This window comes from Heptranchias perlo, chromosome 23 (genome assembly GCF_035084215.1).
Source record: "Heptranchias perlo isolate sHepPer1 chromosome 23, sHepPer1.hap1, whole genome shotgun sequence".
NCBI classification, from domain to species: Eukaryota; Metazoa; Chordata; class Chondrichthyes; order Hexanchiformes; family Hexanchidae; genus Heptranchias; species Heptranchias perlo.
Window position 1 is genome coordinate 4612912 of NC_090347.1, and position 117013 is coordinate 4729924.

The 117013-nt window shown below is 49.0% G+C and overlaps 3 protein-coding genes across 7 annotated transcripts; 1 reads left to right on the plus strand and 2 right to left on the minus strand.

Moving 5' to 3' along the window:
- Positions 1-556: 556 nt before the first annotated feature.
- c23h17orf75 (chromosome 23 C17orf75 homolog) lies at positions 557-19786 on the plus strand. The gene is made up of 10 exons (XM_068003866.1): positions 557-747; positions 2965-3051; positions 4262-4387; positions 6066-6212; positions 6952-7009; positions 9128-9247; positions 11309-11373; positions 12034-12170; positions 13985-14088; positions 18314-19786. The coding sequence occupies exons 1-10, from the start codon at positions 617-619 to the stop codon at positions 18533-18535; spliced, it is 1197 nt and encodes a 398-aa protein (XP_067859967.1). The 5' UTR covers positions 557-616; the 3' UTR covers positions 18536-19786.
- A 122-nt stretch (positions 19787-19908) lies between these two features.
- rhbdl3 (rhomboid, veinlet-like 3 (Drosophila)) lies at positions 19909-89499 on the minus strand. 4 transcript variants are annotated; one of them, XM_068003861.1, is made up of 10 exons: positions 89256-89499; positions 87778-87985; positions 81796-81819; positions 38703-38861; positions 30920-31144; positions 29998-30146; positions 28421-28533; positions 23678-23778; positions 22398-22458; positions 19909-21331 (listed from the first exon to the last, which is right to left on the minus strand). In XM_068003861.1, the coding sequence occupies exons 2-10, from the start codon at positions 87892-87894 to the stop codon at positions 21060-21062; spliced, it is 1221 nt and encodes a 406-aa protein (XP_067859962.1). In that variant the 5' UTR covers positions 87895-87985; positions 89256-89499; the 3' UTR covers positions 19909-21059. The 4 variants fall into 4 exon arrangements, with proteins under 4 accessions (XP_067859962.1, XP_067859963.1, XP_067859965.1 ...); XM_068003862.1 differs by having other exon boundaries at positions 89104-89499; XM_068003864.1 differs by lacking the exons at positions 38703-38861; positions 81796-81819; positions 87778-87985; positions 89256-89499 and adding an exon at positions 33535-33603.
- Positions 89500-93106: 3607 nt separating this feature from the next.
- LOC137341351 (uncharacterized) lies at positions 93107-113585 on the minus strand. 2 transcript variants are annotated; one of them, XR_010967008.1, is made up of 11 exons: positions 113427-113585; positions 113211-113288; positions 113074-113106; positions 111169-111252; positions 108085-108182; positions 106487-106674; positions 106302-106388; positions 102570-102653; positions 101049-101098; positions 98757-98880; positions 93107-94145 (listed from the first exon to the last, which is right to left on the minus strand). XR_010967008.1 is itself a non-coding variant. In XM_068004473.1 (11 exons), the coding sequence occupies exons 1-11, from the start codon at positions 113493-113495 to the stop codon at positions 94124-94126; spliced, it is 933 nt and encodes a 310-aa protein (XP_067860574.1). In that variant the 5' UTR covers positions 113496-113585; the 3' UTR covers positions 93107-94123. The 2 variants fall into 2 exon arrangements, 1 of the variants encoding a protein (XP_067860574.1); XM_068004473.1 differs by having other exon boundaries at positions 101033-101098.
- Between the last annotated feature and the right edge of the window lie 3428 nt (positions 113586-117013).

A 117013-nucleotide genomic window follows, 5' to 3' on the forward strand; every position in this document is an offset into this window, starting at 1 on the left:
CGGGGAAAGGGGGCGGCGGCCGGACTGTTATTGGGACGGACCGACCGAGGCGGGAAGCCGATACACCCCCTTCAGACCGGGGATCGGGGCCCAGAGGCAGCGGGAGACCGGGGATCGGGGCCCAGAGGCAGCGGGAGACCGGGGATCGGGGCCCAGACGCAGCGGGAGACCGGGAATCGGGGCCCAGACGCAGCGGGAGACCGGGGATCGGGGCCCAGAGGCAGCGGGAGACCGGGGATCGGGGCCCAGAGGCAGCGGGAGACCGGGGACCGGGGCCCAGAGGCAGCGGGGGATCGGGGCCCAGAGGCAGCGGGGGATCGGGGCCCAGAGGCAGCGGGAGTCCGGGGAGCGGGGCCCAGGGGCAGCGGGGAGCGGGGCCCAGGTGCAGCGGGGAGCGGGGCTCAGGGGGCAGCGGGAGACCGGGGAGCGGGGCCCAGGGGGCAGCGGGAGACCGGGGAGCGGGAGACCGGGGGGCAGCGGGAGACCGGGGAGCGGGGCCCAGGGGCAGCGGGAGAGCGGGGCCCAGAGGCAGCGGGAGAGCGGGGCCCAGGGGGCAGCGGGAGAGCGGGGAGCGGGGCCCAGGGGGCAGCGGGAGACCGACCTGGACCCAGCCGGGATGATCAGTCAAACCTCGTTCCAAGACTCCATGGACGGAGATGAGAAGGAGACGGACGTGGAGCCAGAGGAGGAGCCGCCGAGGGATCAGCAGCAAACGGACACTTACTACAGCCTGTACCGGAGGCTCAGGTCAGGGCCACTCAGAGACTCACCGCTCCTCCCTGTTTGTTGTGAATCACGGTGCTGCGCTAAATAAAATTAAGCTTCAGCAAAAATGTGAAGTATATGGGGAAAGGTTAGATTCCTATGCCAGTTGGGATCTCTGTGCCCGCAAAACAAGGGCATGGCTGACAGATTAAGACAAGAATTCTGATACATAAGATAGGTACATGGTTAGAAATGTGAGTAAAGGTTGTGATGAGATAACGAATTGTTGAAGAATAACAAGCAAAGAGACCTTAAAGATGGTTTTAAAACAGCGTAAAGGGAGGGTAACAGGCGTCAGAGCTTATAGTCGGAATATGATGCGTGAGCCAAGGGAACTGGACCTGACAAGTGGGTTAGAAGAAGCCTGTAGAGGACAGGTGAATGTCTGTCATCAGACAAGAGGAGCCAACGGCAGGCCAGGAACAGGTTAACCCGGGCGAGGGGCACCCCGGGCGAGGGGCACCCCGGGCGAGGGGCACCCCGGGCGAGGGGCGGCGAGGGATACCCCGGGCGAGGGGCAGCAGAGCCAATGGACCATTTGGGCACAAGGACCCAGGTTTTCTCAAGAATGTGAGCAGATGGTCGTACGTAATGTACTAAATTTACACATCACTAAAAGTAGTGACGCAGGTTAATAAAGCCACTTTTTTTTTTAAAAAAAAGCAAACCAAGCACTGGGGTTCATTTCTAGAGGGATAGAATTGAAAAGCAGTGAAGTTATGTTAAACTTGCGTAGAACCTTAATTGGACTACACTTGGAGCACTGTGAACAGTTCTGGACTCCATATTATAGAAAGGATATAGAGGCACTGGAGAAGGTGCAAAAAAGATTCACAAGGATGATACCAGAAGTGAGAGGAAATCCTTATCAGGAAAGGCTGAATAACCTGAGGCTCTTTTCTCTAGAAACGAGAAGACTGAGGGGTGACCTGATAGAGGACTTTAAGATAATGAAAGGATTTGATAGGGTAGACGTAGAGAAAATGTTTCCACTTGTGGGGGAGACCAAAACCAGGGGTCATAAATATAAGAGAGTCACGAATAAATCCAATAGGGAATTCAGGAGAAACATCTTCACCCAGAGAGTGGTGAGAATGTGGAAATCGCTCCCACAAGGAGTGGTTGAGGCGAATAGTGTAGATGGATTTAAGGGGAAGCTGGATAAACACATGAGGGAGAAAGGAATAGAAGGGTATCCTGAAAGGGTTAGATGAAGAGGGGAGGGAAGAGGCTCAAATGGAGCCTAAACACCGGCATAGACCAGTTGGGCGTAATGGCCTGTAAATTCTATGTAAATTTACTAATGATTATGAATAAACCTGGAAGTTCGATGTATTAAAGTCTCTCTTCCTGAATCACATTGAAACCAAATAAAGGCCCCACACAAGTCAGTTGTGCTTTGTAATAAGTGTAAACTGTCCCAGTAGTTGTACCTGGGCGGTAATTCCATTTTTAAAAAAGCAGTGCTAGTGAAGATATTTTTATTGTGCTGCTGTGTTCTATTCTGTTTGCTGCAGGTTTATTGGGCTTGTAAACAATAAAAGAGTCTCTAACCCTCAGCAGGATTGTTTCTTGGACTTTCCAATGGCCTTGTTTACAAATGTCTCCTTCCATGCAGCCTGGATCTAATTTGTCATAGCAGTAACTTGCACTGATTTGAGTAGATATAAAAAAAAAGACTTGCATTTATATAGCGCCTTTCAGGACATCCAGAAGTGCTTTACAGCCAATGAAGTATTTTTGAAGTATAGTCACTGTTGTAGGAAATGCAGCAGCCAATTTGCACACAGCAAGATCCCACAAACAGCAATGAGGTAATGACCAGATAATCTGTTTTAGTGATGTTGGTTAAGGGATAAATGTTGGCCAGGACACTGGGGAGAACTCCCATTCTCTTCTTCAAAATAGTGCCGGTGGATCTCTTACATTCACTTGAGAGGGCAGACAAGGTCTCGGTTTAACGTCTCATCCGAAAGACGGCACCTCCAGCAATGCAGCACTCCCACAGTACTGCACTGGGAGCATCAGCCTGGATTATGTGCTCAAGTCTCCTGGAGTGGGAACCCGTGACCTTCAGACTTGAGGCGAGAGTGCTACCCACTGAGCCACGGCTGACACAAGATGAGAACGCCTCCTGCGTTCTGGGCAGTGTATAATGGGAATGGAGCAATAACCTCGAATTACTCCATTCTCTTCCAGATCTCAGCAGTCGGGAGACGTGGGAAACAGAAGAAATGGATGGTCAGAGACCTTCCCCAAGGAAACGGTGCCTCAAGAAGATTTCAGGTAAAGAGGGCTGTCGCTCCGTCTCAGCATGTGACTTTTATCTTGTAGAGATCTAGAAATAGACATGATATAATTTTTAAAAATCCCTTACTTGTGAATGTTCTTGCACGTAAGATGCAAGTTACAAGCCAAATAGAACAACGCAACAGTGAATATTGACGGGGAATGTCTGTCCGTGACTGGATAAAATGACACATTCCAGGCCAAGTGTTGAGTGATTATGGTCCTACCACTTCCTGGAGGTGACAATACTCTTCTATTTTGATTGTACTAGGTGGTGTCAACAAACGCATCACTGAAACCATGCAGCGAGCCGTACTAGGTCACCATGGAGACCAGCCAATCAAGTTCATCTCTGAAGTGTTCAGAAATAAAGATGCTCGTCGGGGCGGGCGGGGGGGGGAGGCGCGCGTTGGCATGGGTGGGGGACGCCGTGCGTTGGGGCGCGCGCTGGCGGGGAACAGTACGTGTCAGGGTGAACCAGTTGGATTTTCATGACAATCCGCTAGCTAATACCAGCTTTGTTTTAAATTTCCACATTTTAAAAAACTGAATTCAAATTCTCAAACTGCCGCAATGGGATTTGAACTTGAGTTCTCTGGATTACTAGTCCCATAACATAACCGCTACACCATGGTACCCCCCCCCCCCGCCCTCCTTGTCTTCTACCCCACCACCCTGCCATGTTTTATCTGATTGAGAGATGTTGTTGGGTCTCTTGCCGCTGCTGGAACAGCTTCCTGGGTGGACTTGCTGTGGTCAGTGCCTCCTGGTGGCCCGCTAGAGAACGGCAACTCACCACGTGCTATTTTGTAACTTTTTTTATTTGGATAACAGTGGGCCATCAGGTGATTAAGCTGTATTAAGGGTTACTGAACCAAGGTGGGTAAATGGAGTTAAGATACAGATCAGCCACGATCTAATTGAATGGCGGAACAGGCTCAAGGGGCTGAATGGCCTCCTCCTGTTCCTATGTAAAGTTTTTAGGCTCGGTATCACCAGCTGACGTTTTGTCCTCCAGAAACGTGAGCCTCTCTCTTCTCTGAGCGTGGGAAACGTAAATGTTCTTGCCCCCGTGCGGAACAGAATTCAATAGCTGTATGTGTTTGCACGCGCACAAATGTGTCTGAAGATAAGATTAGATCTTTTGCAGGTGTTGTGTTGTGTGAAACCCCCTTCTGAGCAATTAAACCCCGTGTCTGTTCCGCAGTCTCTCTTCATTGGCCACTAACTTGCCTGTTGTGGCTGAACCAGAGCTTCGAGCGTTCGTTGCCAAACGCCTGAGCAAAGGGGCTTTTTTTGGCGGAATGGGCACTATAGCAGCTGTGGATTTGAGGTAAGAAAGAAAGAAAGAACTTGCATTTATACTGCGCCTTTTCATGACCTCAGGACGTCCCAAAGCGCTTCGTAGCCAATGATGTCCTTTTTTGAAGTGTGGTCACTGCTGTGAATTAGGGAAACGCAGCAGTCAATTTGCGCACGGCAAGCTCCCACAAACAGCAATGCAGCACATGACCACATAATCTGTTTTAGTGATGTTGGTTGAGGGATAAACATTGTCCAGGACACCGGGGAGAACTCCCCTGCTCTTCTTAGAATAGTGGACATGGGAGCTTTTGCCTCCACCCGAGGGGGCAGACGGGGGCCTCGGTTTAAGGTCTTCTCCAAAAGACGGCACCTCCCTCAGTGGCGGCCCGGATTTATACGCTCAAATCCCTGGAGTGGGACTTGATTCCACAACCTTCAAATTCAAAGGTGAACGTGCTACCCACAGAACGATGGCTGACCCATTTAACATGAGAGTAAATTACCCCACAGACAGAGGGGTATTAATGAAATGCTAACCCAGCAAAGATAAATCATTGTGTAAGTATAAAATATCGCCTCGTGGCTCACTGGGTAAATGCACTGTGGTGCACTGCTGGGCCGAGCAGACTGTATTGTGTCAGACTGTATTTGCCCTGAGTCAGCGGGCAGCACTTTGAGAAGCTACACTGGGCCTCGGTGTTCCAGGGTTAGGGATGGAATAAATTAATCTGGGATTTCTGCTCCTGATTGTTTTTCTTATTCCAGTGACGCCTGCTGGGAAGTAGGAATGTGACGATCATTAGGTGAGAACAGGCTGAGCTGTGACGCCCCACAACATTGTGTCCAGACTTGCACGTGAAGGATAGACTGATGTGGTCCTAGAGGGCTTCCAGGGCCCCAGTAATTGTGCACTAGCCCAGTGTTGTTCAGTGGACATCACTGACTGGCTCCATCAACACCATTTTAGCCACATGCAGTATCTATACACACACACACAGTAAATGTACTTCACGTGTGTATGTTTATTTAAACTTCTTCCACCGTTCAGTAACCAAGGAAGTAAAGCATTCACAATGATGCAAAAAGACTCTCATGCTCTGCTTTTCATCCTTCCACTGTACCAATAAACTCACAAAAAGGTTAAAGTTCAAATCCTGATGGGGTTAGATGAAATAGGGAGGGAGGAGGCTCGTGTGGAGCATAAACGCCAGCATGGACCTGTTGGGCCGAATGGCCTGTTTCCGTGCTGTAAGTTCTATGTAATGCATGCGTGTGAATGAGTGTTCAGATCACACACGCAACGACAAGTGTATTTACTCATTTTTTATTTAATAATCAGCAGTGTAATTAGCCACATCTGGATTCCCAATTATCCAGATGTGGCTAATGTATTGGACAACTATGCACTAGGCCAATTCGGGGGAGAAGAAAATCTACAAAGAAATACATTCAATCACGGAGCAAGTCTAGAGCATCTGACATTCATTCATGTTGCTTTTTTTAAGAACCTTTTTTTTTAAGAACCTTCACAAATGTAAAAAACATCTGCAGAAAGCGGAGTGCTGCACTGGGGGGAGGGGGGCAATTCTCCACGTGGAATTGTCCTGGGGAGGTAATGAGATATAAGAGAGTGTCCCTTATGCGTGCATCATTTAGTGATGTAAAGTTAAAGATTGTGCTAAGTGAAGTGCGTCTGTTGTTTCCAGCATAGCCGAGCAGTCTGTCGCTTGTTACTATTGCCTCCTCCACCAGGACCAGACTTCAGGGCCAGAAAGTGATAAACTGGAGTCAAAGGCGGTGGTCGCTGATTACGTTCTCTGCTTTCTGGGAAGCACAGAGAAGAACCTTGAATTATATCCTTTGATGGGGCAGCTCCCCGACGGTTCCGCCAGCTTATCCCGTGAGTAGCTGAGCTACACGGGCCAGGAAGGGCCAGCTTCATGCTGCGTTAGCCGAACTGAGCCAGCACGGGGGTGGTAGAGGTGGTCAGGGAGGGGAACAGTTAGCCAGCGTCCCTGCACCAATCCAACAATCGCTGCTGGAAGTGTGTGTGTGTGGATATCAGGGCAGGATCATGCTGCAACCCATGGGTGAATAGCCAACACTGACTGATAATACTGCAGAGAAAAGAAAGCATCCTGACCAAAATGTCCAAGGTTCAGTCGCCAATCTACGCTGAGTCAGTTACTAGTGCGGACGGCATTGGGATAGGGTCTAGGAATTGGGCTTAACTTCGTTGGGTAAGGAAGTGGGGAAAATCAGCCCGGGCTCCTGCTCCAGACCACTATGGCTTCAATTCTTGCACCAGGTGCTCTCCATGTTCAAATAACCTGCCTGCATCTGCTGGCTAGTCTTGCTCGTACTGGAGGACGACCGGTGCCCATGGAACTGAGCTCCAGCTGAGAGTTGACACCTTGTTGACTGGGGGGGGAGGAACGGGGCGGGGGGGGGAGGAACGGGGCGGGGGGGGGAGGAACTGGGGGGGGGAGGGGAGGAAATGATTCATAAGAAAGTCCCAAGTTTTATACCAATGAAAGCTACAGTTTATGTCTTTTTTTGGTGCCATCGTTTATTTGCTTAACAAGACCGTACTTTCAGAATCGAGTTGGATCAATACGCCCAGGGATTACAGCTTTACTTGGATGCTGAGGTAAGAGATTTTGCTATTCGTCTTCTATTTACGTAGAAATTACACAGCCCAAATTCCAAATTACACAGCCCAAATTCCAAATTACACAGCCCAAATTCCAAATTACACAGCCCAAATTCCAAATTACACAGCCCAAATTCCAAATTACACAGCCCAAATTCCAAATTACACAGCCCAAATTCCAAATTACACAGCCCAAATTCCAAATTACACAGCCCAAATTCCAAATTACACAGCCCAAATTCCAAATTACACAGCCCAACCAGTCTGTGCTGGTGTTTATCCTCCACGTGAGGATAACCCTAATCCCATGTGCCTGCTCTGTTATTTCCCCTTTTCCTTCAATCACCTATTGAACAATTTTGTCGATGTTGACATGCTCTCTGCTTCAGTCACTAACTGGAGCAGTGCATTCCACAGCCTCACAGCCCTCAATGTAAAAAAAAAATTCTCCTGCTCTCGGTCCTAAATTTCCCACGTATCTTGTATCTAGGTCCCCTCGTCCCAGACCCCTGAATCACTGGAAACAGTCAGTTTCTATCTACTCTGTCCCCGTCTCTTCATAATTTGAAACGCCTCTAACAAATCACCCCTTAACCTCCTCCATTCTAATGTGAACAGTCTCAATTTTTCAACCCTCAAAGGATATTTGTATATCCTCTTACCAGGCGACTTTCCCGGTGAATCTGTACTGTACTCTCTCTATTGCCCTCAATATCCTCCCTGTAGTGTGGAGCACACAGTACTCCCACAGGCTTTATACAGATTCACCATTACATCCACTTGAGGTCCTGCTTTTAGTATCTTGTGAACCTGAACCCCAAATCCTCCCACCCCCAAAACAGGAGGCAAATTAGGCGGAACAGGCTCGAGGGGCTGAATAGCCCACTCCTGTTCCTATGATCAGTCTCCAGGTATTTGCTACTCTAGGAGTGACCACGGGGGGGGAGTGTGAGACGTTTTTCCGATTGTTTTTTTGGGGTGGGGTGAGGGGATAGAGAGTTGGCGGGGGTCAGACCTCTGCTGTGCGCAGTTCCTGATGCGAACTGGGAGCAGGCGAAATTACCTTTAATGTTAGCGCTTCAGAGCGATCTGCACCTTTTTTTTTCAAATGGCCCTGCCCTTTCTTTATGTTGACGTGCTGATGTGTGTTAATATCTTATAAATTAAAGGGATAAAATGCATTCCCTTGTGTGGTACCAGGTCGTACAGATCAGGGTGGTTTCAAAATCAATCACTGGGCCAGCTGATCTCCGTCGAGTTGACAGTGGGTGTGTTGGCCTCAGTGCCCTTAGATTGAAGAGGGGAGAAACTCAGCCAGGGTTCCTTCTCTTGCTGCTTCATTGTGACTCCTACTGAAAACGCACATTTTGTAGATGTCGTTTGAAGACAGAATTGGGTTGAGTTGTGATGCTCCCCTATAGTTGAATAGCCCATTGGCGCTCACTGTAGAGGCTTGTGCATGAAGACCGCACACATGGGTTAAATACCCACGGGTTACTGGTCCTATCGTACCTGTGGCAATTGTTCAGTGTCTTCTTCATAGTGTTGGCAGGATGTACAACAGTGCGGGTCTCACAGCTAAGCCTGATCCTGTCCTCGAGCAAGTTCCACATAGAAACTTTCCAAATTCTCATCCTTTTTTTTTCAAATCCCTCCATGGCCTCCCCTCTAACACCCCCTTCCTAGCTAAGTAACCTCCGGCCCTACAACCCTCTGAGACCTCTGCCCTCCTCCAATTCTGGCCTCTTGCCCATCGCCACACCATTGGCGGCCGTGCCTTCAGCTGCCTAGGCCCCAAGCTCGGGAATTCCCTCCCTAAACCTCTGCGCCTCTCTACCTCTCTCTCTCCTCCTTTAAGACGCTCCTCAAAACTACTGTCCTGATATCTCCTTATGTGGCTCGGTGTCAAATTTTGTTTGATAATTGCTCCTGTGAAGCGCCTTGGGACGTTTTGCGACATTAAAGGTGCTATATAAATGCAAGTTGTTGTCTCTGCGCAGACTGGGGACTGAAGCCAGGACCTTTAGTAGTGGCCTGCGTGACTTGTTACTCACTGGATTAAACTACCCCAAGCCAAACTTTAACTCTGTGTGTGCGTGTGTGTTCGTTCCACAGGCTGATGCTGTCGAGCTACATATCCAGCCATACCTGAGCAGCTGGTACGATGACGCTGTGCTCTACATACAAAGGGTGGTGCAGCTGTTCCAGGACAGGCTTCCAGTTCTGTTACGGGCCGTGAGTATTTATGTAGAAAACCAGCCACTGCTGTTATCATTAAATATGTACTTACAGTAAATGTGATGAGAAACGGTCTCTTTTTTAATTCCTTCTGCTTTCTGGCAATTTTCTGCCCTCCTCGCCTGAAAGTGCTGGCTCGTTCCCTTCCATAGACTTCACCGTGACCTTTTTGCGAGCGTTGGGAGAGTGAGTGTCAGCAGGACGTTTGACTGTGGAAGGCATCACATCTGATGCTGATCCCATGCTGGCCAGAAACCCACAGGCGTATCCCTCAGGGTGGCTGGATTGTGACTGGATGCCCGGTCCCTTTTCCCCTCGAGTGCTGAGGTCAGATAACCCAGCACAGACCAGCGATTAGGACATCCTAATCTATGTATCCTTTGCCTTGGCCGTGTCCTCACCCAGCAGCCACATGCACAGCTCCCTCTGGGTTACCATCTGGAGCACCAATGTGGCCGAGTATTAATATTATTTTGTTAGCACCCTTTCGTTCCCTTGACCCAGGAGCACTGAGACCAACGGTAATGGGCCGAAACCCGGCCGGGATCCCATCGACTCAGCACGGACTAGAAATCAAACCTTTGTATTTCTCATTCACAGTATCATAGAAGGAGGCCATTTGAAAGAGCCATCCAATTTTTTTTTCATTCATGGGATGTGGGCGACGCTGGCGAGGCCGGCATTTATTGCCCATCCCTAATTGCCTTTGAGAAGGTGGTGGTGAGCTGCCTTCTTGAACCGTTGCAGTCCTTGAGGTGAAGGTTCTCCCACAGTGCTGTTACGAAGGGAGTTCAGGATTTTGACCCAGTGACGATGAAGGAACGGTGATATATTTCCAAGTCGGGATGGTGTGTGACTTGGAGGGGAACGTGCAGGTGGTGTTGTTTCCATGTGCCTGCTGCCCTTGTCCTTCTAGGTGGTAGAGGTCGCGGGTTTGGGAGGTGCTGTCGAAGAAGCCTTGGCGAGTTGCTGCAGTGCATCCTGTGGATGGTACACACTGCAGCCACAGTGCGCTGGTGGTGAAGGGAATAAATGTTTAGGGTGGTGGATGGGGTGCCACTCAAGCGGGATGCTTTGTCCTGGATGGTATCGAGCTTCTTGAGTGTTGTTGGAGCTGCACTCATCCAGGCAAGTGGAGAGTATTCCATCACACTCCTGACTTGTGCCTTGTAGATGGTGGAAAGGCTTTGGGGAGTCAGGAGGTGAGTCACTCGCCGCAGAATACCCAGCCTCTGACCTGCTCTTGTAGCCACAGTATTTATATGGCTGGTCCAGTTAAGTTTTTGGTCAATGGTGACCCCCAGGATGTTGATGGTGGGGGATTCAGCGATGGTAATGCCGTTGAATATCAAGGGGAGGTGATTAGACTCGCTCTTGTTAGAGATGGTCATTGCCTGGTCATTGTCATTAGTCCCATTCGTCTGCACTTTCCCCATAGCCCTGTAAATTTTTTCCCTTCAAGAATTTATTCAATTCCCTTTTGAGAGTTACTATTGAATCTGCTTCCACCGCCCTTTCAGGCAGTGCATTCCGGATCATTACAACTCGCTGCATAAAAAAAATGTCTCCTCATGTTGCCTTTGGTTCTTTTGCCGATTACCTTAAATCTGTGCCCTCTGGTTGCCGACCCTCCTGTCTCTGAAAACAGTTTCTCCTTCTCCAAAACCGTTCATGATCTTGAACACCTCTTATCAAATCTCCCCTTAACCCTCTCTGCTCTAAGGAGAACTACCCCAGTTTCTCCGATCTCTCCACATTACTGAAGTCCCTCATCCCTGGAACCATTCTAGTAAATCTCCTCTGCACCCTCTTGAAGGTCTTGACTTCCCGGCGGTGCCCAGAATTGAACACAATACTCCAGCTGAGGCCTAACCGGTGTTTTATAAAGGTTTAGCAACGTTCATTCTATTCAAAATCGCAGGGTTAGAAGGAGCGAGTCCGAAGTTGAATTGGATATGGAGGCCATTTTAAGCTGTGGACTTGGGTTTAAGTTTTAGATTCTGAAATGCTTTAGTATTTGTGTGGGTGTCTTTAACAGCCAGCGATTGTATTTTCTAGGCTTTGAGCCACACTCCAGTTGAAGTTAAAGGTACAGACAACAAAATAAAACAGGACGTTGAAAGGTAAGAAAAGTTCCAAGGTGTAAAGTGGATCTTGTACCTGCTAACTAGTTTTGCCGTGTCTGGTAGCTAGTGTGTTCCTTAGCGAGAAGTCAGCTAGTTTTTAATTTGATGGTCTGCTAGTTTCTTATCCTCTTCTCTCTGGCCCATTATTCAGCCACCTCCCACTCAACATAAAGCAGGGATCAATCCTGGGTCTTCTAGTCTGTATGGTTTAGTGCTGTACCAACACCACGCATTTATTTAAGCACCTTTAACATAGTAAAACGTCCCAAGGCGCTTCACGGGGGCATAATCGGACAAAAATTGACGACGAGTCAAAGAAGGAGATGTTAGGGGGGGGGTTAGTCAAAGAGGTAGACTTTAAGGAGCATCTTAAAGGAGGAGGAGGAGGTGGAGAGGTTTAGGGAGGAGATTCCAGAGCTTAGGGCCCAGGCAGCTGAAGGCACGGCCGCCGATGGTGGGGAGTGGGGGATGCGCAACCTTAGATCGTGGTGGGGGGAGGAGTTGTATAAAATAAATAGCAACGAGTTCGTGGGTTGCAGAAAGTTGAAGACACGTTGATGTGTATGACGAATGTGCTTTCATGTTCAAACCTCTCTGTTATTGGCGAGACTAAATCAACACTTAAAACAGACGGTAAATGTTGCTTTGTTGTGCCAGGTTTCTCAGTGCAGCCAGCCTGCAGGGCCTGATCCAAGAAGACACTCTAGCTTCGCTGTGTAAGGCGATGACCGAGGAGGAACAGAAAATCATTGTTATAGACTGCAGTGAATCTACTCCCGCCTTTCAAAATGCCGGTAGGAACTTAAAAGTCACTACACCACGTCAAAGAAAATTCCCCTCCAGTCCCATTGTATGAGATTCCTACTTCCTGTGTTTGCCTAAATTTGCCCCATTGGCCAGCGAGGGGCCTGCAGCTCTGTGATGAACCAGCAGAGGGTGCATTGATAAAGTTAGCTGTGTTCAAAGCTTGTGAAAGAGTCAAGGTGCACCAGGGAAGGGCAGCAAGTGGATTCTCCCCGGGGCTGAGGGGGTCAAACCTGTGCACTTGTCCTGGCAAGTTGTGGCACACCGTTAAATGCTGGGGAGTTAAACACCTTCCGACTTCAGCCCGTGTTGGCATCGAGCACTCCCAGATCAGCTGGAGCATAAGTTAGATGCAGAATAAAGCGCTCTCCGCCCTGCCCCAACAGCGAGGCTCCTTTTCCCCCCACCTCCAGTCCCAAAAGAACACCCCTGCTGTAGCAGTGTGATTGTTTCAATTTCCCACACCTGCCTCTACATCCCACAGCCTCTCTGAGTGAGACTGACAGTTGGTGTTGGATTGGAGACAGTTTTGTCCACAGGCACTAGGAGGTGGTTTGGCAGGTGCCCGAGTCCTTCCACACCTGACCTCAGCAGCCAGCAAAGAGGGGAGGCTTCCCTCCGATCTGTCTCGGTTTGAACTCGGGTACCTGGTGTTTATGCCTCCCAGCTCGCCACCTGACGCTTTTCATTAGAAATAGTTTTGAGCAGGAAGATCCCAACTTTGAGTCCCAGTTTGTGCTGCTTAGTTGATTTCAGTCATGCTGCAATTAGCCTTAGTGCCCTTGGGTCAGTGATGAGAAGATATGCCAAGGTTCCTGATCGCTGTGCAGTGATCCATGCCGGAAAGCGCGCGCGTGCGTGAAGTGTGTGCGCGCGCGCGTGCGTGAAGTGTGTGCGCGCGCGCGTGCGTGAAGTGTGTGCGCGCGCGCGTGCGTGAAGTGTGTGCGCGCGCGCGTGCGTGAAGTGTGTGCGCGCGCGCGTGCGTGAAGTGTGTGCGCGCGCGCGTGCGTGAAGTGTGTGCGCGCGCGCGTGCGTGAAGTGTGTGCGCGCGCGCGTGCGTGAAGTGTGTGCGCGCGCGCGTGCGTGAAGTGTGTGCGCGCGCGCGTGCGTGAAGTGTGTGCGCGCGCGTGAGTCAATGCCTTCAGGAGAGGAGGGGAGAAAAATTGACAAACATTGGAGAGGGAGAGTTTGTCCTGTATTGTACCGGTCACTCTGTGACACAGCACACTCCCAATGTCTCACATGTTGAGTCTCTTAACACCACTGTAATGCGGGTTACAGAGCAGCGTTGGCCTTGGGGAGTGTTTTGCTCGCCTATCCTCTTGGATTTATTATGGTCCCTGCCCTGTCCGCCTCCTGCTTTGCCTCTCCTCTGTTGATGGTGGTTTCACTGGCGTCAGTCGCACTGCAGCGAAGGGGCCGTTCTTCACGTGCCTCAACACCTCGAGCGTCAGCAGGTATCAGAACCGGGCCTGATCCTGTCCATACACTCACTCTTCCAACAAGGGTCACGGGACAACGCTCAGGAATGGGGAGGTGAGCGGAATCTTTCTCTTCCTAATCCAAGGGAACTTTAAACCATGTAACTAAGCTAAGAGCATGGGTCAGTGTGGGACATCCTCGGTTGATGCGGCTCTGACACTGAGCCAGCAGACGAATACAATTAGAAGCCAGGAACCTGCCGCTTTGCCTCTGTTGAATAAACGTTTGACGACTGTCTCAGCTTTTAAAAATGTTTTTGTTGCGTTATTTAGTGAGTGTGGTTTCTGGCTGCATTCACACATCGCCTGGTTTTGTCCTGCAGTGAGCAACAAGTTCTGTGAAGACTGGATTCCTTCCTTTTTAAACAGTCTGGAAGGTGGAAACCCTTTCCTCATAAGGCAAATCCTGGAAAATTTTAAGTTGAAGGTAAGAACGCTGTTCCTGCGCCCCTCGAAGGCCCGAGAGGGGGGTTGGGGGGGAGGCCGGGGTGGGGGGGAAAGACCCGAGGTGGTGGGGGGGAGGGGGAGAGGCCTGAGGAGGTGGAGATAGGTGGGAGGCTCTAGGAGGAGGGGGGAGAGGCCTGGTTTGGGGGGGGTGGGGGAGGTGCCCTTGGGTATCTGACTTTGGGGGGTGGGGTGGAGTTAACACCACTGATTATTCCCACTGAGAGTTTTGTCAACATTCCCCACTCTTCTGAAGTTGCTGGCTCTTGTGTCAGTGAGTAACAGGAGCACATTCAGTGCCCTGTATCACAGAGTGATGGGAACGCTCTCAGTGCCCTGTATCACGGAGTGATGGGAACGCTCTCAGTGCCCTGTATCACGGAGTGATGGGAACACTCTCAGTGCCCTGTATCACGGAGTGATGGGAACGCTCTCAGTGCCCTGTATCACGGAGTGATGGGAACACTCTCAGTGCCCTGCATCACGGAGTGATGGGAACGCTCTGTGCCCTGTATCACAGAGTGATGGGAACACTCTCAGTGCCCTGTATCACGGAGTGATGGGAACACTCTCAGTGCCCTGCATCACGGAGTGATGGGAATGCTCTCAGTGCCCTGTATCGCCCTGTATCACGGAGTGATGGGAACACTCTCAGTGCCCTGTATCACAGAGCGATGGGAACACTCTCAGTGCCCTGTATCACGGAGTGATGGGAATGCTCTCAGTGCCCTGTATTGCCCTGTATCACGGAGTGATGGGAACACTCTCAGTGCCCTGTATCGCCCTGCATCACGGAGTGATGGGAACACTCTCAGTGCCCTGTATTGCCCTGCATCACGGAGTGATGGGAACACTCTCAGTGCCCTGCATCACGGAGTGATGGGAACACTCTCAGTTCCCTGTATCACAGAGTGATGGGAACACTCTCAGTGCCCTGTATTGCTCTGTATCACGGAGTGATGGGAACACTCTCAGTTCCCTGTATCACAGAGCGATGGGAACACTCTCAGTGCCCTGTATTGCCCTGTATCACGGAGTGATGGGAACACTCTCAGTGCCCTGTATCACAGAGCGATGGGAACACTCTCAGTGCCCTGTATTGCCCTGTATCACGGAGTGATGGGAACACTCTCAGTGCCCTGTATCACGGAGTGATGGGAACACTCTCAGTGCCCTGTATCACGGAGTGATGGGAACACTCTCAGTGCCCTGTATCACGGAGTGATGGGAACACTCTCAGTGCCCTGTATCACGGAGTGATGGGAACACTCTCAGTGCCCTGTATCACGGAGTGATGGGAACACTCTCAGTGCCCTGCATCACGGAGTGATGGGAACACTCTCAGTGCCCTGCATCACGGAGTGATGGGAACACTCTCAGTGCCCTGTATCACGGAGTGATGGGAATGCTCTCAGTGCCCTGTATCGCCCTGTATCACGGAGTGATGGGAACACTCTCAGTGCCCTGTATCGCCCTGTATCACAGAGTGATGGGAACGCTCTGTGCCCTGTATCACAGAGCGATGGGAACACTCTCAGTGCCCTGTATCACAGAGTGATGGGAACGCTCTCAGTGCCCTGTATCACAGAGTGATGGGAACACTCTCAGTGCCCTGTATCGCCCTGTATCACAGAGTGATGGGAATGCTCTCAGTGCCCTGTATTGCCCTGTATCACAGAGTGATGGGAACACTCTCAGTGCCCTGTATCGCCCTGTATCACAGAGTGATGGGAACGCTCTGTGCCCTGTATCACAGAGCGATGGGAACACTCTCAGTGCCCTGTATCACGGAGTGATGGGAACACTCTCAGTGCCCTGTATCGCCCTGTATCACAGAGTGATGGGAACGCTCTGTGCCCTGTATCACAGAGCGATGGGAACACTCTCAGTGCCCTGTATCACGGAGTGATGGGAACACTCTCAGTGCCCTGTATCACGGAGTGATGGGAATGCTCTCAGTGCCCTGTATCGCCCTGTATCACGGAGTGATGGGAACACTCTCAGTGCCCTGTATCGCCCTGTATCACAGAGTGATGGGAACGCTCTGTGCCCTGTATCACAGAGCGATGGGAACGCTCTCAGTGCCCTGTATCACAGAGTGATGGGAACACTCTCAGTGCCCTGTATCGCCCTGTATCACAGAGTGATGGGAATGCTCTCAGTGCCCTGTATTGCCCTGTATCACAGAGTGATGGGAACACTCTCAGTGCCCTGTATCGCCCTGTATCACAGAGTGATGGGAACGCTCTGTGCCCTGTATCACAGAGCGATGGGAACACTCTCAGTGCCCTGTATCACGGAGTGATGGGAACACTCTCAGTGCCCTGTATCACGGAGTGATTGGAACACTCTCAGTGCCCTGTATCACAGAGTGATGGGAACACTCTCAGTGCCCTGTATCACAGAGTGATGGGAACACTCTCAGTGCCCTGTATCACGGAGTGATGGGAACACTCTCAGTGCCCTGTATCACGGAGTGATGGGAACACTCTCAGTGCCCTGTATCACGGAGTGATGGGAACACTCTCAGTGCCCTGTATCACGGAGTGATGGGAACACTCTCAGTGCCCTGTATCACGGAGTGATGGGAACACTCTCAGTGCCCTGTATCACGGAGTGATGGGAACACTCTCAGTTCCCTGTATCACAGAGCGATGGGAACACTCTCAGTGCCCTGTATCACAGAGCGATGGGAACACTCTCAGTGCCCTGTATCACAGAGTGATGGGAACGCTCTCAGTGCCCTGTATCACAGAGTGATGGGAACACTCTCAGTGCCCTGTATCACAGAGCGATGGGAACACTCTCAGTGCCCTGTATCGCCCTGTATCACAGAGTGATGGGAACGCTCTGTGCCCTGTATCACGGAGCGATGGGAACACTCTCAGTGCCCTGTATCACGGAGCGATGGGAACACTCTCAGTGCCCTGTATCACGGAGCGATTGGAACACTCTCAGTGCCCTGTATCACAGAGTGATGGGAACACTCTCAGTGCCCTGTATCACAGAGTGATGGGAACACTCTCAGTGCCCTGTATCACAGAGTGATGGGAACACTCTCAGTGCCCTGTATCACAGAGTGATGGGAACACTCTCAGTGCCCTGTATCACGGAGTGATGGGAACACTCTCAGTGCCCTGTATCACGGAGTGATGGGAACACTCTCAGTGCCCTGTATCACGGAGTGATGGGAACACTCTCAGTGCCCTGTATCACGGAGTGATGGGAACACTCTCAGTTCCCTGTATCACAGAGCGATGGGAACACTCTCAGTGCCCTGTATCACAGAGTGATGGGAACGCTCTCAGTGCCCTGTATCACAGAGTGATGGGAACACTCTCAGTGCCCTGTATCACAGAGCGATGGGAACACTCTCAGTGCCCTGTATCACGGAGTGATGGGAACACTCTCAGTGCCCTGTATTGCCCTGTATCACGGAGTGATGGGAACGCTCTCAGTGCCCTGTATCACAGAGCGATGGGAACACTCTCAGTGCCCTGTATTGCCCTGTATCACAGAGTGATGGGAACACTCTCAGTGCCCTGTATCACAGAGCGATGGGAACACTCTCAGTGCCCTGTATCACAGAGCGATGGGAACACTCTCAGTGCCCTGTATCACAGAGTGATGGGAACACTCTCAGTGCCCTGTATCACGGAGTGATGGGAACACTCTCAGTGCCCTGTATCACAGAGTGATGGGAATGCTCAGAGTCACGTCCTGGGTACAGTTCCATGAGTGCTGGAGCACTTCAGTAACTCACCTGCAATTGATCAAATGTGGATTCACAGGATGACTCTGCACAGAATACTTACCTCTGCAGCGCATCGCTGAGCCCGATCCCATCCTTCCCCACATGCACTTGCCAGCGAGGATCACTGCATGGCATCGAGGAGCGGAATCTCTCCTCTTCTAGTCCTGGTTACACTGAGAGCAGTCGTGTAGCCCCAGCTGGCGTTCGCGATCTCGGCACGGGCTATAAATTCGAGTCTGTGAGACCCCCCCCCTGGTCCGTACGGCCCAGTATCGGACTGGATGGTACCCTTTGCCCACACAGCCATGAGGAAGCTTGCTTGATACTGTTTCTAATTCTTTATCACTCGTCCAAGCCTATTTTATTTTAAAACCTGGGTTACTGGTTAATTCCAATCTAATCTAAAACTCTGGGTTCACCCCTCCCCCTGTCCGGGTCTGTCTCTCTCTCTCAGGCCATCCAGGACATGAACAGCCTGAAGCGGTACATTCGACAGGCCGAGATGAACAACTACGCCCTGTTCAAGTGTTTCGTCTTCCTCAAGAACTGTGGCAATGGAGACGTCCTCCTGCATAACGTTAAGGTGGAGCATGTCGAGATGCCTGAGGCCCAGAACGTAGTGAAGGTTCTAGAAGAATTTATGTTTGAAGAAGGAGTGATTACTCCCACTAACTAAAGACAAAAAGTGCCCCTTGTCTGACTAATGGTTTACTTTTAGCAAAGACTTTATTCCTTGTCTGTCGTTGCTGTGGAACTAATAGTCACAGATACCATATTTTTCCAGCAGCATTGCACTCCTTTGCATGAAACACCTCCTCCCCACCTCCCCCCCCCCCCCCCCCCCCCCGTCTGCTGTAGTTTATTTGTTAAGGGGGAAACGCACTCAATGTTCTATTTATTGTAAAATGCTCTGTAAGCAGCCTGTGTATTTATTGCAGGTCACCTATAGACGGGGCCGAGCTGCATTGTTACCGATCGCACCAGACTGACAGTCGGGCGATTTTCTCCAATTTGAGTGAGAGAGACCTAATCCGCAGCTCCCTGAGTGAGCATCGGAGTTCTCCGGTCACAAAAGGGGGTGGATTGTGTATCTGGTGAATAAGGCAGGCCCTTCATCTCACCGCAGATTGGGGAGTGGGAGGGGGGGGGGGGCAGTGGTGAGCTGTGATCATTCAGGTTCAACACTACGGGTTTGGTGTAACCCACGAGGAGACCCAGACCGCATCAAATCCACACTAACATTTAGACTCTTTTCCCCCCCCCCCCCCCCCACACCCCCTCTCAGGATAAAGGTTCACGCAGTGGTCTGAGGGAGGTTAGGCACGGTGACTAACCTCCGGGCTTGTTTGGGACAATTAACTGTGCTTGCCAGCTAGACATTCCTGACCTGGGGGAGGGGGTGCTGGGAGGAAAAGGGAGAGGAGGAAGATGAAAAGAATGGCAATTGTTTTTTTTTTAATAAACAAGTTTCTGCGAAACTGATAATTAGAAAATGTAGCATAATGAAATCCAGGGGCATATAATAAACGGAGGGTTTAGTTTCCACAGATGTTATTAATGCAATTGTTAATCTGATGGTTTGGAATAGCTCTCAAAGGAATTTTACCAAAACTCATCAGCCAGAGGAACTTAAAACTCCCGATACTTCTAAGTACATGGACTTGGGCATCCAAGTTCTGAAAGAGACCACATTAGAGTGGCTGCTATTAATCAGTTGTAAACAGGACAGAAAGCGATTCCCCAGTTCTGCTCTGGGATGCTGCTGTTGTTCTGTGGGCTTATAACTAGAATGTATTTGCAGTGTTTTTCCCTTCTTTGCTTTGATTCTAAATAGTTGTGATCCAGTGTTTTTGTTGTAGATCCTGTCTGCAGGGGGAGAAGGTTTAAAAATAAAATACACCAGTGTCGATCTATGATATCGAAACGACCCCAGTGCGTCTCGCTCGTTACTTTCCAAAGTGCAGCGATTGTTGTCGTAGGTAAAACAAAATAACTCGTGAATAAAATGAGCATATTCTGGAGATTCAACCACAGAGATTAGCTCTGAAATTAAACAATATAAAAATCCTTTAATGGGATTTCATTCCTGGAATGTTAACATCATTAAACTATACACAATATATACACACACACTTGGATAACATAGGCTGGCCATGTTCACAGCAAACTCATCAAAGTGTTTGTTTGTTTATGACTTTGCCAAAGAGGGAATCTGCCTCCAGGACTGTAAAGACTTATTTCAGCCTACAACTTTTTGGCTAAATTGAGATTTACACCGTATATTTTTGAAGCTCTTCATCTGTTTTGGTCATTTTTTTTTTGTTGTCTTGTGTGTTTTAAGGGCAAGTTTGATCTGTGAATTCTTCGATTTATTGTGGAATCTAGTCCATAAATTAAAACTCTTCACTAAAGCCGGGACAAATTATCTACAACCTACAGGGACATTCCCACCATCATGTTGCACGAATAAACTCCTTATTTACAGAGTTTGAACAAGTTATGTACAAGTTATAAAACTTTATTTACAGCAGTTTAGTGGCATTTTGGAGTCCAAGTTTAGAACATGCGCATCTTCAAAAGTCCAAAATGAGTGAGAATGAAAGCAGCACGATGTGTTTCTGTGCAGCCCGAGTCCCTGAAACAGACTGTGTGCAAACATTGACCCCGCTCACTGCGATACATGCTCACAATCCTAGAGACTGCAGCACAATCCCATTGGGACAATAACTTGCATTTATATAGTGCCTTTAACGTAGTGAAGCGTCCCAAGGTGCTTCACAGTTGCGTTATCAAACAAAATTTGACACCGAGCCACATGAGGAGATATTAGGACAGGTGACCAAAAGGTTGATCAAAGAGGTAGGTTTTAAGGAGCGCCTTAAAGGAGGAGAGAGGCGGAGAGGTTTAGGGAGGGAATTCCAGAGCTTAGGGCCCAGGCATCTGAAGGCACGGCCGCCAATGGGGGAGCGATTAAAATCGGGGATGTGGAAGAGGCCAGAAATGGAGGAACGCAGAGATCTTGGAGTGTTGCAGGGCTGGAGGAGGTTACGGAGATAGGGAGGGGGCGAGGCCATGGAGGGATTTGAAAACAAGGCTGTTTTGCCTTTGTCGGATCGGTTCAGTCTGTTAATAGTGAGCTCTGACCACGTCTTTGCTATCGGGCTGTAGTATGCCTCCCTCAACACCAGTCCCAACGTGTGTTAGGCAGGCGGGAGCAGCTTTATCTCCAAGAGACTGTAGGCGAAGATGTTCCAGAGGATTGCGAAGAAAACAAAGACGAGATAGACAAGGACGAAGATCCACCAGATGGACTGCTCATGGAGTCTCTGCTCGTAGTTCCGGAGGATCACCACCCCCAGCGTGATTCCCACCATCACTCCGCCAAGGTGAGCAACGAAGCTGGGGTGGGCACAGGACGGGTGGGCAGGTGGATGGAATCTCAACCAGACAGCACGGCCAAACTCCAGACTCACTGCAAGAAAAAGAAAGGACTTGACTTTATATCGTGCCTTTCACCACCTCGGGACATCCCAAAGCACTTTATAGCCAATGGAGTACTTTTTTGGAAGTGTAGTCACTGTTCTAATGTTGAAAGCGCGGCAGCCAATTTGCGCACAGCAAGATCCCACAAACAGCAATGTGATAATGAGCAGATAATCTGTTTTTTAATGAAGTTGGTTGAGGGATAAATACTGACAAGGACACCAGGGAGAACCACCCCCTCTCCCCCCCCGCTCTTCAAACAGGATCTTTTACATCCACCCGAGAGGGCAGACGGGGGCCTCAGTTTAATGTCTCATCCGAAAGACGCCCTCTCCGACAACGCAGCACTGCCCCCAGTACTGGCACTGGGAGTGTCAGGATCCGAGAAGGCCTATCCTGTACATCCTTTGACATTCATGCGCACACGATAACAGCCAGAGGTCACTGGATAGCATTCTGGCTTTGGGGTTCCTCCAGCAACCTTTCCCCTGCCGAGCTTGGCAGAGCCAGAACTGAACGTAACAACCCACACCGAGGCTCAGACCCAGGACTGGCCTGGGCTGCTCGGCTCAGCTTAATTGCATCAAATGGCCGTGCCATGGCGGGAGTCTTGAATGATTTTCATTTGGATTCAATATTTTGGCTGTTGTAGCTGCTTAAACCTCAGGGGCTCCCATGGGCCACGGACTTTGCTAACCCTTGAAACAAAAACAACTTGCATTTATATAGCGCCTTTAACGTAGTAAAAACGTCCCAAGGAGCGATTATCAAACAATATCTGACACCGAGCCACATGAGCAGATATTAGGACCGGTGACCAAAAGCTTGGCCAAAGAGGTAGGTTTTACGGCTGAAGGGTTGGGGTAGAGATTTGGGAGCGGGGGCGGAAAGTACCCGAGAGGGGAGATATGAAAGGAGGAATGAGCACGGGAGAGAGGGGTAAAGAGAAAAGAAGAAAGAAAGGGGGAATTAGAAGTGATGAAACCTGCCCTGACCGGGTGCAATTTAGCTTCTCCCGTACTGGAATGCTCAGCACATTCCCAGCTGGTACTTACTGCAAAGCATCGCTATTCCCATCCGGATCAGTTTGAACTGACATCTCATTCCTGACCAATTCTGGAAAAAAAAAGCAGTCACAATATGAAGAGTTGCTCTACAGTGACATTGTGCACTGTCTATACTGCTGTAGATGTGGTCTTTGCCCCCTCCCTACACACACACACACACACACACCCACCATTAAAAGGGACCTATACCCCAGAAATAAATTCAGGTTTTCCGTGCGGCCAATTTATGCTCATTAAGGTGAGGGATGTTAGTGTGGGAATTGGAAGACTTGCCTGGTTCAGGTGTGTGGTGTCAGTGTGAAGCAGTCAGGGTGTTTCCTGCAGCTCTGCAGCATTCACACAAAAAGACCCGATTTATAAAGTTACCAAAATGTCTGTGCGGGGCCCTACGTGAATCCTCCAGTTAAAGTAGACCTTAGCTGGGACGCACATACGGCTTTTCACTTTGTTAAGACCGTGTGGCAGACCTGCAGGCTGTCGTGGCCAAACAGGCCCGCTCTTTATGGGAGGTACCATTCCACAGACCATCTATTACCTCCACACATCACCACGGGTGAGCGTCAGGAGACAATGTGACAGTGAGAGAGGAGGAGGAGGGAGCGGTGGGGCGTCACAGCAAGTGAGAAGGGTGGTGTAGTGATTATAGAGAACGTGAGTTCAAATCCCACTGTGGGCAGTTTGAGAATTTAAATTCAGTTAAATCTGGTAAATTTTCAGTGAAAGTGACCGCGAAGCTGTCAGATTGTCGTAAAAACACAACTGGTTCACGAATGTCCTTTAGCAAAGGAAACCTGCCGTCCTTACCCCAGTCTGGGCCCATCTGTGACTCTAGTCCCCACATGTGGCTGACTCTTATCTGCCCTCTGAAGTGACCTAGCAAGTTACTCAAACAGAAAGCCCACCACCACCTTCTCAAGGGGCAACTAGGGACGGGCATTAAATGCCGGTCTTGCCAGCCAGGCCCACATCCCGAGAATTAATTTTTAAAAAATTGTAGCACCCTCATTGCCACTCTGACATAGGTCAGCTCACAGCTTGAACCAAGGCCCTTCACTGGGTTTATGTGCTCGGTAGCCGACCGGTGAATTTACCCACTACACCATCGAGGGGGAAACTCCCAGACAGAAAATATGCATCAGCAGCGAACAAGCCAAGTGCTGATGTTTGTGATAAGTGGATGTGTGGCGTGGATCTTGAACTCTACAAATCGTGATTTCCTTCAGCAACATTGGCACCATAGCAGCAATCCCAGAGCTGCGTCTTGTTACCATGACTACGTTGGCTAGGTGCGCAGAGACGAGAGCGTAAACTCCTGCTGAAGAGCCTGCTACTGGTGCAGTCATGTCAGCCACCGATGCAGCCAGTGAACCTGCCGAGAGAGAGAGAGAGAGACGGACGTAAGGCTTCAGTGGTCCGATAGAGTAGGTCATTTAGACTCCCCCTGTCCCACTGTGGAATACCGTGTGAAGGGCCTGCGGTGTTTGTGCGATTATATAGGTCTTTCGCACAAGTAAAAAGAACCCTCTTACTCCAGCATCTCTGGTCCTTTTTCCCCAAGTCGTGTCCCCTCCTCTCAAAGGTACTGACCCTTGGTGGGTGAGTGTCCGTACTCCGCGTGTGAACCCGGAGCGAGTGCCAGCAGACTATTTGAGTGTGGGAGGCATCGCAGCCCGGCCAATTGTGTATCCACCCAACATCCAAACATGTCCGCTTCCCAGCGAGCGACACTGACCACTGACCAGGAGCGGGAGCCACAGCGAGAACTCTGGGGTCAATTGTAGCTAACAGCACAGACCGGGGATCGAAGCCGGGACCTCCCTGATCTGTAGCGCTCAGTACCACAATGGAAATGCATAACCGTACTGAGCCCCATACTTGCATTTACACAGTGTCTTTCTTAACCTTACAGACAAGGAAGTACCTTTTAAAGTGTAGTCACTGTTGTAGGAAACACGGCACATCCTCGAGGGATGTTTCTGTTCCATATCCGCTGAAGCAAACACACCTGACACCGAACGTGATTTATTCCCATTACTATACGTGAAAATCGATCGATTCTTCCCCTCTGACAGACGCTCAGGGTCTCCATGTTATTACCGAGGCTGATATTGACAAATCGATATGAAACATTGAGACACTTGAGCCCTGCCATCTGGTCACTTCCTTCCCACCCAGCAATCCATCAGTCAGTGGGTCAATACATCCATCACCCCGTGGTATGGTGATGATAAAGGCTGCCCCTCATCGTGAATAAATTACATAGAATGTACAGCACAGAAACAGGCCATTCGGCCCAACTGGTCCATGCCGGTGTTTATGCTCCACACGAGCCTCCTCCTTCCCTACTTCATCTCACCCTATCAGCATATCCTTCTATTCCTTTCTCCCTCATGTGTTTATCAAGCTTCCCCTTAAATGCATCTGTGCTATTCACCTCAACTACTCCCTGTGATAGCGAGTTCCACATTCTCACCACTCTCTGGGTAAAGAAGTTTCTCCTGAATTCCCTATTGGATTTATTAGTGACTATCTTATAGTGATGACCCCTAGTTCTGGTCTCCCCTGCAAGTGGAAATATCTTCTCTACGTCTACCCTATCATTATCTTAAAGGACTCTATCAGGTCACCCCAGAGCCTTCTTTTTTTCTAGAGAAAAGAGCCCCAGCCTGTTCAGTCTTTCCTCATCGTTATAACCTCTCAGTTCTGCTGGTGATTTGCATATTATGCAATGACACTAATAAGCAGCAGGTGATTTATAATCAAAGTCCAATCAATAGCAAAACACTGCGGATGAAATAAAAACAGAAAATGCTAGAATCACTCAGTATCTGTGGAGAGAGAAACAGAGTTAACGTTTCAGGTACAACTGGAAGAAGTTACAGGCGAACAGCTTCTAAGCAGGTTTCTTGCTCCACAGGTGCTGCCTGACCTGCTGAGTGTTTCCTGCATTTTCTGATTTCATAGCAAGACACCTACAGTGGGAATTAGCTGTGCTCAGTGGGGAACAGTCTTGATCCTGAGTCAGAAGGTTGCGAGTTCAGGTCCCACTCCAGAGATATAATCCAGGCTGATAGACCCAGAGCAGTACTGGGGGAGTGCTGCACTATCGGAGGTGCTACCTTTTGGATGAGACATTAAACCAAAGCCCTGTCTGCCCCTCTCCGGTAAGTAAAAAAATCCCATTGCACTATTTTGAAGACGAGCAGGGGAGTTCTCCCCGGTGTTCTGGCCAATATTTATCCCTCAGCCAACATCACTACGGGAGATTATCTGGTCATTATCACATTGCTGTTTGTGGGGCCTTGCTGGGCGCAAATTGGCTGCCGCATTTCTACATTATAACGTTGACCGCACTTAAAAAGCACTTCATTGGCTGTAAAGACTTTGGGACGTCCCGAGGTCATGAGAGGAGCGATATAAATGCAAGTCCTTTCTTTTTCTTTTGCCTCTTATTTGATTTTTCCTGGTCTTCTGGAGCTCGCATTCCACCGTTCCAAACCTTTCTCAGTCAAACTCACGACCACGCTGCCAATATAGAGAAGCAGATATTCCCCAATCACCTCCTGCAGCAGCTCCGTGTCTCACCCTGGAATACCGTTCCGGATACCCTTCGCCCTACAGCCCTCCGAGATCTCTGCGCTCCTCCAATTCTGGCCTCTGGCGCATCCCCCGATTTTAATCGCCCCACCATTGGCGGCCGTGCCTTCAGCTGCCTGGGCCCTAAGCTCTGGAATTCCCTCCCTAAACCTCTCCGCCTCTCTCTCCTCCTTTAAGATGCTCCTTAAAACCTATCCTTTTGACCAAGCTTTTGGTCACACGTCCTAATAGCTCCTTATAGAATCATAGAAATTTACAGCACAGAAGGAGGCCATTCGGCCCATCATGTCTGTGCCGGCCGAAAAAGAGCCATCCAGCCTAATCCCACTTTCCAGCTCTTGGTCCGTAGCCCTGTAGGTTACGGCACTTCAGGTGCACATTCAAGCACCTTTTAAATGTGATGAGGGTTTCTGCCTCTACCACCCTTTCAGGCAGTGAGTTCCAGACCCCCACCACCCTCTTTTCCTCAGCTCCCCTCTAATCCTTCTAGCAATTACTTTAAATCTTTCCCCCCTGGTCACTGACCGCTCCGCTAAGGGAAATAGGTCCTTCCTATCCACTCTATCTAGGCCCCTCATAATTTTGTACACCTCAATCAAATCACCCCTCGGCCTCCTCTGTTCCAAGGAAAACAACCCCAGCCTATCCAATCTGTCATCATAGCTAAAATTCTCCAGTCCTGGCAACATCCTCGTAAACCTCCTCTGCACTCTCTCTAGTGCAATGTTGCTCGGTGTCAAACTTTGTTTGATTAACGCTCCTGTGCAGCGCCTTGGGACATTTCACTGCGTTAAAGGCGCTATATAAATGCAAGTTGTTGTTGAACTAGATTTTAAACCCTGCTCACACTTTGCAATCAAACTGCCTCCGTGCAAAAATCCCACCGACGTCGCCAACTGAGTTCGTCTAACCGGGCCCGGACCAGTGATTGAACTCCTCGTCAGTGTAGCTCAGAACCACACCGGCTGGATAAAAGAAAAGGGCTTTAATAAATGACGTGTTACGTCGAACCAGCCTCAGATCAGCTCCCGATTTCCTGTTTTTCTGACAAGAGAATAAGTTCCAGGTCCAACAGTCGCAGAATAAAAGCAGAGACGGAACAACGAGACCACAAGAAAATAGCTCGCAAGCTGACCTGAATTTCAAGTTGTTTTATGTAAACACACATCTTCCATCCAGCTGTTTGCAATCGCCGCATGCTTTGGCTCACATTGCCCTGACTCACAGTCAACACATGTGCCAGAAAAAACAACTAGCTCTTTCGTAAGAGCATCGAAACCCGATCTTTGTTCCCCCTTTTCTCCCAGTGTTTGTACGTTTGCTTTTGGTTTTTTTTGGTTCTGATCTGGGTGAGTGACTTCAGCCTTGGCTGATATCGATCGCTCGACCAACATCACTACAGCAGATTATCTGGTCGCTATCACTTTGCTGTTAGTGGGAGCTTGCTGTGCACACATTAGAGCAAAACCTGACACACGCAGGCGGCCGGTCTATGCTCTGTGCGGGGTGGGGGGGGGGGGGAGGGAATTTAAACTTTTAGCGGGCGGCTCATTTGCTAAGTAGTAAGTGCACGTAGAAACCAGGAGGACCCCAGGTCTGCCCTGTCTGCTCTCAGCCAGGGTAATGGTATAGGTCTCAGCCCCCAAGGTTAGGGATGGGGAAGAATAAGTCAGCCAGTGGGCGATGGGGGCGGGCTGTGAAGCACCCCACAGTTGAATAACTCGCTGGTAGGCGCTGTCTGGGCTCACTCTTGAAGAACGGGCAGTTGGTACCGGATGGTGACCGCGGAACCGCACTCCAGTGGGAGTCCCGACGTCTTAAGGAGGGGAGAAAATTGGGAAGGGTTGGAGTACATTGGGAAGGTTGGACATCATTGGGAATAATTGGAGAACAATGGGAAGGATTGGAGAACATTGGGAAGGATTGGATAACAATGGGAAGAGTTGGAGAACAATGGGAAGGATTGGAGAACAATGGGAAGAGTTGGAGAACATTGGGAAGGATTGGAGAACAATGGGAAGAGTTGGAGAACATTGGGAAGGATTGGAGAACATTGGGAAGGATTGGAGAACAATGGGAAGAGTTGGAGAACATTGGGAAGGATTGGAGAACAATGGGAAGAGTTGGAGAACATTGGGAAGGATTGGAGAACAATGGGAAGAGTTGGAGAACATTGGGAAGGATTGGAGAACATTGGGAAGGATTGGAGAACAATGGGAAGAGTTGGAGAACATTGGGAAGGATTGGAGAACATTGGTAAGGATTGGAGAACAATGGGAAGAGTTGGAGAACATTGGGAAGGATTGGAGAAAAGCCTAGAAGGAAACCGAACTAAATTCTAGACATGGGTTTCAGAGTCAAACCCTTTCAGGACTCTGGGAGTCGTGGACTTGCTGTTTTCCTCGGACGGTTACCTGCGAGAACTCCGGCGAGGTAGACGAAGCTGATGCGGAGAGCTCCATGCACCATCTCCAGCGGAACGCCGACCAGGAGCTGCAGAGCCACATTGAAGCCCAGGTGCTCGACCCTGAAACAGAAAACTCGCACAGTCACGGTTAGACGCACCCTTCGCGAAAAGCCTCACCTCCCAGTGGGGTAATCACTACTTTTTCTGGATGATTCGACAATATACAATCGTAGAGTACGCCAGTGTGAGTAAAACACGTCACTCACTATTTTTGAACCTATTTTACTCTAAGACTTACGGTGTACAGAGGCTACGCTATAGGGGTAATTTTAAGAAATGGTGGTCCCGGAGCAGAGCCTTGTCCCTGGGAGGGTGTAGCAGGAGTTCAGACGAGAACTTTAATTCCCCAATGTGCACCCCCTCACAGATGGTAAATTACGGAGGGGACAATCTTGATCCCTGCTTCCAGCGGGCACGGCTCTCCTGAAGGCTATTTGACTGTGGGGGGGCAGGATCACAGTCGATGCTGATCCTGCCTTACCTCCTCCTCGCTTGCCATCAGCGATGGGAATCCAGGCTGAGCTTCCCCCTTTCCGAGCCCAGAGACGCTGAATCCGACAGTAGTCTCCTCGCCCACCCGCCCTGAGAGGAGATCCGCCAACTCAGCGCAGATCAAAGACCTTGGCGGTCTTCACGGCTCAGTATCGCACGGAGCGCGAGGGACTGATGGAGCAGTCACTGTGGGTCACACAGTCACTATGGCGACGGAGCGGAGGAGGAAATTCAGCGCCTACATGTTCTATAGGGGTCGCAGGTCAAACTGTATCATTATTAATCTAAATAGCGGCTGAGACAGGTTTAAACTGTACGGAGTGAATATCAAAACCAACATCCCAGAGGCAAACAATGCCGATAAAAACATTTAACTTATTTACAACTTTTTTAAGTATTGGAGTATTGTGTCCAATTCTGAGCAAAACACATTAAGAAGGATGTCAAGGCCTTGGAGATGGTGCAGAGGAGATTTACTAGAATGGTACCAGGGATGAGGGACTTCAGTTATGTGGAGAGACTGGAGAAGCTGGGATTGTTCTCCTTAGAACAGAGATATTTAAGGGGAGATTTGATAGAGTAAATAAGGAGAAACTGTTTCCAGTGGCAGGAGGGTCGGTAACCAGAGGACACAGATTTAAGGTAATTGGCGAAAGAACCAGAGGAGATGAGGAGAATTTTTTTTACACAGTGAGTTGTTATGATCTGGAATGTGCTGCCTGAAAGGGCGGTGGAAGCAGATTCAAAAGTAACTTTCAAAAGGGAATTGGATAAATACTTGAAAAGGAGAAAATTGCAGGGCTATGGGGAGAGAGCAGGGGAGAGGGGCTAATTGGATAGTTTAAAGAGCCGACACAGGCAGGACGGGCCGAGTGCTGTATCATTCTATGATTCTATAACTATCATTCCAACTGTCGGCTCCGATCCCAGGACTGACGGCAAATGTCGTCGTTGGTGCAGCTGCGCAAGGTGACTGGGAATAGGAGATCCCAACGACGAGGTTATACGAGACAGTCTGTAGCAGGGACTCACCCGACGTGCATGAAGACGTAGCTGAGGTAGCGCCAGGCTTGGCTGCGAAACTGCGGCTGGTAGATCAGGGGGTTCTTCAAATAGGAGGGGTGTGTGACCTGCAGCACCCACTTGTCCAGGAGCAGCCCATAATAGATGAAGATGGCGATCTGTTGGATACACGTTCAGATCATGTATGTTACACGGCTGTACCTGCGCACCCTCCACCCTATCAACTCCGAGCCTCCACTTAGAAAGAAAGAACTAACATTTATATCGAGCTTTTCACGACCTCTGAATGTCCCAAAGCGCCTTACAGCCAATGAAATAATATTGACGTGTAGTCACTGTGGGTCAAAGAGGTAGGTTGTAAGCAGCATCTTAAAGGAGGAGAGAGAGGTGGAGAGGTTTAGGGAGGGAATTCCAGAGCTTAGGGCCCAGGCAGCTGAAGGCACGGCCGCCAATGGTGGAGCGATTAAAATCGGGGCCGCGCAAGAGGCCAGAATTGGAAGAACGCAGAGATCTCGGAGGGTTGTAGGGCTGGAGGAGGTTACAGAGATAGGGAGGGGGGAGGCCACGGAGGGATTTGAAAACAAGGACGAGAATTTTAAAATCGAGACGTTGCCGGACCGGGAGCGAATGTAGGTCAGCGAGCGCAGGGGGTGATGGGTGAAGGGGGCTTGGTGCGAGTTAGGATACGGGCAGCAGGGTTTTGGACGAGCTGATGGTTACAGAGGGTGGAAGATGGGAGGCCGGCCAGGAGAGCATTGGAATCGTCCAGTCTGGAGGTAACATCGGAATGGGTGAGGGTTTCAGCAGCAGATGGGCTGAGGCAGGGGCGGAGTCGGGCGACGTTACGGAGGCGGAAGCGGGAGGCCTCGGTGATGGAGCGGAGATGGGGAGGAGGGCCACCAATGGCTCCCGGAGCACAATCGCTACTCACCTCCAGAATGGTGACTGTGATCATGAACCAGGGCGGAGGGCAGCACGTGTAGCTGTCGTAGAACCACTTGCGGTCCAGCTCCCGGGGCAGGGTCTCGTAGGCGATGTGGCGGATGAAGCGCTGGGTCAGGGTGAGGCCGGATTCCTCGAGGAGCGAGGTCGGGCGGAGACTCCGGTTCCCCAGCTGGATCGCTCGGCGGAAACTGTTGGACCGTTTGTTGCTCATCTGGTAAAAAAAAAACACACGACACACGGGGTGATTGAGCTTTCAGGCCGTCCGCCCGGCGCATCCGAGAAACGTCCGGCCTCAACCTCCCGCCCCGCTGCCGTGGCAACGTTCCCCTTGGGCTTACCGTTGGGCAGCGGGAGCAGCCTCGCTGAGTCAGGCAGCCGGCCTGTTTAAAACGCTGATCGAGGTCCCATGCAGGACTCCGATAGCCATTTTCACAATGAAAATGAAAGACTTGCATTCATATAGCGCCTTTCACAACCTCAGGATGTCCCAAAGCGCTTTACAGCCAATAAAGTATTTTTTTGAAGTGTAGTCACCGTTGTGATGTAGCAGCCAATTAGCGCACAGCAAGATCCCACAAACAGCGCCGTTGGTTGAGGGATAAATATTGGCCCAGGACACTGGGGAGAACTCCCCTGTTCTTCTTCAAATAGTGTCACGGGATTTCTTACGTCCGATCTGAGGAGGCGGACACGGCCTCAGTTTAACGACTCATCCGAAAGATAATGCAGCACTCCCTCAGTACTGGCACCAGGAGTGTCCGCCTGGATTATGTGCTCGAGTCTCTGGAGTGGGTCTCGGAACCATGGCGTTCACTAGACTCAGGGGTGAGAGTGCGGCCACCGAGCCACGGCCAGTCAAACTTTCAAAGAACCAATCCTCATCGCTGAGAAAAAAAAACGCACCCCCAGTAGTCCGAGGGCTTTCATCTGCACGTCAATGAAAGGTATTTGCAATACTTCCATCAACCTCGGCCAATTCGCATAATATTCACTGCAGCCTTTGGCTGGAGTCCGATTTACAGTATTAATTGCTTCACCCAGCTGTGAAATGAGACTGTAATGTTCAGGACCGTTCCTGGAGCTCCACATAGTCCAATCGTCGAGCAGCTGATCACAGTTTTCATTACTCTGTTATATATTTCCAGGTCATTGACTGGAAACTGGGGAACAGATTTCTGCTGCACTGAATTTCCCACCACGGGCAGTTCGAGAATTTGAATTCAGTTCACAAAAGCTGGTTTACCAGTGAAAGTGACCATGAAACTGTCGGATTGTCGTAAAAACCCAACTGGTTCACCGGTGTCCCCTTTAGAGAAGGACGGAAACCCGCCGTCCTTACCTGGGCTGGGCCTAGACGTTGACTCCAGTCCCCACGCCAACATGGCTGACTTTTAATTGTCCTCGCAAGCCCCTCAGTTGTTTGAAACGGAGAAAGGCCCACCACCACCCTCAGTACTGGCACTGGGAGTGGCCGCCTGGATTACGGAGTGGGACTTAAACACACGACCTTCTGACTCAGAGGCGAGAGCGCTGCCCACTGACCCCCAGCTGGACACCATCAACCGCTCGTGATTTGTTTTCCTGCGTGTGGTTTAGGAAGACAGGAACAGGAGGAGGCCGTCCAGCCCCTCGAGCCGTTTCCGCCATTCATTGAGATCCTGGCTGATCTGTGATCTAACTCCATTCGCCCGCCTTAGCCCCATATCCCTTAATACCTTTGGTTGACAAAAAAAATCTATCAATCTCAGATTTAAAATTGACAATTGAGCTAGCATCAACTGCCGTTTGCAGAAGAGAGTTCCAAACTTCTGTGTATAGAACTTCAATCCTGAAAGTCTTGGCTCTAATTTTTAGGCTATATCCCCAGTCCTGGACTCCCCAACCAGCGGAAATAGTTTCTCTCTATCTACCTTATCAATTCCCCTTAATATCTGGAAAACTTTGATTATTTTTACAGACCTGCTCCTTGTGCTCAGACTGAGAGGCCGGGGTGGTGGGAGGGATCCTCTGCCAAAGACCCCTCCCTGGTTCTCATATCTACACCACAAACCTACATCATCACCTGAAAACGACCAATGGTGGGATACAGTGAGCTGGCTCCATTGCTCAGGGGGTTTGACCTCCGCCCCCCCCACCCAACCAGCAGCGAACGGGTAAAGATATAAGATAAAGATGGCACGGGGTCACCTGGAACGCCAAAGGCCGCAGATTTCATCCCCCACAGGCGCTCGGTTCCCGGTCTCAGGGAGGGTCTGGGCTGCGGGCGGTCCTCAAGGAACCGGCTGGAAAGTGGTGACCGAGCGGCAATGACCGAGGACTGGGAGTGGGTTGCCTGGCTGGGCCCCTCTCGGCCGCGGTCAGTGCCCAGAATAGGGAGAAAAATAAACACCAGAACAAAAGTCCGTTCGGGTAAAGATACTCCCACACCAGGCGCAGCTCCCGATACCTCAGGAGGCCTCGGAGCTGTGATTAGAGTCAGGGATTCATCGCACGACCGCCGCCCCTCACGGTCTGAGATGCTCCTTCATCATTTCTGAAGAGTTGTCAGTGGCCTCATTCACTCAGCAGCCGGTTATAGGCGCAAAAGTATAAATTGCTCACTTCCTGCTCCACGTCCGGCTCAGCGGGGAAAGCTATTAGCGTTTTACACACTTTCCCTTGGCCCCCACCCAGCGAAGTTTCCCTGAAGTCAGCTGTGAGGTGGAGTCTAATCGATATCACCCAGTCAGGACTCTCGATTCCAGGCTCTGGCACTTTCAGGCTCCCAGTGGTTTAAAATGAGCTTGTCTCTTAAGATCTGAAACGTGTCATGGAATTGATCCATCAGCAGGGAGTGGCTCTGCTGAATAAAATAATCCAGAGTTTATTAACTTCCTCTTACAAAAAAAAAAATCAGTGTATCCCACGTCCCTCAGTTACATTGTGGTTTATATATAGAATAACAGATACCCGGGAGTAAGTTACAGGCTGGAATCTAATCGAGGGGTTCAGGGGGTTTATATATAGAATAACAGATACCCGGGAGTGAGTTACAGGCTGGAATCTAATCGAGGGGTTCGGGGGGGGGGGTTTATATATAGAATAACAGATACCCGGGAGTGAGTTACAGGCTGGGATCTAATCGAGGGGTTCGGGGGGGTTTATATATAGAATAACAGATACCCGGGAGTGAGTTACAGGCTGGAATCTAATCGAGGGGTTCGGGGGGGGTTTATATATAGAATAACAGATCACCGGGAGTGAGTTACAGGCTGGAATCTAATCGAGGGGTTCGGGGGGGTTTATATATAGAATAACAGATACCCGGGAGTGAGTTACAGGCTGGGATCTAATCGAGGGGTTCGGGGGGGGTTTATATATAGAATAACAGATATCCGGGAGTGATTTACAGGCTGGAATCTAATCGAGGTTGTTCGGGTGGTTTATATATAGAATAACAGATACCTGGGAGTGATTTACAGGCTGGAATCTAATCGAGGTTGTTCGGGTGGTTTATATATAGAATAACAGATATCCGGGAGTGATTTACAGACTGGAATCTAATTGAGGGGTTCGGGGGGGTTTATATATAGAATAACAGATACCCGGGAGTGATTTACAGGCTGGGATCTAATCGAGGGGTTCGGGGGGTTTATATATAGAATAACAGATACCCGGGAGTGAGTTACAGGCTGGAATCTAATCGAGGGGTTGGGGGAGTTTGGTGAGGTTGATATATAGAATGATAGACCCGTGGGGGGAGGGAATGATGAGCTATTTATTTTATGATGTTTCGCCCCCGCTCCTGTTGCTAGGATACAGTTCCACAGGTACCCTCTGGTACCCTATCTAATTGGGCCTAATTAGCGATTGTCAACCAGCTGCTCGATAAGACGGTGGGGGCGGGGGGGAGTGTGGGGGCAGTGCAGCTCAGTCCAATCCTGTGCCCACCTGTACCCCAGACACTCACACTGGCGAGCTCCCTGACTGACCCGCCCTAAACCTGGGGCGTAGAAGCTAACTGTAGAAGCCCAGGGCTGCGGCTGGGATCAGTGAGCCCAAGACAGGCCGAGATCGTACACAGCACCTCCCCACAGCTCCTTATCGTTCAACACCAGCTGTCTATTTTCACCGTTTCGTTCCCAGTTATTTGGGTTCCTCTCCCCCAGTCCCATTCAGCCGGATGCCAGTGGGGTAAAATCTCAGGGTACGAGGGGCCAGCCAGCGACAGCATTCCCTGAATTAATTCCCTATCCCGGGAAACGCAGTTCCTGACGGTCGGTGTTATAATTGCTGCCTCGATTTACGCTGAGCCTGTTGGTTCACTGGGTGTCTCAGGTCTAAGGCCCAGCCCCCTTTGGCAATAATTCGGGTCAGCTTGACTCTCTTCAGGCTGTTATCTGGACGTGGCTTAAAATGTAACATTAGGTCAATCAGGAGCACAGACTGTGCCCTCTCACTGCCCCCCAACGCTAAACCCCCCACCCCCCCGACTGGATCTAAAGGGACATGGGCGTTGTGCCACCGATTCACGTGACTGCTGCGGTCTGCGATCGGCCCTCAGGTACGGTTGAGGATTCGTTACTAGCGGAGCAAGAGAGGCTTGGAGTCTCCTCACTCACAAAGGGCCTGCCTGACAAATCCAACCCTGTCATTGGTTTGTAACATACAGCAAGACGATTGGCTCCTGACCACGTCTGCGTCTTGGCGTGGGTTTAATCCAACGGCGGGGTCGGAAGTGGGATGTCCCGTTCTTTGACTCCCAGTGCGGCCCGGAGTTGATTTGAAACCCGCGGAGTTAGGCCTGTTCCCCGCACGAACCACGGAAAAACCAAGATGGCGGCAACAACCAGGGGGCCGTCACCTGCTGTTCGGTTTTAAAATAAATTATTGATGTTGTTTTGATATTCACCACCTTTTGGAGAGGGTGCAGCGGGGGATTTACCAGAATGGTACCAGGGATGAGGGTCTTCAGCTACGTGGAGAGACTGGAGAAGTCGGGGTTGTTCTCCTTAGAGCAGAGAAGGTTAAGGGGAGATTAGATAGAATTGTTCAAAATCATGAAGGGTTTTGGTAGAGTAAATAAGGAGAAACTGTTTCCAGTGGCGGAAGGGTTTGTAACACAGAGGACACAGATTTGAGATAATTGGCAAAAGAGCCAGAGGGGAGGTGAGGAGACATTTTTTTACGCAGCGAGTTGTTATGATCTGAAATGCGCTGCCTGAAAGGGAGATTCAATAGTAACTTTCAAAAGGGAATTGGATAAATACTTGAAGGGGAGAAAATTTGCAGGTCTATGGGGAAAGAGCAGGGGGAGTGGGACCGGTTGGATAACTCTTTCAACAAGCCGGCACAGGCTGGAGGCCGGCAGGAGGAAATTCCGTCCTGAGGTCGTGATAAGGTGCCTCAGCCCTAACCCCAGGAGAGCACCCCTTACTGTACCAACGGCATTTGCCCACTTCTCACACCAGCAATTCTGGCCTATCTGAGTGCAATTCCCGAATTTGTGCTAAGTTAAGAACCGGATGGAGTTGCCCAAATGTTTTGTGCAGCACCTTTACATCCAGTAGATACGGTGGGGGGGGGACTTCAACCTGTCAGCCTAGGCCGGATTTCAACCCGGGTCCCAAGGGTTAAAGGTCAGTGTTTGAACCCATGGCAACTGCTAATCTCCAAACTCTTCCAGGTGAGGTTCTGTCACTTCAGATTTTATTAGTGAGTTCATTTTCTAAGAATTTCCTCCTATGAGGAAGTGTTTTGTATGATTGCCAATATTTGAAGAACAATTGGACACTTTCTCTTATCTCTCGATGCACTGCTCGTACCTGATACATTGTCGAGTTCTCCCTGAGAGCCTTTTTGGCTGAGATCAGGAACATACAGTTCCAGATAAGGAGAAAAATATACAGGAGAGATTAACCCCCTCACCAGGGACTAGGAGGACAGGGAGCTGGAGAGCGGCGGATTGGGGGGCAGGGGACTGGGGGGCAGGGGACTGGGGAGCAGGGGATTGGGGGACGGGGACTGGAGGGTAGTGGACTGGGGTGGGGGCAGGGAACAGGAGATTGGAGGAAGGGGACTGGGAGCAGGAGACTGGGTGGCAGGGGGCAGAGGACTGGGGGGCATGGGACTGGGGGACACAGAACTGGGGGTCAAGGACTGTAGGACAGGGAACTGGGGGACAGGGGACTGGGGGCAGAGGACTGAGGGATAGAGGATTGGGGGACAGGGGACTGGGGTCAGGGACTGCGGGTCAGGGGATTGGGGGCAGAGGACTGAGGGATAGGGGATTGGGGGACAGGGGACTGGGGTCAGGGACTGCGGGTCAGGGGGTTGGGGGCAGAGGACAGAGGGATAGGGGATTGGGGGACAGGAGACTGGGGGATAGGGGATTGAGGGACAGGGGACTGGGGGGCAGGGGACTGGGGGGCAGGGGCTGGGGGGCAAGGGATTGGGGGACAGGGGCTGGGGGGCAGGGGACTGGGGGGCAGGGTACTGGGGCAGGGGAATGGGGGCAAGGGACTGGGAGGCAGGGGAACAGTGTACTGAGGCATAGGGGACTGGGGGACTGGGGTGAAGGGGAGTGGGGGGCAGGGAACATAGGACTGGAAGTCGAGAGACAATGAACTCTGAGTGAGTCTTGACACTAAGTCCTGCCCTCTGGATGTCCAAGTCTTTGACGTTACAAGACAGAAACAGGCCATTCGGCCCAACCAGTCCGTTCTGGCATTTACTCTCCATGCGAGCAAATAGTTCTAATTAAATTTGCCCACCCTGTCCCCATGTGCCTTCAACCACTTTTCCTTTTTCCATCTATTCCAATCTAATCTTGACTGTTGTTATAGTTTCTTCCTCAACCAATAGCCCAGGAAGTGAATTCCACGGCCTCACAACTGTCTGTGTAAAATGTGCCTCCTGCCCCCCCTCTGTTCGATATTTCATACATTTAATCTTTGGCCCCTCATTCTAGCTCCCTCACCTACTGGAAGCAGGAGGCTTCTGTCTACCTTGTCCCATCCTTTGATAATTTTAAACACTTCTATCGTGTCTGTCTCCCACTCCCCTTGTTAGAAATTCGTGGGTTCAAGCCCAGTCCAGAGACTCGAATTAAGTTGACATTTCAGTGCAGAACTGAGGGAGTGCGACAACAACTTGCATTTATATAGCGCCTTTAACATAGTAAAACGTCCCAAGGCACTTCACAAGAGCGATTATCAAAGAAAATTTGACACCAAGCCACGCACGGAGATATTAGGACAGGTGGCCAAAAGCTTGGTCAAAGAGGTGGGTTTTAAAGAGCGTCTTAAAGGAGGAGAGAGAGAGGCGGAGAGGTTTAGGGAGGGAATTCCAGAGCTTAGGGCCCTGGCAGCTGAAGGCACGGCCGCCAACGGTGGAGCGATTAAAATCGGGGCACCGTCTTTTGGATGAGACGTTAATCCGAGGCCCTGTCTGCCTGCTCAGGTGGATGTAAAAGATCCCTTGGTCATTATTTAAAGATGAGCAGGGGAGTTCCCCTGGTATCCTGGGCCAATCTTCATCTCTCAACCAACATCACTAATGTGTAATTCACTGGTTGTGAAGCACTTTGGGATGCCCTGAGAATGTGAAAAGGTTTCTATAAACGCAAGTTCTTTCTTTAACTCTTTTCATCCTTAGTTACTGAATTTTATATATAAACATCGCGAGACTGTAGAGGCTTTAATCTGCAGGCTGTTCCAAGAACCCGGTCTAAATCTCCCTGAAAATTCATCTCTTTCCATTAAGAAATTCTGCTGCTCCGTCTCACTCACCAGGTTTACAAAGTCCTGGTAGCAGATCTTTCCGTCAGAGTTGCTGTCTGCCAAAGCCAGGAGGACCTCCAGCTTGTGTGGGTCAAGTTCCGAGCCATGGGCTTGCAGAAGGTTCCGGAACTTTTCAGTGCTGATGTAACCCGTGTTCGCAGGATCGAACTATCAGAAAGAGGAAGGGGACAGGCATGAACACCTGGAGTGAAGCACAAAGACATGACAGAGCTTCCAAAACCCTGAGCACAAAACCAACCAATCTCAGCTCCCTCTGAATACAGTGCAATACAATACCATACAATACAATACCATGCAATACAATACAATACCATACAATACAATACCATACAATACAATACAATACAATACCATACAATACAATACCATACAATACAATACCATACAATACAATACCATACAATACAATACCATACAATACAATACAATACCATACAATACAATACCATACAATACAATACCATACAATACAATACAATACCATACAATACAATACCATACAATACAATACCATACAATACAATACCATACAATACAATACCATACAATACAATACCATACAATACAATACCATGCAATACAATACAATACCATACAATACAATACCATACAATACAATACCATACAATACAATACAATACCATACAATACAATACCATACAATACAATACCATACAATACAATACAATACCATACAATACAATACCATACAATACAATACAATACAATACAATACCATACAATATAATACCATACAATACAATACCACAGTAGATACATTATAGATTGACTTTAGCATTGAAGTAAATAGTGGGCCAGAGTGGTCAGTATGGGGTATGATGAGGACTGGGAATGGTCAGTACAGGGAATGGTCAGTAATGGGAATGGTCACTATTGGTAATGGTCAGTATTGGCTATGGTAAGGATCAGGAATGGTCATAACAGGGAATGGTCAGTAATGGGAATGGTCAATAATGGGAATGGTCAGTAATGGGAATGGTCAGTAACGACTATGATAAGAATCGGGAATGATCAATTATGGGAATGGTAAGGTGGGCCAACGAAGGTTCACTAGAATTCCTGAGAGATTGAGTAGAATGGGCCTATACTCTCTGGAGTTTAGAAGAATGAGAGGTGATCACATTGAAACATATAAGATTCTGAGGAGGCTTGACAGGGTAGATGCTGAGAGGTTGTTCCCCCTGGCTGGAGAGTCTAGAACTAGGGGGCACAGTCTCAGGATAAGGGACCGGCCATTTAAGACTGAGAAAAAGAGGAATTTCTTCACTCAGATGGTTGTGAATCTTTGGAATTCTCTACCCCAGAGGGCTGTGGATGCTGAGTCATTCACTATGTTCAAGGCTATTGATAGATTTTTGGACTGTATGGGAATCAAGGGATATGGGGATTGGGCGGGAAAGTAGAGTTGAGGTCGAAGATCAGCCATGATCTGATTGAATGGTGGAGCAGGCTCGAGGGGCCGATTGGCCTACTCCTGCTCCTATTTCTTACGTTCTTATGATCGGGAATGCTCCGTACTTGGACAAGTCATTACTGAGAATAGTAGGGACCAGTGTCTGCGGTACTAGGAATGGTAAGGGCCGGGAACTAAGAGTAGTGGGAATAATAAGATCTGAGAGAGGTAGATTTATGCAGGTATCGATTCTCAACACACGGTTCATGTAAGAAACATCAGGACATGACTTAGTCCCTAAATGGTTCATTGTGCGGCAGAGGTTTGGTACCAGCAGGACGTGATTAAATGGTTATAAAACCCCAGTGAAAGTCCGAGGTTTCAGCAGAGAGGCTGACATCGGTCAGGTTAAATTCAAGTGTTACAATTTTTAATTTTTTGATAATTGAGAAAAGTACAAAGCACTGTCAGACTTTGCTGGATGTTGCTGCGAACTGGTGGACTGTACCATGTGAGGTTAGGGCCGTTCCATAGTGCAGATCTCCCCATTAGTCACCGTACAGAGTTCAACACATGTTGCCTTCACTCTTCGAGCCATCAGGAGAAGCTGTACTGTTCCACATGGTGTCAGCCATGGCTCAGTGGTAGTGCTCTCACTCTCTGAGTCATGAAGGTTGTGAGTTCAAATCCCACTCCAAAGACTTGAGCACATAATCCAGGCCGATACTCTCAGTGCAGAACCGAGGGAGTGCTACATTGTCGGAGGTGCCGTCTTTCAGATGCGATGTTAAACCGAGGCCACACCTGCCCTCTCTCAGGTGGACGTAAATGATCCTGTGGCCGCTATTTTGAAGAAGAGCAGGGGAGTTCTCCCCGGTGTCCTGGGGCCAATATTTATCACCTCAACCAACAACTAAAATCAGATTATCTGGTCATTATCACATTGCTGTTTGTGGGATCTTGCTGTGCGCAAATTGGCTGCCGCGTTGCCTACATTACAGCAGTGACTACGCTTCAAAAATACTTCATTGGCTGTAAAGCGCTTTGGGAGGTCCTGAGGTTGTGAAAGGCGCTATATAAATGCAAGTTCTTTCTTTCTACTATTAGTGAGTGGTGAGGAGCCGTACTTTGGAGGAGGGATCACATCGTACCTCGGAGTGATACCTCCTGGCCTCCGGCCCGGCGCTGCCCTGCCCAGGGGAGGTGGGAAAAACCCCGAATCGCAGCGACTCTCGGTCTCTCTGCTGTAAGAGCCACGGTTCCAGAACAACATCTGAGAGCAGGTCAGATGTCAAAATACTTTAAGAAAGGTGGGAGGGTTTGGTGGGGGAGGAGGGGAGGGGAGGGGAGGAGAGGGGAGGGAGGGGTAACATGACAATGGCATCAGGTAACGCAGTGTGATGGGGGCTGTGCCCATTGAGGTGGGGGGAGGAGGGTCAATTGAATATGTCAAGACTGAGAGTGATCGATTTTTGTTGGGTGAGAGTATGGAAGGAATATGGAACCAAGGCGGGAAGATGGAGGCGCAGACCGGCCATGATCTAATTGAATGGCAGAACAGTCTCGAGGGGCTGAATGGCCTCCTCCTGCTCCTATGTTCCCTCAAAGACTGGTCCCCGAGGGATGGGGTGAGGCAGGGGGAGTCTGTGAGCAGCAGTGTCCCGCGATTGGCTCAGCGGGGGCGGGGGATTGAGGAGAAAAAGCTAGGTGGGAATAAAAATGAGGATGGCCCACGTACGGTTAAAGTAACTCCATCCCCCCGATTACTGCCCGAGCCGTCACAAAGACAGGCCAGACGTTTCTCACACAGTCATTCACACAATTAGACACAGCAGCTCCGTGAATGTTTCACACTGGGGTCGGGGGAGCGGGGGTGGGGGGGGGCTCACAGCTTCTCCCTGAAATCCCCACGGCCCCCCCCCCCCCCACCACCCTCCCCACTTTCTCCCAGCTGAATGGACCCTGTGCATCGATATGAACCAAGGGGGAGGGGGATTCGAGGCCGGCGTCCCACTGTGGGCCTGGCTCTGACTGAATCTTTAAGCAGGAGGCTGAGCTCAGCGTTATGAATAATTCAGAGGGTGGGGAAAGTGCTGAGATTCCTGCCGGCTGGATAATTCGAGCCCTTCCCCGCGAACAGAAAGCCCAGCACTCTGCGAGCGAGTCCCTGTCTGTGACCCATCTTCTTCCTGACTCTGCTCTTTCTCCAGACTGTGCCCTCTGATCTTATAATATTTAACGGATCTTCCAGTTGAGTAATGATTTCCCCCCAACACTTGCACGGGAGTTTAATTTGTTTCCTGAGGTATTTGCGTTTTTTATTCCTCTTTTTCCCCAGCTTGCTCTCCTGGTGACACTGACTCTCTCCCTGGGCTGTGGTTCTCCCAGTGCAGGACACCCAGCTGTGGTTCAGTGAGCAGCTCTCTCGTCTCTGACTCATGAAGCTCTGTGAGTATCAAGTCCCACTCCAGAGACTCAAGCACAGAATCCAGGCTGACAGTCCCGGCGCAGTACTGAGGGAGTGCTGCACTGTTGGCGCTGCCTTTTGGATGAGACGTTAAACCGAGGCCCCGTCTGCCCTCTCAGGTGGACGTAGAAGATCCCGAGGCCCTATTTTGAAGAAGAGCAGGGGGAGTTCTCTCCGGTGTCCTGACCGATATTCATCCCTCAACCAACATCACTAAAAACAGATTATCTGGTCAGTTATCACAATGCTGTTTGTGGGATCTTGCTGTGCGCAAATTGGCCGCTGCGTTTCCTACATTACAACAGTGCCCACTCTTCATTGGCTGTGAAGCGCTTTGGGAGATCCTGAGGTCGTGAAAGGCGTTGTATAAAGGCAAATCTTTCTTTTTTTTCCACCCTAGTACCACCCAAGGTGAGATCAGCACAGCCCCGAGGACTGAACCTCCTCGGTCAGCTACTCACCGCATCCTCTCCCTGAGCCACTGGTGGTGGGAAACTCCTTTCAGACGGTAAATTACTGCAAACGTCTCCAGGCCGTTCATTTTCACCATTGTTCGCAAACGCCGTGTTCCCCACGTGATTCACATCATCACGGGCTGCGTTTGACCAACAAATGAGGAAAGAGATCTTCGCCATTAAACATTAGGGAGATTATAAAAGGGATCTCGAGACACCGGAGTCGGGGCAAAAGAGATTGACGAGGACGATACCAGAACTGAGAGGTTATAACTATCAGGAAAGGCTGAGCAGGCTGGGGCTCTTTTCTCTAGAAGAGAGAAGACTGAGGGATGACCTGATAGAGGACTTTAAGACCATGAAAGGGTTTGGTAGGGTTGACGTAGAGAAGATGTTTCCATTTGAGCAGAACGAGGGGGGTCATACATATAAGATAGTCATTAATTTACCCAGAGAGTGGTGAGAATGTGGAACTCGCTAGCACAAGGAGTGGTTGAGGGGAATAGAACAGATGCATTTAAGGGGGAGCTCGATAAACACATGAGGGAGGAAGGGATAGAAGGAGATGTTACAACAATAACAACTTGCATTTATATAGCGCCTTTAACGTATTGAGACGTCCCGAGGCGCTTCACAGGAGCGATCATCAGACAAAATCTGACACCGAGCCACATAAGGAGATATTAGGACAGGTAACTGGGTGAGATGAAGTGGGGAGGGAGGAGGCTCGTGTGGAGCATAAACACCGGCATGGACATGTTGGGCCGAATGGCCTGTTTCTGTGCTGTACATTCTATGTAATTCTATTTAATTGCCAGCCCTTTAACAGCCCAGCTGGTTTCCTGATAAGATTAAGCTCTTGGGGCAGATTGCGAACAGACTCCAGCGACATGTCAAGTGAGCTGCAGAAACGGCACCTGTCACCCCCACCCCCCCCGACCATGTGCTGACATTATTTTTTGCCAAAACGTCCTGCCCCGTCCCTTTGATGTCTGATGAACGCACAACGCAACTGAATCCCTGATTCAGCGCGACTGGCAGCTCCTCCATTCACCGCAAGCTTCTCCCCGTGCGCGAGACCTCAAATCCTCCCTGCGTTTGTTCAACTGATAAAGCTGGGAGATTTGGTGAAAGAAGAGTCACTGTCAGTCCTTTCAGTTACAGTTGGGTGGGTCGGAGATCCAGAGAGAGAGAGAGAGAGGTGGGGGGGTGCTAGGGCTGGTTAAATCACCCTGTGAGTTCTCTCAAACAGAGTTCAGCCACTCAAAGGTAGCTGATCCCCTTTCTCTCTCGGATTTACTTTTCATTCGCTTCCTTCAAGGTCAGTGTGAAAGGGCAGGGGCTCTCGAGATGCAACAAAGCCGGGAGTGTTTGTAAGGTTTATGGAGGGCTGTGCAGACACTGCGTGTGACAGAAGGGGGGCTTACGGCAGCTGTGCTTGGGTCTAAAGGAAGGCCGCAGTCTGGAGCCCATCCATCATCCTGCCCCGATTTTTACCAGTGAGTTTCGGTAACCTTAGTTAATAACTAATCACGCGAGTGAAGAGGGATCACATCGATGGCTCTCAGGGGGTTTTAGGCCGGAGGCTGAGGAGAGCTAAACCCCGGGGCCTGAACCCTCACAAACAACAGTAGCATAAATAAAACTGTGCTATAATGTCCACTCTGCGACACCCTCCTTCACCAGCCATTCGGCAGCAGCTGCAATTCACGGGGCTGGGAGGAGGTAGGAGGGATCTCCAGTCTGTGCCTATTGTATTCTGGCACAGGATGGGTCTCCCGTCGACTGGGGTGAAGTGTCTGCCGAGGCTTTTGTTTTTCTCTTCACGGGAGCACAAGGCGATGATGTAAATCACGTGGAGACGCAACGTGTCGTCACTCGCACCATGACGATGGAAACGATCCAACTTTACGCCCCCACAAATGGTGAAAGCCGATTGAACTCTTGTTTCTTCAACACACCAATCCTTCACACTCTCACAATCTCTTTTTTCCCCCATTATGCGGAGTGCTTCGGGACGTTTTTTCTACATTAAAGGTGGGCGCCTGTTGTCGCGTGTCAGCCTTGGCTCAGTGGGTGGCACACCAGCAACTCCGAGTCAGAGGGTCGTGGGCTCCAGTCCCCACTCCAGAGACTTGAGCACAAAACCCAGGCCGACACTCCCAGTGTGGCACTGAGGGAGTGCTGCACTGTCGCAGGTGCCGACTTTCGGACGAGACGTTAAACCGAGGCCCTGTCTGCCCTCTCAGGTGGAGGTAAAAGATCCCATGGCGAAGAAAAGCAGGGAGGGGGTTCACCCCGGTGTCCTGGCCAATATTTATCCCTCAACCAACGTCACTGAGAACAGATTATCTGGTCATTATCTCATTGCTGTTTGTGGGATCTTGCTGTGCAAAAATTGGCTCCTGCGTTTCCTACATTACAACAGTGACCACACTTCAAAAGTACTTCATTGACTGTAAAGCGCTTTGGGACGTCCTGAGGATGTGAAAGGCGCTATATAAATGCAAGTCTGCTCTTTCTTGTTGCTGCACCTCGAGCAGCACAGTCACCGACACCAGCCTGGACCTGCAGTGTCAGCCTCCCGAGGAGCCCAGACATAACTCACGTCCCCAGGTGCCTCTGCAGACCGCAGCAGCCGTCTGGCCGTGGATCCGTCTGGCCGTGGATCCGTCTCCGCCCCGTCTGGCCGTGGATCCGTCTCCGCCCCGCCTGGCCGTGGATCCGTCTCCGCCCCGCCTGGCCGTGGATCCGTCTCCGCCCCGTCTGGCCGTGGATCCGTCTCCGCCCCGTCTGGCCGTGGATGGGCCGCACATTCAGCCTCCTGTAGAGGCCAACAGTGCCATTGCCCATTGGGTGTCCCAGTCTGGCCTTGGATGACATTTGCCTCCCTGGCTGACTTCAGAGCGTAAACTACAACAGGGGGAGGGCCAAATAAATGGGCCCAGACCCTGGGTGAGAACCACACCAATCTCAGAGCCTACACCAGCCAGGCCTCAAATCAAGCAACTGTCAATCCAACAACTTTCATTTAACGTAGTAAAACGTCCCAAGGAGCTTCACAGGAGCGATTATCAGACAAAATTTGACACCGAGCCACACAAGGAGATATTAGGACAGGTGACCAAAAGCTTGGTCAAAGAGATAGGTTTTAAAGAGTGTCTTAAAGGAGGAGAGAGAGGCGGAGAGGTTTAGGGAGGGAATTCCAGAGCTTAGGGCCCGGGGCAGCTGAAGGCACGGCCGCCAATGGTGGAGCGATTAAAATCGGGGCTGAGCAAGAGGCCAGAATTGGAGGAGCGTAGAGATCTCGGAGGGTTGTAGGGCTGGAGGAGGTTACAGAGATAGGGAGGGGCGAGGGCCATGGAGAGAATTTTACAATCGAGGTGATGCTGGACCGGGAGCCAATGTAGTTCAGGGGGCACAGGGGGTGATGGGTGAACGGGGGTGATGTGGTGCGAGTTAGGATACGGGCAGGAGAGCTTTGAGCTCACGTTCATGGAGGGTGAAAGGTGGGCGGCCGGCCAGAAGAGTATTGGAATTGTTACCAGGCAGAAACTGACACCGAGCCCAGGAAGGAGATATTAGAACAGGTGACTGGATCTGAATTTTTTTTGGGGGTTATTCAATGGAAAGGGAGAATCCAGTTCCTCCGGTTAGCAGATGTTTGAGGATTTGCTGTCTTTTGGTGAACTATTCAAATGTTAATCAGTCTCTGCCGCCAGTTATCTGCGTGTCCAAATCCTGGGCCTTTGACACTGGCAGTAAAAAGCCTGGGGCCTCCCGAGGGCTCTTTAATCTGACGCACTCCGTCATAAAAACCACGGCAACCTGTCGGGTTACAGCTGTGGCATCGCCGCGGGTAACAGGGAGGGAGGGGAGGGTAGGGGAGGGGGTCACTGAATTGGCTGGATCATCATTCAGCACCAGCCGACGGTAATGAATTGTTTGTTCAAAAACCGTGAGATCCCAGGCTGAGGAAATGCACTCGGCTCAGACCAGGCAGTGAACGGAGGGGTCACCAACTCTGCCCTGGAGTCTCCAACAATTAAAGATTAAATCTCCCCGGACACCGCAGTGAGCAACACACGGGAGGAGAATAAATCACAGGGGCGTTTAAAAAAATGCTGTGTTTTTTAAATAATCTTTGAACACTTCCGTTTATCAATTACAAAAAATATTGGAGACGGGTAAAAAAGGCAGGGGAGCAGCAGCCAATGACAGGACCCCGATTGCCAATGAACATTTGTGATCTGATGTGGTTTGAAAGGCTGGATCCAGAGTCTCGGACCCTCACTCCTTCCCCAAAGTGTGCGACCACCCGAAGCTAAACCCACTCCCCCCTCCACCGAACCCCTCGATTAGATCCCAGCCTGTAACTCACTCCCGGGTATCTGTTATTCTATATATAAACCCCCCCGAACCCCCCGATTAGATTCCAGCCTGTAACTCACTCCCGGGTATCTGTTATTCTATATGTAAACCCCCCGAACCCCTCGATTAGATTCCAGCCTCTAACTCACTCCCGGGTATCTGTTATTCTATATATAAACCCCCCGAACCCCTCGATTAGATCCCAGCCTGTAACTCACTCCCGGGTATCTGTTATTCTATATATAAACCCCCCGAACCCCTCGATTAGATCCCAGCCTGTAACTCACTCCCGGGTATCTGTTATTCTATATATAAACCCCCCGAACCCCCCCGATTAGATCCCAGCCTGTAACTCACTCCCAGGTATCTGTTATTCTATATATAGACCCCCCGAACCCCTCGATTAGATCCCAGCCTGTAACTCACTCCCAGGTATCTGTTATTCTATATATAAACCCCCCGAACCCCTCGATTAGATTCCAGCCTGTAACTCACTCCCGGGTATCTGTTATTCTATATATAAACCCCCCGAACCCCTCGATTAGATCCCAGCCTGTAACTCACTCCCAGGTATCTGTTATTCTATATATAGACCCCCCGAACCCCTCGATTAGATTCCAGCCTGTAACTCACTCCCGGGTATCTGTTATTCTATATATAAACCCCCCGAACCCCTCGATTAGATCCCAGCCTGTAACTCACTCCCGGGTATCTGTTATTCTATATATAAACCCCCGAACCCCTCGATTAGATCCCAGCCTGTAACTCACTCCCAGGTATCTGTTATTCTATATATAAACCCCCGAACCCCTCGATTAGATCCCAGCCTGTAACTCACTCCCAGGTATCTGTTATTCTATATATAAACCCCCCAAACCCCTCGATTAGATCCCAGCCTGTAACTCACTCCCAGGTATCTGTTATTCTATATATAAACCCCCCCGAACCCCTCGATTAGATCCCAGCCTGTAACTCACTCCCAGGTATCTGTTATTCTATATATAAACCCCCCGAACCCCTCGATTAGATCCCAGCCTGTAACTCACTCCCGGGTATCTGTTATTCTATATATAAACCCCCCGAACCCCCCCGATTAGATCCCAGCCTGTAACTCACTCCCAGGTATCTGTTATTCTATATATAGACCCCCCGAACCCCTCGATTAGATCCCAGCCTGTAACTCACTCCCAGGTATCTGTTATTCTATATATAAACCCCCCGAACCCCTCGATTAGATTCCAGCCTGTAACTCACTCCCGGGTATCTGTTATTCTATATATAAACCCCCCGAACCCCTCGATTAGATCCCAGCCTGTAACTCACTCCCAGGTATCTGTTATTCTATATATAGACCCCCCGAACCCCTCGATTAGATTCCAGCCTGTAACTCACTCCCGGGTATCTGTTATTCTATATATAAACCCCCCGAACCCCTCGATTAGATCCCAGCCTGTAACTCACTCCCGGGTATCTGTTATTCTATATATAAACCCCCGAACCCCTCGATTAGATCCCAGCCTGTAACTCACTCCCAGGTATCTGTTATTCTATATATAAACCCCCGAACCCCTCGATTAGATTCCAGTCTGTAACTCACTCCCAGGTATCTGTTATTCTATATATAAACCCCCCGAACCCCTCGATTAGATTCCAGCCTGTAACTCACTCCCAGGTATCTGTTATTCTATATATAAACCCCCGAACCCCTCGATTAGATTCCAGCCTGTAACTCACTCCCGGGTATCTGTTATTCTATATATAAACCCCCCGAACCCCTCGATTAGATCCCAGCCTGTAACTCACTCCCAGGTATCTGTTATTCTATATATAAACCCCCGAACCCCTCGATTAGATCCCAGCCTGTAACTCACTCCCAGGTATCTGTTATTCTATATATAAACCCCCCGAACCCCTCGATTAGATCCCAGCCTGTAACTCACTCCCAGGTATCTGTTATTCTATATATAAACCCCCGAACCCCTCGATTAGATCCCAGCCTGTAACTCACTCCCAGGTATCTGTTATTCTATATATAAACCCCCGAACCCCTCGATTAGATTCCAGTCTGTAACTCACTCCCAGGTATCTGTTATTCTATATATAAACCCCCCGAACCCCTCGATTAGATTCCAGCCTGTAACTCACTCCCAGGTATCTGTTATTCTATATATAAACCCCCGAACCCCTCGATTAGATTCCAGCCTGTAACTCACTCCCGGGTATCTGTTATTCTATATATAAACCCCCCGAACCCCTCGATTAGATCCCAGCCTGTAACTCACTCCCAGGTATCTGTTATTCTATATATAAACCCCCGAACCCCTCGATTAGATCCCAGCCTGTAACTCACTCCCGGGTATCTGTTATTCTATATATAAACCCCCCGAACCCCTCGATTAGATCCCAGCCTGTAACTCACTCCCAGGTATCTGTTATTCTATATATAAACCCCCCGAACCCCTCGATTAGATCCCAGCCTGTAACTCACTCCCGGGTATCTGTTATTCTATATATAAACCCCCCCGAACCCCTCGATTAGATTCCAGCCTGTAACTCACTCCCAGGTATCTGTTATTCTATATATAAACCCCCCGAACCCCTCGATTAGATCCCAGCCTGTAACTCACTCCCGGGTATCTGTTATTCTATATATAAACCCCCCCGAACCCCTCGATTAGATCCCAGCCTGTAACTCACTCCCAGGTATCTGTTATTCTATATATAAACCCCCCGAACCCCTCGATTAGATCCCAGCCTGTAACTCACTCCCGGGTATCTGTTATTCTATATATAAACCCCCCCGAACCCCTCGATTAGATCCCAGCCTGTAACTCACTCCCAGGTATCTGTTATTCTATATATAAACCCCCCGAACCCCTCGATTAGATTCCAGCCTGTAACTCACTCCCGGGTATCTGTTATTCTATATATAAACCCCCGAACCCCTCGATTAGATTCCAGTCTGTAACTCACTCCCGGGTATCTGTTATTCTATATATAAACCCCCGAACCCCTCGATTAGATTCCAGCCTGTAACTCACTCCCGGGTATCTGTTATTCTATATATAAACCCCCCCGAACCCCTCGATTAGATCCCAGCCTGTAACTCACTCCCAGGTATCTGTTATTCTATATATAAACCCCCCGAACCCCTCGATTAGATTCCAGCCTGTAACTCACTCCCGGGTATCTGTTATTCTATATATAAACCCCCGAACCCCTCGATTAGATCCCAGCCTGTAACTCACTCCCGGGTATCTGTTATTCTATATATAGACCCCCCGAACCCCTCGATTAGATCCCAGCCTGTAACTCACTCCCAGGTATCTGTTATTCTATATATAAACCCCCCGAACCCCTCGATTAGATTCCAGCCTGTAACTCACTCCCGGGTATCTGTTATTCTATATATAAACCCCCGAACCCCTCGATTAGATCCCAGCCTGTAACTCACTCCCAGGTATCTGTTATTCTATATATAAACCCCCCGAACCCCTCGATTAGATTCCAGTCTGTAACTCACTCCTGGGTATCTGTTATTCTATATATAAACCCCCCGAACCCCTCGATTAGATCCCAGCCTGTAACTCACTCCCAGGTATCTGTTATTCTATATATAGACCCCCGAACCCCTCGATTAGATCCCAGCCTGTAACTCACTCCCAGGTATCTGTTATTCTATATATAGACCCCCGAACCCCTCGATTAGATCCCAGCCTGTAACTCACTCCCGGGTATCTGTTATTCTATATATAAACCCCCCGAACCCCTCGATTAGATCCCAGCCTGTAGCTCAGTCCCAGGTATCTGTTATTCTATATATAAACCACCCGAACCCCTCGATTAGATCCCAGCCTGTAACTCACTCCCGGGTATCTGTTATTCTATATATAAACCCCCGAACCCCTCGATTAGATCCCAGCCTGTAGCTCAGTCCCAGGTATCTGTTATTCTATATATAAACCACCCGAACCCCTCGATTAGATCCCAGCCTGTAACTCACTCCCGGGTATCTGTTATTCTATATATAAACCCCCCGAACCCCTCGATTAGATCCCAGTCTGTAACTCACTCCCGGGTATCTGTTATTCTATATATAAACCCCCCGAACCCCTCGATTAGATTCCAGCCTGTAACTCACTCCCGGGTATCTGTTATTCTATATATAAACCACCCAACTCCTTTGTATGGATGGGGGGGCATGGATGCATGGGTGGGCATAGGTTGGCACGGGGTCGTGAGTCATGGGGGTTGGGATCGGGGGTTGGGAGTCGGGGGTCTGCGATCGAGGGGAGGGGGTCTGCGATCAGGGAGAGAGGGTCTGCGATCGGGCGGAGGGGGTTCTGCGATTGGGGGTCAGGGGTCCGCGATCAGGCATCCGCGATCATTGGGGAGGGTCGGTGCAGGTAGGCTTGTTAGGCCTGAGAGAAACACTCCTGCTCCTCCGGGCCCACAACCTGTGCCTTTCTGGGGACCTACCTGTTAGTCTCGGGCCTTCTCGCCCTCTTTCATGAGGCGTAAAACAGAAGTCCCGCGAATCCCGGCCTCCCGGTGTTGAAATCGGGAAATCCAGAAAAATGGAGGCCTCCTTGAAAGCTTTTAAGGCCCGACCTGCCTCCTGGGAGCGGGTTCGTCGCCCACCCCTCTTCCCGCCCCGGTGAAAACAGGAAATGGGCGGGTTGTGGGCGGGTCTGAAATGGTGGCAATTTTCAATGCCCCCCTGCCCCCAACCCACCCGTTTTTCACAGTTAAAATTGAACCGATAGTTGAGATACTGGATGGGCTAAAAATTGATAAAGAAGAGGTACTAGAAAGGCTGGCTGTACTTAAAGTAGATAAATCACCCGGTCCGGCTGGAATGCATCCTAGGTTGCTGAGGGAAGTAAGGGTGGAAATTGCGGAGGTACTGGCCATAATCTTCCAAACATCCATAGATACGGGGGTGGTGCCAGAGGACTGGAGAATTGCAAATGTTACACCCTTGTTCAAAAAAGGGTGTAAGGATAAACCCAGAAACTATCAGCCAGTCAGTTTAACCTCAGCGGTGGGGGAACTTTTAGAAATGATAATCCGGGACAGAATTAACAGTCGCTTGGACGAGTGTGGATTGATTAGGGAAAGCCAGCACGGATTTGTTAAAGGCAAGTCGTGTTTAACTAACCTGATAAAGTTTTTTGATGCGATAACAGAGAGGGTAGATTAGGGCAATGCAGTTGATGGGGTGTATATGGACTTTCAAAAGACATTTGATGAAGTGCCGCATAATAGGCTTGTCATCAAGACTGCGGCCCATGGAATAAAGGGGACAGAGCAACGTGGATACAGAATTGGCTAAGTAACAGGAAACAGAGAGTAGTGGTGAACGGTTGTTTTTCAGACTGGAGGGAGGTGTACAGTGGTGTTCCCCACGGGTTGGTGCTGGGACCTCTGCTTTTCTTGATATATATTAGTGACTTGGACTTGGTGTACAGAGCACAATTTCAAAATTTGCAGATGACACAAAACTTGGAAGGGTAGTAAACAGTGAGGAGGATAGTGATAGACTTCAAGAAGATATAGACAGGCTGGTGGCATGGGTGGACACGTGGCATATGAAATTTAACGCAGAAAAATGAGAAGTGATACATTTCGGTGGGAAGAACGAGGAGAGGCAATATAAACTAGAGGGCACAATTCTAAAAGGGGCACAGGAACAGAGAGATCTGGGGATATATGTGCACAAATCATTGAAGGTGGCAGGGCAGGTTGAGAAAGTGTTTAAAAAAGCATACGGGATCCTGGGCTTTATAAATAGAGGTATAGAGTACAAAAGTAAGGAAGTCATGTTGAACCTTTATAAAACACTGGTTCGACCACAACTGGAGTATTGTGTCCAGTTCTGGACACCGCACTTTAGGAAAGATGTGAAGGCCTTAGAGAGGATGCAGAGGAGATTTACTAGAATGATCCCAGGGATGAGGGAGTTTAGTTACATGGATAGACTGGAGAAGCTGGGATTGTTCTCCTTGGAACAGAGACGGTTGCGAGGAGATTTGATAGAGGTATTTAAAATCATGAAGGGTCTAGACAGAGCAGATGGAGAGAAACTGTTCCCATTGGCGGAAGGGTCAAGAACCAGAGGACACAGATTTAAGGTGATTGGCAAAAGAGCAAAAGGTGACATGAGGAGAAACTTTTTTACACAGCGAGTGGTTATGATCTGGAATGCACTGCCTGAGGAGGTGATGGAGGCAGATTCAATCATGGCCTTCAAAAGGAAACTGGATAAGTACTTGAAAAGAAAAAATTTGCAGGGCTACGGGGATAGGGCGGGGGAGTGGGACTAGCTGGATTGCTCTTGCACAGACCCAGCACGGACTCGATGGGCCGAATGGCCTCCTTCCGTGCTGTAACCTTTCGATGATTCTCAATTAGATTCCAGCCTGTAACTCACTCCCGGGTATCTGTTATTCTATATATAAACCCCCCGAACCCCTCGATTAGATTCCAGCCTGTAACTCACTCCCGGGTATCTGTTATTCTATATATAAACCACCCGAACCCCTCGATTAGATTCCAGCCTGTAACTCACTCCCGGGTATGTTATTCTATATATAAACCCCCCGAACCCCTCGATTAGATTCCAGCCTGTAACTCACTCCCGGGTATCTGTTATTCTGTATATAAACCCCCCGAACCCCTCGATTAGATTCCAGCCTGTAACTCACTCCCGGGTATCTGTTATTCTATATATAAACCCCCCGAACCCCTCGATTAGATTCCAGCCTGTAACTCACTCCCGGGTATCTATTATTCTATATATAAACCCCCCGAACCCCTCGATTAGATTCCAGCCTGTAACTCACACCCTGGTCATGTTTTTTACATCGAGTTACATCGAAACTACAGCACAGAAACAGGCCATTCATAGGAACATATGTACAGGAGTAGGCCATTTAGCCCTCGAGCCTGTTCCGCCATTCAATGAGATCATGGCTGATCTGTGACCTAACTCCATATACCCACCTTAGCCCCATATCCCTTAATACCTTTGGTTAACAAAAATCTATCAATCTCAGATTTAAAATTAACAACTGAGTTAGCATCAACTACTGTTTGCGGAAGAGAGTTCCAAACTTCTTCCACCCTTTGCATGTAGAAGTATTTCCGAACTTCACTCCTGAAAGTCCTGGCTCTAATTTTTAGGCTATGTCCCCTAGTCCTAGACTCCCCAACCAGTGGAGAGGGTTTCTTTCTCTCTACCTTATCAGTTCCCCCTAATATCTTGAAAACTTTGATCAAATCACCCCCTAATCTTCTAAATTCCAGGGAATAAAACCCCAGTTTGTGTAATCTCTCCTCGTAATTTTACCCTTGGAGTCCAGGTATCATTCTAGTAAATCTACGCTGCACTCCTCCCAAGACCATTAAATCCTTCCTAAGATGCGTTGCCCCAAACTGAACACAGTACTTCAGGGTGTGGTCTAACCAGGGCTTTGTATAGCTGTAGTATAACTTCTACCCCCTTGTATTTTAGTCCTCTTGATATAAAGGCCAGCATTCCATTAACCTTTGTGATTATTTTCTGTACCTGTCCATGACATTTTAATGATCTATGTACATGGAGCCCTAAGTCTCTTTGGACCTCCACTGTTTCGAGCTTGTCACCATTTAGAAAGTACTCAGATCTATCCTTTTTAGGTCCAAAGTGGACGACCTCACACTTGCCTGCATTGAAATCCATTTGCCACAGATTTGTCCATTCACTTAATCTATTAATATCTCTGAAATTTTATGCTTTCATCTACACTGCTTACAGTGCTACCTATCTATGTGACGTTGGCAAACTTGGATATGTGGCTCTCTATCCGTTAGTTAATAAATACAGTGAATAGTTGAGGCCCCAACACAGATCCCTGTGGGACACCACTAGTCACATCCTGCCAATTTGAGTACCTGCCCATTATCCCTACTCTCTGTCTCCTGCCGCTCGGCCAATTTCCTAACCAGGTTAATAATTTGCCCTCAATCCCATGAGCTTCAGTTTTAGCTAACAGTCTCTTCTGAGGGACTTCATCGAATGCCTTCTGGAAGTCCATATAAACAACATCCATAGACAGTCCCTGGTCCACTACTTTAGCCACCTCTTCAAAAAAATACAATCAGGTTCGTCAGGCATGACCTACCCATTACAAATCCATGCTGGCTTTCTCTGATCAGCTGAAAATTTTCAAGGTGTTCAGTCATTCTATTGTTAATTAGAGACTCTAGTAATTTCCTGATAACAGATGTTAGGCTAACTGGTCTATAATTCCCTGGTTTCCCTCTCGCGCCTTTCTTAAATAGCGGAGTGACGTGCAATTTTGCAATCTAAAGGAAAGGTTCCTGAATCGAGAGAACTTTGGAAGCTCATAGTTAGAACATCTGCAATGTTCTCACTGACTTCCTTTAAAACCCCAGGATGGAAATCATCTGGCCCTGGAGATTTGTCACTCTTGAGTGCCATTGTTTTCTTCATTATTATTAATTTGCTTATGTTAATTATGGTGAGTATCCGTCCCTGATTCAAAATTAGTTTCCTTGGAGTGTCTGGCATGCTATCCTCTTCCTCTACTGTAAATACTGATGCAAAATAATTATTTAACATGTCCGCCATTTACTTATTTTCATTTACACTATCACCATGATCAGTTTTTAAGGGTCCCACATTGCTCTTGACAACCCTCTTTTTCCTAATATAATTGTAAATTTTTTTTCTTGATTTTGATATCCCTTGCACGTTTCTTTTCATACTCCCTTTTCGTAGCTCTTACTATCTGTTTTGTCACCCTTTGCTGTACTTTGTATCTCTCCCAGTCACCAGAATCTGTGCTATTTTTTGTATTTTCGTATGCTTTTTCTTTTAGTTTTATGTTGTCCCTTACATCTTTTATCATCCATGGCTGTTTTTTTTTGGCAAGTAGAGCTCTTGCCCCTTAAGGGTATAAATTGGTTCTGTATCACATCAAATTCTTTTTTGAACACCTCCCACTGATCTTCTGTCATTTTACCCATTCACAGATTTGCCCAGTTTACTGCGGACAGTCTCTCTCTCATCCCGTTGAAGTCAGCCTTACTTAAATTTAGAATCTTAGTAGCTATTACGGGTTTCTCCCTTTCAAACACAATATTGAACTCGATCATATTATGATCGCTGTTGAATAAATGTTCATGCACCGTTAGGCTGTTAACTAAATCTGGCTCATTACTCATTATTAAATCTAAATATGGCCTGCTCCCTTGTTGGTTCTAGAACATATTGTTGCAGAAAGCTGTCCTGAACGCACTCAAAAAATCCTTTACCTTTCTGACATGTGCTTGTCTGCTTATCCCAATCTATATGAAAATTAAAATCCCCCATTAAAGCCACTCTGCCTTCGGTCCAACTGGTCCATGCTGGTGTTTATGCTCCACACGAGCCTCCTCCCTCCCTACTTCATCGCACCCTATCAGCATATCCTTCTATTCCTTTCTCCCTCATGTGTTTATCTAGGTTCCCCTTAAATGTATCTATTCTATTCGCCTCAACCACTCCATGTGGGAGTGAGTTCCACATTCTCACCACTCTCTGGGTTAAGATGTTTCTCCTGAATTCCCTATTGGATTTATTAGTGACTATCTTATATTTATGACCTCTAATTATGGTCTCCCCCACAAGTGGAAACATCTTCTCTACTTTTTTTTATTCATCCATGGGATGTGGGCGTCGCTGGCGAGGCCGGCATTTATTGCCCATCCCTAATTGCCCTTGAGAAGGTGGTGGTGAGCCGCCTTCTTGAACCGCTGCAGTCCGTATGGTGAAGGTTCTCCCACAGTGCTGTTAGGAAGGGAGTTCCAGGATTTCGACCCAGCGGTGATATATTTCGAAGTCAGGATGGTGTGTGAATTGGAGGGGAACGACAACCCACCAAATCCTTTCATTGTCTTAAAGACCTCTATTACGTCGCCCCTCAGCCTTCTCTTTTCTAGAGAAAGAGGTTTATGTTTTGCAAAGTGTCAGAGGGTCCTGGGACTGAAAGTGTTAAGGAGGAGCATTGGGCCCAAAGGACCGAGTGTGAGGCATCGACGGTACGTCCAAGTATAAGAGCAGCTACTCTTTATTTCATGACTTGCTGTGAAATGTAATAAATTCCTCTGGTTGACAAAGAGTGAGTAGCTGAGTCAGGTCTGCACTTGTATCAGGAGACTCTGTGCGTTCTTCTCCAGGCTTCAAGTTCAACCTCAGGCAGCATCAGTTTATGAGGATAAAACTCGCCAGCTCAGCAGAGAGATATTTCAGCCGCGTTTAGCTAGTTTGATATTTCACTTTGTAAGTCCGGTGCTTCTGCTTTTTAATGGGAATGTTTGGGTCAGATTCCCTCTCGTTTGGTCTTCTCATCCCGTATTCTTCGTCTGCCTGTCCTCACTGCCTGGAGGCAGCAGGGATTGGGCCAGGCAGGAATTCTCTGCTCTGGATTACCCGGCCTGTACCAGCATCCCCACCCCTCCAACCAGCAGAATTCACTGGTCTCCTCCCCACACGGCCTTCCTCAATTTGGAAAATGAGCAGAAAGGGACCCTAAGCTGACCCTGACCCTAACCCGACCCCAATATGACCCTGACCCTAACCCTAACCTGACCCTAACCTGGCCTTGACCCTACATAACCCTGACCCTGACCCTAACCTGGCCTTGACCCTACATAACCCTGACAGTAACCTGACCCCGACCATGACCCTAACCTGACTCTGACCTAAACCTGACCATGACCTTAACCTGACCCTGACCCTAACCTGACCCCACTCTGCATCGAGGCAGATGGAATAATGATTGATTATTTTGTGATTTATTTCTGACTTCCTGAATCGTCTAACACAACAACAACTTGCATTTATAAAGCGTCTTTAATGTAGTAAAACGTCCCAAGGTGCTTCACAGGAGCGATTATCAAACAGAATTTGTCACCGAGCCACATAAGGAGATATTAGGACAGGTGACAAGAGGTAGGTTTTAAAGGAGGAGAGAGAGAGGAGGAGAGGTTTAGGGAGCGAATTCCAGAGCTTAGGGCCCAGACAGCTGACCCGATCACACAGACCCAATCACACAGACCCAAACACAGGGACCCAAACACACAGACCCGAACACACGGACCCGAACACACGGACCCGAACACACAGACCCGAACACACAGACCCGAACACACAGACCCGAACACACAGACCCGAACACACAGACCCGAACACACAGACCCAAACACACAGACCCAAACACACAGACCCAAACACAGGGACCCAAACACACAGACCCAAACACAGGGACCCAAACACACAGACCCAAACACAGGGACCCAAACACACAGACCCAAACACACAGACCCAAACACACAGACCCAAACACAGGGACCCAATCACACAGACCCAAACACAGGGACCCAAACACACAGACCCAAACACAGGGACCCAAACACAGACCCAAACACACAGACCCAAACACAGAGAGACCCAAACACAGGGACCCAAACACAAAGACTCAAACACAGAGAGACCCAAACACAGAGAGACCCAAACACAGGGACCCAAACACACAGACCCAAACACAGGGACCCAAACACAGACCCAAACACACAGACCCAAACACAGAGAGACCCAAACACAGGGACCCAAACACAGGGACCCAAACACAAAGACTCAAACACAGAGAGACCCAAACACAGAGAGGCCCAAACACAGGGACCCAAACACAAAGACTCAAACACAGAGACCCAAACACAGAGAGACCCAAACACAGGGACCCAAACACACAGACCCAAACACAGGGACCCAAACACAGACCCAAACACACAGACCCAAACACACAGACCCAAACACAGGGACCCAAACACAGACCCAAACACACAGACCCAAACACAGGGACCCAAACACAGACCCAAACACACAGACCCAAACACACAGACCCAAACACAGGGACCCAAACACACAGACCCAAACACAGGGAGACCCAAACACAGAGAGACCCAAACACAGGGACCCAAACACAAAGACTCAAACACAGAGAGACCCAAACACACAGACCCAAACACAGGGACCCAAACACAGACCCAAACACACAGACCCAAACACACAGACCCAAACACAGGGACCCAAACACACAGACCCAAACACAGGGAGACCCAAACACAGAGAGACCCAAACACAGGGACCCAAACACAAAGACTCAAACACAGAGAGACCCAAACACACAGACCCAAACACAGGGAGACCCAAACACAGGGAGACTCAGCAGGAGAGATATCTGTCCGCTTTTCCACAAATATTTACTGCTCTCACAAATCACAGAGCCAATCTAAACATTCATCCGTCAGAAAAGGCTCAGGCAGATTTCCACCAACTCCATGGGGAGTATTTAAACTCGTAATTAAAAACACAAGTCACGGTTATCAGCAGATTTATTAAACTTCCCTGTTAATAACCTCTGTGCAGTTCCACTGCATTGATTTAACTTGTGGCCGTGAGGTGCAGGAATCTACATTCCTCATTAAACAGTCAATAAAAGTGAACACATGAGTTGGACCATCAAAAGTGGCCAAACAGAAAATGTCCACACTCCCCCCTCCCCCTCCCCCCCTCCCCGGCCGAATAGGGTGCTTCCAATGGGCCAGTCAGTCAAATCTACCTCCCACTGTGGAGCAGATGGGGGAGGGAGGGTCGATGGGTGCGGGAGGGGGCGAGGGGGGTGTGAAGGGTTGAGTGGGGGAGGGGGGCCAATAGAGAGCGAGTGGGGAGGGGGTGGATGTGGAGAGAGGGGGTCGATGGGGGGGTGAGTGATTAAGGGGGTCGATGGCGAGGAAGGGGGATCGATGAGAGGGAGAGGGGTCAATGGGGGGGTTGGTGAGGGAGGGTGGTTAATGAGGGGTGAGTGAGGGAGGGGTCGATGGGGAGGGAGGGTGAGTGAGGGAGGGGGTCGATGGGGAGAGAGGGGGGTTCGATGGGGGGGTGAGTGATTAAGGGGGTCGATGAGGAGAGAGGGAGGGTCGATGGGGGGGTGATTGAGGGAGGCGGGTCAATGGGGATAGAGGGGGTCGATGGAGGGGGTGAGTGATGGAGGGGGTCGATGAGGAGGTGGGGTCGATGGGGGCTGAGTGAGGGAGGAAGTCGATCGGGATGGAGGGGTGGTCAATGGGGCGGTGTGAGGGAGGGGGTCGATAGGGAGAGGGGGGGGTCGATGGGGGGGTGAGTGAGGGAGGCGGGTCAATGGGGGAGTGAGTGAGGGAGGCAGGTCGATGGGGAGATAGATGGGGGGTGAGTGAGGGAGGGGGTCGATGGGGAGAGAGGGGGTCGATGGGGGTGAGTGAGGGAGGCGGGTCGATGGGGAGGGGGTGTCGATGGGGAGATGAGTGAGGGAGGCGGATCGATGGGGAGAGGGGGGTTGATGGGGGGTGAGTGAGGGAGGCAGGTCAATGGGGGGATGGGTCGATGGGGGGATGGGTCGATGGGGGGGGAATGGGTCGATGGGGGGGATGGATCGATGGGGGGATGGGTCGATGGGGGGGAATGGGTCAATGGGGGGTGAGGGAGGCGGGTCGATGGGGAGGGGGGTCGATGGGGGGTGAGTGAGGGAGGCGGGTCGATGTGGAGGGGGGGTCGATGGGGGGTGAGTGAGGGAGGCGGATCGATGGGGAGTCGATGGGGGGGAATGGGTCGATGGGGGGGTGAGTGAGGGAGGCGGGTCGATGGGGGGGAATGGGTTGATGGGGGGGAATGGATCGATGGGGGGATGGATCGATGGGGGGGGGATGGATCGATGGGGGGGGGATGGATCGATGGGGGGATGGGTCGATGGGGGGGAATGGGTCAATGGGGGTGAGGGAGGCGGGTCGATGGGGAGGGGGGGTCGATGGGGAGTGAGTGAGGGAGGCGGGTCGATGGGGGGCTGGGTCGATGGGGGGGATGGGTCGAAGGGGGGGATGGGTCAAAGGGGGGATGGGTCGATGGGGGGGGTGGGTCAATGGGGGGGATGGGTCGATGGGGGGGGTGGGTCGATGGGGGGGATGGGTCGATGGGGGGGATGGGTCAATGGGGGGGATGGGTCGATGGGGGGGGTGGGTCGATGAGGGGCTGGGTCGATGGGGGGCTGGGTCGATGGGGAGTCAATGGGGGGTGAGGGAGGCGGGTCGATGGGGCGTGAGTGAGGGAGGCGGGTCGATGGGGGGGATGGGTCGATGGGGGGCTGGGTCGATGGGGGGGATGGGTCGATGGTGGGGATGGGTCGATGGGGGGCTGGGTCAGCTCCACCAACTGATTCCCTTTAATTGCCCAATATTGTAGCGAGGTTTCTCAGACAGGGAGTGGGGGGTGCGGAGAGCTGGATCGATTGACTTATTGATTTGTGGATTGAGTTCTGCTGAAGGACATAACTTGATCCGTTAAAAGATGGGGAGGAACCAGAGGCCCGCAGGCATTAACCCTTTCACTGCCATCTCATCAACCTGCAGACTGCACCAAGTCCCAATCCCCAATCCTATACCTGCCTGTGTGGTAAAGGGGTGTTGTTACCATGGTGACTGTTTATACACAGCACAGGGCAGGGATGGTGGGCGATGACATCATCGAGTCGTTGTCAGGTCTCACTCTGCACCAGTTTAAATTAGTTTTGTCTTTTAAGTGTGTTCAGTAGGACAACAAATGGTAACAAAATTCTCATCCCCTCCCCTTTAAATTGAACCAACGCACGGTTCCAGGTACAGGGTTACCCTGGGCGGGGGGTTGGGGTTATAATGCCGTGAGTTCTGTCTGAACACCCACCGACCGCACCACACACTTAAACAAACTCACAAACTGGCCGTGTCTGAGTGAAGGATTTGTCTGTAACTAACTGTACCTGTGAGGAGGCCACTCCCTCGCCACTCGCTGCTCCAAGTCACTCTCCACCTCCCCCGCACTGTAATATAAACAAGGTGACCCTGGGGCCACAGACACCCCTCTCCCCACACTGTATTATCGAGGCCACGACGGTAGCCCAGGGGCCACTGATTTGCGCACAGCAAGATCCCACAAACAGCGATGAGATAACGACCAGATAACCTGTTTTAGTGAGGTAGAAATATTGGCCCAGGACACCTCCCCTGCTCGTCTTTGAAATAGTGCCACGGGAGCTTTTACATCCAGCTGAGAGGGCAGACGGGGCCTCGGTTTAACATCTCATCCGAAAGGCTGCACCTCTGACAGTGCAGCACTCCCTCAGTACTAACACTGGCAGTGTCGGCCTGGATTATGCGTTTGAGTCTCTGGAGTTGGATTTGAACCCGTGACCTTCTGACTCAGAGGCGGGAGTGTTACCCACCGGGCCACGGCCGACACCTGACCACAAGATACGAATTTTTTAAAGAAGAAAATGGAAGGGTCCGAATTGCAACGAACAGCTGACACGTTAACTGTGGGCAAAGGAGTCCACGCAGCTTCGAAACAAACCCTCAGCTCGCCGGGCCTAGACATAATTCTTGACTTAAACCCAAAGTCCTCTTGAAGCATATGATGTAGCGCAGGCTGAAATTGAAAGAAAAGAGAGAGGATTTGGATCTCATCTTAAACTGTGGCACCATGGGGCCTAGCACAGGCTCCGTCCCACTCTCACTAATTGAAGCTGACACCGGAGGCAGGGTGGGGGAGGGGTAATAGGACCAGATCTAACCAGTTCAGGGGGTCTGTCCCAATATATAGACACTGGTCCCACTCACCAGCCTCCAACAGTAGACAGTGCCTCTCCCACCCCCGGTCCCACTCCCCCTCGGTTGGTTATTGCTATCCTGAGCCCACATTAATCGGTCGCCAGCCATATGTTCCTATTCAGTGGCTAAAGCCGACAACTGTAAATGGGATTAGACGCATTTCTAAAGCTGTACGGCAATTGTATCCAAACAGGGTCATTCTCAGTATTAGAGAGAGAGAGAGAGAGAACGAGGCAGGGGTGGTTCTCCTTAGAACAGAGAAAGTTGAGTAGGAGATTTGATCGAGGCGTTCAAAATCATGAAGGGTTTTGATAAGAGTAAATTAGGAGAAACTATTCCCAGCGGCAGGAGGGTCAGTAACCAGAGGACACAGATTTAAGGTGATCGGCAAAAGAACCAAAGGTGACATGAGGAAACATTTTTTTACACAGCGAGTTGTTATGATCTGGAATGCGCTGCCTGAAAGGGTGGTGGAAGCAGATTCAATAGTAACTTTCAAAAGGGAATTGGATAAACACTTGAAGGGGAGAAAATTGCAGGGCTATGGGGAAAGAGCAGGGGAATGGGACTAATTGGATAGAATCTTTCAAAGAGCCGGCACAGGCAGGATGGGCTGAAAGGCCTCCTGATGTGCTGTACCTGCCATGATACAGTCAGCGATAGAGAGAAAGAGGAAGAGGGAGGGAGAGGGAATGAGAGTCAGATATAGAGAGAGAGAAAGAGTGGGAGAGGGAGGGATAGACACAGCGGAAGTGAGAGAGATGCAGAGAATGAAAGAGATCAAAAGGAAAAAGAGAGAGAGGGACAAAGAGAATGAGAGAGGGAGGGACAGAGAAAGCAAATGGAAAGAGCAAAGTAACTGATGTGGGTCATCATCAACAAACAGAAAAAAGAAAAGTTGCTTTCAGCTTAAGTTAAGTTACATGTGGAAACTCTGTCAGCAGAACCTCAAACACCCGTTCAACACTCGCAAAGATCATGAAAACGTAGATCTAGGAATGTACCATCGGATTAAGGGCATCGGTTTCAGGTAGGATTTGCTGAAAAACCCTATGTAAAAGGGGGAGAGGGACAGAGGGAGAACACTATCACTGATATACACAGTGTAAAAGGGGGAGAGGGACAGAGGGAGAACACTATCACTGATATACACAGTGTAAAAGGGGGAGAGGGACAGAGGGAGAACACAATCACCGATATATACAGTGTAAAAGGGGGAGAGGGACAGAGGGAGAACACTATCACCGATATACACAGTGTAAAAGGGGGAGAGGGACAGAGGGAGAACACTATCACCGATATACACAGTGTAAAAGGGGAGAGGGACAGACGGAGAACACTATCACCGATATACACAGTGTAAAAGGGGGAGAGGGACAGAGGGAGAACACTATCACCGATATACACAGTGTAAAAGGGGAGAGGGACAGACGGAGAACACTATCACCGATATACACAGTGTAAAAGGGGGAGAGGGACAGACGGAGAACACTATCACCGATATACACAGTGTAAAAGGGGGAGAGGGACAGAGGGAGAACACTATCACCGATATACACAGTGTAAAAGGGGAGAGGGACAGACGGAGAACACTATCACCGATATACACAGTGTAAAAGGGGGAGAGGGACAGACGGAGAACACTATCACCGATATACACAGTGTAAAAGGGGAGAGGGACAGACGGAGAACACTATCACTGATATACACAGTGTAAAAGGGGGAGAGGGACAGAGGGAGAACACTATCACTGATATATACAGTGTAAAAGGGGGAGAGGGACAGAGGGAGAACACTATCACCGATATACACAGTGTAAAAGGGGAGAGGGACAGAGGGAGAACACTATCACCGATATACACAGTGTAAAAGGGGGAGAGGGACAGAGGGAGAACACTATCACTGATATATACAGTGTAAAAGGGGGAGAGGGACAGAGGGAGAACACTATCACTGATATATACAGTGTAAAAGGGGGAGAGGGACAGAGGGAGAACACTATCACTGATATATACAGTGTAAAAGGGGGAGAGGGACAGAGGGAGAACACTATCACTGATATACACAGTGTAAAAGGGGGAGAGGGACAGAGGGAGAACACTATCACCGATATACACAGTGTAAAAGGGGGAGAGGGACAGAGGGAGAACACTATCACTGATATATACAGTGTAAAAGGGGGAGAGGGACAGAGGGAGAACACTATCACTGATATATACAGTGTAAAAGGGGGAGAGGGACAGAGGGAGAACACTATCACTGATATACACAGTGTAAAAGGGGAGAGGGACAGAGGGAGAACACTATCACCGATATATACAGTGTAAAAGGGGGAGAGGGACAGAGGGAGAACACTATCACCGATATATACAGTGTAAAAGGGGGAGAGGGACAGAGGGAGAACACTATCACTGATATACACAGTGTAAAAGGGGAGAGGGACAGAGGGAGAACACTATCACTGATATATACAGTGTAAAAGGGGGAGAGGGACAGAGGGAGAACACTATCACTGATATACACAGTGTAAAAGGGGAGAGGGACAGAGGGAGAACACTATCACCGATATATACAGTGTAAAAGGGGGAGAGGGACAGAGGGAGAACACTATCACCGATATATACAGTGTAAAAGGGGGAGAGGGACAGAGGGAGAACACTATCACTGATATACACAGTGTAAAAGGGGAGAGGGACAGAGGGAGAACACTATCACCGATATATACAGTGTAAAAGGGGGAGAGGGACAGAGGGAGAACACTATCACCGATATATACAGTGTAAAAGGGGGAGAGGGACAGAGGGAGAACACTATCACCGATATATACAGTGTAAAAGGGGGAGAGGGACAGAGGGAGAACACAATCACTGATATACACAGTGTAAAAGGGGAGAGGGACAGACGGAGAACACTATCACTGATATATACAGTGTAAAAGGGGGAGAGGGACAGAGGGAGAACACTATCACTGATATACACAGTGTAAAAGGGGGAGAGGGACAGAGGGAGAACACTATCACCGATATACACAGTGTAAAAGGGGGAGAGGGACAGAGGGAGAACACTATCACTGATATATACAGTGTAAAAGGGGGAGAGGGACACACGGAGAACACTATCACTGATATACACAGTGTAAAAGGGGGAGAGGGACAGAGGGAGAACACAATCACTGATATATACAGTGTAAAAGGGGGAGAGGGACAGAGGGAGAACACTATCACTGATATATACAGTGTAAAAGGGGGAGAGGGACAGAGGGAGAACACTATCACTGATATATACAGTGTAAAAGGGGGAGAGGGACAGAGGGAGAACACTATCACCGATATATACAGTGTAAAAGGGGGAGAGGGACAGAGGGAGAACACTATCACCGATATATACAGTGTAAAAGGGGGAGAGGGACAGAGGGAGAACACAATCACTGATATACACAGTGTAAAAGGGGAGAGGGACAGACGGAGAACACTATCACTGATATACACAGTGTAAAAGGGGGAGAGGGACAGAGGGAGAACACTATCACCGATATACACAGTGTAAAAGGGGGAGAGGGACAGAGGGAGAACACTATCACCGATATATACAGTGTAAAAGGGGGAGAGGGACAGAGGGAGAACACTATCACTGATATAGACAGTGTAAAAGGGGGAGAGGGACAGACGGAGAACACTATCACTGATATACACAGTGTAAAAGGGGAGAGGGACAGAGGGAGAACACTATCACCGATATATACAGTGTAAAAGGGGGAGAGGGACAGAGGGAGAACACTATCACTGATATACACAGTGTAAAAGGGGGAGAGGGACAGACGGAGAACACTATCACTGATATACACAGTGTAAAAGGGGGAGAGGGACACAGGGAGAGGGTAGAGGGGTAGTGGGAGCAGGAGAAGGGGGTGCAGGGCGGGAGAAGGGGGTAAGGGCGTGGGGTGGCCCTTGGTTGAGTATCGCCCCCAGTACTGGAGTTGAGATGAGGGGAGCCTCAGTCCGGCACAGTGCTGGGCAGATGGGTTTTAAATCTCTGAGCTGCTGTTTGCTGGTGAAAGGGGGAGCAGGCTGTGGTGGAGAGTGACCCAGTGCCACAGGACAGCTGATCAGGAGCTGCCGCACTCCGTTAGAACAATTCGTCAAAGCAACAGCAGATTTAGGGACTGCCTCTGACCGTGAAGGCAGAAGATATAACACTGCTGCCAGGGAGCTGTAACAATGAAGACACGGAGGAGATTTAGAGGCTCGCCCTGTCACTGCGTAAATTCAAATTGCGTTCAGAGTCGCTCCCTCTCTTCACTGAAGGCCTTGAAAGGAATTGTCCCCCCGCCCCCCCCCCCCCAGGTCTCTCAGCTGTCTCTTTATCGCAGTGTCTGTAACACTGATTGACCACAACCCTGAAATCTGAGCTGAATCAATGAGGCTGAGCGCAGCGTTAAAAAAAAGACAAGCGAATCGCAGTCCGGTTTGAATTCACAGCTCGTTCACTGGCACTGCTGCCGTTCGGAGGGGTTGCCAACTCTCCAGGATTGTCCTGGAGTCTCCAGGAATTAATGATTAATCTCCAGGACACTGCCACCAGCAAATAAAACGCGGGGAGGAAAATCACAGCGGCGTTAAAATAAAAAATTGTATGTTTTCTTTTTTTCATTTCCTTCCAACACTTTCGTTCATTAGTTGTGAAATATATCGGAGATCGGGGGCGGGGAGGGGGGGAGAGGGGGGAGAAAGGCTGTTTGACTGACTGGAGGACAGGAGGTTGTGTGATGAAACCTCCAGGAATACGTCCAACCGGAGTTGGCAACCCCTATGCTGTCGGGACACCCCGTATACTGGCAGCGGGAGGGCAGAAGGCATCTGGCTGGTGCCCGCTGGCTCTGGGGGGCGAGGGGTGGGGGTGAGGGGGGCACCACCAAAAGAGTCAGCTTGTGAGAAAGACTCTGGAGGTATCAGCCGGGTATAAGGGGTCGGGGAGGAGGGGGAAGGTGGGGGGCTTCAGAACAATTCCAGAATTTGGATGAGTTGTGGTGGTAAACACTAAAGTGGGAGGGTTGTGAGTCTGTCCTTAACCGCCCCCAGTAACTGGGACTATGTAAACACAAGCAGGTTTGCGAACAGACACCCAGGAAGCCGAGTCCAGCTCGTGCTCTCCTGCACAGGCCCTCTCTCAGCCTTTGATGGTGTGACGCCAGAGACAGATGCATGGGGGGGGGCAGGCTTTATTGTCCCTGCTCTGCCTGCTCACGATAGAAGGGAGTGTTTCGACAGCGTCTCGGGAGCGTGAGCAAGGTTCACGGTAACGGCGACCCACCCCCTCACCCAGCTCTGCAACATTAACTCATCGGGAGGACACCGACCAGAGCAGTCAGAGGCAAAAAGGCAGCAGCATTCCCGGAGAGAAAGTTCAGGCCACGGAAGAGCCTTCTTCAAAAATTCTGCTTCTTCCAACAAACTGAAAGCCATGCCCTCTCTGAACCCCCAAATACACATAACCTGCCCTCTCTGAACCCCCAAATACACATAACCTGCCCTCTCTGAACCCCCAAAACAGATAACCTGCCCTCTCTGAACCCCCAAATACACATAACCTGCCCTCTCTGAACCCCCAAATACACATAACCTGCCCTCTCTGAACCCCCAAAACAGATAACCTGCCCTCTCTGAACCCCCAAAACAGATAACCTGCCCTCTCTGAACCCCCAAAACACATAACCTGCCCTCTCTGAACCCCCAAAACACATAACCTGCCCTCTCTGAACCCCCAAAACACATAACCTGCCCTCTCTGAACCCCCAAATACACATAACCTGCCCTCTCTGAACCCCCAAAACACATAACCTGCCCTCTCTGAACCCCCAAAACACATAACCTGCCCTCTCTGAACCCCCAAATACACATAACCTGCCCTCTCTGAACCCCCAAAACAGATAACCTGCCCTCTCTGAACCCCCAAAACACATAACCTGCCCTCTCTGAACCCCCAAAACAGATAACCTGCCCTCTCTGAACCCCCAAAACACATAACCTGCCCTCTCTGAACCCCCAAAACAGATAACCTGCCCTCTCTGAACCCCCAAAACACTTAACCTGCCCTCTCTGAACACCAAAAGCACATACTATTTTTTTGCAGGACATTGCGAATTTTGCAGAGGTGAAAGAAAAGACAGACTTGCATTTATACAGCGCCTTTCACAACCTCAGGACGTCCCAAAACACTTTACAGCCAATGAAGTACTTTTTGAAGTGTGGTCACTGTTGTAATGTAGGAAATGCAGCAGCCAATTTGCGCACAGCAAGATCCCACAAACAGCAACGTGTAAATGTCAAGGATACTCTGTTTTAATGATGTTGGTTGAGGGATAAATATTGACCAGGAACCAGGGAGAACTCTCCTGCCCTTCTTCAAACAGCAGCCATGAGATCTTTTACATCTACCTGAGAGAGCCTCGGCTTAACATCTCATCCGAAAGACGGCACCTCTGACAGTGCAGCACTCCCTCAGTACGGCACTGGGAGTGTCGGCCTGGATTATTTGCTCAAGTCTCTGGAGTGGGATTTGAACCCACGACCGTCTGACTCAGAGGCAGGAGTGCCACTCACTGAGCCACGACTGACACCTCGATCACCACTGCCTCTTGCGTATCATTTAAAAGCTTTGCCTAATTTTCCTTCAGTTCAAGATTTCCTGTCCTCCCTTTACTCGGATAGAACAGAGAAAGCTTTCCACACACGAGGGGGTCAATTTCCACAGGCTGGGGTAAGTCTCAATGGTTAAGACCTGCTGCAAACCTTGCCGCAATGGCACTGTTCTAATTTTGGTGCTTCATACTCTTTCGTATAATTATTCCCAGCTCTGGGTGTATCGGGATGCGACTTATAGGAGGAGAGAGAGGTGGAGAGGAGGAGAGGTTTAGGGAGGGAATTCCAGGGCCGAGACAGCTGAAGGCACGGCCGCCAATGGTGGAGCGATTAAAATCGGGGATGCGCAGGAGGCCAGAATTGGAGCTGCTCAGAGATCTCGGAGTGTTGTGGGGCTGCAGGAGGTCACAGAGATAGGGAGGGGGCGAGGGCCAGGGAGGGGTTTGAACGCAAGGATGAGAATTTTAAAATCGAGGCGTTCCCGGACCGGGAGCCAATGCAGGTCAGCGAGCACAGTGGGGGGTGATGGGTGAACGGGACTTGGTGCGAGTTAGGATACGGCCAGCAGAGTTTGCCAAGGCTGAAGTGGGAAACGGCTACGGTGAAGGAGGAAACAAAACGCAATGTGCAGCAAGAGAGAGGCAGCAGCCCCAGCACCCGATCCCCCTGCTGAAGGGAGGTGGTGCTGTGTGACCTGGTTGTGAGGAGGGAGGCACCAGTTTACTCCTCCACTGTCCAGTCCCCATAGATCAGCACTGCAGCCTGTTGGGTGACGGCTGGAGACCGTAGCCAACCAGGGCTGCCTGGTAGCTGCAGCTGCCCTTGCAATAGACGGCACAGCTGTGTAACTGGCTCTCCACTGACCCAGGCTCTGTGAGGGCACTTTCCCAATGGGCAATGGGTTACATTGGCTCTTTGAAAGATTCTATCCAATTAGTTCCAGTCACCTTGCCCTTTCTCCATAACTCTGCAAATTGTCCCCTTTTGAAAGTTATTATGGAATCTGCCTCCACCGCCCTTTCAGGCAGCGCATTCCAGATCATAACTGCTCGCTGCGTAAAAAAACATTTCTCCTCATCTCTCCTCAGGCTCTTTTGCCAATTATTAATCAGCCTGGACACCTTCAGTTACTGGAGAGTGGTCTTTATCCCGGTACAATCCCATCTCCTTCTCCTCTGATGATGCTGACTCTTGCTGTTCCAGGTTGGGGGGGGTGGTGCCAGCTCTCTAGTCCTTCCATCGGTTGTCCATTCTTCACGGGTGAGCTGATTGGTGTCCTTGAGCTTTCCAACTGGGGCACATCTCCAGACTTCTGTCAAGCCACGGAGATGCCCCCTGAGCCTTGGGCCATCTGCATGCTGGAGGTGAGCTCACCAATATTCGCTGGACTGGGCCCGAAGCCTGCCGGGGACAGGCCTGGGAGGCCTGGAGCCGCTGGACTGGGCCCGAAGCCTGCCGGGGACAGGCCTGGAGCCATGGGAGGAAGGCCAGAAGCCTTCCAGCTGCATGGAAAATTATAACATTCTTTGAAAAATGTCCTTGCTGCTCCTGGGATCTGTGCACGGCCAGTCTGTGAAGAGATTGTACAGACCCCTCCGAGACCCCCTCTGCCAATCTTTAAATGTTGGACGCCAAGACCCTAATAGATGGCCCTGACGTACAGAGTTTAAACAGTGCAAATGGCAGGAAACAGGGCACAGGCTTTCCCTCATTTCCACATGTTTTGGATGCCCCGCCCACATATAGGTGGGCACATTTTACATTGTAAGTTAAAAGGGGGGAGTGAGGATGTAATAGAGTCACCAAGCACTTTCTCACCCTATCCACCCCAGACTTTATTTTTTGTTATAAGGCCAGCATTTATTGCCCATCCCTAATTGCCCCTTGAGAAGGTGGTGGTGAGCCGCCTTCTTGAACCGCTGCAGTCCGTGTGGTGAAGGTTCTCCCACAGTGCTGTTAGGAAGGGAGTTCCAGGATTTTGACCCAGCGACGACGAAGGAACGGCGATATATTTCCAAGTCGGGATGGTGTGTGACTTGGAGGGGAACGTGCAGGTGGTGTTGTTCCCATGTGCCTGCTGCCCTTGTCCTAGGTGGTAGAGGTCGCGGGTTTGGGAGGTGCTGTCGAAGAAGCCTTGGCGAGTTGCTGCAGTGCATCCTGTGGATGGTACACACTGCAGCCACAGTGCGCCGGTGGTGAAGGGAGTGAATGTTTAGGGTGGTGGATGGGGCGCCAATCAAGCGGGCTGCTTTGTCCTGGATGGTGTCGAGCTTCTTGAGTGTTGTTGGAGCTGCACTCATCCAGGCAAGTGGAGAGTATTCCATCACACTCCTGACTTGTGCCTTATAGATGGTGGAAAGGCTTTGGGGAGTCAGGAGGTGAGTCACTCGCCGCAGAATACCCAGCCTCTGACCTGCTCTTGTAGCCACAGTATTTATGTGGCTGGTCCAGTTAAGTTTCTGGTCAATGGTGACCCCCAGGATGTTGATGGTGGGGGTTTCGGCGATGGTAATGCTGTTGAATGTGAAGGGGAGGTGGTTAGACTCTCTCTTGTTGGAGATGGTCATTGCCTGGCACTTGTCTGGCGCGAATGTTACATGTCACTTATCAGCCCAAGCCTGGATGTTGTCCAGGTCTTGCTGCATGTGGGCTCGGACTGCTTCATTATCTGAGCAATTATGATTGGAGCTGAACACTGTGCAATCGTCAGTGAACATCCCCATTTCTGACCTTGTGATGGAGGGAAGGTCATTGATGAAGCAGCTGAACATCCCCCTGAAAACCAGCAGGACGGGACTGCAAAGCTTAGAGCAGTGAGTGAAGTAGGCTATTCAACCACAGTGGGCATCATAAACCAAGCTAATCCTGTCCTCAGCTGATACCCACACATACGGTCTCACTGACAGGGCTCACTGGATAATGGTCAGGAAAGAGGAAGCTGGCTGATTCTTCCTTCCCTCCATGCGGCCTGTTGTAGCATCACCACCGTGACCCTGTCTTTGACCAGCTAACTCAGGACAGGCTAGGGATTGAACCCTGAGGGCTTTTGATCCGTGGCTCAGTTCCACAGCTGGCAGTGCGTTCACCCACCGAGCCGCGAGCTGGCCTCCCCTCCGAGGGGAGCTGAACTTGTAGAGGAATCGCCAGTGGAGATTTGAAGAAAGGGATTTGTTTCGATGAGTTTGGGCCGACATTGACATCACAGGAAAACTTTCAAATGTGGGAAAATAGGAATTTGTTTTTCTCCTCCTCCTTCACGGACGCTGGACGCCCTCCAGTACCCCACCCAAGTGGCCGCTCTTCTAAGGTGCGAGTGGTAAACAGGCTATTCAACTCTGGGCAGCATCACATCCAGCCCTAGCCAAATGCCCACAAATTGACACATTCCAGCAGGGAATCACTGGGCAGTGATCAGGGGCAAGATCTTGATTGCTTGAGTCTGTTTGGGGGGTTGGGGGGTGGTGCTGAGTCCAATTGTAACAACCCAATAGTCATCTCAGCTGGGATCAGTCAATACAGCACAGAGTGGGAATTCAACCACGGGGCCCCTGCTGTTCACTAGGGCCCTGCTACACACTGTGTTTACTAACTGATCCATCATGGGGAGCTAAGAAGCAACTACTGCATAGTGGGAAACATTCACACATTCTACCAATGACATGTACACATGTTATTGCATTGCCTACACCATGTATAATAACAGCTGAGAATGTTATACATGGAGTGACAGAAGGCCGGGGGGATTGATAAATAATGTGACACTCACCAGAACCAGCGCAGTCGGGAGGCGTCTGGTTCTTGGAGAACACGGCAGGCGCCTCTTTCACTCTCCGTTAATGCTGTCGGCGCCAGTTCGTGCGTTAAACGGAATTGTTGGTCTCGCTGCATGTTAGCAGATCACCGATGTGTTTTTTCTGACAGAGCTCCTCAGCTGTACCTGTGACTTTTGACACTTCCTCAGCGAGAATTCTCCAGCCGCGTCAATCCTGCCTAAAAATAAAGCTGGAGATTTTTTTTTTGTGCAGCTTGATTTTGGAAGAGTTTTTGAAGGCGGATTATGGGTATCTGAAATTCCCCACTTCTCCCTCCATTTACCCCCAGTGTGGGGAGGTGGGGGGGAGAGGAGGGGGGTCGAAAGGAGGGGTTGTTATTTTTTTTTTTGCGAATGCGACTGACTTCCTGCCAGTACTTAAGGCGGGCACTTTAAATAACTACAAGCAACTTCTAAACAGATGTCTTATTTTTCTGCCAGTGGGAAAGAAAATGTTTTTGCACTGATAGAATTGTTGCTGTTGTGTGTCGTTCACCCGTCTGAAGTGTCCATTGTCTCATCACTAAACGCTTCCAGCAGTAAGATATGGAAAGCAGAGAAAACAAAGTGTCAGGCTCGATAGTTCACCGCAGCGGTTTTGATGACCCACATTCTCAGGGATCAAAGCCCGATTATTACAGCGATATAGTGCGGCTGCAGTGATGGGATTCATTACACAGAATAGGACTGCACAAGGTGAGGCCCCACCTGCCCCTCTCAGGTGGACGTAAAAGATCCCATGGCACTATTTCGAAGAAGAGCAGGGGAGTTCTCCCCGGTGTCCTGTCCAGTATTTGTCCCTCAACCAACATCACTCAAAAAAAGCAGATTATCTGGTCATTTATCACATTGCTGTTTGTGGGATCTTGCTGTGCGCAAATTGGCTGCCACTTTTCCTACATTACAACAGCGACTAACTTCAAAAAGTACTTCATTGGCTGTAAAGCGCTTTGGGATGTCCCAAGGTGGTGAAAGGCGCTATATAAATGCAAGTTCTTTCATTCTGTAAGGCCCTGATTTGGCGAATTGGTCAAGTATCATTTGGAAAAAAAGCTGCCCCGCGTGTAATTGAAATAAAAAGCGAGGTGACCGTCTGCCTGTTTGTGTCTCTGTCCATCGGAGCTTTGAGCCATGATTATTCACTGAGTTCTCACCAATTCCCACGGCTCCTGACGGCAGTAAGCAGTGGGGGAGGGGAACAAGGCAAAGTTGTGCCGCCATGTTACACAGAATTACATAGAACGTACAGCACAGAAACAGGCCATTCGGCCCAACAGGTCCATGCCGGTGTTTACGCTCCACACGAGCCTCCTCCCTCCCTACTTCATCTCACCCTATCAGCATATCCTTCTATTCCTTTCTCCCTCATGTGTTTATCGAGCTTCCCCTTAAATGTATCTATTCTATTCGCCTCAACCACTCCTTGTGGGAGCGAGTTCCACATTCTCACCATTCTCTGGGTGAAGAAGTTTCTCCTGAATTCCCTATTGGATTTATTAGTGACTATTTTATATTTATGACCCCTAGTTCTGGTCTCCCCCACAAGTGGAAACATCTTCTCTACGTCTACCCTATCGAATCCTTTCATAATCTTAAAGACCTCTGTCAGGTCACCCTTCAGTCTTCTCTTTTCTAGAGAAAAGAGCCCCAGGCTGTTCAGCATTTCCTGATAGGTATAATCCCTCAATTCTGGTATCATCCTTGTGAATCTTTTTTGCACCTTCTCCAGTGCCTCTATATCCTTTCTATAATATGGAGACCAGAACTGTGCACAATACTCCAAGTGTGGTCCAACCAAGGTTCTATACAAGTTTAACATAACTTCTCTGCTTCTAAATTTCTACTCCCCCCCCACCGAAGACGCTGACTCTTGCTGGGTCCAATCCCAAGGGCTCTGATCGCCCTCTGCTATCTCACCTCAGGGGCCATCCTTCACACACATGTTCACCTCAGCAGTCACGCGTGATCTTGCCCTCATCCAACATGCACAAGTGCACACCGGGTCACTGAATGGAGCGGGAATTCTGACTAATATTCCCTTCCCGGCCCAGGGTCGCTCAGGCCAATTATAGTCCCCCCTCTCCCCTTTCCAGGGAGACATGGAATGCGCCTCACTCAGGCTGTGTGGCTCAGTAACACAGGGTGTATTTATCCCAGAACCACTGAGGGACCAGGTTTTTAATGAAGTCACTCTACTGTCTGCCCTTTATTTTAGTTGAACATTCAAAGCCACCGGGAGCCTTATCAACTCGCACAAAGAAATTGGGACCCTAGTAGGTGTGGGCACAGGACGAGGAAATCACTGGAGGGAGTCGCAGCCTCACTCATTCAGCCAGTTTTCCTTTTTTTCACAGGAGAGGATGTGAGACGTGTGGCGAGATTTACACGGTCAAGTGTCCAGGGTGTTTGGCCGGTGAGAGGGAGTAACAGACACGCTGGGGCTGTGCACAAAGCATGAATTGCGAGCTATGCTCCTGCTCCTGCGGTTAATCAATCAAAAAGACTCCCTTTAAGAGATGTCAGGGTTTGTTTAGGGACTTTCTCTCTATTGATTTCAACACTTCCAATCTTGGCTTTAATAATCCGGACTGTGATCTGTTTGCAAAGTGTCTGGAAAAGCAATAATTATAAAACCCTTCGTATAGCAGTGGTTTAATTGGATATAGAAGACCCCTCTCCCTCTCCCCTCCTCCTTTCTCCCTCCGCTCCCCTCTCCCCTCCTCCTCCCCTCTCCCCCTCCTCCTCGCCCTCCACCTCCGCTCCCCTCTCCCCTCCCCTCTCCCCTCCTCCTCGCCCTCCACCTCCGCTCCCCTCCCCTCTCCCCTCCTCCTCGCCCTCCCCTCTCCCCTCCTCCTCGCCCTCCCTCTCCCCTCCTCTCTCCCCTCTCCCCCTACTCCTCGCCCTCCACCTCTGCTCCCCTCTCCCCTCCCCTCTCCCCCTCCTCCTCGCCCTCCCCTCTCCCTCCCCAGGGAAATGTGCTGCTGGAGAATTTCATTTTGAGATAATAAAAGTGTTCAGGTCACGGCGGGCAGTCAGCGATTAAAGTATTAAAAACGGAGAAGCTCAAAGCCACGGCCTCCCCCGGTGGCTCGGTGGGTGTGTGCACTGCTCTACGAGGTACTAAGCCACAACAGGTTCTCCAGGTCCGACCCCGGGGCCTGAGCTGAGTCTATGGTGGGCAATTTTAACCTAACCCGCCCGTCGGGAGACTGACGGGAATGGGTGCAGTGCTGGTTTTTTTACACCCGCCCCGATCTTACTCTCCATTGAAGTCAGCGGAGAACGATATTGGGCAGGCTGTAAAACCAGCGTTCCACCCCATCCCACGGCCCGGCGAGTATCGCAGCTACGAGAGAACCAGCTCTCAGTTCAGTGTCACGATTACAAGACAGGTCTTAAGAGTGAGTGAGGATTTAGTGCAGGCTGCCAGGTGACAGAGCTCATTTCAGGTATAATCTTTAACCAGACAAATTTAATTATTTCCCAGGCAATGGGATCTGTCCCAATATCAACAGTTTAACATCATCAGAGTTAGCACTCGCACAAACCCACTGCAACAAACGGCCTCTCTAAGTTCCTGATTTTATATCGTCTCTACCTCCAAACTACTAAAATCACTAAAACAGATGATCTGGTCATTTATCACATTGCTGTTTGTGGGATCTTGCTGTGTGCAGATTTGGCTGCTGCTTTGCCTTCATTACAGCAGTGACTACACTTCAGAAAGTACCTCATCGGCTGTAAAACGCATTGGGATGTCCTGAGGTGGTGAAAGATGCCGAATAAAAATGCAAGTTCTTTCTTTTTTTCCAGAATAATGATCATCAGTTTGACATTCCTCAATACACTGGAGGCTTGTGTGATATTAAGGGCCCCTGTTAAGGTGCTCAGATCAAATGCCTTAGTTCAAATGCCGCCAACCTGCAGCATAATTATTTTAAACAGGCAGACAGAGAAATGTCACGTGAAGGACAGTCTGCCTTCAATGCCCCAAGTTACATGAGGGGTCCCTCTCCAAGTGGAGTCAGTCTGCTCTGAGCAGCTGCTATTTTGGGTAATATACCTGTCTATAATATAATAAAAGTCTTACACTTCTTGTTGTTATATTTTTGTCACATTTTTTGTGAACTTTTCTCCATTATGAATTCCCATGTCCACTTTTATAATGGGAACTTCCTATGTAAACTGGTCACACTGTAATTACATCCTCCCACCAATGGTGGCACTCAAGTGCCTCGGTTTTGTGTCTCCTCGCTCCTCAACTTGTATTACAGAAACTCCTATGCTCCAGCCAGCTCAAAGTCTCTGCTTCCCAAATTCTGCGGACATATTTTGTCCAACTCATTCTGTGTTCTCTGTGCTGCCTCTTCTGATTCCACTGTCTCTTCCCCCGTCCTTTGCTCATATCCTAAGACATGGTGCATATCTTATCTACTATAGAAAGGTGAAAGGTTGAGATGAGGCCTGTTGTTTTTCCTTAGAACAGAGAAGGTTAAGGGGAGATTTGATAGTCATGAACGGTTTTGATGGAGTAAATGAGGAGAAACTGTTTCTAGTGGCAGAAGACACAGATTTAAGGTGATCGGCAAAAGAGCCAGAGACGACATGAGGAAACATTTTTTTACGCAGCGAGTTGTGATGATCTGGAATGCGCTGCCTGAAAGGGTGGTGGAAGCAGATTCAATAGTAACTTTCAAAAGGGAATTGGATAAATACTTGAAGAGAAAAAATGTACAGGGCTATGGGGAAAGAATAGGGGAATGGGACTAATTGGATAGCTCTTTCAAAGAGCCAGCACAGGCACGATGGGCCAAATGGCCTCCTTCTGTGCTGCACCTACTATGATACTATGAACTGAACCGAAACTGACTGAGCCAACCGACCTTAAACTGGGGCTCGTGTGAGTGTTCTGACTGGGGGAGGAACAAAGAGACTCAGAAGATGCCAAGAGATGGAAATCAGATCTCCGCAGATAACAGGAACTGATTTCACTGCTCACACACAGGAACTGAATAAATAAGAATCTGATTGAGCAAAGAGAGAAAGCTGCTCCTCTGCCAGAACAAACAGGAGAAAATGTTGGAAATGAATCACCGCTAAAAAGCAGCTACTAAGAGTCACGTTAATTGTTGAACTGCTGGATGTGTTTATGGAGGGGAGAGTTACAGCCTCCTTACTCAGCATCCCACGTGTGGAACGCTGTAAAACTGTTCTCAGCCCCCCCGCCGTGCACCCCCCCCACCCCACCTCACACAGAGCAAGTGTCAAGGGGAGACTAGTGTGTACACTGTCACTCACGGTGCCAATAATGAACCCTTCCTTTAGAGACCCGCTGCCTATACAGTATTGAGCACATAGACACCTCACAGAGACAGTGCATTAAAATAGACTTCATTTAAAGTGTATCAGACAATATACTCACAAGACTCTTAATTAACCCAAATAATTGAGTAACCTAGCTTCAAGTGGCTCACTGGTGTGTTCTCTTGCCTCTAAGTCAGAAGGCTGTGGGTTCTAAGCCCTACTCCTAGGGCTTGCCCCTGTAGTCGAACCTGACCTTTCAGTGCAGTACTGAGGGAGTGCTGCACCGCCAGAAGTGCTATCTTTTGGATGAGGCTTCATCTGCCAGTTCAGTAAACATTACAGATCCAATGGTATTATTTGAAGAGCAGGGTGTTCTCCCAGTGTCCTGGCCAAGACCACCGAAAATACATTAACCAGTCATTCAGCTCACTGCTGTTTATGGGATCGTGCTGTACACAAAAAGGCTGCCCCGTTTTTCCTACGTAACAACCATGACCGTGAATGTGAAATGCTGAGAGACGTGTTAAATACAAACTCTTTCTTTAACAAGCAGCAGTGATGAGGTTTATACAGCAACACAAGAGCAAAATACTGCGGATGCTGGGAATCTGAAACAAAAACAGAAAATGCAAAGGTCCTCGACCTGAAACATTAACTCTGTTTCTCTCTCCACAGATGCTGCCTGACCTGCTGAGTGTCTTCCAGCATTTTCTGTTTTTATTTCTGGTTAATACAGTGACCAGCTCACCCAACCCACCACACATTTGTTCCCTCACTGAGGGAATTATACAACTCCCCGCACTATATGATATACCCCACTGCGACATTGTGATAGAACTCTCATTTATTGTAACCAGGGCAACTGATCTGTTGTTACCCAGCTCTGTTCAGAAACTTCATCTTCACTAGCCCCGTGACTTGCGATGCAAAAATTGTGCACTTGGGCATCCAAACATGTCGAAATTCACAGGATGTGGCTCCGCAAAGAACCAATGGCATTATATGTGACTCCCTACTGGAGATTATGGGGGAGGTTGATGAAGGGAGGAAATTGCGGAGGTGCTGGCCATAATCTTCCAATCCTCCTTAGATACGGGGGTGGTGCCAGAGGACTGGATGTAAATGTTACACCCTTGTTCAAAAAAGGGTGTAAGGATAAACCCGACAACTACAGGCCAGTCAGTTTAACCTCGGTGGTGGGGAAGCTTTTAGGAACAATAATCCGGGACAAAGTTAATAGTCACCTGGACAAGTGTGGATTAATAAAGGAAAGCCAGCATGGATTTGCTAAAGGCAACTAACTTGATTGAGTTTTTTGATGAGGTAACAGAGAGGGTTGATGAGGGCAATGCGGTTGATGTGGTGTATATGGACTTCCAAAAGGCGTTTGACAAAGTGCCACATAATAGGCCTGTCAGTAAAATTGAAGCCCGTGGAATAAAAGGGGCAGTGGCAGCACGGATACGAAATTGGCTAAGTGACAGGAAACAGAGAGTAGTGGTGAACGGTTGTTTTTCGGACTGGAGGGAGGTGTACAGTGGTGTTCCCCAGGGGTCGGTACTAGGACCAATGCTTTTCTTGATATTTATTAATGACTTGGACTTAGGTGTACAGGACACAATTTCAAAATTTGCAGATGACACAAGACTTGGAAGTGTAATAAATAGTGAGGAGGGTAGAAAAAGACTTCGAGAGGAATGGGCAGACACATGGCAGATGACATTTAACACAAAGAAGTCATGCGTTTTGGCAGGAAGAATGAGGATAGGCAATACAAACTAAAGGGTACAATTCTAAAGAGGGTGCAGGAACAGAGAGATCTGGGCGTATATGTGCACAAATCTTTGATGGTGGCAGGACAGGTTGAAAAAGCGGTTAAAAAAGCATATGGGATCCTGGGCTTTATAAATAGAGGCATAGAGTACAAAAGCAAGGAGGTTATGTTGAACCTTTATAAAACACTGGTTCAGCCACAACTGGAGTGTTGTGTCCAATTCTGGGCACCACACTTTAGGAAAGATGTGAAGGCCTTAGAGAGGGTGCAGAAAAGATTTACTAGAATGGTTCCAGGGATGAACGACTTCAGTTACGTGGATAGACTGGAGAAGCTGGGGTTGTTCTCCTTAAAGCAGAGAAGTTTGAGAGGAGATTTGATAGAGGTGTACAAAATCATGACAGGTGTAGATAAAGTAAATAAAGAGAAACTGTTCCCATTGGCAGAAGGGTCGAGAACCAGAGGACACTGATTTAAGGTAATCGGCAAAAGAACCAAAGGCGACATGAGGAAAAACTTTTTCACGCAGCGAGTGGTTATGATCTGGAATGTGCTGAAAGGGTGGTGGAAGCAGATTCAATTGTGGCTTTCAAAAAGGAATTGGATAAATACTTGAAGGGAAAACATTTGCAGGACTACGGGGAAAAAGCGGGGGAATGGGACTAACTGGATCGCTCTTACAAAGAGCTGGCACGAGCTCAATGGGCCGAATTGCCTTCTTCTGTGTTGTAACCATTCTATGATTCTATGATTCTAGTGTGTGTACAATGTGCAGTGAAATTATAAACATTTTTATAAAGAATGCATTTATGATTTTACTACACATAGTGTGGAGGAATCTTTCCACTCCTGTTTACAAATACAACACAGACATATTATCAGTGACATATTACCACAGACATATTATTAGTGACATATTACCACTGTCATATTATCAGTGACATATTACCACTGTCATATTAACAGTGACATATTAATACCATTTAACAAGAATGAGAATTGTAGTTTGCATTTTAGACGGTCAGTTTTCCAGAAATTTCTCCCCATAATTATCGATTGGACAGATCAAACAACTGGTCCAGACTCAATGAGAATAAGTTTGTAGTTTAGTTTAAATGTTCACCTACCTGGTCAAAGAGAACTTTCCAGTGCTACAGAAAGAAGCAGCGGTGCACATATAGGGAAAAGGAAAAGCAAAGTAAGGCTCAGCTCACACAGCAATATACATAATACATACTAGTGTAACTAATGCACATATTATATACTGGTGTACCTAATGCACAAAATATACACTGGTGTACCTAATGCACATAACGCATACTGGTGTACCTAATGCACATAATATATACCGATGTACTTAATGCACATAATGCATACTGGTGTACCTAATGCACATAATACATACTGGTGTACCTAATGCACATAACGCATACTGGTGTACCTAATGCACATAATACATACTGGTGTACCTAATGCACATAACGCATACTGGTGTACCTAATGCACATAATACATACTGGTGTACCTAATGCACATAACGCATACTGGTGTACCTAATACACATAATACATACTGGTGTACCTAATGCACGTAATGCATACCGATGTACTTAATGCAATTACATCCTGTAGCAATGTTCAGATTTAAACAGGATGGGACTTTACAGTAAAACAGGTTGAGAATTTTTATTTCACTTTTAGGTTGGGCAGTTTTATCCGCTCCAATCTTCTTAAGTGGATACAAGAGATAAACATAAAATTTGTACCTGAACTGTTTCAGTCCGGAGAGGAAACTACCTGGTATTTAGTGCTTTGGACACCCTCCCCCTTTAACACTGAGCCAACACCAACAACACCTAGCGTTTGTATCGTGCCTTTAACGTAGTAAATCGTCCCAAACCACATCCCATCTTATTAATTTTTCTCTTGCTCCTTCTGATGGTTGCTTCTCAAATGGCATCCCCTGCCTACACCCGGACAAAACAAGATCTGTCCACTGTTCAATCTGACTTGTGGGTGAGCTGATTAGTCTCGGCTGTGATGCCCCTGTGATTGAATAGCCAGCCCCTGTTCACAGTCTAGGCTCATGTGTTAAAAGTGGCTATTTGGGCGAGAGTCTCACAGAGTATGAGTCCCTTCTGCTCCCAACGATGAGGGTCTCAACAGCCCAACCCACCAGGGACGACACTGTAACGATAGCTTTCATTGATCTAAATGCTTTCACTTGTCTTTTAATGACCCTTCCCCCCGCCCCCCCCATTAATAACCAGCCTGAGGCCGCGAGGTATCAGTGTCACTAATGTGTCCAACAGCACCATCTCAAACGGCAGAAATCCTAGCCCATCCCCATGTCACGGGATCCTATATCAGAACTCCACCAGCAGCAGTCACTGCTCTTTTCTGGACAAACCTGATCTATCTGCAACATTCTCAATAATTAAAGAAAAAAGTACTTGAGATGGTCTCAGTTTCTGTGCGAAAGTCCCTTTCGGACCCACCAAGCTGCAGTGGAGACATTCTCACCAGATTCCGAGCTACCTGGAAGTTCCTGCTCTTTCCCACAAAGATCTATGATGGACGATCCGAGGGACCCAATCCCCGACTTCCCACTAATTCTGGGTCCTTTGTAAACAAAATCTTAACGAGAAACAGGGGTGAGGGTTCTGCCCCGTTACCGATGTGGCTCAGGCACAGCCAGAGTGGCACAGACCTGAGCTGTGCTCGGTGGCGTCAGCCTGGACTCGGTGGGTATAGCTCTCTCCTCTGAGACAGTCGGTCGTGGGTTCAAGTCCCACTCCAGAGACTTGAGCACAAAATCTAGGCTGACGCTCCCAGTGCAGTACAGAGGGAGTGCTGCACTGTCGGAGGTGCCATCTTTCGGATGAGATGTTAAACTGAGGCTCTGTCTGCCCTCTCAGGTGGACGTAAAAGATCCCACGGCCACTATTTCAAAGAAGAGCAGGAGAGTTCTCCCCAGTATCCTGGCCAATATTTATCCCTCAACCAACATCACTAAAACAGATTATCTGCTCATTTTATTTATTTTTTATTCATTCATGGGATGTGGGCGTCGCTGGCGAGGCCGGCATTTATTGCCCATCCCTAATTGCCCTTGAGAAGGTGGTGGTGAGCCGCCTTCTTGAACCGCTGCAGTCCGTGTGGTGACGGTTCTCCCACAGTGCTGTTAGGAAGGGAGTTCCAGGATTTTGACCCAGCGACGATGAAGGAACGGCGATATATTTCCAAGTCGGGATGGTGTGTGACTTGGAGGGGAACGTGCAGGTGGTGTTGTCCCCATGTGCCTGCTGCCCTTGTCCTTCTAGGTGGTAGAGGTCGCGGTTTTGGGAGGTGCTGTCGAAGAAGCCTTGGCGAGTTGCTGCAGTGCATCCTGTGGATGGTACACACTGCAGCCACGGTGCGCCAGTGGTGAAGGGAGTGAATGTTTAGGGTGGTGGATGGGGTGCCAATCAAGCGGGCTGCTTTGTCCTGGATGGTGTCGAGCTTCTTGAGTGCTGTTAGAGCTGCACTCATCCAGGCAAGTGGAGAGTATTCCATCACACTCCTGACTTGTGCCTTGTAGATGGTGGAAAGGCTTTGGGGAGTCAGGAGGTGAGTCACTCGCCGCAGAATACCCAGCCTCTGACCTGCTCTTGTAGACGACAGTACTCGGTCAAATGCTGCCTGATGTCAAGGGCAGTCACTCTCACCTCACCTCATTGCTATTTGTGGGATATGCAAATTGGTTGCTGTGTTTCCAACATTACAACAGTGACTACTCTTATAAAAGTACTTCATTGGCTGTAAAGCGCTTTGGAATGTCCTGAGGTCATGAAAGGCGCTATATAAATGCAAGTTCTTTCCACTGTGCTGAATGAGCCACTCTCAGTCTGGGTGGCAGTGTGTGGGCTACAAATGCCACAGCCCCCTGTGGAACCAAAGCTGGGCATGAGTCAGAAGAGGAATGAGGAGGGAAAAAAATGGGGATTGTGGAACATTAAATGAAAAGAGTGTGACACAAGCTTGCGACACACATCTCCTGAGGGAAGATCACAGGCCTGAAATCAGGCAGAAGATGGGTCACTGAATATTCATTACAATAAATACTAAAAGTTCTCGGGGTGGTTTTGCTTTCTCCTGCCTGAATTTTTATTCTGACAGTGACTTGTAAAATGTCAGAGAGTGAAGGTCAGGGCATCGTATGTTGTTATTGTGTGACGGCTTTCATACTGAGGAATGTACATTGTGACTAACCGAAACATTACTGACAATTAATATTTCCTCGCTCCAATTTCTCCCTCCTGTGTGGCTAGCTGTTCGACCGCAGTGGCATCGCAGCAGAGACTAATCATCTCACCCAACATCCCGGCACTCACACTTTGTAACAGGAATCACCAGATGGTGATCAGGAGTGAGGGTACCCTCATCAGTTTCCCGCTTTCTAGCCACGGGGCACCGAAGCCAATTGTAGAAACCACCCCCTCCCCCGCAAACCCTGTCCTGTCTGAAACTGGCCAGCTCAGCACCTCCCAGGATTGAACTGGCCTCGGTCTCACCCTGCAATCATCAGCAGCTGGTTACGAGGAGATAGCGGGTGACTATATATTCTAACACTGTAATCAGACATCCCCCACTGGCTCTTGGCATAATAATGAAATCAATAAAGGCCATGAATTTGAGAGACCAGTACTCCATACATCACCGAGATCTCCACACACAGAAATCAATCGCAATCACATTCCTGCTTGGCTACAGCTTTTCCCAACAATAAGTGGGAAGCATTTATTCCCATCCCTTTGTTAAATGTTGGGTACTGAACCATTACGCCACTAACATCTCTATCACAATGGTGACACTGTGCTATAAAACCTGACTCAATCACTGAGAATTATATAATTTAATCCCACCCCCCTCCCCCACTTCAAAATCCAACCTTGCCAGAAGTTTAACATTTGTAAAACGACCTGCTTCTAAAGTACTTTTAAATACAGTTAAAAGACCACCACCTTCATGAACGAAAGTGTTGCCGAACTTTATTTTGGCCAACATTAGCTGCATTGAAACACATCGCTGTGTGATGCCATTGTCGCAATAATCACACATAGTTCTTCTAGCTCCACTAGCAAAGAAAATAAAGGGTTTGCCGAAGACACTTTCATGAATACAGCATCCCTTAAAATAGAAGATACACAGAAACAGCTGTCGACAGAAAGAGAGACTGAACAGAGGTACACAAACGGGTACACACATATATACAAATATTTGCACACACAGGTACATAAACAGGCAAACCATGACAGGTACACAGGGATTGACAGAGATTGAGACAGAGAGAAAGAGATTGAGGAAACATAGACACTAAGAGAAACGCACTGTATAGAGCAGGGTGTCTTCATGGACCACATCGATGCACAGGAAGGAGTCTCAGCGCCACTTATAAAGCTTAACTTTGCATTCCCATCAATTCCCAGATTTCTCAAGTTGCTGATACTCACAGATCTGGGTGTTGTGATATAGGATTTTATCCACCAGTGAGGCAACAGTGCTAAACTCAGCCTGTTCTAAACCTCCAGACCCACAAAATTCAAACAGGACAAACCAATGAGTAAATACAAATATAAGTAGGGCTGAGTTACCTGGGGTTCCAGGGCTGGGTTGTTGGGGCTCGGGGACATCTGTTTGGACGCCCCAAGTGTAACAGAGACACAGAGGGAAATGTAGAGAAAGCGAGAAAATGATAGAGACTCAGAGAAAGTAGGTAAACAGAGAGAGGCACATTCACACCGAGCAAAAAACAGTACAATATAAAGACAGGTGTGGAAACAGACTGAGAAAGGAATGTGAGAGACACGGAGACACTGACACACACAGACAGGGACACTGACACACAGACACTGACACAGGGACTTTGACACACACACAAGGGCACTAACACACACAGACAGGGACACTGACACACAGACACTGACACAGGGACTTTGACACACACACAAGGGCACTAACACACACAGACAGGGACACTGACACACAGACACTGACACACATACACAGGGATTATAAGACACACAGACAGGGGCACTGACACATACAGACACTGACAAACAGACAGGGACACAGATACTGACACATAGACACACACATGGTCACGCACATGGACACTAGCACACACAGACAGGGGCACAAACACTGAGACACAGACAGGGACACAGATACTGACACACACGGGGACACTAGCACAAAGACAGGGACACAGACACACACACACACAGAGGGGCACACACATGGACACTAACACACACAGACAGGGACACACAGACACTGACTCACACACAGGGACACAGACAGGAACACACAGACACTGACACACACACAGTCAGGGACACACACAGACAGGGACACACAGACACTGACACTCACAGACAGGGACACAGACAGGGACACACAGACACTGACACACACACATGGACACTAACACACACAGACAGGGACACACAGACACTGACTCACACACACAGGGACACAGACAGGAACACACAGACACTGACACACACACAGACACTGACACTCACAGACAGGGACACACAGACACTGACACTCACAGACAGGGACACACAGACACTGACACTCACACACAGGGACACAGACAGGAACACACAGACAGTGACACACACACAGACACTGACACTCACAGACAGGGACACACAGACACTGACACTCACACACAGGGACACAGACAGGAACACACAGACACTGACACACACACAGACACTGACACTCACAGACAGGGACACACAGACACTGACACTCACAGACAGGGACACACAGACACTGACACTCACAGACAGGGACACAGACAGGGACACGCAGACACTGACACTCACAGACAGGGACACAGACAGGGACACACAGACACTGACACACACACAGACACTGACACTCACAGACAGGGACACACAGACACTGACACACACAGACAGGGACACACAGACACTGACACACACAGACAGGGACACACAGACACTGACACTCACAGACAGGGACACAGACAGGGACACACAGACACTGACACTCACAGACAGGGACACAGACAGGGACACACAGAGCTGAACTCACATCCTCCGTGCCCATGGGCAGTCCCTCGGTGCTCTCCAGTTCCACGATCCCGTCCCCCTCGGAGTTGGCAGCGACTGAGGGCCCTGGGTTGTGTGACTCCCTCTCCCTCTCCTCCATCCCCGCCGATCGTAGCCTCAGATCAGCCTCGCCCCCTCGGGAGGGGTCTCGGTCCCGGAATTGTTCATTCTCCGCTCCTCACTCAGGGGGTCTGCGGATCCGAGAGACGGGAATGAGCAGCGAGTCCGATAGCCGCCGGCAGCGGGAGATGGCCCGGGCCAGTGACCAGTTCATGGCCGTGGGGGGAGAGACCGGACCAAATTGTACCGAGTCAGTCTGCAGCCTGATCCCGGGGTCCCGACCCACGGCAACCGGTCCAGCCGGACACACTGGCCGGAGGTGCCCGGGACACGGACCGGGACCTGGGATCTGTCCCGGGACACGGACCGGGACCTGACCCGGGACACAGACCGGGACCTGGGATCTGTCCCGGGACACAGACCGGGACCTGGGATCTGTCCCGGGACACGGACCGGGACCTGGGATCTGTCCCGGGACACGGACCGGGACCTGACCCGGGACACGGACCGGGACCTGGGATCTGTCCCGGGACACAGACCGGGATCTGGGATCTGACCCGGGACACGGACCGGGATCTGGGACCTGTCCCGGGACACGGACCGGGACCTGGGATCTGTCCCGGGACACGGACCGGGCCCGGGACCTGACCCGGGACACGGACCGGGACCTGGGATCTGTCCCGGGACACGGACCGGGACCTGGGATCTGTCCCGGGACACGGACCGGGACCTGACCCGGGACACGGACCGGGACCTGGGACCTGACCCGGGACACGGACCGGGACCTGGGATCTGTCCCGGGACACGGACCGGGACCTGACCCGGGACACGGACCGGGACCTGGGATCTGTCCCGGGACACGGACCGGGACCTGGCCCGGGACACGGACCGGGACCTGGGATCTGTCCCGGGACACGGACCGGGATCTGGGACCTGTCCCGGGACACAGTGCTGGAGGTGCCCGGGACACGGACCGGGACCTGGGATCTGTCCCGGGACACGGACCGGGACCTGGGACCTGTCCCGGGACACAGTGCTGGAGGTGCCCGGGACACTCACTTGCTTTGGGCCATTTCCCGCACCAGTCCCGGGTCCTCAAATCCTCGTTAAGCAAAACTTTACAAACCGCGTCTGTCGCTGATGTTATTCGTATAAAGTTCATTTTAATAAAAGTTCCGGGCCAAACAAATCAAGACCCCAGAATTAAAATGATCAACAAATTATTAATGTTAATACTTTCCACTAACACGTTTTGACGGTGCGTTTATGGTTTGCGCCTCTCGCTGGAGAATTCTCCTTATCATTGAACGGGTGCTGTCAGAAATCTCCTCCACCTGGAACCCGCAGCCCTTCCCCGCATGGGTTAATGAGCCGTGTGTGGATCCGGGAGTGAAGCGGTACCTGTCCTGGGCCGGACCCTGCTCTCTGACCAGCCCCAGCTCGGCTCGGCTCGGACTCCGGCTCCTCCGCCTCCCCCCTGGTCCCCGCTTCAGCTTCTGGGCTCAATCACGCCACGTGCAGTTGGGAAGCAGTCGAAACGACAAATATTCCTGGGATTATCTGTAACAAATCAGCCGGGAGAGACTCCTGTCCACACGCACTGTGATTACAGGAGCAAATCTCTCTCCACCTCCCCACTCCTCCCCCAAAGGTCAAACCACTGCCAACACTGAGAGTGTACACGAAAAACTCAAAGCCATTGAATTAACAAGGGCTGTACACATTTACAGTGATAAACCATCCGGTACATCTGAGATAAACCTGTACAAAGGGATATAAAGCTCGCCCATCTGCCTGTAATACAGAGATATATTAACCCCGAAATGACATATTCTGTTTTTATTTCAGGTTTCTGTTTCTCTCTAAATGTACACAATCGTTACCGAGCACATCACACATAAAGTCAATAAAGGGAAAAGTAGATGCTGGAAATCTGAAATAAAAACTGAAAATGCTGGATAACACTCAGCAGGTCAGGCAGCGTCTGTGGCGAGAGAAAGTTAACGTGTCAGGTCGATGAGCGTTCATCAGAATCCTCACGACAGGTCATCCAACAGATAAAGACAAATTGTGAATGCTTCAGCTTTGAATTAAACACAGGAAATGCACAACAGGTTTTCGGCATCAGATAAGTTAACCCATGTTCTCTCTGATCCTGTGGGAGCAGTTGACTATCTCCAGGCTTTTTCTCTCTATTTCTAGATTGCTAACACTTCAGATTATTGTGATTTGGACTTGCTCACAATACGTTTGACACATTTTCGGTGCAAAAGGCAGCTTCCATGGGTGAGCCTGCATTTAAGAACATAAGAACATAAGAAATAGGAGCAGGAGTAGGCCTAGCAGTTCTACAACATTTACGCCCATGATGACCCTTTATAAAACACTGGTTCAGACACAACTGGAGTATTGTGCCCAGTTCTGGGCACCGCACTTTAGGAAAGATGTGAAGGCCTTAGAGAGAGTCCAGAAGACATTTATTAGAATGATTCCAGGGATGAGGGACTTCAATTATGTGGATAGACTGGAGAAGCTGGGATTGTTCTCCTTGGAACAGAGAAGGTTGAGAGGAGATTTGATAGAGGTGTTCAAAATCATGAAGAGTCTAGTCAGAGTAGATAGAGAGAAACTGTTCCCATTGGAGGAAGGGTCAAGAACCAGAGGACACAGATTTAAGGTGATTGGCAAAAGAGCCAAAGGTGACATGAGGAAAAACTTTTTTTACACAGCGAGTGGTTAGGATCTGGAATGCACTGCCCGAGGGGGTGGTGGAGGCAGATTCAATCATGGCCTTCAAAAGGTAACTGGATAAGTACTTGAAAGGAAAAAATTTGCAGGGCTACGGGGATAGGGCAGGGGAGTGGGACTAGCTGGATTGTTCTTGCATGGAGCTGGCATGGACTTGATGGGCCGAATGGCCTCCTTCCGTGCTGTAACCTTTCTATGATTGTAAGAGTCCACTTTGATCTGGGTGAGTACACTATTTACAAAATAATCCAACAAGGTAATGACATACAGTCTAGCAAGTTCCACTGATTGGCAACTCATATGAATAGTTAACAGGAAGTGTTCTTGGGGAACATCAACCTTGAACAGCTTTGCAATCAAAGCATCAGCACATATGCAAACCAACCAAAGTGAAAAATCAGTCAACACTGTGCCAGTTCTCCAGGTGCCCGGACTGTGAGCTGCTCCAGGCAATTGTTCCGGGCCTGGGGCGATCTTCAGGTGATGGGCCTGCAAGTTGAACTTTGATTACAATTGAAGGAGCAGCTCCTCCTGGCTCCCCCTAACTTAGGGCATATACAAGCCTGTGTCCTTCAGTACACACCCAGCCAGTTAAAATATGATTTTGAATATACACACGCATGGATTTTATTTTGGGGGGGATGGGGGGTGAAATTGCCTTTTCTCGTTATTCTTTTCTGTTCCAGTGGCCATTTCCATAAGCTTACCCAAGGACATTAGTGCTGATAGTGGAATTCCTTGTGCCACTACAAATACCACTAAATGATTTGAATTTGGTGGCTTGTTTTAGAAGTTTATGACTAGGGAAAGTGAGACTTGCTGCCCAAATATCGCAATTTTGCATTAAAAGGTCCGGGAAACATGGAAATGCTGGTTTCTGAGCAGATCTCAACAATAGCAAATCACCTGTTCTGGTTACGATGCTATCCCATCGGATTTGTAACCAGCTGACAGGAGAGAATGTTACTAAAAACAAATAGTTTTAAGAGAGAGAGACACAGAGACAGAGACACAGAGAGCATTCTACATTTTATAAATGGTAGATTATATCCTGAATAGTTTCATAACCAAAATCCTGCTGCTGCAATAACCTTCAGGTTTCAGTTCTGGAGCAGATTGTTTTGTAATACGTTTATTGTGAATATATTGCACAATACACAACAAATCCCACACATAAAACAGAATCAGTGAATACAATATTCAGTAAGATTCATATAAAAAATTTTGAACATTACAGTGCAATCAAGGTCAACATACACTGTAGATCTCAGCTCAGACTTTATATATTGTTCTGTTTGTGAAGTTTGTGCTAGGGAATGGAACGCTTTCCCATTTTGGGCACCCAAATGTATTTTATACCTCCCGGGTCTGGTATCTCTGTGGGCTAGGTGCGGAGTAAAGCTGAACTCTTTTTGGGTAGAGTAGAACGAGAAGAATGAGAGGTGATCTTATTGAAATATATCAGATCCTGAGGGGACTAGAAGGGGTAGATGCTGAGGGGATATTTCCCCTTGTGGGAGAGACTAGAACTGGGGGGCCACAGTTTAAAAATAAGGGGTCTCCCATTTAAGACAGACGAGGAGAAATTCTTTCTCTCTGAGGGTCATGAGTCTGTGGAACTCCCTTCCCCAGACAGCGTTGGAGGCAGGGTCATTGAATATTTTTAAGGCTGAGTTAGATAGATTCCTGATTAACAAGGGAGTCAAAGGTTTATAGTAGATAGACGGGAAAGTAGGGTTGAGGTCACAATCAGATCAGCCATGATCTTATCAAATAGCAGAGCAAGCTCGAGGGGCCGAATGGCCTACTCCTGCTCTTAATTTGTATGTTTGTATACTGAGACTCAGGGCTAAGAACACCTCCTTCCACTTTTTCCATTTCCCACATCAGCCATCCAGTGGCCTCTGTGACTGAGATTGCCAATCAGTGCTGAACTGGGGCAATTTTGTTGGCCAGTTGGATGGTGCCCACTTGGGACTGACCTTTCACCTAGGACGCCCTACAGCCAGCTGGCAAAGGATATTCTCATCCTGTCAGTCCGGGCGGGATTTCAACTTGGCTTTAAGAAGTGAACAACCAGTCATTCTACATCTGGAACATCCCCAGATCTTCACTCTTTCAGCATCCCGTTCCCTGGACCACAGCAAGGGGCAGGAACAGGATCCAGCAGAGACCCGGACCACGCTGCCAGATAACAACGCACCTCGTCAAATGATCAACTTTTAATCCCTGATGCTATGTAACTTTCTATCGCAGTCGAAAGGGTGGCACTGAGCTGTACAGACCAGAAGTTCCCAGGCTCAGTTCCTAGTCTGTGCCATGTTAACTGATTCCGCAGGAAAGGCAACGGTTTAGAGCCTTCCCGCCATTGTATACCGAGGGGATGCAATCAGGGAAAAAAACCCCTCGGGCAGAATGTAAAATTCAAATTGATGTAATGTACCTGTAATGTACCTGTAATGAATCACCTGTATTGATTGTGATGCAATGAGGCACTCTAGAGTGTCATGAACTGTAATTATGTACGATGTGTTCATTGAACTGTAGTTGATGTAACCTGCAAATTGTATAATCTGTATTGTGTACGTTTGGAATGTGATATGACAACTGTATTGTTGCAAATTTTATGAATAAAGTATATTTTTTGAAAAAAAAAATCAGCTAAGGCCCAAGAAGTGGTCTCAGCTTTCCTGACCTTTTGGGGGCGGGGGGTGGAAAATCAGCCACGGTCCTTGATCACTACCCATTACCCTCTGCTGGAAATGCGGATGAGGGTAGGATCAAGGGTGATGCCCCTTCATGCTCGAATAACCTGTTAATACCAACTGTCTAGGTGCACACAAGGAGCATGGCCACTTGGATTAGCTACTGGAGGGCACCAGAACTATATTCAGGTTGGGCTCAGCACCTTCAGGAGAGATGGGAGGGGAAATTGGCAAGGAAATAAATTATGCATTGGTTACACCTTTATAGTTTACAGCAAAGAACTGGTATAAAGGGCAACGACTCCTACACCAGCCCGAGCTCAATAATAAAAGTTATTTTAAGTAGGGAGCAGCTTGTATAGAGGTGCGACTCATAGTCTGGATTTTAAGGTACTCTGTAAGCAGCACTCAGTTCCTATTTAAGTCATGTTTTAAATATCAACCCGTTACATGAGAACTCTGAACAGTGAGCTTTTAAGAATACTGCAAATTTAAAATGTGCCACCATCGTCTGCATTTTAGCAATTAATTTTGTGCCAAAGTGCCAGCAGCCTCAGACTGCCTGAGATATTCTTTGTGCCAATATCCCTGATTTACAGCGTTTCCATGTGTACGGCAGTCACTTCATACCCGAATGGTTACCTAGGAGACACTTTCTGCCAATTTAGTATGTAAGAAAGATTACAAAACCAATACACTGCACGACCGGGTGTAACCAAGCAGAAACGCGACCAAACTGATGTGGAAGGTACTTTGTGCAGAGTCTTTAGTGTTCTGCCGAGGGCTCCTTTCGCCCTGGTGCTCTGTAAGCAGGCGTTAGGTTAGAAAAGAATCATTCCTGCAGGGGGGGGGAAAAACAGTCGGCGTTGATACTCCAGACACGTTATAACCAACATTGCTGAAAGTCACAGTGCCACCAGCGGGTTTACCCAGTGAGTAGTAGGTTAGGAAGATCCCAGGTTCAGCCGATTCCTCCTGGACTGGGAGGTAGGACTACACTGGCCTCTTGTGTTGGGGAGGTGAGATTGATTAGGGTTCCTGCTCCTGAACGCTGTTCAGTGACAGCAGGATAGGACTTGTTTGGGATTCCTTCCATAGCCGAATAACTTGCCAGCACTCACTGTGCAGATCCATACATGAGGTATGGTCCCTTGGGCGAGATATCAGGGGTGACTTAGCATCATGGAACTCTACCCCATCATAAATTAATGGCTTCAGGCAGAGGAGGGAGACAATTGGAAAAGAAAAATGAGACGCACAGTGGTCCACAAAGAAAAGTTTTCTAACAACAACAACAACTTGCATTTATATAGCGCCTTTAACATAATAAAACATACCAAGGCGCTTCACAGGAGTGACAATTAAACAAAATTTGACACTGAGCCACATACGGAGATATTAGGACAGGTGACCAAAAGATTGGTCAAAGAGGTAGGTTTTAAGGAGTGTCTTAAAAAAGGAGGAGTGAGAGGCAGAAAGGTTTAGGGAGGGAATTCCAGAGCTTAGGGCCCAGGCAGCTGAAGACACGGCCGCCAATGGTGGAGCAATTAAAATCGGGGATGCACTAGAGGCAAGAATTGGAGGAGGGCAGAGATCTCGGGGGAGGGGGGGTTTAGGGCTGGAGGAGGGTACAGAGATAGGGAGGGGGCGAGGCCATGGAGGGATTTGAAAACAGGGATAAGAGTTTTAAAAATCGAGGTGTTCCTAGACTGGGAGCCAATGTAGGTCCTCGAGCAAAGGGGTGATGGGGGAACGGGACTTGGTGCGAGTTAGGATACGGGGCAGCAGAGTTTTGGATCAACTCAAGTTTATGGAGGGTGGAAGATGGGAGGCCGGCCAGGAGAGCACTGGAGTAGTCAGGTCTAGAGGTAACAAAGGCACGGATCAGGATTTCAGCAGATGAGCTGAGGCAGGGGCGGAGACGGGCGATGTTACAGAGGTGGAAGTGGGTGGTCTTGGTGATGGAGCAGATATGGGGTTAGAAGCTCATCTCAGGGTCAAATGGGACACCAAGGTTGCAAACGGTCTGGTTCAGCCTCAGACAGTGGCCCGGGAGAGGGATGGAATCGTTGGCCAGGGAACAGAGTTTGTGGCGGGGATCGAAGACAATGGCTTTGGTCTTCCCAATATTTAGTTGGAGGAAATTTTTGTTCAGGATGTCGGACAAGCAGCGTGACAAATCGGAGGCAGTGGAGGGTTTGAGGGAGGTGGTGAGGTAGAGCTGGGTGTCGTCAGCGTACTTGTGGAACTGGACGTTCAGGCAACTATTTGTTAAAGTAACGAGCGTCAGTCAGTCAGTCACAGTATCACTGCAAGGCAGCACACAAAGTGGGTTCAGGCGGGCTTTGAATCCATGGTCTTCTCCCCACTGAGCTGCTCTCAGCTCAAATCACTGTGACCATTGAGCGAGGTCAGGGATTTTCCCCCACATAGGGAGAGAAAATAAAAAGGGAACATAGGGACAGGAGTAGGCCATTCAGCCCCTCAAGCCCGATCTAATTCCATATACCTGCCTTTGGCCCATATCCCTTAATACATTTGGTTGGCAAAAAACTATCTATCTCAGATTTAAGATTAGCAATTGAGCTCGTGTCAATTGCCGTTTGGGCTTTGGGGCCCTCTGGGCTGCTCATGCACTCCACCCACTGACTGTCTCCAGAACAGCACGGGCAGGGGGGTGCTGAGTGGTGGGCGCAGGGCAACCCAATTGGGTAAGAAAATAAAAAGTAAGTAAATAATTTATTTTAAATAGGGAGCGGCTTATATATAGGTGCGACCCATAGACGGGATTTTATTGTACTTTGTGTAAGCAGAGCTCAGTTCCTTTCTACCTCGTGTTCTAAAGAATCACCCTGTCAAGTAAGTAAATAATCTTCCCAGCAACATCCATTCTGAAGCTCTTAAACAGTGAGCACCCGGGGGGGGGGGTGCAAAGAGCGGGAGCACCCGGGGGGGGGGGGGCAAAGAGCGGGAGCACCCGGGGGGGGGGGGGGCAAAGAGCGGGAGCACCCGGGGGGGGGGGGGGCAAAGAGCGGGAGCACCCGGGGGGGGGGGGGGGCAAAGAGCGGGAGCACCCGGGGGGGGGGGCAGAGAGCGGGAGCACCCGGGGGGGGGGGGGGCAAAGAGCGGGAGCACCCGGGGGGGGGGGGGCAAAGAGCGGGAGCACCCGGGGGGGGGGGGTGCAAAGAGCGGGAGCAGCCGGGGGGAGGGGGGGGGCAAAGAGCGGGAGCAGCCAGGGGGGGGCAAAGAGCGGGAGCACCCGGGTGGGGGGGTGGCAAAGAGCGGGAGCACCCGGGGGGGGGGGGGGTAAAGAGCGGGAGCACCCGGGGGGGGGGGGGGTAAAGAGCGGGAGCACCCGGGGGGGGGGGGCAAAGAGCGGGAGCACCCGGGGGGGGGGGGGGGGGTAAAGAGCGGGAGCACCCGGGGGGGGGGGGCAAAGAGCGGGAGCACCCGGGGGGGGGGGGCAAAGAGCGGGAGCACCCTCTTTGTGCCCCTCCGACTGCCCCACATGGTCTCTGGGTGCTGGCACTGTAAGAGACAGGAGTGAAGCTGCGTTTTAGCTTCTACCTGTACAGCTCAATAAATATTATGGGAAATCTGCTGCTTTCAGACAATTATCATCAGTAAGAGAGTGAGAAACAGGACCAGAGCACGGTCTTTGGTCCGGGTTTTGTGATTCAGAATTTATCCATCAATTAGACAAGCGCGCTAAGAACATGCCTTTCCAAAGCTCCAAGGAATAAGAATCTAAACAGGACAAATTAGCAAGTAAACAATATGAACACAACTGTCCTGGCTAACATTCAACATGCAACCAAAATCAGATTTCCACATCCCTCGCTGGTGGGCTGTATTGCCAGGGGTCAGCCCACATGGCCCATGGGCCGTAATTTGGACTCTCCTGCTATAGTGGATTAGTCCCCAGTGTCCAATGTTGAACATTTAAACACTTTTTTGTAGAAATAGCCGGCTTTTTTAAAAAAAAGTCAAAGTTGTCCTCCCCTCCTCCCCCCCCTTAAAGCTTTCTACTGAAAGAGCAGAAGAGCCAGGTTCTCCAGGTATGATCAGTGCAGGAGATTCATGATTTGGAGATGGAGAGCAACCTTGATTCTGAATGGTTATTGCAACCTCCTCCATGCTCCCACTAGAAGAAGTTACTGACTCAGCCACACAGACCAGGAAAGTCCCAGGTTTTCACCCTGGCCTACATTGAGTTAGCTGATTTCACCTGGGGCAGTAGAGGCTGCAATAAGCTGTAGCATCCCTGGGTCAGGGAGGGAAATCAGCCAAGGATCCTGAAATTCTTAGAGGGCTTGACAGGGTAGATGTTGAGAGGACGTTTCCCCTGGCTGGAGAGTCTAGAACTAGGGGTCATCGTCTCAAGATAAGGGGTCGGCCATTTCGGACCGAGATGAGGAAAAATTTCTTCACTCAGGATTGTGAATCTTTGGAATTCTCTACCCCAGAGGGCTGTGGATGCTGAGTCATTGAGTATATTCAAGGCTGAGATCGATAGATTTTTGGACTCCAGGGAAATCAAGGGGTATGGCGATCAGGCGGGAAAATGGAGTTGAGATAGAAGATCAGCCATGATCTTATTGAATGGCGGAGCAGGCTCGAGGGGCCGAATGGCCTACTCCTGCTCCTATTTCTTATGTTCTTATACTGGGATTGTTTCCAATATAGCTGAGATGGCTAAGAGGAGGTTTAATGGTCAGTATAAATGTCTGTCCAGAGGATGGATTGAGGGGTATGGTGAGAAGATGAGCAGGTGGGGTTAGAACATAAGAACATAAGAACATAAGAAATTGGAGCAGGAGTAGGCCAATCGGCCCCTCGAGCCTGCTCCGCCATTCAATAAGATCATGGCTGATCTGATCCCAACCACAAATCTAAAGAACACAAGAAGTCGGAGCAGGACCCGGCCACATAGCCCCTGGGCCCTCTCCGCCACCCACAGGGCATTGACCGATCCGAACTCAGCTTCATGTCCAATTTCCTGCCCGCTCCCCATAACCCCTAATTCCCTTTACTTCTAGGAAACTGTCTATTTCTGTTTTAAATTTATCTAATGATGTAGCTTCCACAGCTTCCTGGGGCAGCAAATTCCACAGACCTACCACCCTCTGAGTGAAGAAGTTTCTCCTCATCTCAGTTTTGAAAGAGCAGCCCCTTATTCTAAGATTATGCCCCCTAGTTCTAGTTTCACCCATCTTTGGGAACATCCTTACTGCATCCACCCGATCAAGACCCTTCACAATCTTATATGTTTCAATGAGATTAAAGGAGGGGTATTTTCTGCTCTTAAAGTTCTTATGTTATCAGTACAGTAACTGCCCACAGCTGGGCACTGATCAATCCTGCTAACCGTCTGCTTAAACACTAACCAATGTTGGTTGTTGAATAGAAATTCCTAAACCTTTGTGCACGGGATTATCTCATCACTTACTGTGTGTCAGTGGAATCCAACCAGTGGCAGGTAGAAATTCTGCAATCCGAAATGATTTCGTCTAGTAGGCCTGTGTTGGAGTTGGAGTTGGAGATGAACGATTCATCAGGGTAAGGCTGAACATCTGGAATGAAAGGTGAGACAGTGATACCCCAACCACTCTGGGCAACATAGGGAAACGGAATAGGAAAGTAAAACATGCTCCCCCTATGGGTTCAGTTGGTAAGCGCAGCGAGCCACTGAGAAATACAGAGCAGGAGGTCGCAGGCTTGATCCCTGTCAGTGCTGAGTTAGCTGATCTCCGCCAAGGTGGCAATAGTGGCCTTGGCATCCTGAGCAAAAACCGAGCCGAGGTTTTAGACACGGGTCGGGTATCCGGGGACTCCTGGCGGAAAAAATATGTGGAGTGGATGTCGGGCGAGCACAGGATCAGATTCAGCTGTGCTGCCTTCCAAGATCAAACGGCCCACAGACACTCACTGCCCGGGCTACGTCTGAAGGACGGTCGCATGGGTGAAGCGCTGGAGGTTGCCAGTGCTGGTGGAGCCACGCGTCAGCAAGAATCAATGCCTTCAGGAGAGGAAGGAGGAAACTGGAGCAAATAAGTGTATGTGTTGTTAAATTGTATCCGTGTGATTTATATCAATTAGTGTTAATTGTATTCAGGTGGTGCGTATCAATTGGGAACTCTCCTGTATCCATTTATAAGAGAGCTGATCTAGGGTGTGTAAGGGGAATCTGTGAATAAAGGCTTGGGAGCAACTGAAGAGCAGGCTCTAGTATTCCATCTGTCAATCCCTGGCTGTCCAATTTATAACATGTGTGAAAGGGCTGGGAGTAAATTACAGCAGTGTACAGTCGTATAAATCACAAGGTTCGGCCCTTACAGCTTCCATCCATTTGTCACTCCCGGTATAATTTGTTTTTTTGAGCGTACGTTGCCTTTCATTTCCCCCTCGTGTCCTCCTGCTCCTCGTACCCGAGTCCCAGAGGGGAGGGACGACAGTCTCCTCTTCCTGGGACAACACTAATGCTGTTGTTGATCCAGTTGCTTGGAGGCATTGAGAATGAACGGCTTAAATTAATTCTGAATTCTCTCTTTCTCCGTCCCCCCCAGTACCTCCTTACAGCAGCACAGCCGAGATTGGGAACTCAGCAGAAGGACACTGAATGTGCTCTGCGCCAACATGCAGCCCTTCCACACCAACCTCTGTTGGTAAACTCTTTGCAGAGCAGTAAAGGGGGAGGGTGTGGGCATAGCCGATTTTGTATTGGTTTCACAGGGGAGTTAACAGCACTCGGGTCTTGCGCAGTTAGGAACAGAAGGAGGCCATTCAGCCCCTCGAGCCTGCTCCCCCATTCAATTAGATCACGGCTGATCTGTATCTCAACTCCCTTTACCCGCCTTTGCTCCATATCACTTGACACCCTTACTCAACAAAAATCTATCGATCTCAGTCTTCAAAGCTCCAAACTGACCCCCCGCGCCCCCACCCGCATCCACAGCCTTTTGGGGGAAGCAAATTCTAGATTTCTCCTACGTTGTGTGAAGACCTGCTTCCTGATTTGCCCTCCTGAATGGCCTACCTCTAGTTTTATTATTCTGGACTCCCCCCACCAGTGGAAATAGTTTCTCTGTATATACCCTATCGAATCCTTTTAACATTTTAAACACCTCGATCCAATCACCCCTCAATCTCCTATACTCCAGGGAATACAAGCCTAGTCTATGCCACCTGTCCTCACAATTTAATCCTTTAAGCCCTGGTATCATTCTGGTGAATCTGCACTGCACCCCCTATGATGACCAATATATCCTTCCTGAGGTGCGGTGCCCAGGACTGAATGCAGTACCTCCAGATGGGGGTCTGATCAGAGCTTTATACAGCTGTAGCATCACTTCTTCCCCTTTGTGTTCCAGTCCCATTGCGATAAAGGCCAACATTCCATTAGCTGGCAGCAACCCCAATGAAACCGTGCCAGATTCGCCATGCCAGGCTGCCAGGAGGGCCTTGATCTAGCAGTGCCCAGACCCCTTCTGAGCCCAGTATCAAAACAGCTCATGTGGAGCAGATCTGTCTCGCCTGCGATGCCTCCCACATTGGAATAGCCTGCTGTCACTCACTGTCAAGGCTCACAGATGAAGGGTGTGCAGCCTGGCAGGGTAGTGAAGGGCTGAGGGCACCTGTGGAACTGTACCCGGAGGAGGAATCACTGCCTTCAAGACATGAATGGTAAGGGAGGTGGGGGGGATTAAAAAAAACACAATTACTTACTGGAATTAACCTTTACCTTCTCAATCACTGGTTTAGGAACATCATAGATTCCACTCTGACAGTTTACTAACAAGAAAAAAAAAATAATTAATGTACATCAGGACTTAAGATCTTAAATGCATCACACTTTATTTTTCTCTCTCCTCCCTCTCCACTATTCCCTGCCCGAGGGGGTGGGAGTCTCTTGCTCCTGGGATTATACTCTCTGGAGTTTAGAAGAATGAGATGTGATCTCATTGAAACGTATAAAATTCTTAGAGGGCTTGACAGGGTAGATGCTGAGAGGCTGTTTCCCCTGGCTGGAGAGTCTAGAACTAGGGGTCATAGTCTCAATAAGAACATAAGAAATAGGAGCAGGAGTCGGCCATACGGCCGCTCGAGCCTGCTCCGCCATTCAATAAGATCATGGCTGATCTTTGACCTCAACTCCACTTTCCCGCCCGATCCCCATATCCCTTGATTTCCCTAGAGTCCAAAAATCTATCGATCCCAGCCTTGAATATACTCAACGACTGAGCATCCACAGCCCTCTGGGGCAGAGAAATCCAAAGATTTACAACCTTCTGAGTGAAGGTAAGGGGTCGGCCATTTAGGACCAAGATGAGGAAAAATTTCTTCACTCAGAAGGTTGTGAATCTTTGGAATTCTCTACCCCAGTCAGCTGTGAATGCTCAGTCGTTGAGTATATTCAAGGCTGAAAGCAATAGATTATTGGGATATGGGGATAGGATGGGAAAGTGGGGTTGAGGTCAAAGATCGGTCGTGATCTTATTGAATGGCACAGCAGGCTCGAGGGGCCGAATGGCCCACTCCTATTTGTTATGTTCTTGTTCTTACATTCTCAAGTCTTTAGCAATTTCACTCTGTAAATATCTGCAGGGGAAGGTACGTAACTGAATCTTCCTTCTCTCCCCGCGAGGAAGGACTGAGGACACTGTGCTGCTTATAAAGCACTACCTGCCCAAACACATGCACTAGTAACAAACGCAGTGATGTGACAGAGCAGTGGGAAGCCAGGTTCAACCATCCATTCCACTACGTTGCCGATCTCAGCCATACTGCTGTGGGAGGGGCACTGAGAAGAGGCCAGAGCTTCTTGCTAGTGAGGGAGAGATAGTTGGATGAAGGTTTGGGACTGGGCTGGCCTTGTGGAAGTCTCTTGGTGGCTGAGAGTATATAGCAGGGTTAGTGGCCTGGGAGATGGTTGGAGCTTGGTGAGCAGAGTTCTGCATCTGTATTTAAATATGATGCACAGAGAGCCCTATGTACATTTAAGTGAGATACAGAGTCCTGTATGTACATTTACAAAGACCTGTATCTGCATTGAATTATGATGCACAGGGCCTTTGCTTATGTGTTTATCACAATGCACAGAACTCTTACGTTTGATTTGAGATTGGTGCAAGCCAGCTGTATAACTCAGCACTGCCTACTCAAACTTCTCGAAAGAAACATTACCAGCAGCAATCCTAGGTCTGTAGTAGAACTGCAATATCATTTGAACTCTCTTCACAGGAGGTATTGTAAATATGTGTACCTTTGCTGGTGACTTTTGGCAATAGACTTGGAGCAACCTCTGACCTCATCACATGTTTACTTGGGAGCTGTTCACATGCGGTGTCTGGAAGTGAAGAGAAAGATCATCAAGACAAGCAAACACTAAATTAATTGGTGGTGCAGTAACCAGTCAGGCTGATGGAATGAAAGTCTCCTCCATCTGCTGGGTGTAAGGTTGTTAAGTCACTGAGTTTGTGCAGATGAATACAGTCTTGTATTTGGCTCTGTGAGAATAGACTCACACACGGGACAATAATAACAGTACTTTATTCCCAGGTGCTTTTCTAACCATTTGCTCCCATCTCCTAGTCTACTGTGTTCTTCCTGTGATCACTGCCTACTGCTCTGCACTCGTCTCCCTTCAATTTTGCATCACCCGGCACTCCCTCTTCTAGCCTTTTCTCACCTTACACCTTATTACATAAGTAATAATCTTATATCATAAGGAGACAACCCTACACTGGTGGACATGAACACATTGCACAAAATTGCCAATTAATCGACACTAAATTTGGATTCTCATTTTTTTTTTCAAAATTCATTCATGGGATGTGGGCATCACTGGCAAGGCCAGCATTTATTGCCCATCCCTAATTGCCCCTTGAGAAGGTGGTGGTGAGCCGCCTTCTTGAACCGCTGCAGTCCGTGTGGTGAAGGTTCTCCCACAGTGTTGTTAGGAAGGGAGTTCCAGGATTTTGACCCAGCGACGATGAAGGAACGGCGATATATTTCCAAGTCAGGATGCTTTGTGACTTGGAGGGGAACGTGCAGGTGGTGTTGTTCCCATGTACCTGCTGCCCTCGTCCTTCTAGGTGGTAGAGGTTACGGGTTTGGGAGGTGCTGTCTAAGAAGCCTTGGCGAGTTGCTGCAGTGCATCCTGTGGATCGTGCACACTGCAGCCACGGTGCGCCGGTGGTGAAGGGAGTGAATGTTTAGGGTGGTGGATGGGGTGCCAATCAAGCGGGCTGCTTTGTCCTGGATGGTGTCGAGCTTCTTGAGTGTTGTTGGAGCTGCACTCATCCAGACAAGTGGAGAGTATTCCATCACACTCCTGACTTGTGCCTTGTTGATGGTGGAAAGGCTTTGGGGAGTCAGGAGGTGAGTCACTCACCACAGAATACCCAGCCTCTGACCTGCTCTTGTAGCCACAGTATCTATGTGGCTGGTCCAGTTAAGTTTCTGGTCAATGGTGACCCCCAGGATGTTGATGGTGGGGGATTCGGCAATGGTAATGCCGTTGAACTCAGAAGCTGAAGTGGCTACTGCGTGAACTGGTGCAGTAGGAAGTCTTTGGGGTTAAGACATCTTTTGTAGTGTGGAAGGAGCTCTGCTTTGCAGCTGGCTGTGCTTCTCCTGATCCAGGAATGGGTTTGGACCAACTGGGCTTCTAAAACTGGAAAGTGCTTTGTTCCTCGGCAGTGAGGTCCCTCATCTGAATTAGTGCAAATGTATCTACAGCACAAAAGGAGGCCATTCGGCCCATCATGTCTGTGCCGGCTCTTTGAAAAGAGCTATCCAATTGGTCCCATTCCCCTGCCCTTTCCCCATAGCCCTCTAAATTTTTCCCCTTCAAGTATTTATCCAATTCTCTTTTGAAAGTTATTATTGAAAGTGCTTCCACCGCCCTCTCAGGCACCGCATTCCAGATCATAACTCGCTGCGTAAAAAAAATTCTCCTCCCCCCCCGGTTCTTCGAAAAGAATGAATGTTGAGCTCACACCGTGTGTTCGGATGGGTTTTACCCAGTTTGTTTGTTGGAGAGGGAACCATGACTACTCAATGCTGTTTGTTCAGTTGTGTTAATGATTACCTCCATAACAGAGAAAGAAACCAACACACAGTGAAAGTGTCCTCATAATACTGATCTTGGCACAGGGCTGTGTGTCGGTCTTTGAGACTGACAGAGTACCAGAGAAGGTGCTGGCAGTGAAACACTTATTTTAAGGTGGGTGGGGGCTTGTTGTATGGTCAACATTAGAACATAATGTCTTGGTCAACCCAAGATGCAGCTCCACAGGTACCCAGCCCCATAAGGCCGTTTCTGGGAGGAACACACACATAGACATCGAGGAACATAGGGCTGAATGGCCTCACTCCTTCGAGCCTGTTCTGACATTCAATTAGATCATGGCTGATCTGTATCTGAACTCCATTTACCCACCCTGGTTCCGTAACCCTTAATACCCTTACCTAACTGCAAAGGGCATGTGAAATATGGACGTGTAATCGGCAAATGAATTTCAATATAGATAAGCATGAGGTGGTACATTTTAGTAGGAAGAATAAGGAGGCCACACACTGCTTGAATAATAAGAGTCTAAATGGGGTAGAGGAGCAGAGGGATCTAGGGGTAAGAAATAGGAGCAGGAGTAGGCCATACGACCCCTTCAGCCTGCTCCACCATTTAATAAGATCACGGCTAATCGTTGACCACAACTCCACTTTCCCATCAAGAAAGGTACAGATACACAATCACTAAAAGTAGCGAGCAGGTTACTAAGGCCATAAAAAAAACAAACCAAGCACTGGGATTCATTTCTAGAGGGATAGAATTGAAAAGCAGAGAAGTTATGATAAACACCACATTTGGAGTACTGTGCAGAGTTCTGGTTTCCATATTATACAAAGGATATAGAGGCACTGGAGAAGATGCAAAGAAGATTCACAAGGATGATCCCAGAACTGAGAGGAAATCCTTATCAGGAATGGTTGAACGGGCAGGAGCTCTTTTCTCTAGAAAAGAGAAGGTTGAGGGATGACCTGACAGAGGACTTTAAGGTAATGAAAGGGTTTGATAGGGTACATGTAGAGAAAATGGGGGAGAGTGGGAGAGTCCAAAACTAGAGGTGATCAATATAAGGCACTAATAAATCCAGTAGGGAATTCAGGAGAAACTTCTTTACCCAAAGAGTGGTGAGAATGTGGAACTCACTACCACAAGGAGTAGTTGAGGCATAGATGCTTTTAAGGGGAAGCTAGATAAGCACACCAGGAAGAAAGGAATAGAAGGATATCCTGATAAGGGTGAGATGAAGTAGGGAGGGAGGGGGCTGGTGTGGCGCATAAACGCCGGCATAGACCAGTTGGGCCGAATGGCCTGTTTCTGTGCTGTAGTCTCGATGTAAACCAGTGTGTCAGCAACAGTACCAGAAACGATGGCTGTTTTAGCGGAGGGTGTTGCAATGTGCCAATGGGTTTCTACCTGTTTAATGATTACAATCATTTAAGTAAACCAATCGAAGAGTTTACCCGCCAGACCTTATAAGCCCCCTTCAGTTGGGTGAACATTAAGTTTCAAGACACTGATTTGTGACTCAGTCTGTCGAGGTTCATTTCCCCAGTTAAACAAAAACAAAAACACATTGGTCATTCTGTGCTTGAAACTGATTTGTGGGGTCGGTGCAGAAGGTATTTGGCGAACAGCATTCCCGGGGGGAAGAGAGAGGCATCACACCAGGGATTCATCGCATCCCTCGGAGGGAGGGGAGGGGAGGGGAGGGGCAGAGGGAGTCACGGCCTTACTGCTGCTCCAGGACCTCCTCAAAGCATTGGCTGAGCCCGGAGAGCAGGGTGACCACTCACAGAGCCCAGTGGGACTGGGGGAAAAATAAGCAAAATTAAAAGTTCATACCCTAAAAAAAACTGTATAAATTAATTGAATTAAATAAACACGGGCTCTATGGAATATAACTCCAGAAATTCTAATTGTTACCTTTAGATGAAGGTACGATTTCATTATCCACATCCTCCTCCCTTGTGTTGGATGATGTTACACTGCTGGAGCTCACATAAGGTTCAACTGCAATCAGACATAAGGCCATAGTTAAATCATCAGAGATAAACCCACCCAGTCTCATTGCAAGTAACCAATCCTACCGCTATTAATTAGTAGCTAACCTAAAATGTCTAAATACTGAAACGAGGTGTCCCGAGGTGCAACAGAGGACTTGAGGAGACTTGTGGTGTCTGCGGCGCAGTCCTGACTCTCTGCATCCGTGGAGGTGAACGATCCTGAGGAATTTTCCCGCTTGGTCCTGTCCTGACAAAGCGATTCTGCTCTTTGAATCAGGCAGGGGATGTCGTGCCTGGGAAAGGGATGCACAATGTTACCGATTGAAGGCATTTCAGAAAGATTCACCACCAAACCTTCCCACTGTCGGGAAAATATAGGACAGCCCTTCACAGTGCAACTCGCACCGTCTCTCTCACATACACCATCTGTCTCTTTCTCTCTTATGTGGACACACACACAGATATCCTCACACACAGTTTCTTTCAAATCACTCTTTCACACTCCGTCTCTTTCTATAATTTTCTTGCTCTCCTCCGCATAATCTGTGTCACACACACACACACACAGACACACACACACACTCGTCCCTTTCCTTCATTCCCTCTCTCACACACACAGACACACAGACACAGACACACACTCGTCCCTTTCCTTCATTCCCTCTCTCACACACACAGACACACACACACACAGACACACACACACACTCGTCCCTTTCCTTCATTCCCTCTCTCACACACACAGACACACACACACACAGACACAGACACACACACAGACACACACACACACACACAGACACACACACACAGACACACACACACACACACACAGACACACACACACACACAGGTCCCTTTCCTTCATTCCCTCTCTCACACACACAGACACACACACACACAGACACAGACACACACACAGACACACACACACACACACAGACACACACACACAGACACACACACACACACACACAGACACACACACACACACAGGTCCCTTTCCTTCATTCCCTCTCTCACACACACATTATCGTTTTCTAGGCCTCACAAACATACATCTTGAACCACTGAGAATAAAGGGGCAGCTGAAGGAAACATGTGCGATACACAAGTTACGTGACTGGTGGGTGCTGTGCCCTGTACCCACCCCCCTGCAAACACTTCACTGTTGCACTGTCAATTCTGATGTCATTGCACCTCCAATTCCGGGATTCCAAAACAACATATAAAGATCCGGTGCGCTCTGTAGCTGGGACAATTGACTATGGGAGCATTACCAATTTTTTAAAAAGTACCATTTTTCAATACAATATGCTTGATGGATTGTACCAATGTCCCATTTCAGTGGGTAACGATGCTCAATTACAAAACGCCACTGGTCTTTGAAACTCATCCCTCTGGTGCCCTAACTTTCCCACCACAGCATCCAACTCTACCTTAAACTTCCCCCTAATGATTTTGTCTTTATTACTCTGTCTGGCAGATTATTCCAAACATTCCACACACTGAATAAATAATTTCTTCCCAATGTCAATTTTAAATTAGTTTTGGACTCATTTTAAAAATCTGATCTCTTCTGGCTTATTCTGAAGTAATATTCTGGATTTCGGGGAATAGTTCCGGCACTGGCTCGGTGGGCCGAATGGCCTCCTTCTGTGCTGTATCGATTCTATAGTTGAGCGTCGCTGACGATAGCTCACCATGTACAGGCGGAGTTCTTCTTCCCCGGTCCGGGAAGCTGCATGGCTTTCCACAGAAACTCCATCCACACAGCTCGCAGGTCTGAGGTCGCCGCAGACTGAAAACAAAGATGAGAGGAGTGAGCAAAGTGTAGAGGAAACGGGCGGGCTGGGGACTTAATTCCCGTCTTCCTTACATGAATTGACAGCGGGGATTGAACGGTGCAGGTCTCGAACATGCCTGCCGGGTCACATTCATAGAATTAACAGCACAGAAACAGTCCATTCGGCCCAACTGGTCTATCATAGAAAGTTATGGCACAGGAGGCCCCCCATTCGGCCCATCGTGTCTGTGCCAGCCGGAAAAAAAAAAGCTATCCAGCCTAATCCCACTTTCCAGCCCTGTAGGTTACGGCACTTCAGGTGCACATCCAAGTACTTTTTAAAATGCGTTGAGGGTTTCTGCCTCTACCACCCTTTCAGACAGTGAGTTCCAGACCCCCACCACCCTCTGGGTGAAAAAATTTATCCTCCGCTCTCCTATAATCCTTCTACCAATTACTTTAAATCTATGCCTCCTGGTTATTGACCCCTCTGCTAAGGGAAATAAGTCCTCCCTATCCACTCTATCTAGGCACCTCATAATTTTATACACCTCAATTAAAATCACCACTCAGCCTCTTCTGTTCGAATGAAAACAACCCTAGCCTATCCAATCTTTCCTCATAGCTAAAATTCTCCAGTCCTGGCAACATCCTCAAATCTCCTCTGAACCCTCTCTAGTGCAATCACATCTTTCTTGTAATGTGACCAGAACTGTATGCAGTACTCAAGCTGTGGCGTTTTATAGAGTTCCAGCATAACCTCCCTGCACTATATTCTATGCTTTGGCTAATAAAGGAAAGTATCCCGCATGCCTTTTTAAAACCACCTTGTCTGCCTGTCCTGCTACCTTCAGGGATCTGTGGACATGCGCTCCAAGGTCCCTCACTTCCTCTACACCTCTCAGTATCCTCCCATTTATTGTGTATTCCCTTGCCTTGTTTGCCCTCCCCAAATGCATTACCTCACACTTCTCCGGATTGAACTCCATTTGCCACATTTCTGCCCACCTGCCCAGTCCATTGATATCTTCCTGCAGTCTACAGCTTTCCTCCTCACTATCAACCACATGACCAATTTTTGTATCATCTGCAAACTTCTTAATCATGCCCCTTACATTTAAGTCTAAATCATTAATATATACCACAAAAAGCAAGGGACCTAGTACTGAGCCTTGCGGAACCCCACTGCAAACAGCCTTCCAGTCACAAAAACAACCGTCGACCATTACCCTTTGCTTCCTGCCACTGAGCCAATTTTGGATCCAACTTGCCACTTTCCCTTGGATCAAATGGGCTTTTACTTTTCTGACCAGTCTGCCACGTGGGACCTTGTCAAAAGCCTTGCTAAAATCCATGCAGACTATATCATCGACCTTCCTTGTTACCTCCTCAAAAAATTCAGAGTTAGTCAGACATGATCTTCCCTTAACAAATCCACGCTGACTGTCCTTGATTAATCTGTGCTTTTCTAAATAACGATTAATACTGTCTCTCATGATTGTTTCCAATAATTTGCCAATGACCAAGGTTAGACTGACTGGCCTGTAATTACTCGGTCTATCCCTCGCTCCCTTTTTAAACAATGGTACAACATTAGCAGTCCTCCAACCCTCTGACATTTATGCTCCACACGAGCCTCCTCCCTCCCTACTTCATCTCACCCTATCAGCATATCCTTCTATTCCTTTCTCCCTCATGCACTTATCTAGCTTCCCTGTTGAAAACTGAACAGGTGCTTACTGGTGAGGACAGGACCATGCCAACATTCACTCATGGAGAATAACGTGGTACATGAGGATTACCTCTGACCATGGAACCGTCCCCCCCAGCAAGAGTCAGCACCTTCAAGAGAGAAGAGTATTGTCTTTCCTCAGTGAGATACTGAACTAAACTGGGGTGTGGTTATAAATCTTCACTCAGTGAGAAACTGGACTAGACTGGGATGGGTATATAAATTAGGAGATTTGAACCAAAGCCTTTTTAATATGCTTACATTTGGAGGCTTGCTTGCTTGCAACTAAACATGAACAGTAACATGTGAGGAGCTGAGCAGAATGCTCTTGCAGGACACTGGAGCAACAGTCTAAGGGAAACTCTAGGCCTTTCAGAAATTGCTATCTTCCTAAACATACATTTAGAAAAAATTCATGGCATCCAGCAGCACTTCCTGAGGCATTTACAACATACTGAAGTGTGAATCATGGTGTCCTGTTTACTAACAAGTGATGTTTATGCCAATCCCCAAGGTGCTTGCTAGGGTGGGGCAAACTACAGGGAACAAAGAGGATAGGAACGTGAATAATGCAGCACAGGTGGGAACAATGATGGGTCCTACCTGAGCTGCTATTTCTCTTTCAGATGCTGCTCAACTCAACATTTTCGGTGCCCGTCTCTGTTTAAAGAGGGAAGGAGGAATAACTATACATTGTTGGGCCAAATGCCTTTTGCTGTTCCTGAAAATGGTCCCATCATCTCTTGAAGGGTCTATTTTTATTCAGTTTCCCAAATACCTCAAAAGAGATTCCAATTAGATCTTCTAGTCGGGACTCCAAATGCTGGTGTGCTCCTGGTAACACTGAGGATTACGTGGCAATTCAGACAATTTTTTGTTATTTGTGAATTAAATTCCTCATCTGATTGCATTAATAATCAAACACTCAAATCGGAGAAGCAAACCACGCATTTTATCCGAGTGTTTTCATTTTAGTCTATTAAAATAATCAGGTCACTGAGGCAGACTAGACAGCAGAAACATGCAAACCTTGCTTAAACCAGTGCCTCCTAAATAGCCTTTTTAATATCTTGAAACATTTGCCTGAGGAAGGAGAAAATCTCCGAAAGCTTGTGAATTTAAAATAAAATTGCTGGACTATAACTTGGTGTTGTAAAATTGTTTACAACTCCTAAATATAGTCAGCGAGCAGCACAATAGGGGTATTGTCTTTTTCAAATCTCCAGAGACACTGACTGAATTTACATTCTTTACACGGCTTAGACTTACCAGCAATTTCCTCTTCCCATTTTTCATGACTATTTCAAATGGATACTCGTGGTTTGTGGCTTTGGTTTCCCTCACGGACTGAACCTGTTGGATAAGTTCTACGATTAGGAGATTTGATCTGTTTGTAATTATATTTATTTACTTGCAGTTTGATCCCCGGGGCACTGGTCACCAGCAAATACCTCACTGAAGTGGCCATTCTTTACGTCTCAGCCTAGATGATGGGTTTATATGACTGATGTGCATTTGAACACAAACCAGTCTCAGATCAGTATGAGCAGATAGATTACACAAATTGGGGTTGTATTCTCTAGAGTTTAGAAGGTTAAGGGGTGATCTGATCGAAGTTTATAAGATATTAAGGGGAACAGATAGGGTGGATAGAGAGAAACTATTTCCGCTGGTTGGGGATTTTAGGAGTAGGGGGCACAGTCTAAAAATTAGAGCCAGACCTTTCAGGAGCGAGATTAGAAAACATTTCTACACACAAAGGATGGTAGAAGTTTGGAACTCTCTTCTGCAAACGGCAATTGATACGAGCTCAATTGCTAAATTTAAATCTGAGATAGATAGCTTTTTGGCAACCAAAGGTATTAAGGGATATGGGCCAAAGGCAGGTATATGGAGTTAGATCACAGATCAGCCATGATCTTATCAAATGGCGGAGCAGGCACGAGGGGCTGAATGGCCGACTCCTGTTCCTATCTTCCTATGTTCCTTCCTATGTTCCTATATCTGCAACCCTCCTCCATAGGAAAGAAATGCTCTTGAGTGAATCAGACTAAAATGTTCTACATTTATACTGTTCAGAGCATCAGTTGATCCCAGTAACAGGGAGACACTAAGATGTTGTCAGGTGATTCTTTAGAACCTACCCAGTATTTTGTACCTTGAGTTGAGTTTATTTTACTCTGCCTTTCTGATACCATAAGAAATAATTTGTTCAAAGATTAGATTTTAAATGTGTGATCTAAACAGGAAATGCAGGGTTACATGCCATTGTTACCTTTAAAAAATAACTCTTCCAAAACACGCGGTTTGAAAAATGAGAGCACCCTGAACATTTTCAAAATACACGAGGAACAAAGAAAAAGATACTTCAGCATATTTTTTTGACACTATTTTCTCATCTATTTAGACGGTGCTTGTGCTATGAGTCACTCAGTGACTGGAGGGTGAGCTGGAGACCTGCTCCTTGGGTGCCAATGAATCCTGTGTGAAATTGCTTCAGGGTGACTCGTCTCTCCAAATTTCCCACACTTGGTGCCAGTGGCAAGCCTCTTTCGAAAGTACTTTCCCACAATAGGAGTGCAGCCACCATACAGCAGATCCTCCCATTTTCTCAAGTGTAGAGACTTACAAGGAACCGGTGGACTCTCAGAAATATAGGTCTGCAAACATGCCTTTGGTTTCAAAGCATCCCGTCACAGCAAAAGTGGGAAGTTTGACCTCTGGGTTTTTGGAGCCTTCCAGTTGTGTGGTGTCTAAATAATTCTACAGAGGTAAAATAATCACATGGTCTAGAAAACAGAGGAGGTTCCTTTAAGCCCCGGCTCTCTCTTGTAAAGCAGGAGTTCTGGAATAAAGGTTTCACGACAGGAAAAATGCGGCAACAGTTCCAACATGTTCATGTTAAATGCTAATCGAGCCTCAGGGTGGCCCAGTTAACGGCTGGCACTGACCGCCCAATTTACAAGGAATGCATGGAGGGAGGTAGGTCTCCCAAGACAGAAATAATGACAAAAACAAGTCAGTGTTCGCCTGGCGGTGTGGCTGAAATTGGGAAATCATTGGGAATTTCAGGGCTGACCACTTGCTGCCATTCTACGGCAGGGCATGTTGAGATACCAATTAACAATACCAAAGACACTTAATGGCATTAGAAGCATTTTACACATGGCTCACCGTGTAGATGTAGTATTGTCCCCGGAGGTGACACTAGGAAGAAAAATTATAAATATTGTTATTCAGGACATACAGTGAGCTGAAAAATGATGCCAGGACAGTAAAGGAGGTGAGGTTATCTTTAGCAGGATACTGACCGTCTCACTTCCTTTTTCAGTGAAGAAAAATAACGTGGTATTCTGAAGCCTAAACCAGTATTTTGCCCAAGCAAACCTCTGCAAAGGGAGAGGGAGAAATCATAATCCTTACTCTTTTGGAATACTGGATTTGTCCAGTTTCATTCTTTCACACTTATAAAATGGACTTTCAAACAAACTCAAAGCAATTTAATTAAATTTAAAAAAACAGCTTACCATCTTATCTTTTCGCTTTTTCAGATATCCTTCAAAAACCAGGTCTTTCACGTTCTCGTCAGAAGCCATCGCAGCGAGAGTTTGGACTCGACTCGGTGGCTGACAGCTGCTTATCTACTGCTGACACTGTGATCGGGAGCTGCTCTTCCCCACAATCACTTCTGCTTTCTCTCACGAAGGAGCAGCTTTTTGTGTCCTCGTACAGGTGTATGTGTGATAGCACCACCCCCTTTAGAACTAGACAATCAAGGTTTAGCTTGCCAAAACTCTTCCTTGTTCTCTGCTGCAGATATAGTTTCAATAAACATTTAACCCTTTAGGGGTAAAATACTACAGCTTTACCACTTTCAAAAATACAATATTCAGTTCCACAGATCTTTCTGTCTGACTTGCTGAGCATCTCCAGCATTTTCTGTTTTTATTTCAGTTCCAATATCTTTGGGTTTCTATTAGAAAGAGAGAATATTGGAACAGACCCAACACTGAACGTAAGAAATAGGAGCAGGAGTAGGCCATTCGGCCCCTCGAGCCTGCTCCACCATTCAATAAGATCATGGCTGATCTTCGACCTCAATTTCACTTTCCTGCCCGATCCCCGTATCCCTTGATTCCCCTAGAGTCCAAAAAATCGTGCTCTCATTAGTCTCTGGTACAATTCACCTCTAACAGAATGTTGCAGGCTTTCACCTCATGGAAGGGGAAATGAATAAGTGCAGATGTTATTCTATTGCTAGTTATAGAATGATATTCTGACCAGATTAATGTTCAGCCTCCAAGAACCTTTCTCTACAACACCTTAGTATTTTGAATGAAGTTTCATCTTGGGCAATCCACAGGGACACTGAGAACTAACGTGGGTTGTTCTCAACGCTGCACATTTAGGTCTGAAACCTCAAGTTAAGGTCAAAGCTATCAACTTGATGTACAAGACATTGAGGCTATGAGGAAAGTACTGGGAGGATTAAGCAGGCTGGAAGCAGTGCTGGAAACAAAGCAATGAAAGAGAACTGGAAATATTTCAGGACTGCTTGAAAGAAGGTTGCACAGTATAATCGTGCCATAAAGATGCGGGTTAAACCCCTGATAATCCGTAAAGTTCATTCCCAACCTTCGCTGTGCTGCTGTGGGGAGAAGCAGACTGGAGTCTAGGTCTTCCTCACAGGGAGGAGGAAAACTTGGAGGACCAATCGTCCCTACACCTCCCCGCAGCGGGTGCTATACAGCAGTGTCAGTAGAGGCCCGAGTGTGGGCACCCTACCTGTTCGCTTGGCTAGGGAAAGGTGAGGAGCATAGAGAAGTGAATTTTAGACAAATGAAAAAGACTGTTTTAAGAAGTGTGCACGGGAACTATATCACTATGAGAAAAGGGAACATAACCACAGTAACTGGACGCGGAAGTCAAAAAAAAATCTTAAAGTTTAAGAACTATTTTAAAAGCCAGTAAGCATCAAAGAAGTATTGAGACCCAGGTTAACTAAAATGGCCATCAGATGGGATATCAGCGCAATGAGAAGCTAAATTGTCAAGAACAGCAAGACAGTTTTTCTTTTAAAATCTATGTACAAAATAGGCAGAGCACTAAAACAACAGACATTTTGGGCTCGATTTTACAATGGTGGTGGGTTGGCAGCGGGGGGGTGAAGGTGCGCGTGGAAAACCCGCATGAACTAAACTTACCATTTCCGATGCGATCGCATGTTGATTGATGATGATTAATGTCCTCTCCGGGTTTCGCGCCCGGCAGCCAGCCTGATTGACAGACTGGCTGCCGTCAGGAGCTACAACACGGGGGGAGGGGGCGAGAAAGAGAGAGAGCGAGTCTCATCGGGCGCTGGAACGGAAGACCGGGGTTTGGGGGGGGAGGAGGGGAAGATCAGGACGGAGAAGGGAAGATCGGGGGGGTGGTGAGAGGGGAAGATCGGGGGGACATAGAGGATGAAGAGGGGGACATCAGGGGAAGATCAGGTGTGAAGAGGGGGACATTGGGGTGGTGAAGAGGGGACATCGGGGGTTGAAGATGGGGACATCGGGGGAAGATCGGCGGGGGTGAAGAGGGGGACATCTGGGAGATATCGGGGGTGAAGAGGGGGACATCGGGGGGTGAAGAGGGGGACATCAGGGGAAGATCAGGGGTGAAGAGGGGGACATCGGGGAGATATCGGGGGTGAAGAGGGGGACATCGGGGAGATATCGGGGGTGAAGAGGGGGACATCGGGGGGGTGAAGAGGGGGACATCAGGGGAAGATCAGGGGTGAAGAGGGGGACATCGGGGAGATATCGGGGGTGAAGAGGGGGACATCGGGGGGTGAAGAGGGGGACATCAGGGGAAGATCAGGGGTGAAGAGGGAGACATCGGGGAGATATCGGGGGTGAAGAGGGGGACATCGGGGGGTGAAGAGGGGGACATCGGGGAGATATCGGGGATGAAGAGGGGGACATCGGGGGGTGAAGAGGGGGACATCAGGGGAAGATCAGGGGTGAAGAGGGGGACATCGGGGAGACATCGGGGTGGTGTGAAGCTGGGGACATCGGGGAGAGATTGGGGGGTGAAGAGGGGGACATCGGAGTGGGAGACATCGGACAACGGAACAGGGTGCAAAGGTAGATTCATTTACTGTTTTCACTTCCTTCCATGGTTTTTTAATTTAATTTATTTAGTTTCTTGTTCCCTGATCCGGCCTTTCATGCCTGGTTTCACCTGGCGTGAATCAGAAGCGGTGGGCAAGCCACCCAGCTAAGTTAAAAATCTTTCTAACTACTTAATCTGTCACAGGTAAATGTAAGGAATCTTACAACACCAGGTTATAGTCCAACAATTTTATTTTAAAATCACAAACTTTCGGAGATTATCTCCTTCGTCAGGTGAGTGACTCACCCACCTGACGAAGGAGATAATCTCCGAAAGTTTGTGATTTTAAAATAAAACTGTTGGACCATAACCTGGTGTTGTAAGATTCCTTACGTTTGTCCACCCCAGTCCATCACCGGCATCTCCACATCATGTCACAGGTAAAGTGTCTTAAGTACCTCAATGAGGTACATTTGGCTCTAACTGTCATCCCGCCGGCTTTAATTGCTGGCGGGGCTTCCATTTTCAGGTCGTCCGCGTGCACACAGGTGGGTCCCTGGAAAACTCGGAAGTCGGCGGGCTGGAGCTGGCTTCCAAACCCGAATGGGATTTCCCCGATTTTCGGAAACCTCCCACCCCCAATGCACCTGCAATTGCCTCCTAAAATCACCCCCTTTAAGTCACAATATGGCTCGAAGTATCATAGAATCATAGAATGGTTACAGCACAGAAGGAGGCCATTTGGCCCATCGAGCCCGTGCCAGCTCTTTGTAAGAGCATTCTAGTTAGTCCCATTCCCTCGCTCTTATAGAAAGGAGGAGGCCATTCAGCCCCTCGAGCCTGTTCCGCCCTTCAATTTAGATCCTGGCCGATATGCATGTTAACTCCATCTACCCGCCTTGGTTCCATAACCCTTAATATTGTTACCTAACAAAAATAGGCACTGCAGACACCATGTGACTACCAGGGAGTATATGCACAAGACCAGCCTGAAAGGTATGATGCCCCCACACTTAAT

Bases quoted from the DNA above. Each gene is read 5' to 3' on its own strand.
- c23h17orf75 (XM_068003866.1), top strand. From the start codon at position 617: ATGATCAGTCAAACCTCGTTCCAAGACTCCATGGACGGAGATGAGAAG. The intron at 748-2,964 runs GTCAGGGCCACT...ATTCTCTTCCAG, and splicing joins AGCCTGTACCGGAGGCTCAG to ATCTCAGCAGTCGGGAGACG. The intron at 12,171-13,984 runs GTAGGAACTTAA...TTTGTCCTGCAG, and splicing joins TCCCGCCTTTCAAAATGCCG to TGAGCAACAAGTTCTGTGAA.
- rhbdl3 (XM_068003861.1), bottom strand. From the start codon at position 87,894: ATGGAGGAGAGGGAGAGGGAGTCACACAACCCAGGGCCCTCAGTCGCT. The intron at 31,145-38,702 runs GTGAGTGAGACG...TTTTTTTACCAG, and splicing joins ACCAGGACTTTGTAAACCTG to ATGAGCAACAAACGGTCCAA. The intron at 28,534-29,997 runs GTGAGTCCCTGC...TTTCTGTTTCAG, and splicing joins TACGTCTTCATGCACGTCGG to GGTCGAGCACCTGGGCTTCA.
- LOC137341351 (XM_068004473.1), bottom strand. From the start codon at position 113,495: ATGGCTTCTGACGAGAACGTGAAAGACCTGGTTTTTGAAGGATATCTG. The intron at 113,107-113,210 runs GTCAGTATCCTG...TTTTCTTCCTAG, and splicing joins CTGAAAAAGGAAGTGAGACG to TGTCACCTCCGGGGACAATA. The intron at 111,253-113,073 runs GTGAGCCATGTG...CTTATCCAACAG, and splicing joins GACAATACTACATCTACACG to GTTCAGTCCGTGAGGGAAAC.